The sequence below is a fragment of the Oncorhynchus clarkii genome, chromosome 3 (genome assembly GCF_045791955.1).
Source record: "Oncorhynchus clarkii lewisi isolate Uvic-CL-2024 chromosome 3, UVic_Ocla_1.0, whole genome shotgun sequence".
NCBI classification, from domain to species: domain Eukaryota; kingdom Metazoa; phylum Chordata; class Actinopteri; order Salmoniformes; family Salmonidae; genus Oncorhynchus; species Oncorhynchus clarkii.
This window is the reverse complement of record NC_092149.1, coordinates 20,363,892-20,502,077: the sequence shown is the minus strand read 5'-3', so window position 1 is coordinate 20,502,077 and position 138,186 is coordinate 20,363,892. Positions and strand designations below refer to the sequence as shown.

General features: G+C 42.2%; 10 protein-coding genes and 1 pseudogene across 18 annotated transcripts in view; 4 read left to right on the top strand and 7 right to left on the bottom strand.

Annotated features, from left to right (window-relative positions):
• LOC139390746 (E3 ubiquitin-protein ligase HACE1) overlaps nt 1–7,677 on the bottom strand; it is a 27,734-nt gene extending 20,057 nt beyond the window's left edge. Inside the window, exons 1-12 of one of the 3 annotated variants that reach the window (XM_071138108.1) lie at nt 7,385–7,677; nt 6,406–6,460; nt 6,177–6,266; nt 5,836–5,940; nt 5,549–5,624; nt 5,205–5,336; nt 4,787–4,869; nt 3,507–3,603; nt 2,584–2,685; nt 2,328–2,434; nt 1,958–2,108; nt 1,161–1,531 (exon numbers count right to left, since the gene is read on the bottom strand). In XM_071138108.1, coding sequence (XP_070994209.1) covers nt 1,161–1,531; nt 1,958–2,108; nt 2,328–2,434; nt 2,584–2,685; nt 3,507–3,603; nt 4,787–4,869; nt 5,205–5,336; nt 5,549–5,624; nt 5,836–5,940; nt 6,177–6,266; nt 6,406–6,460; nt 7,385–7,475 — 1,460 coding nt within the window. In that variant the 5' untranslated portion in view covers nt 7,476–7,677. Of the gene's footprint in view, nt 1–1,160; nt 1,760–1,957; nt 2,109–2,327; nt 2,435–2,583; nt 2,686–3,506; nt 3,604–4,786; nt 4,870–5,204; nt 5,337–5,548; nt 5,625–5,835; nt 5,941–6,176; nt 6,267–6,405; nt 6,461–7,384 lie in introns of all 3 variants that reach the window. The other 2 variants (XM_071138099.1, XM_071138090.1) reach the window with 2 other exon arrangements.
• Nucleotides 7,678–19,731: 12,054 nt separating this feature from the next.
• Nucleotides 19,732–37,647, top strand: LOC139385141 (protein lin-28 homolog B-like). Its single transcript, XM_071130221.1, has 4 exons — nt 19,732–20,265; nt 29,931–30,119; nt 33,666–33,859; nt 37,278–37,647. Exons 1-4 carry the CDS (start codon nt 19,732–19,734, stop codon nt 37,645–37,647), a joined length of 1,287 nt encoding a protein of 428 aa, XP_070986322.1.
• A 4,181-nt stretch (nt 37,648–41,828) lies between these two features.
• LOC139390727 (popeye domain cAMP effector 1) lies at nt 41,829–53,301 on the bottom strand. 2 transcript variants are annotated; one of them, XM_071138065.1, is made up of 9 exons: nt 53,149–53,301; nt 52,217–52,493; nt 49,770–49,894; nt 48,929–49,116; nt 48,650–48,758; nt 48,253–48,420; nt 44,302–44,443; nt 43,849–43,896; nt 41,829–43,068 (listed from the first exon to the last, which is right to left on the bottom strand). In XM_071138065.1, the coding sequence occupies exons 2-8, from the start codon at nt 52,479–52,481 to the stop codon at nt 43,856–43,858; spliced, it is 1,038 nt and encodes a 345-aa protein (XP_070994166.1). In that variant the 5' UTR covers nt 52,482–52,493; nt 53,149–53,301; the 3' UTR covers nt 41,829–43,068; nt 43,849–43,855. The 2 variants fall into 2 exon arrangements, with proteins under 2 accessions (XP_070994166.1, XP_070994157.1); XM_071138056.1 differs by lacking the exon at nt 43,849–43,896.
• Nucleotides 53,302–53,712: 411 nt separating this feature from the next.
• Nucleotides 53,713–56,693, bottom strand: LOC139390739 (popeye domain cAMP effector 3). The gene is made up of 3 exons (XM_071138079.1): nt 55,212–56,693; nt 55,008–55,116; nt 53,713–54,444 (listed from the first exon to the last, which is right to left on the bottom strand). The coding sequence occupies exons 1-3, from the start codon at nt 55,712–55,714 to the stop codon at nt 54,115–54,117; spliced, it is 942 nt and encodes a 313-aa protein (XP_070994180.1). The 5' UTR covers nt 55,715–56,693; the 3' UTR covers nt 53,713–54,114.
• Nucleotides 56,694–66,865: 10,172 nt separating this feature from the next.
• Nucleotides 66,866–75,078, bottom strand: LOC139405815 (syntaxin-12-like). Of its 4 annotated transcripts, none has more exons than XM_071148247.1 (10): nt 74,980–75,078; nt 73,842–73,996; nt 73,325–73,394; nt 71,033–71,126; nt 70,511–70,648; nt 70,310–70,356; nt 70,073–70,184; nt 69,574–69,646; nt 69,330–69,412; nt 66,866–67,523 (listed from the first exon to the last, which is right to left on the bottom strand). In XM_071148247.1, exons 2-10 carry the CDS (start codon nt 73,939–73,941, stop codon nt 67,431–67,433), a joined length of 810 nt encoding a protein of 269 aa, XP_071004348.1. In that variant the 5' UTR covers nt 73,942–73,996; nt 74,980–75,078; the 3' UTR covers nt 66,866–67,430. The 4 variants fall into 4 exon arrangements, with proteins under 4 accessions (XP_071004348.1, XP_071004352.1, XP_071004350.1 ...); XM_071148251.1 differs by having other exon boundaries at nt 70,310–70,353; nt 74,980–75,065; XM_071148249.1 differs by having other exon boundaries at nt 73,842–73,978; nt 74,980–75,025.
• Nucleotides 75,079–77,951: 2,873 nt separating this feature from the next.
• Nucleotides 77,952–80,756, bottom strand: LOC139405814 (tRNA selenocysteine 1-associated protein 1-like). 2 transcript variants are annotated; one of them, XM_071148245.1, is made up of 7 exons: nt 80,649–80,756; nt 80,165–80,262; nt 79,894–79,993; nt 79,633–79,685; nt 79,215–79,371; nt 79,091–79,124; nt 77,952–78,897 (listed from the first exon to the last, which is right to left on the bottom strand). In XM_071148245.1, exons 1-7 carry the CDS (start codon nt 80,670–80,672, stop codon nt 78,752–78,754), a joined length of 612 nt encoding a protein of 203 aa, XP_071004346.1. In that variant the 5' UTR covers nt 80,673–80,756; the 3' UTR covers nt 77,952–78,751. The 2 variants fall into 2 exon arrangements, with proteins under 2 accessions (XP_071004346.1, XP_071004347.1); XM_071148246.1 differs by lacking the exon at nt 80,649–80,756 and adding an exon at nt 80,425–80,463.
• A 91-nt stretch (nt 80,757–80,847) lies between these two features.
• LOC139390720 (solute carrier family 25 member 32-like) lies at nt 80,848–88,973 on the top strand. The gene is made up of 7 exons (XM_071138043.1): nt 80,848–81,519; nt 81,775–81,925; nt 84,222–84,307; nt 85,035–85,189; nt 87,068–87,181; nt 87,411–87,556; nt 87,840–88,973. The coding sequence occupies exons 1-7, from the start codon at nt 81,300–81,302 to the stop codon at nt 87,961–87,963; spliced, it is 996 nt and encodes a 331-aa protein (XP_070994144.1). The 5' UTR covers nt 80,848–81,299; the 3' UTR covers nt 87,964–88,973.
• Nucleotides 88,974–89,237: 264 nt separating this feature from the next.
• On the bottom strand, nt 89,238–98,131 carry LOC139405813 (collagen triple helix repeat-containing protein 1-like). Its single transcript, XM_071148244.1, has 4 exons — nt 97,860–98,131; nt 91,172–91,390; nt 90,659–90,875; nt 89,238–89,744 (listed from the first exon to the last, which is right to left on the bottom strand). Exons 1-4 carry the CDS (start codon nt 97,968–97,970, stop codon nt 89,602–89,604), a joined length of 690 nt encoding a protein of 229 aa, XP_071004345.1. The 5' UTR covers nt 97,971–98,131; the 3' UTR covers nt 89,238–89,601.
• Nucleotides 98,132–99,520: 1,389 nt separating this feature from the next.
• Nucleotides 99,521–113,667, bottom strand: LOC139390706 (frizzled-6-like). 2 transcript variants are annotated; one of them, XM_071138022.1, is made up of 8 exons: nt 113,346–113,667; nt 111,640–112,042; nt 108,119–108,315; nt 107,422–107,830; nt 104,928–105,530; nt 102,338–102,486; nt 101,734–102,165; nt 99,521–101,615 (listed from the first exon to the last, which is right to left on the bottom strand). In XM_071138022.1, exons 2-8 carry the CDS (start codon nt 111,823–111,825, stop codon nt 101,459–101,461), a joined length of 2,133 nt encoding a protein of 710 aa, XP_070994123.1. In that variant the 5' UTR covers nt 111,826–112,042; nt 113,346–113,667; the 3' UTR covers nt 99,521–101,458. The 2 variants fall into 2 exon arrangements, with proteins under 2 accessions (XP_070994123.1, XP_070994131.1); XM_071138030.1 differs by having other exon boundaries at nt 111,640–111,951; nt 113,346–113,644.
• Nucleotides 113,668–119,515: 5,848 nt separating this feature from the next.
• LOC139405812 (telethonin-like) lies at nt 119,516–120,879 on the top strand (annotated as a pseudogene).
• A 3,666-nt stretch (nt 120,880–124,545) lies between these two features.
• The window catches only part of LOC139390697 (aldehyde dehydrogenase, mitochondrial-like), a 16,520-nt gene continuing 2,879 nt past the window's right edge, over nt 124,546–138,186 (top strand). The window contains exons 1-9 of the mRNA XM_071138011.1: nt 124,546–124,753; nt 125,442–125,546; nt 126,177–126,317; nt 132,936–133,015; nt 134,130–134,241; nt 136,213–136,341; nt 136,426–136,539; nt 136,673–136,775; nt 137,593–137,777. Coding sequence (XP_070994112.1) covers nt 124,637–124,753; nt 125,442–125,546; nt 126,177–126,317; nt 132,936–133,015; nt 134,130–134,241; nt 136,213–136,341; nt 136,426–136,539; nt 136,673–136,775; nt 137,593–137,777 — 1,086 coding nt within the window. The 5' untranslated portion in view covers nt 124,546–124,636. The remainder of the gene's footprint in view (nt 124,754–125,441; nt 125,547–126,176; nt 126,318–132,935; nt 133,016–134,129; nt 134,242–136,212; nt 136,342–136,425; nt 136,540–136,672; nt 136,776–137,592; nt 137,778–138,186) is intronic.

Below are 138,186 nucleotides of genomic sequence, written 5' to 3'. Positions count from 1 at the left end.
TGGTGGAGATCTTCGTGGACTATACTCGGCCTTGTCTCAAGATGGTAAGTTGGTGGTTGAAGATATCTTTCTAGTGGTGTGGGGGTTGTACTTTGGAAAAGTGGGTGGCGTTATATCCTGCCTGTTTGGCCCTGTCCGGGGGTATCGTCGGATGGGGCCACAATATCTCCCGACCCCTCCTGTCTCAGCCTCCAGTATTTATGCTGCAGTAGTTTGTGTCGGGGGGCTAGGGTCAGTCTGTTATATCTGGAGAATTTCTCCTGTCTTATCCGGTGTCCTGTGTGAATTTAAGTATGCTCTCTCTAATTCTCTCTCTCTTTCTTTCTTTCTCTCTCTTGGAGGACCTGAGACCTAGGACCATGCCTCAGGACTACCTGGCCTGATGACTTCTTGCTGTCCCCATTCCACCTGGCCGTGCTGCGCTCCAGTTTCAACTGTTCTGCCTGCGGCTATGGGGTTCCTTCCTAGGTTCTGGCCTTTCTAGAGTTTTTCTTAGCCACCGTGCTTCTACACCTGTATTGCTTGCTGTTTGGTGTTTTAGGCTGGGTTTCTGTACAGCACTTTGTGACATCAGCTGATGTAAGAAGGGCTTTATAAATAAATTTGATTTGTGCAGCATCTGTCTATTATAATGAGTGGATCTGATCCCTCTTCAAAACACAATAATCTGCATTATTGAAAGTGTTTCCCTGACAGGAAAAGCCAGGCTATCAGCGAATGAAGAGCAGGGAAAGAGAAACAAAGACAAATACAGCCATTTTCTTCTACTACAGCAGCATAGGGTCAATAATAGTGGCTCCTATTCACCGTTCAATTAGAGCTTAATGATCAAATTAAAATGTAATTATCTAGCCAGGGGGCGAGGAAAAGTGTGTGTATGTGTGTGTGTGTGGAGAGGAGACATTAAAGCTCCATTCTTTCCCAGGCCTACTCACACAAAGGGGATGTGAAGGAGGAAGAGTTACATAAAGTATCTATGTGAAACTAGGAGATTATGAGAGGAGCACTGACTCTGTCATTTAGTGGCCAATATAGATCTGTAAAATAAGGTGTGTGCACTGCAATCCAGAGCCTGGCCAATGAGAAAACCAGCAGATACTCAGGGCTCCCAAGAACTGGAGTTTATCATCCCTGGGTTAGGGGTCAGAGGTCATTCTCACCCCTGTGGCATCTGACAGGAACAGCACATGTAGAAGGCCTGGATCACCGCGCTGAGCCGATTGGCCGTCATAGAGATGACATCCTCTCCGTCCGCGTATACCTCCGGCGTTTCCATAAGAACCTCCGGGGTCCTCTTGCCACCCTCTGGGTCCGGCAAAGGGGGTAGGGGCATGGAGGGTGGCAGCGATGGTGCCACCGTGAAGACGGCAGGGGTGGAGGCGGAGTCGACCTCGCCACGTTGTTTGAGGAGGAGGGAGGCGATCTCACTCCCTGAGGAGGAGGAGTTGGAGGGGTCCTGGTGGCTCTTCTCCAGCTCTGTAGAGATCAACACCAACCACTCATCTAGAGAGTGCCACAGCAACTCCAACGGCTGGAGGAAATCAGAGAGAGAGAGGAAAGGGGGAGGCAAGGAAAGAGACTGAGTGAGTGAAGGAGAGGGAGCGAGTGAAGGGGAGAAAGGAGAGAGAGAGGGGAGAGAAAGAGGGATGGAGAGAGCGAGAGAGAGAGACAGACAGATAGATGTTGAAAGAGAGAGAGAGGGAAATAGGGAGAGAAAGAGAAAGAGAGAGAGGAAGAGAAAGAAAGAGAGGGGTAGATGCTGACAAACAAAAACACACAAAAACACACACACACACACACACACACACAAACACACTCAAAGTCATGCACCAGGACAAGTCATGGATCAGGGATCTGAAGATGGTGAACAATCTCTCAATGCCCTCTTGTGATTCACACCATGTACTACATCTCTGTGAGTATCTGAATTCAGGTTCAGTACTAACCCCATACTGACCTTAAAGACCTGGCTGCGCTGCGTCTTGTTCCCATTGTATCCCATGTCATTCCCGTTGTTGGGAGAGGAAGGGCCCAGGCGGAAGACATGGCAGAAGATCCGGATGATTCTCAGCAGACTCTTCATCTGAGCCTCGTAGCTACTGGAGAGACTGGAGAGGAGACTGACAGTGAGTACGGAAGAGAAGAAACATTTACCCCTAGATGACTAGCTTTAAAAGGTAGTGGCATTGCTGTTACATACTTATTGCATTGTAATGCCTGAATAAACTTCCTTCAGAGAAATTAATTAGAAACTAAATAAAAGTGCACTTCCATATGCATTTGCCTCAGGTGTGGCTGGGAGCCTAGTCTAGCAGAGGGTATATTACCTGAGGAGTTTGTGTCCATTAGTAGTGGCCACCTCTGCTAGACTGGTCAGGATCTTCTGGTAGTGACTGTCACTCTGCTGGGAGACATGCTCTAGAACCTGCCTGAGCTATATATATATATATATATATATATATATATATTTCACACACACACACACACACACACACAGTTAAAATAGTACTTTCTAAAAGAAAAAGAGGTGTGTGGACATGAACCTATTCAATGCTCTAATAACAGAGTGAGACAGATATGTACCATATTCTCTTTGATGTCATCATTCTGTGTCATCTGGATGAGTGTCTGAAACAGTCTGCCATGGTGCTGGATGAGGATCTCACACGTCTCTCCATAACCACCCTGAACAACACACACACCAACACAGTGGGATCAAAAAGGGGGAAAGAGACCGACTGCTGTTTCCTTGAATAATCAACCATTAAGGGAGACAACGGGAATGGAACGTCCGACGACGCTGCGACCGGTCCGTCCGACGCAACTTTGGCAGCTGGAATTGAGCCGTCCGACGATGCTGCGACCGGTCCGTCCGGCGCAACTTTGGCAGCTGGAATTGAGCCGTCCGACGACGCTGCGACCGGTCCATCCGGCGCAACTTTGGCAGCTGAAATTGAGCCGTCCGACGACGCTGCGACCGGTCCATCCGGCGCAACTTTGGCAGCTGAAATTGAGCCGTCCGACGACGCTGCGACCGGTCCATCCGGCGCAACTTCGGCAGCTGCAACTGAGCCGTCTGACGTGGCCACACCTGGTCCCTATTCCCATTTGATTAGTAATTGTATAAGTGGGCCCTTTGTTCACCATTGTCTTGTAAATTTTTGTTCCAATGTCCATTGGTCTTCCGAGTACCTAAGCTGTGTTGTTTTGGCTTTCGTGTCACGTGTATTGTGCAGATGATTACGGGTCTCGTCCTGTGTGATAATCATTGTGCGAATGTGTATTTATGAGAGGTACTCCTCTCTCTTTTGTTTGGGTCTCAACCCTGTGTTTGGAAAATGTGTTTGTTTGGTCTTCGTCCACGTGCCTGTACACGGCACTGTAATTTGGGTAAAGAAATTTTAAAAAACGTATTACGCATTCCTGCGACTGTCTCCCGACCCTTTTACCAACGTGACAGGTGCTTGTTTGTTATATTAGCCATGTGTTGTCATGGCAATGCTCACCTGTACACACAGATCCAGAGGGGTGACTCCATTCTTGTCAGGTAGGTACTTAGCCCCTCGAGAGAGAAGGATCTGTGCCGTGTCCCTTTGACCGTGGCTGTGGGATATAAGCAGGGCTTTAATGTATTGAATGTATTCTTGTATGACTTTAACATTGCTCTCTACTCCTTTTTACTTCTGAGCTTGTGTCTTATCGTAAAGAAATGTCAATGGATATCATCGTACATACAAATGATTATAAACTTAACTGTAACACTCTAGCCACTATGACTAAGGACACACAGAGTTCTGACAAAATATAAATATAAAGTTAGTTAAGGTTTAACCTCTATATACAATACATAATGACATTTCAGAAGATAAGGGTTAACGTTAAGAGGTGGTCAATAGAAGGCTGGAGTCAGAGGTGGAGATCTGAGAAGGGCTTGTACCAAATCAAGATGTCCAGTGTATTATTTCATTCACTAGACAGGTACATTGGCTGGTGGGCCAGGCACCCAATTTAGACTGATATACTCTGTGATGCAGTCAGTTGACACTAAAACAACACTTCATTTATCCACAGTTCTTTACAGACTAATTGCTCTAAATCACAGTGCTTTTCAGATTGAGCCTCCTTAATGGGAACTGACTAATGTACAAGTGAAACATAATCAAAACAAAAGATCAGAGGATTATACGATCACTGCAGTCTCCAACCGTGCTCATCCTGTGTGTGTGTGTGTGTGTCTGCGCACGTGTGTGTGTGTGTGTGTGTGTGTGTGTGTGTGTGTGTGTGTGTGTGTGTAGAGCTTAATACATAGCACTCAAAGGAAGGCTGGGGTGTCACTGTCATGTCCTGAATTAATAGGAACCTCATTATTCTCCGTCTCTCTGAAGCTGAGGGATGAGTTTCCTCGTGCCTATTCTTATCATCTGAATGAGACAGGCTGCATAGAGACCATCAGAGGACTGACAGGGATAGGAGTGTGCTACTGAAGTTTGGGACATAACTCTGGACAGCTGTCTGGCTGTGATCACTGTTCTTTGGTCTCTTCATATTCCATCCCCCAGCTTCCTCCTCTTCCAATACCACCTCCTCCCATGAATAGCCTTGTACAATGCCGTGAAATATATGTTTACAGCCACACTGAATCAAAACAACACCTTTGCATTTCAATTCCCGAACCAATGTGTTACAAATAATAGTTCATACTCCATCTACAATTCTAAGTGGACAATAGGAAGAAGGATGAGAGGAAGTATTGCATCATCATTCCTGTACTAGTGTACGTAGTGACCTGCAGGCGAAGTAGAGGGGTGTGGCCCCAGAGCAGTTAGGTCTGTTGATGTCCGCTCCACTGTCCAGCAGGCACTGCACCGTCTGATGATGTCATCGACCACACACAGGCAAATGAGGAAGAGGGAGAGTGAGAAGAGAAACAAACCCATCATCCACACTACTGTCTGGTATTCATCATGTTATTCACCATGGAACTTATCATGAAGTTATGATTAATAAACTTTGAAACTTGATTATATAATAACACTGGCAAAGGTTCCAAATGAACACAATCCTTTTACGACTTCTGAGATATCAAAAGTGACACCTGTTCTGTACACTCACAGCCTTGTGTCTATGACGAGCACTGAACATTTTATGGAAATGTTGGTACTTCCATACAGGTCTTGGTTGATATATGCGTGTTATCTACTCACAGTCTTGTGTCCGTTCTGGCAGGCTACATGAAGGGCGGTCTGTCCCATGGCATCCTCTACATCCACGTTAGTCACATGCTGCACCAGGTCATGAAGCAGCTCAGTCCGCCCGTTCACAGCCAACCAATGGATCTAGAGGAGGAGAGGAGGAAGAGGATGAGGGCTGCAGTAAAGCGTTAACATAAGTAAACCCTGTATACACACCTTTTTATTGTGTTAATGGCATTTACTGTACGCAGTCTTGACCTGCGTTCACCATTTTTAATAGAACTATCCCTGAGATATGACATAATTTAACAGCAGTACTGGTCTGTCTATACACATGACTTCACAGTGGTACTCACAGCTGTCAGTCCCTCATTGTTGCAGATGTTCACGTCTGCATTGTATTCTAGTAGTCTTCCCATACACTTTTTCTGTCTATAGGGAGGAAAGATGAGGGGGATTCATTAAGTATCAGATATAATAATACTGTAAACATTACCACTATCATCAACATCACTAAACCATGTTCACTGGGCTGGCAGGGATCTGTGATCGTCATGTAAAAGGTGTATTCTTCCTCCCTACCAAAGGGGGGCAGCAGAGTACTATAGTGAGTGTGCAGTAATGTCTATGTACAGTATCCTACCCGTTTCTGGCAGCCAGGTGCAGAGGGGTGCAGCCTGAGATGTCCTGGTAGTTAGGGTTCGCTCCTCTCTTTAGCAGTAGGACCAGGCACTCCACTGATCCACAGCTACAACACAATAACCAACACGTTCCCAAGCACCGCAATACACAAATAGATGTAGAGTACTCACCCACACAGACATAGAAAGACACACAGAAAGACACACCCACAGATCCCGAGTTTCATCAGAGACACCACTGTGATAAAAATAGATGCTGGAGAGATTATGCTGTCTGGTTGGTTTCTAACAAAACAATGAAACAATTAGAACAATCAGTGATAAAAATGTAAACATTCCTTACTTGGCAGCAATGTGAAGTAGACTTCTCTTGACTCGTCCGAAAGCGTAGTTCACATCAAACTTGGAGTTGAGGAGTAATTCAGAAACCGACCTTCAAGTACAAGACAGACATGTCAGATAATTAATATACAGGGAATCAATGTTGACAACTTCCACTGTCTCTCTCTCTCTCTCTCACACATAAGACACACACACACAAGGCACACACACACAAACACAGAGAGTCATACCTGTGCTGGTCAGCCATAACCATTGGCATGAGTGTGTAGACTGCGGTTTCATTGTCTGTGAGGGGAGCAACAGGGAGAGGGTGTGTCAATGATAATTGTGAAATTAAAGAACAAAGACCTTCCTCTGCTAAAATCAGTATTCTTAGTTCTCGAGAGCTCCGTATTCTTAGAGCGCTCTATGTGGAAGCTACTGACTCATACTTAGGGCCGTCATAACTACTGATGTACAACCACTATCAGTGACTGCACTTCCTTCAAACCAGACACTATCAGCTGGGCTGTCAAAAAGGATTGCACAATGTAGCGCCTCAGACTCAAGAATGCACTTCCTGCACAGGACAAAACACATTTCTGTTTCCTACTCCAATAGATCTGGAGTTCAACTCAATGGTAATGTTGTTGCTGTTGTCAGACATGGACACGAGTACAGTGGTAATATAATGGTGTTGCTAGTTAGACAATAAACATGCACTAACATGCCCTTCTGGATCAATAGAAGAAAGGTAACAGAATACAGCAATCAACACAACAGCTATGCTTCCTACTGAACTCAGTCTGTGAAGTCAGTCGGTCTGAAGTCTATTTACTGACAGCTCTGTCTGTATCTGCAGCCTATGCAACCCATTACTTTATGTCACCACTAGGCTTATATTACCATGACATCTGTCAGTCACTCTTTCGTTTTTGTATCATGAAACAAAGTATGTATCAGTTGGTCTCACTAGATTCGTATCATATTATTACTATGAAATGGTTAGAATAATACCCTATCCAACATACAGTCTGTAGACAGGGAAATGTCTAATGGCCTCAAGGGTTGCTGGCTTCCGCCTTGTTATTGACAAACTGTAAGATGATACTGTAATCCAAACATTAAATGACTATATGTATTAGCGTGAATATACAGTATGTTATGTATAGCTAAAGTCTCCTATTATGCCCTGTCGATTATTTATGTCCTTTGGTCGATAGGCTATACCTTCCGGGAGCTCGACAGTCCTCGCGCGACGCAGAGAGCGGGTCAGCCTGTTCAGCTGTACGTTTAGTTGCTCCATCGCCCGTTCCATCATATGTGTACCAACAACCGGGAACAAAACCGAGGATACAAAGCCTCGAGCAAGATTATTTTTCCGCTAAAAGGGTGCTTCTGGCTTCGATGTCATCCATCGAGCCGCCGAGAAATTTACATTAGGCTTCCCCTTTTTCTCTCTCTACCCTCTGATTCATTCAGCAACATTTCTTGTGTCAAGTCCCATTCTTCCTGTTTTCATTACGTCAGATGGCAATGCGGTCTGGGTACTGTAGTTTTCAGTGTCAAATATGTGTAGTTCACGATTCATTGATTGATTCAGTCATCATCAAATAAAATGTTATTTTAACATTATTTTAACATTAACATCTGTTAACCATACATATGGTTAGCAGATGTTAATGCGAGTGTAGCGAAATGCTTGTGCTTCTAGTTCCAACAGTGCAGTAATATCTAACAAGTAATATCTAACAATTCCCAACAACTACCTACTACACACAAATCTAACAAGTAATCTAAAAATTCCCCACCAACTACCTAATACACACAAATCTAAAGGGGTGAATGAAAATATGTACATATAAATATATGCACGAGCGATGGCCGAGCGGCATAGGCAAGGTGCAGTAGATTATACAAAATGCAGTATATACAAGTAATATGAGTAAAGTGAGATACGGAAACATTATTAAAGTGGCATTGTTTAAAGTGACATTGTTTAAAGTGACTAGTGATCAATTTATTAAAGTGTCCAGTGATTGGGTCTCAGTGTAGGCAGCAGCCTCCCTGAGTTAGTGATGGCTATTTAACAGTCTGATGGCCTTGAGATTGAAAAACAGCTTCTATCTCTCAGGCCCAGCTTTGATGCACCTGTACTGACCTCGCCTTCTGGATGATAGCGGTGTGAACAGGCAGTGGCTCGGGTGGTTGTTGTCCTTCATGATTTTTTTGGCCTTCCTGTGACAACGGGTGTTGTAGGTGTCATGGAGGGCAGGTAGTTTGCCCACGGTGATGTGTTGTGCAGACCGCACCACCCTCTGGAGAGCCTTTTGGTATCACATCCGTACCAGGCTGTGATACAGCCCAACAGGATGCTCTCGATTGTGCATCTGTAAAAGTTAGTCAGGGTTTTGGGTGACAGGCCAAATTTCTTCAGCCTCCTGAGGTTGAAGAGGAGCTGTTGTGCCTTCTTCACCACACTGTCTGTGTGGGTGGACCATTTCAGTTTGTCTGTGATGTGTACGCTCAGGAACTTAAAACTTTCCACCTTCTCCACTGGTGTCCCTTCGATGTGGATGGGGGGGTGCTCCCTCTGTTGTTTCCTGAAGTCCAAAATCATCTCCTTTGTTTTGTTGACGTTGAGTGAGAGGTTGTTTTCCTGACACCACACTCTGGTGCCCTCACCTCCTCCCTGTAGGTCGTCTCGTCGTTGTTGGTTTTTAAGCCCGTTACTTTTTTGTCATCTGTAAACTCGATGATTGAGTTGGAGGCGTGCGTGGCCACAGTCGTGGGTGAACAGGGAGTACAGCAGAGGGCTGTGCACACACCCTTGTGGGGCCTCAGTGTTGAGGGTCAGCGAAGTGGAGATGTTGTTTCCTACCTTCACCACCTGGGGGCGGCCCGTCAGAAAGTACAGGACCCAGTTGCACAGGGAGGAGTTGAGACCCAGGGCATCCAGCTTGATGATGAGCTTGGAGGGTACTATGGTGTTGAATGCTGAGCTGTAGTCAATGAACAACATTCTTACATAGGTATTCTTTTTGTCCAGATGGGAAAGGGCAGTGTGCAGGCGTTTGCGTCATCTGTGGACCTGTTGGGGCGGTATGCAAACTGAAGTGGGTCTGTGTATATCTCTATATTGTTTAGTGAATTATGCTGTTAATATATGTTTCTTGTCAGAATGTGTGTTGTTTCAACCATAGAGATCTGACTAATGTGTAAAAAAATCCATTATACAAAAAAGGCAAATAATTAAATGTGTATAAGATATCATTCTTGTAATGTATTTAATTGTTCATTTTTTCATTTAATTAATTGGTGCCATCTGTGTAGACTGTCTGACAACTTCTTTGTATTGAATTAATGCAATGACAGACACCCCTGCTTCACACTGCTTATGGTCATGTTCTCTTAAATCGATTTGACTTGAATAAAACTTTCAGGTTTGATATGTCTTCAGAAAAAAACATCAGTTTCAAACTTCCAACATGTAGTAAACCTCTCTAGCCTCCATACCTTTCTACCCCATATGATTCTGGTGACTTGTTTAATATGGCTTTTTGCATTAAAAAAAGATTGTGAGACTAGAATCGAAAACTTGGAGTTATATTTCAAGACATGAATAATGTGTGTGTCACAGGAGGTTGGTGGCACCTTAATTGGGGAGGACGGACTCGTGATAATGGCTGGAGCGGATCGAGTGGAATGGAATCAAATACGTCAAACACATCGTTTCCATGTGTTTGATGCCAATTCCAATAGCTCTGTTCCAGACAGTATTATGAGCCGTCCTCCCCTCAGCAGCCCCCACTGTGTGGGTAGCTAGAACCAGAACCTAAAGTTGAGGCATGCTTGAACAAAATGGCGACCATGCTTCACCCTCCAGTGACTCTCAATAAAGGTCTTCCAAGCTATGGTGCCAGTCATGTGTAGCCCAACCACCTCATCAGCGAAAACCTCTAACAATGTCATGCATCTCATAACGTCACACTTTGTTTGCATTGGAAATTCTGATTTGCATGCTTTTTCAATGTGTAAGCATAAGGACTGAGGCCAAAAATGTCTCAATGTAAATGATATGACAAGTAAAGTGTGGTAAACAGGAGAAAAAAAACATTGACTAATTGAAAGATTTATTCATCATCATTACATTTTATATTTACCTTTGTGATAACAAAAAAAATGCACCAAGAGAAAGGTATTATGAGTAGTGTAATATATCCAAAGATTAACCAGTTAAATTCTACAAAAAAATGACAATAAATTATGAAAATCAACATTTGGATTACAACATTAAATTCACTCTTACTATTTATTTTAATTAGAGTAATACCTTTTGAGCTAAAAATGTCAGATATTATCAATTAGTAATAATCAGCCCTGAATTCATTTGTGTATTGATAACAATCTGTTGTTCAATACCCATCACTGGAAACATTTATTAGAAAATAAAATAATAACAAAATCATAAAAACTAACAGGACCAAGTAAACAATTAAGTAATGAATTAATACAGGAAAGATTAGAAATTGTATATTTATTTCAGGTTTATCAAAATGAGCCCTGTATCTGAAAGAGAGAAAATATGTTATATTTAGAAATGCCTACATTTTCATTTTATGTCCAGGAGTTAAATTCCTTCTAGAAATTCTGAAATATTAATATTTTGTTAATATAATTGTTGACAACCAAAACGGCACCAGAACTTGTTCTTGTACTTTCTCTCTTTTACACCTTTGGCACTTACAACATCTTCACATGGAAATGTACCATTTTTTCATGTAGAATTTCATGAATTTAGTCTTACAGAAATATTTGCAGTTAATTTGTGCATTAACTTTTTAAAATATGTTTAAGAAAAATTGCTGTTCAAACGTGTGACATTCTTAAATGTTACCCATCATTTTGGACAAACGTTTGAATACATTGTTGTTGTCGTTTTTTATTGTCCAATTCTGTGATTCAGATGAATGAAATTAAGTTTTGTCTGGTTTAACTTGAGATGTAAATGTTCTGTATGAACAATATATCTGTGAGGAGGATCAAAAAGGTCCGTTCCAATCGAAATACTTAGACTTTGTCCTAAAACTCTTAGTCTGGTAGGCTATCCCTTATTGGGAATTTAAGTTTCCTAAAAATAACATCCGTGTTCAATTTGTTTTTAAAATCGACTTTTAGATTCTTCTTCATCGATGCACGTTGCTTGATAGCTACCCAAACACTGTAGTATAATCAAACAACTTTCATCTTAATTCGAATCTCTTCTACCACAAGACTAGCTATTTGAAAACAATGTAGACTGTTCGATTGTGAATTGTATTGTAGTTATTGTATGGTTTACTATTCACATGATATATTTCACTACATGTATTAGGGCTGCATCCTAGAGAGCCAATCCCACCACCAGATGACACAAGAGAGCAAAACCTTTCATGTAAATTCCACATTCGGAAATTAAATAGATTCCCAGGCCTACCTATTGCTGTGAAGGTCTAAAATAGAAACTACACATCGAAAGTAACAAACACAGTCAACACACAACTGAACAACATAATGGAAGTTTCTAATGATGAAAAAAGGCTTTTTGGGGGGAAAAACGTAATATAAAATATATTGCTGCCCGTTTCCAATAGGCTACACACTACACATTACTGTACTAGGCTTTCTTTCAATGTAATGAAATTAACACTAGATGGTGCTACGCTGTTACCTATATCAACATGATTGCACTGAGTTCCTAGGGGCAACACTTACTGTTCCAATTTGGCGCTATTTGTACAGGCATCCAATCAGTCATGAAAGTAGTAAAAGGTGAGGCTGCACAGAGGCACTATGGCTGGACAGCGCAGCTGTATGGGGGGTGATAAGGGACATATATAAGCCTAGGCAACCGTACCACCTGACATGACATGATACCAATGCCCTACTAACATCTGCGTGATGCCTGCATCGCGTGTTAATGAAAGTCATAATGTGCATAGTTTATATTTATATTAATTAAATCTCAACCATAAATGTTTGAAACGTACAATTTTTCCAGTACAAAGCCACCTTGAACTATAGTGTAGCCTACAGTTTGTGTATTTCCTGTTATTGCTAATGGCAGAGAAAAGATTATGCCCAATCTATAGATAATCTGTGTTTGCCTCAACACCTCATGGCATGTTATCTTATCTCGCTGTATACAGATCTAAATGTTGTTAGCCAATCACAGACTGTATTATTACCAGTTCCACATCAGACCACCAATAAGAGTTGTGTCCATGGCTTTCAGAGGAGTTAATAGTTGCTATTTTTAGGCTCCTTGGGATGTCCCTTCAGTCGAATAGAACAGTTCATAGACTTTCCCAGAGAGTCCGTGCTATACGGGATCTTTAGGATGTCCACACCTCTATCAAGTATAAACGTAAATTGGTTAAGTTTAGTGTTAGTTTAGGGTAAGGACGCCCCAAGGAATCCGGATTGCAGTGACCGTTCATAGAGTGAGAGACTGGCACGGTATTTGAGAGCTCGGCGGCGACACGACATTCATTCGTTTTTTACAAGTGACAGTAGCGAGTGTCTGCCCAAGATAGTTTCCTTATTCGAGACGATGAAAATAATTACCAAGATGTCCTTGATCCAACTGAGGAGTAAGTAGGCTAAATTTAAGTTAGGAAACTTACGCAAATTTGGTTTATTTGAAAACAATATTTTTTTGTTGTTAACGTATTGTCGAAAGCACGTAGGCAATATAATTTACTGTGTCAATAGCGGGGTAGACTAGGGTACAATAATGTAATTTGATGTGCTAGTATTATTTATTTAATGGATTATAATTACTTTTTACTGAAGGGAAACTAGGTACAACATGCAACTTCGATGGAAGACCTAAAATCAGGCCTGACAATATCACAACGGTATCCTAATATAGTGTGGATACAGTAGTAGCCTATTCTACCACAATGTAACTGTATGTGCTTGCTAGCATTATTTATCGAATTGGTCAATTAAATTGTAAATGTGGATGGGTACGCTATTTCATTCATAGATTACGTTATTGTACAAGGTAGATACAGGAGTAGTCTATAGTATACAATAATAATGTAATTGAATGTGCTATAGTATCATTTATTACATTGATGAATACAATTGTAAATGGGGATGGTAGGCTACTTCATTCAGTGAATACATTGCTATCTCTGGGAGTATGTTAATGACGGCTTTTCAGCTGCTGAACTATGGCAATGTGGAACTCATTTCTAAATCTCTTTCTTTTATTCAAGATGTTATGAGCCAGAGCAACCACTCAGCTTCACTGTAGGTGCTCAACCCACCCCCCTCATTGTTCTCCCTCCACAAGTAACCACATCCTCTTCTCCTCTCCTACTTTGCCACCACACTAAAAATTACTGTACATTGTCGTAGCAGAATCAGAATTCTTTAGGTAACATTTATAAATAAAATGTTTTATTTATTTTATTGCATGCTTATGTGAGATATTTGTCAATAGAATGTCTTCTTTTGGATAATACTGTTTGCCGTTTGCAGTTATCTGTTCTCTGTCAGGGTTCAGTTACTTGGGCCACAGAAAGGGGAGAGGTCAAGCTTGTCTTCATATGTAAACATATCTTTTAAACCATCTGAAGGGATGATTGAGGGGGAACCAATTATCTCTTGGCTCCACAATGTCTGTGTGCCAGTCACTGTCTCTCTGTGATCTTGTCCAGGAGGGGGTGTATTTGATATATGCTATTGGGTGAGGTAATGGTGCTGGTCCTGAGTGGTACCAAGTGCGAGATAAGAACATAGTTTAGGAGACAAAGCTGAACGATAATTTATAGCCAATGCTGTCTGGCTATGTGTGTCTTTTCTATAAAGGATCTCAGTTGCAATGTGTAAGGACTCTCAGAGAATTCATTTATAGACACTGAATTGGTCTGAGAGTCACAGGGTTGTGATGGAGCTCATAATAATTAAAGATGGACTTTATGATAACTCTGACTTGTGTGGTGGTTTGCTCTCATGATTTGGTAAATACAGGAAATTTCCACTACAACATATACCCCTGTGCCATCTCAGTGTAAAATGATCCATCCAAGGCCTCAGCTGGATGTCTAAAATGTGAGAAATGTAAGCTAAATACTATTGTACTATTGTGTGTGTGTGTGTGTGTGTGTGTGTGTGTGTGTGTGTGTGTGTGTGTGTGTGTGTGTGTGTGTGTGTGTGTGTGTGTGTGTGTGTGTGTGTGTGTGTGTGTGTGTGTGTGTGTGTGTGTGTGTGTGTGTGTGTATGAATGTTCCAAGTGAAGACTTGATAAGATGGCAAAGGAGATGGTGATGAGAGTGAGATTATACAGTATGAAAATAAAGACCCCTTGGGATCTAGATCTTGAATAGCAGGCATATGTTTGAGTACAGAATCAAATGGTATAAACTTAATAGGCTAAGCTTGTTGAGTACACTCTTTGAGAAAGGGGTTCCAACAGGGTTCTTTGGCTGTCACCAAAGGAGAGAACTTTTTGGTTCCAGGTAGAACCCTCTGTGGAATGGAGACCAAAAGGGTTCTACCTTAACACAGAAGGGGTTCTACCTGGAACCAAAAATGGTTATCCCATGGGGACAGCGGAAGAATCCTGTTAGGTTGTAGATAGCACATTTTTATCTGAGTGTAGGCCTATATTGCAGTCATGGTTCTGTGGATATCTGTGAAGAATAAAATTCATTGGTGGTGGTGAGTTAATCAGAAATACTATGAAACATTCCCACTTTTAGCACACATTTGATGAGACAGCCTACAGGGAGGAGGTGAGGGGCCTCGGAGTGTGGTGTCAGGAAAATAACCTCTCACTCAACGTCAACAAAACAAAGGAGATGATCATGGACTTCAGGAAACAGCAGAGGGACCACGCTCCCATCCACATCGATGGGACAGTAGTGGAGAAAGTGGAAAGTTTTAAGTTCCTCAACTAACCTGTACCCCCGCACACTGACTCGGTACCAGTACCCCCTGTATATGGCCTCGTTGTTATTGTGTTACTTTTTATTATTATTTTTAGTTTTTACTTTAGTTTATTTGATCAATATTTTCTTAAACTCTTCTTGAACTGCACTGTTGGTTAAGGGCTTGTAAGTAAGCATTTCATGGTAAGGTCTACACTTGTTGTATTCGGCACATGTGACAAAGTTTGATTTGATTTGAAATAGCTAATCCTGGCTACAACAGTCCAGCACAACAACACCCCTTTAACCAGACCCGGAGAGCTGGAGGTGGAAAGTGACATATCTGCACTCTGGACTGTGGTGAGACAACTTCAACAATATAAAAAACAAGACCAGGAGAAGAACAAAGCACTAGAGGAGAGGATCAGACTGCTGGAGGAGAGGTTGAGGGAGATGGCGTGTGACAGAGAACAACCCACTAGAGAGGTGGCCACCCCTGCAGAGAAGCCAGCAGAACAGCCCACCTCAGCTCCCGACAAAAGTCTCGACACCACAGCAGAACAGTCCACACCAGAGCCTGACCATAGCACAGACATCACAGTAGAACAGACTAATGAAGAACCCCAAGCCCAGCGGCTCTCACCCCCTCTGAGCACCCTCCCTGTCAGCCACCCTGAAAGCCCTCCTGACAACCCCCCCACACCCACTGAGGACATATACAAGACACACAAGACACAGACTGTACTCCTTATGGACTCAAATGGGAAATATACACAAGAAAACAAAGTTCCCAAACAAAGTGTGTCTAAACTCTGGTGTCCAAACACCCAGCGCTCCCTAGACTTTCTGTCTGAGGACCAACTAGGTTCACCCAGCGTGCCCTAGACCTTCTGTCTGAGGACCAACTAGGTTCACCCAGCGCGCCCTAGAACTTCTGTCTGAGGACCAACTAGGTTCACCCAGCACGCCCTAGACCTTCTGTCTGAAGACCAACTAGGTTCACCCAGCGCACCCTAGACCTTCTGTCTGAGGACCAACTAGGTTCACCTAGCCACATAATAATACACACAGGCACAAACAACCTGAGAACACAGCAGGAAAGGGTGGCCACATCACTGAAGGGAGTGATTGAAAAAGCTTCTTCTACTTTCCCCAATGCACAAGTGGTTATCTCAACCCTGCTACCATACAGCGGGTAAACGCAAGTATTTCGCTTGACTGTGCCTCAAAATCAAATGTTTTCCTGGCCCACCACTCCACCCTGGACTTGAACAGCCTCTATGACCAGGTCCACCTATACAAGACAGCAGTGCCCACCATCGCCTGGACTCTAAAGGACATCGCTCTCGAACGTATCCCCAACACTTCACACAGGAGCAACAGATCAATACACACCCCGCCCAGACCAGCGAGACACCCCCCCCAGACCTTCGGGATTAGGTATAGAGCAGACCTAACTCACTCCATTAAATTAATCAAAATAGGAACATTTTACATTTGGCTAGAAATGCAAAAGGAAATTATCTTAACAGAGAAAAATATCCTCCTGTGTGTTACCTATATCCCCCCACTAGAATCCTCATACTTTAATGAAGACAGCTTCTCCATCCTGGAGGGGGAAATCAATCATTTCAAGGCCCAGGGACATGTACTAGTCTGTGGCGACCTAAATTCCAGAACCGGACAAGAACCTGACACCCTCAGCACACAGGGGGACAAACACCTGCCTGGAGGTGACAGCATTCCCTCACCCATATGCCCCCCTAGGCACAACTATGACAACATAACCAACAAAAATGGATCACAACTCCTGCAGCTCTGTCACATGCAGGGTATGTACATAGTCAGTAGTAGGCTTCGAGGAGACTCTTATGGTAGGTACACCTACAGCTCATCTCTTGGCAGTAGTACTGTAGACTACTTTATCACTGACCTCAACCAAGAGTCTCTCAGAGCATTCACAGTCAGCCCACTGACACCCCTATCAGACCACAGCAAAACCACAGTCTACTTGAACAAAGCAATACTCAATCATGAGGCATCCAAGACGAAGGAACTGAGTAAAATTAAGAAATTCTACAGATGGAAGGAATGTAGTTTGGAAACCTACCAGAAAACAATTAGGCAACAACAAATTTAATCCCTTTTAGACAACTTCCTGGATAAAACGTTCCAAAACGTTCCACTGTAATGGTGAAGGTGTCAGCTTGCCTATCAAATCTAAAAATCTCAAATAGAAAACCGAAGAAAATTAACAACAATGTCAAATGGTTTGATGAAGAATGCAAAAATCTAAGAAAGAAATTGAGAAACCTGTCCAACCAAAAATATAGAGACCCAGAAAACCTGAGTCTACGCCTTCACTATGGTGAATCACTAAAACCATACAGAAATACACTACGGAAAAAGAAGGAACAGCACGTCAGAAATCAGCTCAATGAAATTGAAGAATCCATAGACTAACCACTTCTGGGAAAATTGGAAAATATTAAAAACAACATGAAGAATTTTCTATCCAATCTTTTTGGCTCTATAACGAAGAACAAACAGCAAAAACATATACATGATCAAATACAAATCTTAAAATCAACTATTAAAGACTACCATTCTATGCCATCAAAAGGAACATAAAATTCGACATACCAAATTAGGATCTGGCTGAAAATACTTGAATCAGTTATAGAACCCATTGCCCTTTATGGTTGTGAGGTCTGGGGTCTGCTCACCAACCAAGAATTCACAAAATGGGACAAACACCAAATGGAGACTCTGCGTGCAGAATTCTGCAAAAATATCCTCAGTGTACAACGTAGAACACCAAATAATGCATGCAGAGCAGAAATCCAGAAAAGAGACGTTAAATTCTATAACCACCTAAAAGGAAGCGATTACCAAACCTTCCATAACAAAGCCACCACCTACAGAGAGATGAACCTGGAGAAGAGTCCCTTAAGCAAACTGGTCCTGGGGCTCAGTTCACAAACACAAACACACCCCACAGATCCCCAGGACAGCAACACAATTAGACCCAACCAAATCATGAGAAAACAAAAAGATAATTACTTGACACATTGGAAAGAATTAACAAAAAAACAGAGCAAACTAGAACGCTATTTGGCCCTAAACAGAGAGTACACAGTGGTAGAATACCTGACCACTGTGACTGACCCAAACTTAAGGAAAGCTTTGACTATGTACAGACTCAGTGAGCATAGCCTTGCTATTGAGAAAGGCCCCCATAGGCAGACCTGGCTCTCCAAAGAAGACAGGCTATGTGCACTCTGCCCACAAAATGAGGTGGAAACTGAGCTGCACATCCTAACCTCCTGCTCAATGTATGACCATATTAGAGACACATATTTTCCTCAAATTACACAGATCCACAAAGAATTCGAAAAAAACAAACAATTTTGATAAACTAACTGCAGCAAGATTTGTGACCTGATGCCACAAGAAAAGGTGAACCAGTGAAGAACAAACACCATTGTAAATACAACCCATTTATTTTCCTTTTTGTACTTTAACCAGTTGTACATTGTACACTGTTTATATACATATGACATTTGTAATGTTTTAATTATTTTGGAACTTCTGTGAGTGTAATGTTTACTGTTCATTTTTATTGTTTATTTCACTTTGTATATTATATATGTTATTTGCCGAATCTCAGTTTGCCATGTGTGTTTTATTCTAGCTAACTTGCATCTTCTTTAGGAGTGCTATTTATATCCCGTCGACTATTCATCATTCATCCATACTGTTTGTCCCATGATTGCAGGTCATTTATGACAAATGTATAAAGTACATGTTTTATTCATTTATGAGCACCAGCAAGCAGCGTATTAGCCTGGATTTGTTAGTTCAGGAAAATATGTGGTACATTCTAGGTGTATTATATTTATTCGCCACAAGAGGGTGACGTTGAGTAATTTCAGGTTCATTTGACAAAGTTTGAATACTAAAATGGATGATAGTTAATTCTGAGGTTGTGAATATGAGATAAGAATATATTTTTAGTATGGTAAATTAGGAATTATTAGAAATTGTTAAATGCACTATACGATCACAATGACTTTGGTAGACATTTCAATTGTTCTTTTGTTAGTATATTATAGAACAGATCTATGGAGAATTGCTGTGGGAGTGCTATTTATATCCCGCAGACTACTCATCCTTCATCCATACTGTGTGTGTCCCATGATTGCAGCTTCGGAAATAAATGAACTATCCATCCATTACTCCTTCCTGTGTTGACTCGCTGACTTGAGGGAAGTGACCAGGAAGGTCACCATAGCATTGTTTCGCATAGGCGTCAAATAATTTAGAGGGTTTTTTCCCCCGAAATTGACACTGATAGTACAGTGAGTTTTATATACAATGTGTAGATGTATGGTGCTCCACGTTTGGATGAACAGACCAACGGGACTGCCACGGGCAATCCCTTGACGGGTACCTGGAATGATGGAAGGACAATCTGAAGGTAATTATCTTTACACACAACACAGCTGTGTCCAGGCCTCCAGAGTAATCTCTCTATAGCCTGCTATATGGCAGGGACCCGTAGCATTTAACTAACGTAAACAATGCACTTGTATATGACATTATGAAGTATAATTTTTTTGATTGACTTGTGTTTTTCTTTTGCTGTTTTGTATAATGTACTTTGAGGTCACTGATACTCCACCTGATGTGGTGGTATTTGTTGAACCAGATCAGAATGCCTTCGAAGACCACCTTCAGGCACGGACTGAGAAGGATGTGGAGGTTTTTGTCGAACCAGATCAGAACGCCTTCGAAGACCACCTTCAGGCACGGACTGAGAAGGATGTGGAGGTTTTTGTCGAACCAGATCAGAACGCCTTCGAAGACCACCTTCAGGCACGGACTGAGAAGGATGTGGAGGTTTTTGTCGAACCAGATCAGAACGCCTTCGAAGACCACCTTCAGGCACGGACTGAGAAGGATGTGGAGGTTTTTGTCGAACCAGATCAGAACGCCTTCGAAGACCACCTTCAGGCACGGACTGAGAAGGATGTGGAGGTTTTTGACGAACCAGATCAGAACGCCTTCGAAGACCACCTTCAGGCACGGACTGAGAAGGATGTGGAGGTTTTTGACGAACCAGATCAGAACGCCTTCGAAGACCACCTTCAGGCACGGACTGAGAAGGATGTGGAGGTTTTTGACCAGGTAAAACTGATTGTTCGCTGTTAATTTATTTTCTGGCCTTCCAAGATATACAGTTGAAGTCAGAATTTTACATACACCTTAGCCAAATACATTTAAACTCAGTTTTTCACAATTCCTGACATTTAATCAGAGTAAAAAGTCCCAGTCTTAGGTCAGTTAGGATCACCACTTTATTTTAAGAATGTAAAATGTCAGAATAATAGAGAGAATTCTTTATTTCAGGTTTTATTTCTTTCATCACATTCCCAGTGTGTCAGAAGTTTACATACACTCAATTAGTATTTGGTAACATTGCCTTTAAAAGGCCTTCAAACATTTTGGGTAGCCTCCACAAGCTTCCCACAATAAGTTGGGTGAATTTTGGTCCATTCCTCCTGACCTAGCTGCTGCAACTGAGTCAGGTTTGTAGGCCTCCTTGCTCGCACACACTTTTCACAGTTCTGCCCACAAATTATCTATAGGATTGAGGTCAGTGAGGTTTGTGATGGCCACTCTAATACCTTGACTTTGTTGTCCTTAAGTCATTTTGCCACAACTTTTGAAGTATGTTTGGGGTCATTGTCCATTTGGAAGACCCATTTGCAACCAAGCTTTAACTTCCTGACTGATGTCTTGAGAAGTTGTTTCAATATATCCACATGATTTTCCTACCTCATGATGCCATCTATTTTGTGAAGCTGCAGCAAAGCACCCCCACAACATGATGCTGCCACCCCCGTGCTTCACGGTTGGGATGGTATTCTTCAGCTTGCAAGCCTCACACTTTTTCCACAAAACATAACGATGGTCATTATGGCCAAACAGTTCTGTTTTTGTTTCATTGACCAGAGGACATTTCTCCAAAAAGTACGATCTTATGTGCAGTTGCAAACCGTAGTCTGGCTTTTTTTATGGCGGTTTTGGAGCAGTGGCTTCTTCCTTGCAGAGCGGCCTTTCAGGTTATGTCGATATAGGACTCGTTTTACTGTGGATATAGATACTTTTGTACCGGTTTCCTCTAGCATCTTCACAATGTCCTGGGCTGTTGTTCTGGGAATGATTTGCACTTTTCGCACCAAAGTACGTTCATCTCTAGGAGACAGAACGCGTCTCCTTCCTGAGCAGTATGACGGCTGCGTGGTCCCATGGTGTTTATACTTGCGTACTGTTGTTTGTACAGATGAACGCGGTACCTTCAGGCATTTGGAAATTGCTCCCAAGGATGAATCAGACTTGTGTAGGTCTATAGTTTTTTTATGAGGTCTTGGATGATTTCTTTTGATATTCCCATGATGTCAAGCAAAGAATCACTGAGTTTGAAGGTAGGCCTTGAAATACATCCACAGGTACACCTCCAATTGACTCAAATTATGTCAATTAACCTATCAGAAGCTACTAAAGCCATGACATCATTTTATGGAATTTTCCAAGCTGTTTAAAAGGCCCAATAAACTTAGTGTATGTAAACTTCTGACCCACTGGAATTGTAATACAGTGAATTATAAGTGAAATAATCTGTCTGTAAACAATTGTTGGAAAAATTACTTTGGTCATGCACATAGTAGATGTCCTAATCGACTTGCCAAAACTATAGTTTGTTAACAAGAACTTTGTGGAGTGGTTGAAAAACGAGTTTTAATGACTCCAACCGTGCAGCCGAAACGCGTTGTTTAAAAAAAACGTTGTTTCTATTGAACATGCAATGCTAATGAAGGCATTTTAATTAATTATATGAAGAGTGCCTTGGTCCTCATTTATTTTTGATGTACTGTATATAAGATGTATTTGTAATAATATGAAATATAATTGCATTTATTTCTATTATCAATCAAGGTGAGACTGAACATGGACAGGGTGCATGAGAAGGAGAGCCACCTGAGAAGAATCAAGGGGACCTAGTGCTTCGACATCTGGGTGAATAACTTGGCTTGGAAGAAGGACGAAAGGAAGTTGAGACCTGGGAAAGCTTGGTGCTCTTTCGCTCCTAGCTGGGGTCAACATCCGTTAAGGTGAATATAAAAATCTCAGATGATAACTATTTACATTTGCTGCTTAGTGGTGGGCAGCTTCGCCAGTACCAACACTGGCACAGGGGTTTCTCCCAAAAGTCAATCTCAAGGCTAACCACTGGGTCACGTTAAGTAACCGTCACAACCAGGTAGGTACTGTTAAGGTGTATGACTCCAGTGGTCATAACACCACCCTGGAGTTTCTCACAACTCATCTTTATCTTTTCCAGGGACCATCCCTTACCAACCCCACTGACATAAAAAAATTAGACAGGTATATTTTCTGTCTGCCATTAACATTATTGCATGTCTAATCAAACATTTAAATTAAATCATTCAATAACTGTATTTTTACATACCTGATAATAATTGAACCTGTGTGTTTGCTTTTTTATGTCTGTTTCCTACCCTGTTCCCTTTACTCTGCTCCTGTTCTCCAGGACCTAGTGGTTCTGCCTAACACCCAGACATGGACCCACCTGATGTTCTCCATTATCAACCACCCTCCAACTTTTCATTACATCAGCTACTGTTATTGTCAAGTTGTCATTATCTGCTAAGAAAGAGCAAGAAAACTATCATACTGGGCACATAATGTGAGCTGCATAGATTAGCTAAAAACACTGGCACTGCAAACACTCAGAACAAAGATGGCAGCAGCGCCTGGACATAACAAGATTCAACAACTGGGACATAAACTAAACAAGTTCCACAGACATGTGACTAACAGAAATTGAATAATGTGTCCCTGAACAAAAAGGGGGGGGGGTTGTTTTGAATGTGCCACTAGAGACCTAGACTACCCCTAACAAAGGAAAGGAAAAGGGGATACCTAGTCAGTTGTACAACAATGCATTCAACCTCTGAATCAGAGAGGTGTGGGGGGCTGCCTTACTCGAAATCCACGTATTGGTCGCCTGAGGAACAGTGGGTTAACTGCCTTGCTCGGGCAAAATGACAAAAAAAAGTTTATCGTGTCGGCTTTAGGATTTGGTCTAGCAACCTTAAGATTACTGGCCCAACACTCTAACCACTAGCTTACCAAGAAGCCCTTGAGTTTGTATTGATGCGAGAAATAGGCATATCTACACAATAATGGTGGCTGCGATATCAACAAGCCTAATAATTCTTGCATTGAGAAGATAGGCCTATTTTAGCTAAATCGACAAATTAAATTGATGAACTAAACTGACACTTAAACTAACACAACGCGTAACACATGTAGATGTTTTTAAGGCGTTCACGGTAAGATCATTCATAATAAACTTACACGCCAACTGGCACGTGACATGTCAGTGACACGTTACGCAATGTGAACACTGCGACTACATGACGTGTACGTGTCACGTGACGTGAACGCGTCGGCAGTTTGACGCCTTAGAAACAAACTTGTCTCCATTGACAGTCCATGTAAATTCATGCTGTTATTTTATGGAGCTAGGAAGACGTTAGGTGACTTGGTGAGAGGTATCAGTAGCTTCATGAGGCTTAATTCTGGCATGAATTACCCCCCATACAGCTGGTAGCGGCAAACAGCTTACCAAGACTAGTATCGATACAAACTACCCTCTCCATCCTTCCTCAGGAACTGATAGTCTTTCCATCAGTTGCTATGTTCTAGGCAGTGGTGAAGAATCGGTAAGCTAAATGGATGCATATGTGTTCCCCACTTCTTCCTCTTGCCTAATGTTCAGCAATTAATTAACCATAAACGTTATGCAAGTATGCTTTGATTTTGGACCAGGCAATGCAGAGACTGGAGGGGGTCAAATGAGCCAAAGGGGAGATTATGTAACTATAATGAAAAATATTACATTTATTTCATGTTCTTATGGGCTTTTTAATCAATGCAATTTTTTAGCATCCAGTTTGTTATTCCGAAGATAGAGATGGTGAGGTAATAGGCAAAACAGCTGTAAAACCAAAGGCAGTACAGTATGAAGATGGGCTAAAATTGCTTCTCCAATTTAAGCGATGTCATGGAGACGTTGGCTCGCCAAGTGCATGCTTAGAAACATGTCTAATGGTCATCTTGCGCCGGCCGTCAAATCAACGGCACTCCTTCGATATAGGATGTTTTTGAAGAAAAATGAAATCCTATCAGTTTGTCACTTTCACAAGTTTGGAGTAATGACATTTGTTTATTGAAAATATTCGCTCGAATCTAGGTTGTACCTTTGTAGATTTTGAGAAAACTAACAACTAAGGAATCATTTTTTACTTAGTTCATTGACTCATTGGCCTGGTCTGTTTGGTCTGTTTCGCAAGTGTTCCCAGTAGTCTTGCGATGTTGCGCCTCTGGGTTTAGAAACTCTGTGGCCAAACTCTCCCGACTCCAGTCGCTGAGCTGAGATGTTAACCCTTGCCAGACCGCTACCTCCATAGCTTGATTAAGGGTTTCCGACTCCGGGAACTAGATGGCGTTCAGCCTTATTGAATTGTACAATATATATTTTTAAATAATCCATGGTCAATTTCCCTAGGTTACACTTGGGGGAGTAATTTATTATATGCTATAGTTGATATGAATGGGAAATGGTGGAATCTGTCTTTTTCCACATTTCATACAGTTCAAACATTTACTTTAGGTTATCTTGGGCATTCAACAACTGGTTATGAAAGTGCACCCTCTTCAATGATGTCCCAAATGCAGGAGGCTAATGTGTAGTCTAGACGCGAGACATCCTCGATGCATTCTGGGTCTAATTAACAAACATCCCTGCTCTTCTTCACAGATATCCAGGGGTATGACCTCGCAGGGGACAACCTTAAGTAAGTGAGTCACGGTCAACATGCCTTGGATTATTCTGAAATAGGAAACTGTTAAAATTATTATGCATGCGATAAGTACGTCTTTATATGGGTAGTGTAACTCAATCCAGTCCAATCCAATAAAAGCTGCTTTTACATGATCCATCCAAGGCCTCAGCTGGATGCCTAAAATGTGAGAAATGTAAGCTAAATACTATTGTGTGTGTGTGTGTGTGTGTGTGTGTGTGTGTGTGTGTGTGTGTGTGTGTGTGTGTGTGTGTGTGTGTGTGTGTGTGTGTGTGTGTGTGTGTGTGTGTGTGTGTGTGTGTGTGTGTGTGTGTGTGTGTGTGTGTGACACATCTCCTTTGTAGAGTTGATCAGACTGTTGATTGTGACCTGTTGAATGTTGTCCCACTCCTCTTCAATGGCTCTGCGAAGTTGCTGGATATTAGTGGGAACTGGAACACGCTGCCGTACATGTCGAACAAGAGCATCCCAAACATGCTCAATGGGTGACATGTCTGGTGAGTATGCAGTCATTGGAAGAACTGGGAGATTTTCAGCTTCCAGGAATTGTGTACAGATCCTTGCGACATGGGGCCGTGCATTATCATACTGAAACATGAGATGATGGCGGCGGATTAATGGCACGACAATGGACCTCAGGATCTCGTCACGGTGTCTGTGTGCATTCAAATTGCCATCGATAAAATGCAATTGTGTTAGTTGTCCGCAGCTTATGCTTGCCCATACCATAACCCCATCGCCACCATGGGGAACTCTGTTCACAACGTTGACATCAGCAAACCGCTCGCCCACACAACGCCATACACTGCCATCTGCCTGGTACATTTGAAACCGGGATTCATCTGTGAAGAACACACATCTCCCGTGTGCCAGTAGCCATCGAAGGTGAGCATTTGCCCACTGAAGTTGGTTACGATGCCGAACTGCAGGTCAAGACCCTGGTGAGGATGACGAGCACTCAGATTAGATCCCTGAGGTTTCTGACAGTTTGTGCAGAAATTCTTGGTTGTGCAAACCCACAGTTCCATCAGCTGTCAAGGTGGCTGGTCTCATACTATCCTGCTAGTGAAGAAGTTGGATGTGGAGGTCCTGGGCTGGCGTGGTTAGACGTGGTCTGTTCTCTAAAACGACATTAAATTCTCTGGAAACAGCTCTGGTGGCATTCCAACTGCACGCTCCCTCAAAACTTGAGATATCAGAGGCATTGTGTTGTGTAATTTTAGAATGGCCTTTTATTGGCCTCAGTACAAGGTGCACCTGTGTAATGATCATGCTGTTTAATATGCCACACCTGAAAGGTGGATGAATTATCTTGGCAAAGGAGAAATGCTCACTAAAAGGGCTGTAAAAAAATTGTGCCAAGAAATTTAGCTACGTTTTTTGTTCCTATGGAACATTTCTGGGATCTTTTATTTTAGATTATGAAACATGGGACCAACACTTCACATGTTGAGTTTATATTTTTGTTCAGTATGTTTGAGACTTAGTTATTCTACCATATCGTTTAACTAGATTCATTGTCCAATATTTAATTTCCCTTTAATGTGTTTCAACATAAAAAATGTAATCTCCATAATCTGATATCGGGCACAATTGTGTATTTCAAAATTTGATGGACTAAAGATTTAAAGCCTAAAATATAACCTCGTTGAGCTCAACAGTTTAGCAAAGCGGTAGCCTCAGAGAACGAACAATAGTTTACAAACATGCATTCCATCAATGCCCGGGCCCCTCCCAGCCACTCACTTTGCATGGGGGTTTTTAGCTAATGATTATCACCACACATCCATCATTAGTACCCCAATATCACTCCGAAAGGATCTCAGATTCTCGGAAAGTGTTTACAAGATTAGGCAATACAATCGACATTTGCGCAAAGACTATATGGATGTAGAGCCCATTTTACGCATGTTTTTTCCACAAAGCTGTTAAAAAAGAGAGACATTCGATCTAAATATAATGTGTACAAACTGATTCTGATATATTTACACTTTACATTGTAGTTTAAACAGTTCAATTGTAGTTTTCTACATGTCTTAGAGTTGTTAATATTAGTACGCACAAATGTCCTTTATGTGGCCTGTTAAATGTGTACCATGCAAGGAACACATACTCCTATCAGTGAGATATTTCTGCTAACTTTATCTGTACATGGGTTTTGCTAAAAATGATAACCTACGGACGAGAACAGCACAGGAATGTCAACAGCACATGAATGTCAGGTCATGCCTGTATGATCTATGCGTTCATGTTTTGTCCTTAGTTTCCTTTTACGCGTTAGATATATATTTAGGCCAATCTGTTGTTGCCTCATACATGTCAACACAGATTAGCTTTTAAGTAATACGGATTTCCATATTTTGTGATAAATAGCCTAAACTCACTTTACCTGGTGAGTTTCAAGTTTCAACGTTTATTCGTCACGTGCACAGGTGTAAAACAGTAGAGTGACATTCTTCCCTTTAGAGCTCTTTCCCAATAACACAGTGATAACAATAATAATAATAATAATAATAATAATAATAATATAGATAATAATACACATTAAAAGACAGTTGAGAGTAGTGTTGGCTTGTCTTTGTGAGACAACTGTGATACCTGTGAAAATAGGTTTATTTCATGCCCCAAACATTGTGGCTGAGGTGCTCATAAATATATATTTTTGGTGTCTGACAAAGTAGTTAGGCTAATGATTTGTCCATCCCCGGAAAGACTGTGCCCACCAAATTGGTTCATGTCAGCCACCATGTTTCAGACCTCGATACAGATACCCTATCTTAATGAGTTATTATTCTATCACATAAATCAACCCTGTGTCTAGTCTACTCACATAAACATTTCAAGAAGGATAGGCATATGTGTGACATGTCACAGTTACAGAGAGATTCATTTTGAACAGATAATAACGAAGTAGCCTAATTCAGTGCAATAGTTACATTGTAGTTAAAATGTGATCACAGTTTTAATTGATATATACAGTACCAGTTAAAGGTTTGGACACAGCAATTTCAATTCCCTAAAAGGCTTTTTTAAATGTTAATTGGAGTGTCACCCATGCCCATATTAGTTATATTCAAGAATAAAGCCAATAATTCATTTTTATTGTGATTTTGATGTTGTGTCATTCAAGGGTTTTTCTTTATTTTTACTGTTTTCTACATTTTAGAATAATAATGAGGACATCAAAACTATGAAATAACACATATAAAATCATGTAGTAACCTAAATGTATTTTATCTTTGAGATTCTTCAAAGTAGCCACCCTTTGCCTTGATGACAGCTTTGCACACTCTTGGCATTCTCTCAACCAGCTTCACCTGGAATGCTTTTCCAACAGTCTTGAAGGAGTTCCCACATATGATGAGCACTTGTTGGCTGCTTTTCCTTCACTCTGCGGCCCAACTCATCCCAAACCATCTCAAATGGGTTGAGGTTGGGTGATTGTGGAGGCCAAGTCATCTGATGCATTACTCTCCTTGATCAAATATCAAATATATTTTGATTTGTTTAACACTTTTTTTTGGTTACTACATGATTCCATGTGTGTTACTTCATAGTTTTGATGTCTTCAATGTTATTCTACAATGTAGAAAATAGTACAAAAAATTAAGAAAAACCGTTAAATGAGTAGGTGTGTCCAAACTTTTGACTGGTACTGTAAATATCATGACTTAAGGATATGCCTATATATTTAACATATTCCATACATAAATTAGGCTACTCATTCAGGTTATTATTGGCATGAAATGACATCTCAAGCATTTGCGTGTCACTTACTTATGTTTTGAAAAGTCAACACAAATATGTTGATGTTCGGTTTGTGGAACGACGATTGGTTATCTCTGTGCTCAGAATGAACTATTTTGCCTGGATTCGAGGAGAAAAAAATGGCAGTGCTATCCGGTATCCTTGGGACGTCCATACCCTAAACCCTACCCTAATCTTAACCCCTACCTTTACTTTAAGCATAACCCTCAGTAACCCCTATCCTTAACCATTACCTTAACCATTTTACATGTCAACTTCAATTGGTTAGGGACGTCCTAAAGATCCCGGTTTGCACCGACCAAACAAAATAGTAGCCAGAAAGCATGTAAATTGACAGAGTCACGTGAACAGAGAAAGAGAAATCCATAGAAGAATATGCTGAAACTCTATGGGGGAACGCACGTTGGATCATGCACTCTAAAGTATGGTCGCTTGAATCAGAATATTCGACTGACGCAGAAGAATAAACAATATCAAGACCAGCAGAGTTTATATCAACGAAGTTTGGAGCGGAAACTTGGCAGGGAAACATGGACGAAGGTTATTCTATATTCTATGTAGCTCTGCTTAGATCTCTCTGGCGTCCCTCTTTCCTGGGAAAGGAGAGGGGACTGACTAGCCTCGGAGATGTTGTTGGGTATCTATTTCCAAGATGTTGTGTTATGTAGCCTACCGCCCACGGCGTTTGCTATATACTTCGAGTTTTTTTGTGCGCTTTTTGCAGAGCTTTATGGGTGACAATGGACACCTGTCCTTTGCGTCAAATACAAAGTTATTTCACCTTTGTTGTTAGAAAATTAAAAGTGACGCACGTGCAGATGGAAGTTCATAGCTGATATATAAACACTTCAGTATCCTTGTTGAAGTAGCCTATGATGGCTATTTATCAGATAGCCATCAAAGCAAAGCAACTGCAAGCAAATTCCATCTGCTGACAAATCATGTAAATAACGTTTTTGTATATGTTCTTTATGAGTTGGTTACCCGCTCTGGAAAATAAATACTTTGCATATGAATTGTGTACAGGACAGAATACATTTCAGAAGCGGAATGATTTGCACAAATAAGTTTTACTGAAAAACATGGGAAGTGATTTTATTTATGTTTTAACATTGTATTCTCGACTTGCTTTCAGGAGGGGTGGGCAAAGGTGGCGATAGAGGAGAGGAGCCAGGATCCTTGCAGGGTGGGCAGCAACAGTCCATGCACGGCGCAGGCCACTGCAAGTGGTTCAATGTGCGGATGGGCTTCGGGTTTATATCCATGACTAGTCGTGGGGGAACTCCCGTAGATCCTCCTATGGATGTATTTGTTCACCAAGTAAGTTAAGTTGAACCATCTATGGATACAAATAATCAGCTGATAGATAGTCAAGCTGAACCCTCATGTCTACAGGAGTTGGATACACATTGTCCCACTCCTATACGAAGTGACCACACAGTGCAGGCTATTGGATAGTTTTTATATCAACCAGACATTGTTGAGGGGCAGTTGTAACATTGTAACACCTAAGATGTAGCATCAGGAGAATCATAGATTCTGAGTCCTCGTGAATGAGCTGTTATTTGAGATGTCTGTAGGACTACAGGAAATAATTAACATTTGGGAAATTATTGTTATAGTAAAATCATTTTGCATTGTAAAAATGGGTGATTGATAGATATTACTCGTCATGTTTTATAGACCCAGAAGACGGGGGAAAGGGGCTCTCTATAGGAGGGTTTTTTTAAGCCAAAGAAAAGATAGGTGGTGCATGCATGGTGGTTGTCAGGTTAACCGTGTGCTTATAGGCCAACCTCACAACCAGGTTTAGATGTTGGACATTATTTCACTCGTGTGGGCTTTGGGCTGTGTATGTTATAGCACTGCTTTCCTTCACCATCCCGTGCCATGTTGCAAGATTCCATTGACACTTTACAGCCTAATTAGAGCCCGAATTCCACCAAATCCACCCAAATATTGCCACATTTTAGGTGTGCTTGATTTAGCTTGCCTAGTCTTGATTTAGCTTGCCTAGTCCCAAATCTGTGTGGCTCAATTGGTAGAGAATGGCCCTTGCAAGGCCAGGGTTGTGGGTTAGATTCCCACAGGGGACCAGTGCGAAAACGTATTGCACTCACTACTACTGTAAGTTGCTCGGTGCAAGAGCGTCTGCTAAATGACTCAGATGTAAATGTAGTAGGATTTACTTGGGCAGCATAGGCTTGGGGAGTGGTGTGGTGGGGGACATAGTGTATGATGTGATGGGAGACTGGCTGGAGTGGATCCTTGGTTATGACTGCCCATCAGTCCATCTCATCTCACTGTGTTTGGCAGGCTCCTCCTTCCTTCCAGGGCTAGGCTAATACCAGTCTTTGTTTCTTCCTGGTGTTTTGTTCCCTCAGAAAGGGGAGAAGGGAAAAAAAAGATACCCACTTGTGTTCACGTGACTTCCTCCTTACAGCAAGTCATCTATTGATAGAGGGACTGATTGTAGAGAAGACTGGTTTCTATGGCCAGCTGATGAAATGCATATGACGGCAGTGCATCTAACTGCTAACCAACACTGTTGGAGCAATGCAGTTGCAGTATGTTATCTGTTTGTGTGCTTTTGACCACTGCTTCTGTTTGATGTTGAATCACTGTCTCCACAGACTTTTGAGACCACTGCAATGAATGATTTACTCACTCTTCAATTACAATTCAGATTAATTTTAACTGGGAAATATTTGGTGCATGAATCTGAGACTGATTTCTGGGAATGTTTCACAAAGTTGCGTGGATTGATATACTGTAGGTTTCCTTGCATAGCTTGAATGTGACTAACAAATGACTAACAGGAGGCTTCTGTAGAGAGGACTGTGGAGAGACCGCATATGGCTTTGTAGAATGACCTGAAGAACTGCTTCAAGTGGGGGAACTTCTCTCTTTAAACTGGGAATTAGTTGTGATCTGTTGACGATGAAACAGTTGTAGCTCAACAAACGCCTGAGGTATATTCAGGAGTTAAACTTGCTGAAGCCTAATCCAGCCTGAACTCTGGGGTTTTGTCATTTATTCATCATATCTGGCCTCTCCAACCCTCTCATTCATATCACGTTTCTCTAAATCAAGCCTTCCAGTGGCAAAAGCTTCATCCACTATTGGAAGAGCTAGTAAACAGACCATGTGCTGGAGAAATGAAATGAAAGTACTGTATATACCCCGTACCCTTGCTCTGTCTCCTTGCTCTCGTTTTCTCTTTCCCTTCTCTTCTATGCCCGTTTTCATTCCCAAATTCTCCAGGCCAACTTACACCCTCCCCCAACCGAAAACAGGCAAAATGGCTGCTGTGCTGGGTTGGTCTGTGGTAGCCCAGAGTTTAGGTGGCTCCAGCAGGGCTAACAGAGAGCTGGCCTGGGCTAACAGAGAGTTGGCCTGGGCTAACAGAGAGCTGGCCTGGGCTAACAGAGAGCTGGCCTGGGCTAACAGAGAGCTGGCCTGGGCTAACAGAGAGCTGGCCTGGGCTGAGGGCTGATGGCTCAGATATGTCAGGAGGAGGACGAGGCTGCTGTGCTGGGTTGGTCTGTGGTAGCCCAGAGTTTAGGTGGCTCCAGCAGGGCTAACAGAGAGCTGGCCTGGGCTAACAGAGAGCTGACCTGGGCTAACAGAGAGCTGGCCTGGGCTGAGGGCTGATGGCTCAGATATGTCAGGAGGAGGACGAGGTGTCTGGAGCAGAGAATCCTGAACCTATGCTTTGACTTCTGTTGAAATGCAAATCGGTGACTACGAGTGACTCGAGAAATATGGGCTAGATTAGTTGTTGGCCTCTGTAAAGGGTTAAGTTTCGTTGCATGTGGTTTCATTAGGATTCATGAGTTATTCCGTTTTTTTTTATTCATTGCTAGATGGAGTTATTTGTTTTTAGGGGAGGGGGGTTTGTCACTGCAGTTGTTCAGATATACAATAATTTACATTACTGTAAACAACTTTCACAGAAGTCAAATCATTTGTTTTAATCAGTACTATTCCTTTTGTGTATTAGAAAAAAGTTATTATGTATTGTGAACTGGGGGTAAGTTGGCTTAATTAAGGCTGTAGTTGAGGTAACAGTTGCTGTAAATGTATGAATTAATTTAGTAAACATTCATTTTGGACAAGATCCATGAAAATGTAATTTGATGTAAAATAGTAAAAGTTAATAGTAAAAGTTGTTTATGAAAAGTTGTTTAAGAAAAGGAATAAAGCTCTAATTGAGAGATTATTAGGAAATGTTGAATATATTCAAAACCTAAATCATCTGTGTATAATTTGATAAAACATAAATAGTATTACCATTGATATACTATATATACCTACTATTTAAATGTTTATAATAAAATAATTGTGAAATGGTATTTTCTATTTGGCAATTGTGTTTTTCTTTGATGGATGAAATGTATTTATTTTCCTCATGAACCTCAATCAAGCAATGAATATTATTTGACACACTACGACTGTGAGATGTGGTTGTCTCGCCCAGCTACGCTAGGAGGAATGCATTAAGAAAGTATAGTGTTCTGCTGTAGTGTGCTAAGGTCCATCTGAATCCTCTGGTATAGGAAGTGAACCAATCTGCTCAGTCCACAGCGACAGAACCAGGGAATGGCAGGGAGCAAGTCACTGTAGGGATCAGTCATTATGACGGCTGTCTGTCTTTGCCATAAAAGTCATCCTCAAGCGCGTATTTGGATACATGGTAGAAAGTTATCAAACGTGATGTAGATGGATGAATATGAGCTTGATACCTAGATGGAGAGGTGGGTTGATTTGGTTTTACTGTGTGTGACTAGACCATGAGATCCCAATCTAATCGGTGACTTCTTCTCCCTATCCTGTCCCTGTCCTATCCTCCTCCTTCTATCCCAGAGCAAACTACACATGGAGGGCTTTCGCAGACTGCAGGAGGGAGAGCCACTAGAGTTTACCTTCCAGTGGTCCCCCAGGGGCCTGGAGTCTGTACAAGTCACAGGCCCCGGGGGAGGCCCCTGCTCGGGCAGTGAGAGGAGACAGAAACCCAAACCCCCGGCCCCACCGCAGAGATGGAAGCCAAAGGGAGACCGGTGAGTGAACCATAGAAATAGAATTACTAGCACAGACTTTCCTTTCAAGTCAATGTTCTGTTATGGGTGAATATAGAGTGGGTAAGACCTGCTGCTGCAGGGAGGGAATTGAGACTGAGACTGGCAACAGAACAGATGATGTTGGAAGGAACAGAGTAGTACTGCCGTGATCATTAGTGGTGTGTGTTTGTGTGTGCGTACATGCCTGTGCGTGTGCCTGTGTATGTGTGCATTGATGTAATCTATTTAGCAGTAGCTGCATATTCGTATTTACCTGTGTATGATTCAGAGGTTCTGTGTGGACTATACCTGCTGCATTATTTACATTATGTCAAACGTTCACATTTGTAGAGGTTCTGTTTTAACAGCTGTTTCCCATCCAGATGCAATGTTGTAATGTAGAGCAAATATCACTTTAGACTGAAGAGGAATTGTCAGAAACAGGCTTTTTATTTTATACAGGATTGCCCTTTTATTCATCATGTTAGGTGATGTTATATTGCATCATGTTGCGTTATGGTGGATACTAATTTTATGACCCGAGTTAGGCCTATGCTACATCAATTATCACATTTATTTAACAATGTATACTTATTTTTGTATAGGCATTTCATCCTAATTTCCCTCCCCATTGTTATAATGTAAGAGGGATCTTTCTTCAAAAGAAGGAATAGAAATATGTTGAGGTCAGTGTGTTGACCTCTAACCCCTGACCTTTCTGGGTCAGTAACAGAGCTTCTGGCTGGATCCAAATAGGCAGATTAAAAACATTTTATAAACACTACATTCCCTTTAGTACATCCACCAGAATTGATTTTTTATATTCTTTATATTGGTTTATTATATTTTTTATTTCATGGATTGATGTATTACAGTGTTACACTGTTAAACTCTTGGCTCCCCGATATTTATAAACATTGACAATATTTTAACATTTTGGAATTTACAAATAAATTGTGCCAACAACTTTCTCTTCACTTGAGTTATTGGTTTACTTCAAAGTCAAACCTCAGCTGATTTGTTGTTCTGTGTGAGTATTAGAAATGATGCCAACATAAACGTTGTGTGAACTATGTAACCATGTGTCTAAACAGTGCCTGCCTATGTGATTGATATTTTACAAAAACATAGGTTCAGCGACAATTGTGAAACCTTTACTACCAGCATGGCAGCTTCTCTTGTGAAAACTGGTTATTCACTCTTACCAGCTAGAATGGGAGTCTATGTGGTGGGGGTTGGGGAGTGGAGGAGTGGGTATTGGTAGGTAACCTCCCAAGCAAGCGAACTAGCCTGGATGAAACCTAAATTCCAATGCCCTTCCCCCTCTCCTCTCCTTCCCTCTCCCCCCTTGCATGTTCTAATTGAAGATGCCACCGTGAGGGACCCCCTGCAAGCCTCCAGCTCAGTCATGCGAAACTCTTTGTTTCCATCTGAAAGAGTTAAAGCTGCGATATGTAACTCTTTGGGTGACCGGTCTGAAATGTAGCCGTATAACATCTGACTGGGTGACCGGCCTGAAATGTAGCCTTATAACATCTGACTGGGTGACCGGCCTGAAATGTAGCCTTATAACATCTGACTGGGTGACCGGCCTGAAATGTAGCCGTATAACATCTGACTGGGTGACCGACCTGAAATGTAGTTGTATAACATCTGACTGGGTGACCGACCTGAAATGTAGCCTTACAACATCTGACTGGGTGACCGACCTGAAATGTAGCCTTATAACATCTGACTGGGTGACCGGCCTGAAATGTAGCCTTACAACATCTGACTGGGTGACCGACCTGAAATGTAGCCTTACAACATCTGACTGGGTGACCGACCTGAAATGTAGCCTTATAACATCTGACTGGGTGACCGGCCTGAAATGTAGCCTTATAACATCTGACTGGGTGACCGACCTGAAATGTAGCCTTATAACATCTGACTGGGTGACCGGCCTGAAATGTAGCCGTATAACATCTGACTGCAAGTTAATAATGTCGTAATGAGCCTATCTGTTTATGATCTGATCACTAATGATCCTATCTGTTTATGATCTGATAACTAATGATCCTATCTGTTTATGATCTGATCACTAATGATCCTATCTGTTTATGATCTGATCACTAATGATCCTATCTGTTTATGATCTGATAACTAATGATCCTATCTGTTTATGATCTGATAACTAATGATCCTATCTGTTTATGATCTGATCACTAATGATCCTATCTGTTTATGATCTGATCACTAATGATCCTATCTGTTTATGATCTGATCACTAATGATCCTATCTGTTTATGATCTGATAACTAATGATCCTATCTGTTTATGATCTGATAACTAATGATCCTATCTGTTTATGATCTGATCACTAATGATCCTATCTGTTTATGATCTGATAACTAATGATCCTATCTGTTTATGATCTGATAACTAATGATCCTATCTGTTTATGATTTGATAACTAATGATCCTATCTGTTTATGATCTGATAACTAATGATCCTATCTGTTTATGATCTGATAACTAATGATCCTATCTGTTTATGATCTGATCACGTCTATTGCAAATGAATTGGTATGATTTGCTCTTATATTAACCAGTTAATTGAATAGCTTCCTATTTGATTCAGTAAAACAGACCATGTGACAGGCTGGAGTGACACACCTTAGTTCCCTGTATGGAACCCTGCTTTGTTTCGCCTTGTCATCAATGTATATCGCCTTGTCATTGTTTCCGCCTGTGAGCAGCGTCTTGGTTATTTATTGCAGGCCTTAGGCCTGTTGTAGACATACTTCATTTCTATATACATTTGGCAGTAAGCTATACATATCAGCATGTTGGCAACTGCTATTAATGCACATTTTATCAGGGAAAATAATGATCTATTTATTTGGTTTGTCATCTCTTGATGAGACCACATATGAGAAGTATTGTATTTGCATTGGTCACTTTAACTGTTTTCTGTTAGGTTCAGTATTGGTGTATTCTATGGTGTATTCTATGGTGTATTCTATGGTGTATTCTATGGTGTATTCTATGGTGTATTCTATGGCGTTTTCTATGGTGTATTCTATGGTGTATTCTATGGCGTATTCTATGGTGTATTCTATGGTGTATTCTATGGTGTATTCTATGGTGTATTCTATGGCGTATTCTATGGTGTATTGTGAAATGCTGCCATCTAAAGGATACATTTGGACCAACAGATTTTGGGTAAATATAATTAAACCAATCTAGTAAGCATGTTATAATAGGATTTGTACCATAATGCATTACATTCTAGAGAAAATGTAACGATATCCCATATAAGAAGTTCTAGGTTTTATTCTTTAAAGTCAGAATAAATATGCACTTTAAGCCCTGAAGTTGAAAGAAATGTCTTGTTTGTGAATTGGAATGTGACAAGGTTTTCCACTCTCTGTCTCAGATGTTATAACTGTGGAGGACTAGACCACCATGCCAAAGAGTGTGGCCTGCCGCCCCAGCCAAAGAAGTGCCACTACTGCCAGAGCGCGACGCACATGGTGGCCCACTGTCCTCACCGCCCCCCCGGCCCCTTGTCTCCCGGCCCTGCCACAGCCACTCAGGGAAGACGCACTACTGTGGACCAGTACCCCTCTACCTTCACCACCACCTCCTACAGCCCCAGTCCCAGGCAGGGAAACAGGCACTCCCAGCCCTCTCAGGACAGTTCCTCCCCCCTCAGCAAGTCCTCCAGCAAGTCCTCCAGCTCTCCGGAAGACCCGGCACAGATCCAGAGGAGATCTGGAGGACACCACAGGTGGAAACAATCCTGATCCACATCCACCATGGACGGATGCCACCTGTTAGTATTACCTCTGGTCCAATAAAACCCCCTTCCTTCAGTCTGATCAGTCTCCTCCTCACACAGACACATACTGAGCAACCTCAAGCAGATCCACATTTCTAACCAAATGGACAGTAAAGTATCTATTTTACTTCCACAATCCCTCCCAGACTTTCCCTCTACCAAACGCTGTACATCTTAGCTACCTCCTGGGCCAACTCAAACCATCTCCACATAGATAGACCTATAATCTTAGCGACCTCCTGGGCCAACTTAAACCATCTCCACATAGATAGACCTATAATCTTAGCTACCTCCTGGGCCAACTCAAACCATCTCCACATAGATAGACCTATAATCTTAGCTACCTCCTGGGCCAACTCAAACCATCTCCACATAGATAGACCTATACTCTTAGCTACCTCCTGGGCCAACTCAATCCATCTCCACATAGATAGACCTATACTCTTAGCTACCTCCTGGGCCAACTCAATCCATCTCCACATAGATAGACCTATAATCTTAGTTACCTCCTGGGCCAACTCAAACCATCTCCACATAGATAGAGCTATACTCCTAGCTACCTCCTGGGCCAACTCAAACCATCTCCACATAGATAGACCTATAATCTTAGTTACCTCCTGGGCCAACTCAATCCATCTCCACATAGATAGACCTCAACTCTTAGCTACCTCTTGGGACAGATTCAGCCTCATCTACCTCAGATTGGTAGCACAGGAATGGTCAGTCACCCTTGTTTCCATCACTCAGTCAGGTTCATTGACATCCGCTCTACTATCAATTGCAATAAGAAGACAACTGGGAATGGGGACTGACACACAAACAGCCAAAGCAATCTTGTTCTTTCTTTTTTGATCGTTTACCTGATCTGAACCATATTGTCCCAAAGCTCAGTCTGTTCAAATTCACCATTTACCTGGATTCACCTGGGTTCACCATTCACCTGGATTCACCATTCACCTGGATTCACCTGGATTCACCATTCACCTGGATTCACCATTCACCTGGATTCACCTGGATTCACCTGGATTCACCATTCACCTGGATTCACCATTCACCTGGATTCACCTGGGTTCACCATTCACCTGGATTCACCATTCACCTGGATTCACCTGGATTCACCATTCACCTGGATTCACCATTCACCTGGATTCACCATTCACCTGGATTCACCTGGGTTCACCATTCACCTGGATTCACCTGGATTCACCATTCACCTGGATTCACCATTCACCTGGATTCACCATTCACCTGGATTCACCTGGATTCACCATTCACCTGGATTCACCATTCACCTGGATTCACCATTCACCTGGATTCACCTGGATTCACCATTCACCTGGATTCACCATTCACCTGGATTCACCTGGGTTCACCATTCACCTGGATTCACCATTCACCTGGATTCACCTGGATTCACCATTCACCTGGATTCACCATTCACCTGGATTCACCATTCACCTGGATTCATCATTCACCTGGATTCACCATTCACCTGGATTCACCTGGGTTCACCATTCACCTGGATTCACCATTCACCTGGATTCACCTGGGTTCACCATTCACCTGGATTCACCTGGATTCACCATTCACCTGGATTCACCATTCACCTGGATTCACCATTCACCTGGATTCACCATTCACCTGGATTCACCATTCACCTGGATTCACCTGTTCCAACGGAAAGTATTTCTTCGATTTTCTTTCTCTATTTTGGAGAACTACGGAAGGGCGGTTCGAAGCCTTGGTTTTCTCTGTGCGTTTTTCATCAGACGGTAGTCAAAGACACCCAAACCCAATCATACCTCTTAGGCCCGGTTTGCCGAACAAAGATTAAACCTAGTCTTAGACTAAAACGCCCTTTCAATGGAGAATCTTGATCGTCATTGAACATACTTTTTAGTCCAGGACTAGACTAGATCTGTGCATGGGAAACTGTTTCTAACTAAACCAATGCTAATATGATCATTTGTCTGTTCAGGGCAGTGAAGAAGTAGTATACCTGCCTCCTCATGGTCTCATTCATCCTCATCAATAAGAATACTCAATGTAAATATTAAGATGTATGTTCAAGACATTTATAAGGAGACATGGTTTATGTTTCTTTTAACTTTACTCACACCATATCATGACCATACAGTACTCTCTCTCCCACAGGGTACAGCTGCACTGACTGACTGTGAAAGGGAATTCTCAGTGTGTCAGCGGAGCAGTCACTTCTTAATGTGTGTTGACAAATCAAACTTAATCTAATCGAATGACCTTAGTAGGAAGTGTAAGATGACAAATAATCAATGGGGTGAAATGTTTGCCTTCAACCCTTTGACTGTGTGACTGAAGGGCATGATACTGCATGAAACAAAGCCCAGATATGTTCTGTAATGCAGCTATGAATTGAACGTCTAGGCTCTACTATGTTTACTGACAGTGAATACGTGTTATAATCATAGATCATATATATAATCAAACATTAGCACAAACCAAACTAGATCCCTGGAGGACTCAAGTGTTATATTTTCTCGCAGGAGGAAGAATGTTCTCAGGGAACTTACCAAAAAGTTTACTTTTCATTTTGAGTTGAATCATCATCATAGAACTAAATGTGTTTTTGTTTTAAGCCAACCATGTGAACCATCGATATAGTGTTCAACTCTATAGACTTATGTACTGATATTAGTAACTACCTCTGAGTTCTAGGTATACTTACTGTTATTATGTCCATTTTACATTGTAAACAGACATGTCCACATCTGTGTGAACCTGTGTGTTATTGTAAGTGCATACCACCATCTAGTGGTCAGTTCTGGTAATTTATATTCTGTTTACGTTATGGTTTCTGTTTGTCTTAGCATTCCTTGGTCACATCACTAAGACAAAGGACCAAACTGTGAAATCCTACACACAGGTCTATTTCCCTGAGTGTACAAAACATTTAGAACACTCTCCTACTATTGAGTTGCACCTCCCTTTTGTCCTCAGAACAGCCTCAATGCGTCAGGGCATGGACTCTACAAGGTGTCGAAAGCGTTCCACAGGGATGCTGGCCCATGTTGACTCCAATGTTTACCACTGTTGGTGTCAAGTGGCTGGATGTCCATTGGGTGGTGGACCATTCTTGATACACACGGGAAACTGTTGAGTGTGGAAAACCTAGCAGCGTTGCAGTTCTTGACACAGGTGCACCTGGCACCTACTACCATACCCCATTTCAAAGGCACTTCAATATTTTGTCTTGCCCATTCACCCTCTGAATGGCACACATACACAATCCATGTCTCAATTGACTCAAGGCTTAAAAATCCTTATTTAACCTGTCTCCTACACTGAATGAAGTGGATTTAACAGGTGACATCAATAAGGGATCATAGCTTTCATCTTGATTCACCTGGTCAGTCTATGTCATGGAAAGAGCAGGAGTTCCTAATGTTTTGCACACTCAGTGTAGTTGTAATTTCATCACTATCCTAAGTTATGAATTTCTCCTTAGATTCAAATAATGATGATTATGTAAGAAATGTTCATAATGTTTTTTACTGTCATCAAATCACTGCTGGACATATGGAACTGTGGTTTCTGTCAAACTCATCTGACAAAAAATGTATGATTTAGTCATATTTGTTGTTTATATGGCAACTTTAACACCTCAGTGAATTATGTGTTGTAACCTCTCTGATCCTCAGAGTTTGATGTAACTACTGATATTGTTTTAACCTTGTATGGATCATATCTTCTAATAATGTGTATTAATGATACATTCATAACAGGTAAGCAACAGTGACCTCATGGTTATGTAACAGGGTAGGAGTCCATTTCAATTCAGTCAAGTCCATTTGGAGAGCAATTAGGAAAAATGGAATTGAAATTTCAGTTGACGTCCTGAACTGACTGAATGGAAATGGAATTGACCCCAACTATTCTGCAACATTTCTGTAACAGTTGAGGCAGCCCTGTGGATACAGACTGAACCAAAGCACTTATTGTGGAGATATATGTCCCAAAGACAATGCAGAAAGCACTGTTGTGTAGCCCACATCCAGTACATATTGTGATGTGATGAACTCCCGTTTTTGTTAAAAAATAAAACCTTGTGTATGTTTTTTCAGTGCAGTGGTTGTATTATACAATCAAGTGTTCCTCCAAAGCAGAAGATTGTCTTAACGTCTCAAAAGAGCACTGATATCTGTTTTATTGTTTTCCTGTTGGCCTGAATGAATGAATTATATTCAATTCATTCATTGTATTCAAAGCCATTTTTTTTGTTACATCAATCATGGTTTGTCGGAGATATTCAAAAGGTTTATTTGACTGAAATAATAAAGCCTGTTGCTAACCTCTTCTTTTGGTCTGGTTGATCTTTCAGGGATGTGACTCATTCCACAGAGGGCCGAGTTTCTGTTTGGCTCCTCGTACTTGATTGATGAATTAAGGTCACTAATTAGTAAAGAACTCCCCTCACTTGGTTGTCTGGGTCTTAATTGGAAGAAAAAACAAAACTTGCCCTCCATGGAATGAGTTTGAACATTGACCTGGTTTAAACAGTGACAGTAGTTCAGACTGAGAAAATAAACCGGTAGTACTCATGATAGCTCCTAGAGGGCGCTATAGGATAAAAAGCAGAGGTCTACGAGCTATCCATAATTTCTGTTGATTTCTTTTTCAAGTGTTCCCTCTGAGTAATTAATATAAGGTAACTATCATGGCATAAAAAAAGTGATCCCAAACTTGTACACTGTGGAAAAAAACAGCACAACAGCCTCAAATGGTTCGCATTGACTAGGAGGTTTAACATGTTAAATCTGAATTCATCGAAGCACAACACTGCAGAAGCTCAGTGCATAAATAAGATAATTAATCACACAATATGACACACAATGAGTAAAAGGTTTAACAGAAACCTTCCTCAGAGGTTGTGCTTACACTAAAATGTTGTGGTTGTGACACGTAATACTTTTGGAACACTCACTGAGAATAAGAGCTAAGCAAAGGCATTGTACAACATCCAATCAAACAGGATTTAAAAAGTACAACAGCTACAAACTCACAATAATACCAAACACTACAAGACAACGTGAGATGCCAAAATCTACAGTTCTGTTTTCCAGCTATATGTAGATAGATATTTTGATCATGTAAAAGCCTTTTTCAAGCTATTGTTGTAAGTTATTCTACCATAACTAACCAGGGTCTGTATCAGATTACAGGATAGGTGGGTGATCAGTGGTGTTGTTGTAGGATAATATCACATCTCCTTACACCTCCTCTATGGCTGTCGTGGGGGTGTGGCGTTTCTTAACAGGAGAGTCTGGCTCAGACTCTATAAAGACGTCGTCTTCTATTTTTTCTTCAATGGGCTTCATCGTTTTGGATGTCTTGGAGGCAGGAGATTTTTCTGGAAAAAAGGACACAACGGTTAGCGTGGGAATAGAGGTGTGTGTGTTTTTTTTATGTAACTGTGTGTGTGTTTTCATATGGCCACAGACAAACAGACCCTAAAGGTGACACAAACAAGGTTATCATAGATCACAAATTCCACAAGCCTTCATTTTGACTCATATGACAGAATCACAACCACACATTTGACAGAATACACAGATAGGCCCTAATTTCACATAGTGTATGTTTGTGTTGGAGACAGGGGGAAGACAGTGTGAAGTTAAATCAACATGATAAGAAAACAAAATCATTCTGAATCCTTTTCCAGACATATCACTCACATTTGCAATTCAACCCCTACATTTGATATGGAAATTGCAACAGGATAATGTAGAAGCTATTGGGGTTAAAGTGTGTCTTGTATGTCTAAATACTGAACATGTTCCAGTAGGAGTTGTACAGCAGCACTATTACTACAGGATGGATGATATGAATGAATGATGTCTTACTCTTAAACACTGAACTTTGAAGATGTTAAAACAACAAACCAGGTTACCGGGGATCACTCGTTTTAGAACAGGCAACATAGTGCAGAGCTGTAGGGTTAAATATTTAGGGTTGGGTTTGAGGGAATGAACTAGCCTGAGTCCCAGATCTGTTTCAACTGTCTTGCCAACTCCTATGTCATTGTCAAGCCAAATGATAGTTGACAAGACAGCACAAACAGATCTGGGACTCAGGCATTAGGAAGGTGAATTTGAGGGCAGGGGGAGGGAGAGAAAAGAGATAGTCTTACACCCCCTTCAGGGCAAGGTGTGATCTGAGAGAGTGGGTTGATTCACAGCTAGAGGAGGAGGAGGAGGTGGAGGAGGAGGGGACAGGAGAAACAATGTCAGAGAATAACTAGAACACAACACCTAGTAAACAATGTTGTCAGATTGGAGCTAAACCCCGAATAAACCAGGATTTAGTGTCTGTTAACATCACACACCAGAGAGGATATGAGGGCTAAACGACGAAGACGGACTCAACCGCGGATACCCATAATGCCTCATGATTTAAGTAAATTAAGGGACTGTTTAACAGCTACTATTGACCTGTCAAAGATCCACCGTGAATCAAAACTTGTCACTATTAAAAGGTGGCATGATAGTGTCAGTCCTTTTCAGACTCAATAGCTAATCAGGTTGTTGGATACTGACAGATGGGCCAATAGTATCACAGCTTGATGGGAGGCGGTGAAACTTACGATGTGAAGAGCCACTGGAGCCTCCACGGTGGATCTGGTTCAGGATGTCATCGGTGTCACTGGTGCTGCCCATGCTGTTCCTCATCTGCATCATAGAGACCTGGGAGCACAGGCTGGGCTGACGCTCCATCTTCTTTGCTGCCTGTTCATGTAAACATTGTCATCGTTATCGTCATCATCGGTGTCACCACCACCATCATCATCATAATTATGTTATTTCTGCCTCCAGCTGTACCCTGGACACCATATGTGAATTGATTGCCCTCCATCTATCTTCTGAGATCGTGCTGTTAGGTGACCTGAACTGGGACATGCTTAACACCCCAGCCATCCTACAATCTAAACTTGATGCCCTCAATCTCACACAAATTATCAATGAACCTACCAGGTACAACCCCAAATCCGTAAGCACGGACACCCTCATAGATATCATCCTAACCAACCTGCCCTCCAAATACACCTCTGCTGTCTTCAATCGGGATCTCAGCAATCACTGCCTCATCGCCTGCGTCCGTAATGGGTCTGCAGTCAAACGACCACCCCTCCTCACTGTCAAATGCTCCCTAAAACACTTCAGCGAGCAGGCCTTTCTAATCGACCTGGCCCGGGTATCCTGGAAGGATATTGACCTCATTCCGTCAGTAGAGGATGCTTGGTTATTCTTTAAAAGTACTTTCCTCACCATCTTGTATAAGCATGCCCCATTCAAAAAATGTACAACCAGGAACAGATATAGCCCTTGCTTCACTCCAGACCTGACTGCCCTTGACCAGCACAAAAACATCCTGTGGCGTACTCCATTAGCATTGAATAGCCCCCGCGATATGCAACTTTTTAGTGACGTTAGCAACCAATATACACAGACAGTTAGGAAAGCAAAGGCTAGCTTTTTCAAACAGAAATTTACATCCTGTAGCACAAACTCCAAAAGTTCTGGGACACTGTAAAGTCCATAGGGATTAAGAGCACCTCCTCCCAGCTGCCCACTGCACTGAGGCTAGGAAACACTGTCACCACTGATAAATCCACGATAATTGAGAATTTCAATAAGCATTTCTCTACGGCTGGCCATGCTTTCCACCTGGCTACCCCTACCACGGTCAACAGCCCTGCACCCCCCACAGCAACTTGCCCAAGCCTCCCCATTTCTCCTTCACCCAAATCCAGATTGCTGATGTTCTGAAAGAGCTGCAAAATCTGGACCCCTACAAATCAGCCGGGCTAGACAATCTGGACCCTCTGTTTCTAAAATGATCTGCCGAAATTGTTGCAACCCCTATTACTAGCCTGTTCAACCTCTCTTTCGAATCGTCTGAGATCCCCAACAATTGGAAAGATGCCACGGTCATCCCCCTCTTCAAAAGGGGGAGACACTCTAGACCAAAACTGCTACAGACCTATATCTATCCTACCCTGCCTTCCTAAGGTCTTTGAAAGCCAAGTTAACAAACAGATCACCGACCATTTAGAATCCCACCGTACCTTCTCCGCTATGCAATCTGGTTTCAGAGCTGGTCAAGGGTGCACCTCAGCCACGCTCAAGGTCCTAAACAATATCATAACTGTCATCGATAAGAGACAATACTGTGCAGCTGTATTCATTGACCTGGCCAAGGCTTTTGCCTCTGTCAATCACCACATTCTTATCGGCAAACTCAACAGCCTTGGTTTCTCAAATGATTGCCTCGCCTGGTTCACCAACTACTTCTCAGACAGAGTTCAGTGTGTCAAATCGGAGGGCCTGTTGTCCGGCCCTCTGGCAGTCTCTATGGGGGTGCCACAGGGTTCAATTCTCGTGCAGACTCTCTTCTCTGTATACATCAATGATGTCGCTCTTGCTGCTGGTGATTCTCTGATCCACCTCTACGCAGATGACACCACCATTCTGTATACTTCTGGCCCTTCTTTGGACACTGTGTTGACTAATCTCCAGACGAGTTTCAATGCCATACAACTCTCCTTCCGTGGCCTCCAGCTGCTCTTAAATGCAAGTAAAACTAAATGCATGCTCTTCAACCGATCGCTGCCCGCACCTGCACGCCCGTCCAGCATCACTACTCTGGACGGTTCTGACTTAGAATATGTGGACAACTACAAATACCTAGGTGTCTTGTTAGACTGTAAACTCTCCTTCCAGACTCGCAGTAAGCATCTCCAATCCAAAAATTAAATTGTGAATCTGCTTCCTATTTTGCAACAAATCATCCTTCATTCATTCTGTCAAACATACCCTCGTAAAACTGACTACCCTACCGAACCCGGACTTCGGCGATGTCATTTACAAAATAGCCTCCAACACTCTACTCAGCAAATTGGGTGCAGTCTATCACAGTACCATCCGTTTTGTCACCAAAGCCCAATATACTACCCACCACTTGGACCTGTATGCTCTCGTGGGCTGACCCTCGCTTCATATTCGTCACCAAACCCACTGGCTCCAGGTCATCTACAAGTCTTTGCTAGGTAAAGCCCTGCCTTATCTCAGCTCACTGGTCACCATAGCAGTACCCACCCGTAGCACGTGCTCCAGCAGGTATATTTCACTGGTCACCCCCAAAGCCAATTCCTCCTTTGGCCACCTTTCCTTCCAGTTCTCTGCTGCCAATGACTGGAACGAACTGCAAAAATCACTGAAGCTGGAGACTCATATCTCCCTCATTAACTTTAAGCACCAGCTGTCAGAGCAGCTCACAGATCACCTGTACATAGCCCATCTGTAAATAGCCCATCCAACTACCTCATCCCCATACTGTTATTTATTTATTTTGCTCCTTTGCACCCCAGTATCTCTACTTGCACATTAATCTTCTGCACATCTGTCACTCCAGTGTTTAATTGCTCTATTGTAATTATTTCGCCACTATGGCCTATTTATTGCCTTACCTCCCTTATCCTACCTCATTTGCACACACTGTATATAGACTGCGTCACACTGCTTTGCTTTATCTTGGCCAGGTCGCAGTTGTAAATGAAAATGTTCTCAACTTGCCTACCTGGTTAAATAAAGGTGAAAAAAATTATTATAATAATAATTGAATCTAAGGAGACAATTCTTAATTTAGGAAGGTTAATGACCAAATCACAATTACACTGTTTACAAAGTGTACAAAACATTAGGAACTCCTACTCTTTCCATAACATAGGAGTCCGACTCCAGGAAGTAGGTGAGCCTCTCTCTGGACCAACACAGGAATTTACAATTCTCCTCCGCCATGATGGTCACCTGTAAATGAATCACAGGTTGATACCATGACAGGTTGTCATGGTATCAAACCTGCCCTATCATGACCTAATCATGCCAACAGTACTTGTGTTGTTTGGTCTACCCAGTATGGATACACTATGAACTGGAATATGGGTAAGTGGTAAAATGGATTATATATATCAAATAAATAAAAAAAAATACAATTAATAAATAACCAGATGAATCCAGGGGAAAGCTATGATCCCCTATTGATGTCACCTGTTAAATCCACTTCAACCATTGTAGATGAAGGGGATACAGGTTAAAGAAGGGTTTTTAAGACTTGAGACAGTTGAGACATGGATTGTGTATGTGTGCCAGGCAGAGGGTGAATGGACAAGACAAAAGATTTAAGTACCTTTGAACAGGGTATGGTGCCAGGTTCACTGGTGTGAAGAATTGTAACGCTGCTGGGTTTTTCACACAACAGTTTCCCATATGTATCAAGAATGGTCCACCACCCAAAGGACATCCAGCCAACTTGACACAATTGTGGAAAGCATTGGAGTCAACATGGGCCAGCATCCCTGTGGAACGCTTTCGACACCTTCTAGAGTCCATGCCCCGACAAATTGAGGCTATTCTGAAGGCAAAGGGGGGTGCAACGCAACATTAGGAAGGTGTTCCTAATGTTTTGTACATTCCGTGTATGTTTGTAGAAAATAGAAACTACAGTGTCTCAGTTCCTGAACAGTGACTAAACCCACCTTGTCACTGAGAGTGGGGTCGTTGAGCGAGTACAGCTTGTTGGTGATGTCTTTGCCAATGAGGTACCTGAACACCTCGTTCAGGAAGGAGTCCGACTCCAGGAAGTAGGTGAGCCTCTCTCTGGACCAACACAGGAATTTACAATTCTCCTCCGCCATGATGGTCACCTGTAAATGAATCACAGGTTGATACCATGACAGGTTGTCATGGTATCAAACCTGCCCTATCATGACCTAATCATGCCAACAGTACTTGTGTTGTTTGGTCTACCCAGTATGGATACACTATGAACTGGAATATGGGTAAGTGGTAAAATGGATTATATATATCAAATAAATTAAAAAAAATACAATTAATAAATAAATGGTACATTCAATAATCTGAGTGTCTAGTTACCTGGAATTTTTCTCCTCTGTTCATCTGGGTTGATCTGAACTCAGGGGAGTCAATGAAGGCGTTCGTGTAGATGTTATGGAGGAAATGACCTCGATATGACACCTTCATTCTGTTACACAAAAACGTGTAGTCAACATGGATGACCATGGACGGATCAAATGCACACAGATGCACACAGATAATGTTAAACCTTATTTTCTCAAACACCATTCATGGAAAATCGGGGATGGAATGACATGGTAGATAGTTGACAGGGAGATGTCTCAGAGTGATACCTACTTTCCTTTAAGGAGGATACTGAGGCGCTCATCCACGGAGGTCTTGTCCTCGGCAGCATACACCTGTCCCTTCTTCAGGCTCTGGATGGTGCAGAATTGGCCCGTCAGTCTCTGGAACAGGGCCTCGCGCACGTGAAGGGGCTCAAACATCCGCTTGTACACTGACTTCAGCTCCCTGTCAATCTTAATCTGACAAGACACAGCACGGTTACAGCTCATTGTCTGTAGCTGGTAGAGGGGAATATAAAGCGTTATGATGGATGATTGACGTGACTTGAGCTAGGCTCCTGATTCAGGGTGGATAACCACAGGGCGTATCATAAAGGACCAGGCATGAAGTATATTTTAGGGTCTTTAAGACAATGTCACCACAGCAGCCAATATAAAGTGAGGGCCACCTAGTTCTACTCATCCTTGATATTGAATTGATAGGACATAATTCACTCATGTATGGTATTCAGTGTTAGTAGGTGGAGGGAGGAGTGGAGACATGGGAGTGAAGAGGACAGCAGTATAGATGTATAGATAACTTCCTTCCTTGTTATGAGGAGAGGTGGTCAGGTATGTGAAGGCCCCCTACACACTGAAAGTCCCCTGGTGGCAGCAGTGCATTTGAAAGACCTGCATCTCATTTAGGTAGAGAGAGACAGAGTGGCCCCAACGCCAGGGGGATGTGACTGGCTGTCTCACCGCTGAGAGACACAATGGAAAACTCATCTCCAAAAGTCCTCATCAAAATAACTGTTCCAGGCAACTTGTACCTACTCTAAGCTGTATGTATGTACGGTATATAAATGGACCACAGTCTGCCTCTAACTGGACTGTGTTGGGGCAGAACTCACAGGTCTGCGTTTGTAGACCAGGTAGAAGAAGTGCATGAAGTTGACCAGCAGGAAGACCACGTTCCACACCATGACATCCAGGTTACACCGGTACAGCGTTGCCCAGGTGATGAACAGACAGCTTCCTGTCAGGGACAGGAAGTAATAAAGCACACTTGAGTTATTATTGGTTGAGTTACAGTGCCTTGCGAAAGTATTCGGCCCCCTTGAACTTTGCGACCTTTTGCCACATTTCAGGCTTCAAACATAAAGATATAAAACTGTATTTTTTGTGAAGAATCAACAACAAGTGGGACACAATCATGAAGTGGAACGACATTTATTGGATATTTCAAACTTTTTTAACAAATCAAAAACTGAAAAATTGGCCGTGCAAAATTATTCAGCCCCTTTACTTTCAGTGCAGCAAACTCTCTCCAGAAGTTCAGTGAGGATCTCTGAATGATCCAATGTTGACCTAAATGACTAATGATGATAAATACAATCCACCTGTGTGTAATCAAGTCTCCGTATAAATGCACCTGCACTGTGATAGTCTCAGAGGTCCGTTAAAAGCACAGAGAGCATCATGAAGAACAAGGAACACACCAGGCAGGTCCGAGATACTGTTGTGAAGAAGTTTGAAGCCGGATTTGGATACAAAAAGATTTCCCAAGCTTTAAACATCCCAAGCAAGCGATAATATTGAAATGGAAGGAATATCAGACCACTTCAAATCTACCAAGACCTGGCCGTCCCTCTAAACTTTCAGCTCATACAAGGAGAAGACTGATCAGAGATGCAGCCAAGAGGCCCATGATCACTCTGGACGAACTGCAGAGATCTACAGCTGAGGTGGGAGACTCTGTCCATAGGACAACAATCAGTCGTATATTGCACAAATCTGGCCATTATGGAAGAGTGGCAAGAAGAAAGCCATTTCTTAAAGATATCCATAAAAAGTGTTGTTTAAAGTTTGCCACAAGCCACCTGGGAGACACACCAAACATGTGGAAGAAGGTGCTCTGGTCAGATGAAACAAAAAATTGAACTTTTTGGCAACAATGCAAAACGTTATGTTTGGCGTAAAAGCAACACGCCATCCCCACTTTCAAACATGGTGGTGGCAGCATCATGGTTTGGGCCTGCTTTTCTTCTGCAGGGACAGGGAAGATGGTTAAAATTGATGGGAAGATGGATGGAGCCAAATACAGGACCATTCTGGAAGAAAACCTGATGGAGTCTGCAAAAGACCTGAGACTGGGACGGAGATTTGTCTTCCAACAAGACAATGATCCAAAACATAAAGCAAAATCTACAATGGAATGGTTCAAAAATAAACATATCCAGGTGTTAGAATGGCCAAGTCAAAGTCCAGACCTGAATCCAATCAAGAATCTGTGGAAAGAACTGAAAACTGCTGTTCACAAATGCTCTCCATCCAACCTCACTGAGCTTGAGCTGTTTTGCAAGGAGGAATGGGAAAAAAAATTCAGTCTCTCGATGTGCAAAACTGATAGAGACATACCCCAAGCGACTTACAGCTGTAATCGCAGCAAAAGGTGACGCTACAAAGTATTAACTTAAGGGGGCTGAATAATTTTGCACGCCCAATTTTTCAGTTTTTGATTTGTTAAAAAAGTTTGAAATATCCAATAAATGTCGTTCCACTTCATGATTGTGTCCCACTTGTTGTTGATTCTTCACAAAAAAATACAGTTTTATATCTTTATGTTTGAAGCCTGAAATGTGGCAAAAGGTCGCAAAGTTCAAGGGGGCCGAATACTTTCGCAAGGCACTGTATATCCTCATATTGCCCTATAGCGGTACATTTTTAAACTAGCTTGAAAAAAACTCCAGTAGGCAGGTGTACTACCACCAACATAGTGGTCACGATATGATATCATTCCACTCTGCTCAGTCCCTTTCCCAGTTGTACTACCACTAACATACTGTAGTGGTCACGATATGATATCATTCCACTCTGCTCAGTCCCTTTCCCAGTTGTACTACCACCAACATGGTGGTCACGATATGATATCATTCCACTCTGCTCAGTCCCTTTCCCAGTTGTACTTCCACCAACATAGTGGTCATATTATATGAATATCATTCCACTCTACTCAGTGTCTTTCCCAGTTGTACTACCACCAACATACTGTAGTGGTCATAATACGATATCATTCCACTCTACTCAGTGTCTTTCCCAGCTGTACTACCACAGCAACTCCCCCTTCTCCAGGAAGTGTGGTCTCGTTCACTCACGATAGTGTTTGTATCATATTTCTAACAGCAATTCAATGCATATGAATCCTTGAGATGTAGGGAACAAGTGGATACTTTGAAGAGAAGGGAGCGATACTGTGGTGGTAGAGCTGGTAATGAAACTGAAAAGTTTGTAATGCAATCGTATCATGACCACCGAGTTGGACTGTAATCTGGGCCAGCAGAGGCCAGTATGGACACACCTGTCATCAGCATGAGGCGCAGCAGGATCATGTGCAGGGTCAGGGTGGTGGGGATGACCAGGCCCAGGAGGAGAGACAGGTTCCCCAGGTGGAAGAGCAGGTGGTGGGCCTCCTCCCACTCCTCACAGGAGGTTATGTTGGGCTCCATGGTGGTCATCACCAGACCTCCACCTCCAGCCCCGGGTACAGACCCAGGGACTGCCGACTGCAGGGGGGCCAGGGTGGTGTAGAACAGGCTACTGGTCATCTCCGGAGAGGAAGACATCCTGATCCTCACCTAGAGAGAGGTGGGGAGGGTGTTGTGTTTGTTTATGTACTGCTTATGAATGGGGTATGTAGAGGTTATGAATGTATTATTATGTTGGTACCTTTCAAGTTAAGTGTTACAGTGTTGATGGTAAAAACAGCAGATTTTAGCAGTTGAAATTTCAATTCACACTGCTGCTGTTCTCATAGTGTACATCAGTTTGTCACTATCACAATCTCCTCAGGTTTCAACAGATTTTCTTAACAGATTACTGTATTTCCAAATGTTTTATTTTATGTACTTATGCATTAGAATAACTTTTTAGATGCTTATAGGCTTACTGACACTGTCAACATAATACTTGATTCATCAACTAACAGATTTAATACTGTAAATAGCCTGGGAATTCATCACACCGATCATACAGCACTGGAGTGATATTGAAAGGTTTCACTTTAAGGGAAAATATCAACCTCAACTGGGTTTTGAGCGGATCTCCCGACTAACGGCGCGACAATATTTGATATAAATTGTGAAATGGAAAAAGTGCGAAATGAGTCGGCTACAATACTCTGCTTGTAGAAAATTAACGGGACGCACCGGCAGACGTCTTAAGAAATAGCGGCAACTTTCCTTTCAACACTCAGTCAGAGTAAGATAACAGAAAATTGGAGATGTAACTTACCAATCTGACAACAATCGATCAAAGGCGTCGCTGGAGAGGATAATGAATTGAAAACAATGGACACGTAATGATGAGCTGTAAATGTATGTCCTCGCGAGCTGGGGGACTGCACAATGTGAGTCGCGCATTCCAGTGAACTGACAGGCATTGACTAAAATGGGCAAGGCGAGGGGACAGCAGTCAACACTACCCCGCCGCTGCGCACCAGCATAGTCCGGGCACGCCAACAGGGGGAGGTAAAACGTCCCTTTAACTGAAAATATAGCCTAGCAGCCAGCAACTCCTAGAAAATAATATTATGAAGCCCGTCGAGTGAATCGTGTTATGTGTTTCGAGATGTTGGTAAACCTAATTGAACAGTGCCTCTTCCCCATCCAGAGGTGACATGAGCTGCGTGATGAGGTTGACAAGAGCAGGTATTAATGAGATCAGCACCAAGGTCAGCGCCATGGTCAGCGCGAGAAAGTGATTGACACTCACCTGTTGGCTGCTCGACAGAAATTCACGCTCCCCGAGGAAAATGTTGTAGGCTTAATGAAAGTTATTTGAGATACAAAACGTATAGGGTTACATTGCATTGTTGATAATTTATTACGATTAAACACAACTATCGACCAAAAAAACTCAGTAAGGAAATTGAATATACAGTCTCAATTTAAGACAGACAGATAGTCAAGTGCACTATAAAACATAAGCAGAAATCAGGGGTAACATTTCGCTGGTATTTTGATGCAGAGAAAATCTCTCTCTCACACACACACACACATACACACACACACGCGCGCGCCTATTGCATTATGTATGGAAAACCAAGTGGAGGGTTACTTGATGTGCTACAATGTATTCTATGTTGATGCGTAAATTACATAGCTTATGCCCTATCTATAGCCTAAGCACTTGAGGATAACAAACATACAAAAACAACATCCATTAATGAAAAACAAACATTAAAGAGTTCCGTTCCAGTCACGAGACAGTCTCTTTCGGTGCTGTTATAGTTATAGGGACACGGGCACGGTGTCCATGGTCATATTGCGCTGGGACTCGTAGGAACGCATCTGTCCGGTCTAATTCAGGCAACGGGGGCACGTGACAGTAGGTGGGTAACCGGAGATCATATCGGAACCCGCGGCTGTCGAACGCCTTGTCGTTGAGGGAGTACAGCTTGTCCGCGATGTCATTCCGCACCACGAGCGCAAAGACTTTGGCGATGTAGCGGTGTTTGGCGAAGAGTAGGTACAGTTTCTTACGTCTCCAAGAAACGTACCTACAGCAATTATCTGCACGCAGGGTCACCTGGGAAAGAAAACACGAACGCTTATACACTGAGTATACCAAACATTAATAACACCTTAATATTGAGCTGCACCCACACGGGGATGTTGGCCAATATTGACTCCAATGCTTCCCACAGTTGTGTCAAGTTGGCTAGATGTCTTTTGGGTGTTGGACTATTATTGATACACACGGGAAACAGTTAAGCGTGAAAAACCCAGCAGCATTGCAGTTCTTGACACAACCCAGTGCGCCGGGCACCTACTACCATACCCCATTTCAAAGGCACTTCAATCTTCTGTCTTTCCCATTCACCCTCTGAATGGCACACATACACAATCCATGTCTCAATTGTCTCAAGGCTTAAAAATTATTATTTAACCTGTCTCCTCCCCTTCATCTACACTGATTGAAGTGGTTTTAACATGTGACTTCAATAGGGGATCATACAGTAGCTTTCACCTGGATTGGACTGGTCAGTCTATGTCATAGAAAGAGCAGGTGTTCTTAATGTTTTGTATACTCAGTGTATATGCCAGACACATTAGCCCAAAGTAGCATTATTCGATCAGTTTACTATTTACCTGGAAAAGTCCCTCCTCTGACGGCCGGAGAGAGTCCCATTCAGGTGAATCGAGAAACTGGAAAGGATATATGTCATGTAAAAACTCTCCATTTACTGTCACACGAATTCTGTAAAAAAAAAAAAAAGTGGGACATTAGGTGATTTTATATGACATAACATCAAATACAGTTGTATAAAATGTTAAAGTGAAGTTCAGATGCACCTGCCGGACAGAAGAACGGACAGCTTATCAATTGCAGTCTTGCCCTCCATGGCAAAACAGTGGTCTTTCTCTATAGTGTGGATGTCCCCTTCACAACAGGCGACTATCTTGCCGAAGTGGGTGAGCGACACCCCCAGCTTTTTGAACAGGTAGCTGTACAGATCTTGAAACTCCTTTTCGAAAGTAACGTTCCTCAGTCGGTAGGCGACAAGCACAACCTGAACTGCACATACCCCAAAGAGAGCGAAATTCCACAAAAAGGTGTCGGTGGTGCACGCGTCCGACCATGACCAAATGGTTGTGCAGAAGAAACCGAGCGTCAGAAAGGTAAACAAGTAGAGGAGCCCATAGAACCCGCTCCCTCCCATGAACCCCAAAACAAGGAAGATACTGGCGAGGTGGAAGATGGCAACCTCGGATCCCCCCTTCCATTCTTCGCATAATGGGTGCACGACAGCCGCCGTTAAGTTTTCAGGAGGTGGGAAAAATTCTGGCACCTCCATTGTCGCGCGTGGGGAGCACGTCACTTTTTCGAAAACAGAGAGGTGGTAAGAGAAAACTAATAAGTGAAACGTCACGGAGACTTCCACCCTAACATTTAATCGCCCTAAGTTTTGATGATATCACCTCTTAAAATATGACCCGGGTATCGGGACGGGGGTGGCTAAGGAGCCTACTGCTCCGCTTGGTCCTGACATCCAACTGATTAAAGCTCTATCGGGCTCAACCAAACCATATCTTCTATGCACATGACGTCTAGGATATATCCAATAATTGAAATGTGATATTGAGATATAAGATGTATGGATATCAAATTACCCATTCAACAAATTACAGCCTGAGCAAATGACATTACACAACACCACCAAGTAGGCCTAACATGTTTACCTTTCAATGCAAATCTCAGATAATTCTCAAACTCACTAAACATATACTGTGATGATGGGGTTATGAATTTGCCTGATCAAGAGAAGATTGTGATGATGAATGACAAGCCTCCAAGGTCTCTGACAGAAGGTGGTCTCCAACAACTCAGTAGGGCTGTAACACTTCCACTACTTGTTATAGGTGTAAAGGTGAGTAGGGTGGATAAAAAAGCTCAACTTTAATGAGAGGTTGTGTATGTGTGTGTCTGTATCTGTGTGTCTTTCCCACTCCTTGATCTCTCTGTTTTCAGACCAGGACATCATAAATCACAGTGGTAGACTAGCAGTAGGGAGGCAGGGAGGCAGCAGTGATCTATCTGGGCTAAAATAACCCACTGCAGTTTCCCCTGGTGAGCTGCTGCCTACCTGACCAGACTGTCAAGGTGACATTGAGAATCACAGAGCTGCAGAGGACTGAAAACTCAGGCGGTGTGAAATATTTAGGACATGCTGCAATCACATGCAGATATCCCCTGGGTCCAAATCCTTCAGTATGTCAGACAGACAGAGCTAGATACATCATCTGTGTTTGTGTCAGTGCTCTCTGTGTTTGTATGAGTGCTTTCTCTCTCTCTCTCTCTCTCTCTCTCTCTCTCTCTCTCTCTCTCTCTCTCTCTCTCTCTCTCTCTCTCTCTCTCTCTCTCTCTCTCTCTCTCTCTCTCTCTCTCTCTCTCTCTCTCTCTCTCTCTCTCTCTCTCTCTCTCTCTCTCTCTCTCTCTCTCTCTCTCTCTCTCTCTCTCTCTCTCTCATTCGTTCTCTCTCTCAGCCCTCCACCGCTGTCTCACTCAGTCCCCCTCTCTCTCTCTCTCTCTCTCTCTCTCTGAGGAATTCTTGCCCTCTTTTCAAACTGAAGGTTACCACAGCTGTCTATGGGAGATGGGAAACATTAAGGGGCAGTCTGAAGGTATGTAGTGGTGGAATCGGACCCTGGCTTCAGCTGTTGTGAGTGACTTGTTGCTAGGAGTGGTTATCTCCCTTCCCACACTCCAGTCTAAGGTCAACATTGTGGTTGCACCACGGGCTGCTCAGAACACTAAACATACACACTCACCAACACACTACCCTGGTTATCAAACTCAATCTCATTATAAAAGAGGTGCAACTCATTTTAAGCGTTGGTACATTTTAGGCGACATAGTCAATGTTCATATTGTAGAGCAAATATTGGAGCAGTGTTGATCCCCCGGGACACACTCCAGTCTGAGATGAACATAACCTGTACAACATTAGAGGTGTTGCTGTGCACCGGACCAATTCAAGCACTGTGTGTACGTGAGTGTACAACTACATTTAAACACAGGGAGAATGTGATGTAGATTGTGCCAGCTACCAGTAGCCTGCCAACTATACAAAGACTATCATAAACCCAACCTGTCTATAAATAGGACTTATACCCTCCACACGCCAGTGTGTGAGTGTGTGTGTGTAAGTTCAGGTTTGGCAAATGGTGGACCTTCTCCCTCATTAACTTAGAGAGAGATGGTCTTAATTGGGCCATGGCATTAAACAACCTTGGCAGAGAGAGGGGAGAGAAGTATCTATCCCTTAGGTCTTCATCTGTCCGAGAGAGAGAGAGAGAGAGAGAGAGAGAGAGAGAGAGAGAGAGAGAGAGAGAGAGAGAGAGAGAGAGAGAGATAGAGAGAGAGAGAGAGAGAGAGAGAGAGAAAGAAAGAGACAGGTAGTCAGAGACAGATAGAGAGAGGGAAAGAGAGACAGGCAGTCAGAGACAGATAGAGAGAGGGAAAGAGAGACAGGCAGTCAGAGACAGATTGAGAGAGGGAAAGAGAGACAGGCAGTCAGAGACAGATAGAGAGAGGGAAAGAGAGACAGGCAGTCAGAGACAGATAGAGAGAGGGAAAGAGAGACAGGCAGTCAGAGACAGATAGAGAGAGGGAAAGAGAGACAGGCAGTCAGAGACAGATAGAGAGAGGGAAAGAGAGACAGGCAGTCAGAGACAGATAGAGAGAGGGAAAGAGAGACAGGTAGTCAGAGACAGAGAGAGAGGGAAAGATAGATAGGCAGTCAGAGACAGATAGAGAGAGGGAAAGAGAGACAGGCAGTCAGAGACAGATAGAGAGAGGGAAAGAGAGACAGGCAGTCAGAGACAGATAGAGAGAGGGAAAGAGAGACAGGCAGTCAGAGACAGATAGAGAGGGAAAGAGAGACAGGCAGTCAGAGACAGATAGAGAGAAGGAAAGAGAGACATGTAGTCATAGACAGATAGAGAGAGGGAAAGAGAGACAGATAGAGAGAGGGAAAGAGAGACAGGCAGTCAGAGACAGATAGAGAGAAAGAGAGAGGGGGAGGGGGAGGGAAGAGAGAGAGCAGGTGGGTATGAAAAATGCCAATAGGTATGAGCATGTAGGGATATCTGGATGTCTGGTACTAACTTTGGTTAGCAGAAAATACAGTATGTCAGACAAATACACCCACCCCTACACACACTCCACACACTCAGACACAGAGACAAATGCGCACACACACAACACTGGTGATCTCAAACCGAGGCGTAATGAATCTCTTTCAGAGAATTCTCAGCACTGTAATTAGAGTTATTTTAAGAGACTCCCCAGATAGAGACCCTGGACCTTGGATTGACTGAGGAAACCACACACACTGTACGCCAACTCTAATGACTCTACTCATGCAAAGATACACTGATGTATTTTGTCATGCACACACACACACACACACACCATGATTGACAAGATAAGTCCGACAAGGGACAGGCTTGTGATAGTGTCCCATTACTCTCCATTAGATGCAGCCATTACCTACAAGCCCATAACTATTAACCACACACTCACATACATACATACCACACATACTCTCCTGTGTCCCTTCCTTCATCTGGGAGTCTGGACGATGAACTCAATTATTTCCTCATTAACTGACAGGCGAGACGGAGATCTGCTATGATTGACCCCTGTTTCCATGGAACTGATAGTTTTCCATTCCTGCATACAAATGAGTCAGACTGTCCTGGGAGGCGCGCACGCGCGCACGCACGCGCACACACACACACACACACACACACACACACACACACACACACACACACACACACACACACACACACACACACACACACACACACACACACACACACACAGTCCCAGGAGGCAGTCCAGCTCTACAAATGCAGGGTGACAGGCCTGCTGCCTCGTGTTAGGGGAACACAGAGCTACAGGAAGGGGACAGAACTGGGGGCATGTAAGGAGGGGTGGGGGACAGGTAGATTTCTGGGGTGAGTAGAGGGGACAGACAGATGCATGGACTGAGCTGGGGTGGGGATGAAAGGCAGATCAGACAAAGAAAGTGGTGTGGGTTTGTTTGTCTCTGAAAGCCTTATATTGCAACGAGGCTATGAAAGTATTGGTTTACAGTTGTATTATGGCACATATTCTATGAAGGAAGAGAATATTGTGTTTAATTTATACCCAACACACACTAGCACACACACTTTACATACGCATACATTGTAATATTGTTTTATGGTGGTATTATACATTTTGTATTGTAAATATGTAGTGGTGTAATAATGTTACATGATGTACTGTTTTATCTTTTGTTTAATGTGTAATGTAAGTTCCTTAATGTGTTTGGAACCCAGGAAGAGTAGCTGCTGCCTTGGCAGGAACTAATGGGGATCCCTAATAAATACAAACACAAATGAAGTAATGTAACTACAGGTACCAGCAACATATTGATAGGCTACCAGAGCCCAGATTTGACAGGAGGACTGAGATTGTCCTGGGAGTGGAACTAGAGAATTTTACATTTGTCATTACTTCAAAAAGAGCCATGTATTAGCCTACTTTGATTTCCTGTTGCAGAGAGAATCTGTTGCATCTCGTAGTGGAGAAGAGAAAACAGGCCATCCTCCTCCTCCTCGTTGTCTTCATCCTGTACGTGTCCATCAGAGCAGCAGATAGCCTCGCAGAAATGTTTCTGGGTCTATACAACGCACAGACATGCTCGCACGCACGCACGCGCACACGCACACACACGACAGGAAAGGGAAAAGGAAAAAAGGGACTGGCCTCTGATAAAAGAGAATATGGAAAATGAAGTGCCTCTCATTCCTCTCGTATAATGAGAGAGACTCAGACGGGGGAATCTTTTCTGGCCTTTTCTCTCTCTGTGCTCCAGAGACATTCATTTGTTCGTTCTTTCTGACGAACAAGAGACTCTTCTGTTTTTTTGGACTTGAAGAAAAAGAGTAAAGGTGAGCGGTGTCTCTGAGTATGGTGCCTGTCAAAACTCTGAGTATGGTGCCTGTCAAAACTCTGAGTATGGTGCCTGTCAAAACTCTGAGTATGGTGCCTGTCAAAACTCTGAGTATGGTGCCTGTCAAAACTCTGAGTATGGCTCCTGTCAAAACTCTGAGTATGGTGCCTGTCAAAACTCTGAGTATGGTGCCTGTCAAAACTCTGAGTATGGTGCCTGTCAAAACTCTGAGTATGGTGCCTGTCAAAACTCTGAGTATGGCTCCTGTCAAAACTCTGAGTATGGTGCCTGTCAAAACTCTGAGTATGGTGCCTGTCAAAACTCTGAGTATGGTGCCTGTCAAAACTCTGAGTATGGTGCCTGTCAAAACTCTGAGTATGGTGCCTGTCAAAACTCTGAGTATGGTGCCTGTCAAAACTCTGAGTATGGTGCCTGTCAAAACTCTGAGTATGGTGCCTGTCAAAACTCTGAGTATGGCTCCTGTCAAAACTCTGAGTATGGTGCCTGTCAAAACTCTGAGTATGGCGCCTGTCAAAACTCTGAGTATGGCGCCTGTCAAAACTCTGAGTATGGCGCCTGTCAAAACTCTGAGTATGGCTCCTGTCAAAACTCTGAGTATGGCTCCTGTCAAAACTCTGAGTATGGCTCCTGTCAAAACTCTGAGTATGGCGCCTGTCAAAACTCTGAGTATGGCGCCTGTCAAAACTCTGAGTATGGCGCCTGTCAAAACTCTGAGTATGGCGCCTGTCAAAACTCTGAGTATGGCGCCTGTCAAAACTCTGAGTATGGCGCCTGTCAAAACTCTGAGTATGGCGCCTGTCAAAACTCTGAGTATGGCGCCTGTCAAAACTCTGAGTATGGCGCCTGTCAAAACTCTGAGTATGGCCCTGTCAAAACTCTGAGTATGGCTCCTGTCAAAACTCTGAGTATGGCTCCTGTCAAAACTCTGAGTATGGCTCCTGTCAAAACTCTGGAGTATGGCTCCTGTCAAAACTCTGAGTATGGCGCCTGTCAAAACTCTGAGTATGGCGCCTGTCAAAACTCTGAGTATGGCTCCTGTCAAAACTCTGAGTATGGCTCCTGTCAAAACTCTGAGTATGGCTCCTGTCAAAACTCTGAGTATGGCTCCTGTCAAAACTCTGAGTATGGCGCCTGTCAAAACTCTGAGTATGGCGCCTGTCAAAACTCTGAGTATGGCGCCTGTCAAAACTCTGAGTATGGCGCCTGTCAAAACTCTGAGTATGGCGCCTGTCAAAACTCTGAGTATGGCGCCTGTCAAAACTCTGAGTATGGCTCCTGTCAAAACTCTGAGTATGGCGCCTGTCAAAACTCTGAGTATGGCTCCTGTCAAAACTCTGAGTATGGCTCCTGTCAAAACTCTGAGTATGGCGCCTGTCAAAACTCTGAGTATGGCTCCTGTCAAAACTCTGAGTATGGCTCCTGTCAAAACTCTGAGTATGGCTCCTGTCAAAACTCTGAGTATGGCTCCTGTCAAAACTCTGAGTATGGCTCCTGTCAAAACTCTGAGTATGGCTCCTGTCAAAACTCTGAGTATGGCGCCTGTCAAAACTCTGAGTATGGCGCCTGTCAAAACTCTGAGTATGGCGCCTGTCAAAACTCTGAGTATGGCGCCTGTCAAAACTCTGAGTATGGCGCCTGTCAAAACTCTGAGTATGGCGCCTGTCAAAACTCTGAGTATGGCGCCTGTCAAAACTCTGAGTATGGCTCCTGTCAAAACTCTGAGTATGGCTCCTGTCAAAACTCTGAGTATGGCGCCTGTCAAAACTCTGAGTATGGCTCCTGTCAAAACTCTGAGTATGGCTCCTGTCAAAACTCTGAGTATGGCGCCTGTCAAAACTCTGAGTATGGCTCCTGTCAAAACTCTGAGTATGGCTCCTGTCAAAACTCTGAGTATGGCTCCTGTCAAAACTCTGAGTATGGCGCCTGTCAAAACTCTGAGTATGGCGCCTGTCAAAACTCTGAGTATGGCTCCTGTCAAAACTCTGAGTATGGCTCCTGTCAAAACTCTGAGTATGGCGCCTGTCAAAACTCTGAGTATGGCTCCTGTCAAAACTCTGAGTATGGCTCCTGTCAAAACTCTGAGTATGGCGCCTGTCAAAACTCTGAGTATGGCGCCTGTCAAAACTCTGAGTATGGCTCCTGTCAAAACTCTGAGTATGGCGCCTGTCAAAACTCTGAGTATGGCGCCTGTCAAAACTCTGAGTATGGCGCCTGTCAAAACTCTGAGTATGGCTCCTGTCAAAACTCTGAGTATGGCGCCTGTCAAAACTCTGAGTATGGCGCCTGTCAAAACTCTGAGTATGGCTCCTGTCAAAACTCTGAGTATGGCGCCTGTCAAAACTCTGAGTATGGCTCCTGTCAAAACTCTGAGTATGGCTCCTGTCAAAACTCTGAGTATGCCTGCTGAGTATCCTGTCAAAACTCTGAGTATGGCTCCTGTCAAAACTCTGAGTATGGCTCCTGTCAAAACTCTGAGTATGGCTCCTGTCAAAACTCTGAGTATGGCGCCTGTCAAAACTCTGAGTATGGCGCCTGTCAAAACTCTGAGTATGGCGCCTGTCAAAACTCTGAGTATGGCGCCTGTCAAAACTCTGAGTATGGCGCCTGTCAAAACTCTGAGTATGGCGCCTGTCAAAACTCTGAGTATGGCTCCTGTCAAAACTCTGAGTATGGCACCTGTCAAAACTCTGAGTATGGCGCCTGTCAAAACTCTGAGTATGGCTCCTGTCAAAACTCTGAGTATGGCGCCTGTCAAAACTCTGAGTATGGCGCCTGTCAAAACTCTGAGTATGGCGCCTGTCAAAACTCTGAGTATGGCGCCTGTCAAAACTCTGAGTATGGCGCCTGTCAAAACTCTGAGTATGGCGCCTGTCAAAACTCTGAGTATGGCTCCTACACTCTTAGAAAAAAAGGAGTTACCTAGAAACTTAAAGGGTTCTTCCGCTGTCCCCATAGTAGAACCCTCTGAAGAACCATTTTTGGTTCCAGGTAGAACCCTTTTAGGTTCCATTTGGATCCTTTCCACAGAGGGTTCTACGTGGAACCAAAAATGGTTCTCCCCGGATCATAAAAGAGATCTCCTATGGCGACAGCCAAAGAACCCTTTTTTTAAAGAGTGTATAACCAAACAAACAAACACACACACACACACAGAGACACTCTTTCCAGAGTTCAAAGCTCCAGTCACACACATCACTCTGAATATGTCCCCAACATAAAGTACTGGCATTAAAAACATCCCAACTAGCTTCACAGAGTTGGTAGCTAGCTAGAGCCATTGGTTCTGCTTTGCTGCAGTCAAACTCAGTAAACTCTCCATCTCTCCCACACACACAGTCATGTGAACACATGTCCAGGAGCAGAGGAGAGAGTCTTAATTTTCTTGTCTTCTTCATTAGTCAGTGTACCTGTAGGTCCCACTCCAGTAATCAGGAAGCTGCTTGCTTAGTCACAGCTAGGAAGACCAGGGAGGTGTGTGTGACTAACACAAGAGGACTGACTCACTGGCTCGCTCTGCATTGTCTAAAAGTCTGTTCTCTCCTCGCCTCCTCTCCTTCATTGCACTGATTTGAAAGATCTGACCACGTTAAAGCCAGCCTAATGATGAGCTTCCACCATATTGTTTCCACTTAGCAAATCTTTCCCAATCAGTGTAGATGAAGGGGAGGGCGGTTTGATAAACCCTTGAGCCAAAGTGGCAGGTGACGGAGACAGAGACCGGGGGAGGAATGACAGATAGATCATCTCATGGAGATGAAGACCACTTATAGCACCACAGCTACAGTTGAAGTTGGAAGTTTACATACACCTTAGACAAATACATTTAAACTCAGTTTTTCACAATTCCTGACATTTAATCCTAGTAAAAATCCCCTGTCTTAGGTCAGTTAGGATCACCACTTTATTTTAAGAATGTGAAATGTCAGAATAATAGTAGAGAGAATTATTTATTTCAGCTGTTATTTCTTTCATCACATTCCCAGTTTACATGCACTCAATTAGTATTTGGTAGCATTGCCTTTAAATTGTTTAACTTGGGTCAAAGCTTCCCACAATAAGTTCGGTGAAAACAATAGTCCTATAGCGAATGCAGCATATGGCATTCATTTTACACATGTAAATAGCACTTTTCAGTAGCGCTCAAAGCATGCCGTTCCATGAGCGCAGCATTTACTTTTCAACTCAAATCAACGAGCCCAATCAGTCCTCCATGACAACAAAATCCTAAACAACAGAGTAGGGCTGGCTAATAAGTCCTTAGTTTGGGGGTCATGCTCAGGTAAAACAATTAGGCTAATCTATACTTCCATATTTCAATGTCCTATTCTTGAAGAGTAAGGGGTATAACATTTATTGGAATGACTGGAATTCTGATAGCTTTACATTAAAAACCAAAGTATATAATTTAATCATATTATTATATGTAGTATAAAGCAATAGGTTAGAAGAAGCCTACATAACCAACCCATAAATAGGGCTAGGCTAGGGCTAGGTCGACAACTTCTGGTGAAATTGGAGGCTGCACAATTCAAATAAATAATCATAAAAATGATGGATATTAAACATCTAGGTACATACAACTGTCTTATATTGGTTAAAAGCTTAAATCATTGTTAATCTAACTGCATTGTCCGATTTACAATAGGCTTTACAGTGAAAGCATGCCTTGCGATTGTTTGAGGACGGTGCCCCACATCAAAATATTTTTCAACCAGCACAGGCTTCATAAAATCACAAATAGCGATTAAATATTCACTTACTTTAAAAAAATCTTCCTCTGATTTGCAATCCAAACGGTCCCAGCTACAACATGAATGGTTGTTTAGTTAGATAAAATCCTTCTTTATATCCCAAAAGGTCAGTTTTGTTGGCGCCATCGATTTGAGTAATCCACTCGTTCAACAGGAGAGAAAGGAATCCAAAAAGCTACCGCTAAACTTTGTTAAAATAAGTCAAAATATGTTTCTATCCAATCCCCAGGTACCCTAAAATGTAATTAAACTATAATATTTGATAGTATGTTCAATAGGAAAGTAAAATTAGCAGGTGCATGTCCTCTTCATCACGCGTGCACAGACTGATTTCCAACTCTGACTCCCAGTACCAAAACTCAAAATTCTTCCTCATTTGGGAAGAAACAAGCCTGAAACCTTGAACAAAGACTGTTGACATCTAGTGGAAGCCATAGGAATTACAATCTGTGAGCTGGAATTGCATAGCTTTCCATTGTGAGAGCATGGGCTCTCAAAATAAAAAAAATTCTGGTTGGTTTTTCTTTGGATTTTCTCCTACCATATCAATTGTGTTATAGTCTAATACATTATCTTTAACATGTCTACAAACTTCAAAGTGTTTTCTATCCAATGGTACCAATTATATGCATATCCTGGCTTCTCAGCCTGAGTAACAGGCAGTTTACTTTGGGCATGTCAGTCAGACAGGAAGTGGAGAAAAATAGACCCTAGCCTGAAGAAGTTTGAAATTAAATTGAACATCCATTTATGGCCAGCTATGTAAACTATGTTATGTTTAACGTTGCTTTGTCCTGAAATAGATGTCATTTTTGTCTTCTTATAATGCGTCTTAAAGGGAAAGTAATCTATAAGTAACGGAATGTAATCAGATTACATTACTGAGTTTGGGTAATCCAAAAGTTGTGTTACTGATTACAATTTGACAGGTAACTAGTAACTGTAATGGATTACATTTAGAAAGTAACCTACCCAACCCTGACGGTAACTATACCTCTCATCTCATGGAACAGTAATTCCATTACAGGGAGTAACTCCAGGTCCACAGGTGAAGGGTTTGTGGCGTGCACCTGTAGGTGTAAAAATAATTTTAATAATGACAGTTGCCGAGTGGAAAATGTATCTTACAGTCCTAGGAGAGTCTGGGGAGCTATTGGTCGCCCTATCCCCTGAGTTAGCTGTCTTGCTGAGTGGTTTTTATTACAGGTTTCCCCCACCCTGGCGACCATTGAATGTAAGGCTGGTGCCACAGCTGGAATCAGCAGGGCACTAGGATTGGGACAAGACCTGGAAAGGCAACACCTGTAGGTAATAGACCTGGAGCAGGGGTAAACTAGGCTAGCTCACTAATCACAAGGGAGAGGTGTGAGTCAAGCATGACAGCCTCCACAATAACCGTCATCACCGCTTCAAATCCCCATGACAGTACCATGGGAAATGATCTCTAACCTTGTGCATATTTAGCACGACAGTGTCTTATAAACATATGATAAACATGTTTTATTAAGGTACCAATATGTTAACCAACCTACCACACATCATCAATACCACTGCAAAATTGCAAGACTACTACGCTCTTTAGTATATCTTGACTTGTTTAACAGCTAAATAAAAGCATGGTAGACTACATGGTTCTTGTGTAACCTTATAAGTTTACCTCATAATACCGGTATAACAGTGCCATCTTGTGGAACGTACATAGACACGCGTGACACAGTCGGGACTCTTTGCACAGTTGATTTTATTAATGAAAGTGAGCATAATAATAATCATAATAATAATCATAGTAATAATACAAACATTTTGTTTGTTGTTTGTGTGCTATCAAAGACCTCTTCCTTATCTCAACTACATCATGTCCTTGTGGTAATACTATAGACTATAAGACATCTGGATGAGAATCAGACATTTACAACATGAAGAGAATAGGGAGGCAGAAAATAAACCATATCAAACCGTACCCATGGCATTTATATACATACAAACTTGTGCAATATTGCATTAGATCAGACATATTCTAACACAGTAATGTATGTAATGATGACAGAGATGATTTGCATTTCTGACATGGAAGTGCAGGGCTGTGTTAGAACAGTTAGTATATAATATATACAGATGGGGAAGAGAATTTATACAATCTATTCCTTACGCCTCTGTCTATATCTTGCTTGAAAGCACGCCCGTGCCCCCACACACACACATTCACTCACTCAGACGTTCCATTGGAAGCCATTCTAGGCTGTCAGTGCGATGTACCCTTAAAATCCTTCCCCAGTGCTCTTCCTGTCGTCTCATTTGATGGCCTGCCAGATGATGATAGCCAGGACGGTGACCACCAGAGACACCACCATGGTCAGCATACACATCCGCTTACGGGACTTCCTCTACAGGGGGAGGGAGCACAAACAGGCTGTGATTTGTGACTGGAAATAATCATTTGTTCTTAACTGACTCGCCTGGTTAAATGAATGACGCTGATCATCAACAGAGTGTTCGGACTTATCTACAAATGAAACACGGCCCATGTTGTGATGGTGTAGATACCAGGTAGTAGGGCTGACACAATCGTTGTATAATTGTGTAACCGACAAGTATGGACAATAACCAAAACTATTGTCAGAATGGTCTTAATACGTTTTAGGAGGGGGGATTAAACTTTATTTTCATGTAGAAATAGTTTACCTAATAGCAGTTTTTCATTATTACATGAAGAGGGTAAAGTTATTTTACAAGCTTCCCTTCCAAAAGCTTCCCTTCCAAAAGTTCCAAATGGTCAAAACCATTAGTTTTTGAGACAAGGGTGTCAGGACGTTGGCTTGATTATAACCCCCCCCCCCCCCCGGTTTATCATAGAGAACGGTTTATCATAGAGAAACTATGCTCAACTTTATGTTTACTGATTGTAAACTACGAAACACGGCCCTCTCTCCCAATCCTATATAAGCCCCTTTACGAAAATGTAACTTCCTGTTCCAAGGACGTGCGGACTGGGAGTCCCGACTTTGAAAGGACAAAGACCACTTACAGAACTAAGCCAACATCAGCAAGAACCTAACGCAATTGGCATCGAATTTCAATGTGAAGGTAACGACCTACACGCCGGAAGGATGAATTTCGAATATACCAGCCAGAATATAGCATGAGCTTAAAGTATGACCACTTGGTGTGAACTTTGAACTCTTATTCACTAAAGAAGTGCTACCCCCTCCGCCCGCTAAACGTGGGCTAGGAGAGGATGGACAGAGTATCCATTCTACCACGCTCCAGTTCACCACTAGACAGTCTTCAGAGGACCAGAGATCCATGCTGGACAACCCGGCCTACGATCTACGACCAATCTACGCAGCTCAGAGTAAATATTTATTGTATTTTCCTTTTTCAAATGGGCGGTAATTTAGAATGCATAAGATACTGTATTTACGATAGCATAGCTTCTCCCTTTGTTACTCAGTCTTCCAGCTCTTTCACTCAAACCCAAACCCCCTCTCTGTGTGTAACCAGCTGTCATATCTGTTCCGTCCACTAGGGACGTTTTCCTTTATGAAATCATTTGTAATCAATGTATGATACATTCTGTGTATATGTAATTCTGTGTGATTATTTAGGTATTTAGTAAATAAATGATTAAAGCTAATTTTGTATTGCTGATTCAACTGGTTAGCCAGGGTTCGTGAAGATAACCAAGAATTTACAACTTTCAGATGAGACTGAAATAAGGTGACGACGATTAAATATTGACTGTTACTGAAGTAAAAGATCACTAGGTCTTTAAGAGTTTATTCAGAAGGTAACAGCTCTATAAACATTATATTTTGGTGCCCCGACTGTCTAGTTAATTATCTACCTGATTAGCTAATGTTAATAATGTTAATTACAGAAAAATGATTTTATAGAATAGCATGTCATATCACTTAATCCGGCATAGCCAAAGACACGACAGGGGTATCACCAAAGCTGTGTTGTATTCATTAGGTATAAAAACAACATTAGGTATATTTTCCGTTAGTCAGCACCTCTACACTAAAAAATGTTCTCTGGGTGTGCGCCAGCTCATGCTTTTTATTAGACTAGTATTCATTAGGTATGCTATAGCTAATTTTCAAAGATGCATTATAAGGTCAAACATTTTTTTAACAAAAATGACAATTATGACAATAATGGTGGTCATTCCATGATTGTCACAGCCCTACCTGGTAGTAGGCGGCCCTTTGGAGCTGTCCGGTCCCTCTGTCTACATGGACCTCTGCACTCTCCACGTTAGCCTCAATGCTGTCTGTGAAACAGAGAGGAGAGGTGACACAGTGAAGGGCAGGGTCACAGGAGCCAGGACTGATACAGTATCAGATGGAATTCTAAACCCTCACAGACAGCAACCTTCTGAACCAGCATGATATCAAACCAGAGAGGGAGAAAATCCATTTCACGTCTACTAACCGATCATCTCTCCCTGGTCGTGGATCATCACAGCCAGGTCCTTAAAGATCTGGTTTACATCCATGATGTCAGACTGGACGGAGAGGAGAAGGAGAAAATCACCACCAGGGTTAGTTAGGCTGAAGTCCAAATCGAACCCTACTCCCTACCCCCTACCCCAGTCCTGTCAGACTTACAGGAGTGGCTATACTCGGGAATAGGGGCTAAGGGCAGGCTATAGGAGGACAGGCTCTGTGTAATGGCTGGAATGGAATAAATGGAACGGTATCAAACATGTGGTTTCCATATGTTTGACGTATTTGATACTGTTCCATTTATTCCATTCCAGCCATTACACAGAGCCTGTCCTCCTATAGGTCCTCCCACCAGCCACTGACTAGAGTTTGGGCAAAGGGTTGATTTGGAGTTCAACAATATGCCAAATGACTAAAATGTAAATGCAGTGTGGCTTTGTGATTCCTGTATGGAATGTGAGTGGAGCTGGTAGCTGGGTGAGTACCTCTAGCTGCCTGATGTTGGTCTCCCTCTCCTTGATGACCTCCAGGTCCTCCTCTGTGACCTCTGGCTCCTCCAGCTGCTGGGTCGGACTCTGACTCCAGTCATCATCATCTCTACACACACACCAAACACACACACGAACGGGCACAGACACACACAAACACACACCTTAGTTACAACTTAAATTGTTTATTCTAACAGAATATTTGATAGGATTCTACCTAAACTGTGTACCTACTTTTCAAATGTAACAAGTTGTTCATCGACATTCCCCTCATCTTCCTGCTGAAATAAAAACCAAGCCATCATTGAAACACTCTCATTCACATTGCATTACACTAATAAGTCTGTAATATGACAATGCATTTCTAATAACACTATTGGTGAGTGACTATGACAGATTGCTAGTTCTAGGTCAATGAGAAAGCAGGGTGTTTACTGTGAGGCGGGACCCGGCCCGGGCCCTGGCCACGGATTCCCTCTCCTTCTCGGCCGCCCGTCGCTGGACTGCCTGGAAGTTGTTGAGCGCTGCAGAGAAGTCATTCATCAGTCGGTCCTTCTGGATCTTCTGCTGTCTCTGGAAGGATCAATCACACAATACAGTAAAGTTGATTAGAGTAGAGTAGTGTAGAGTACAGTAGAGTACAGTAAAATAGAGTAGAGTAGAGCAGAGCAGAATATAATAGATTCAGTAGGATATACTGTATAATGAGATGTCCTCGCCAGAGTTAGATATGATTTACACATTTGGGTTGTTAGATAAGATGATATACTGTATCAGGAAACAGAACACAAGAATATTGACATACAGTTAGTTCAAATGTTAGCATTAGTAGGACTTTGATGTAGCCTGGTTCCAGATATGCTTACACAAACAGATCTGGGACCAGTTCATAGATGTGGAATTCTTCCAAAGAACTATAAAAAATATACAGTATCTATACATATAACTTCCACTCACCTGTTCAGAGGGAGGGAGAGGCAGGGAGCCCAGATCTTTCAGGTGTCTGTTGGTCTCTTTGGCCAGCTGGTTGGTGTAGTGCTGTACCTGCTGGCTGTGAGTAGCAAACACACAAACACACATACATACAGTTGAAGTCGGAAGTTTACATACACCTTAGCCAACTACATTTGAACTCAATTTTTTTTTTTACAATTCCTGACATTTAATCCGAGTAAAATGTCCCGGTCTTAGGTCAGTTAGGATCACCACTTTATTTTTAAAATGTGAAATGTCAGAATAATAGTAGAGTGAATGATTTATTTCAGCTTTAATTTCTTTCATTACATTCCCAGTGGGTCAGAAGTTTACATACACTCAATTAGTATTTGGTAGCATTGCCTTAAAATTGTTTAACTTGGGTCAAACATTTCAGGTTGCCTTCCACAAGCTTCCCACAATAAGTTGGGTGAATTTTGGCCCATTCCTCTTGACAGAGCTGGTGTAACAGAGTCAGGTTTGTAGGCCTCCTTGCTCGGGACACGCTTTTTCAGTTCTGCCCACACACTTTCTATAGGATTGAGGTCAGGGCTTTGTGATGGCCACTCCAATACCTTGACTTTGTTGTCCTTAAGCCATTTTGCCACAACTTTGGAAGTATGCTTGGGGTCTGTAACGATCTGGGTGTCGTGGGTGTGAAGTCAGGTGCAGGAAACAGAGAGTTCAAGGTGGTGCTCTTTAATGCACACACGGCGAACATAGACCACCCCACGAAACACTGGGTGCTAAAAAACAAATGCCCCAAACACGGAGACTAAAACAGTCCAGCAAAACCCACGAACAGGAACAAACACGTTCAACTCCAACATACACAAATGTTACACAAACAATCATGCACAAAGAAACAGGCTGGCCGGCTGACTAATAAAGCCCAACTAATCACCACAATGCATAACAGGTGTAACCAGTAAACAGACAAGGAGGGGGAGGAAAGAATCTGTGGCAGCTAGTAGGCCGGCGACGACGACCACCACCCGAACGGGAAGGGGAAGACACCTTCGGTAGGAGTCGTGACAGGGTCATTGTCCATTTGGAAGACCCATTTGCGACCAAGCTTTAACAACACTGATGTCTTGAGATGGATTTTCAATATATCCACATAATTTTCCTCTTCCCTCATGATAACATCTATTTTGTGAAGTGCACCAGTCCCTCCTGCAGCAAACCACCCCCACAAAATGATGCTGCCACCCCCGTGCTTCACGTTTGAGATGGTGTTCTTCGGCTTGCAAGCCACCCCCTTTTTCCTCTAAACATAACAATGGCCATTATGGCCAAACAGTTCTATTTTTGTTTCATCAGAACAGAGGAGATTTCTCCAAAAAGTGGGATCTTTGTCTCCACGTGCAGTTGCAAACCGTAGTTTGGTTTTTTTATGGCGGTTTTGGAGCAGTGTCTTCTTCCTTGCTGAGCGGCCTTTCAGGTTATGTCGATATTTTATTTTCAATGTTTTACTGTGGATATAGATACTTCTCTACCTGTTTCCTACAGCGTCTTCACAAGGTCCTTTGCTGTTGTTCTGGGATTGATTTGCACTTTTCACACCAAAGTACATTCATCTCTAGGAGACAGAACGCGTCTCCTTCCTGAGCGGTATGACGGCTGCGTGGTCCCATGATGTTTATACTTGCGTGCTATTGTCTGTACAGATGAACGTGGTACCTTCAGGCGTTTGGAAATTGCTCCCAAGGATGAACCAGACTTGTGGAGGTCTACAATTTTTTTTCTGAGGTCTTGGCTGATTTCTTTTGATTTTCCCATGATGTCAAGCAAAGAGGCACTGAGTTTGAAGGTAGGCCTTGAAATACATCGACAGGTACACCTCCAATTGACTCAAATGATGTCAATTGGCTTATCAGAAGCTTCTAAAGCCATGACATCATTTTATGGAATTTTCCAAGCTGTTTGAAGGCACAGTCAACTTAGTGTATGTAAACTTCTGACCCACTGGAATTGTGATACAGTGAATTATAAGCGAAATAATGTCTGTAAACAATTGTTGGAAAAATTACTTGTGTCATGCACAAAGTAGATGTCCTAACCGACTTGCCAAAACTATAGTTTGTTTACATGAAATTTGTGGAGTGGTTGAAAAATAGTTTTAATAACTCCAACCTAAGTGTTTGTAAACTTCTGACTTCAACTGTATATATTTCATTAGTGATGCTCTTGCAGTCAGTTAGTGTAAGTAGTTACTTAGTTACTGAGTAGTAGTCAGTAGGAGTAGTCTGCAGTAGTGTCAGTAGTACTCACAGTCTGTCCTGCAGCTCTGGGGTCTCTTGCCTCGTCCCCATCTGGTACAGCATGTTTTTGATCTGCCCAGCTGTATAGCAAAACAAACACTGTGAAGTGAGCTGAACTAAGAGAAGGGGGAACTGAGAAAGCAGGATAGAACAACTCTTCTCTTTCTTTATCCCTCTTTCTCTCTCTCTTTCTAAATAGAGTACTATATACTGTAGGCATACTCAGGCTATTATTGTCTCAGAAGGTCCTCTTCTTGACTTCAGACATTTTTGCCTAATACTAGTTCATTTCAGAGAGGAGATCAGAAGTTGGTGGAAGACACAAATAGACCCAAAACATCAAGCCTCCTAGACTTATTTGTGATAGTAAATTGTCCAAAGTATGAGTGTCTGGTGTTAGGGTAGGTTATAGAATAGAATGTGCCTACTTTAATATACCATATAGGGAAATGTGCATTGCAACAAGGTGTCGATTGCAGCAGTAAAACACTGGGTTCTGTCACTGTCTTGTTCATTTCACCACTCACTGTTCTGTGTGATTTTCTGGATGTTGACACTGCATGTCTGGGTGAGGTTGCTGAAGTCTCGCGGCTGCGAGTGGTAGCTGTCTGTTCTCCCGTATGACATCCTTGCTCCTGGCGTCTGTCACACTCCGTAGTGGGAACTGAATTGTTGGACACACCTGTCATACAGTCACATATAGCAGCCTTCAAATATTCAAACAAGCACCATTATCAGAGTACATATAATATCGTCACTTGAAGCTACATAAGAGTAAGGCTTGGAAGGAAAAATAGTTGTGGTTTATCCTCCATCCGACCACATGGGTGGGCTATAATATATCGAAAACTTACAGTGCACATTGCCGCATAGGCTAGGCCACATTTCGTCATGAACGCAGGTTGTTTACAATCGGAGCGAAGGTTCGGCAGCCACCCGAGCCGACTGTAGGCTGGCTATCCATGTGCACATAACAAAAATACCAGTCTATTTGGCGCTCTACTTCATTATAATGGCCCAGATAACAGTCATTTACTGTTGCAAAAAAATATCCCAGAAATTGTATTCAGCGGGTCAACTATGACCAAGATATGAGGTCACGTTGTTATCATGTTAACTGATTATTAATTAGACAATTCTGTGAGCTGCTCATTTCATGATTGTAGGCTATAGTGTAGCCCAATTGAACATGAATGACTATTTAAGAATAGCCTCGGTCTAACACTATTATTCAACCATAACATCTGAAATCTCGGCAAAAAACATAAAGTGACAGCGACAAGCCGGAATAACATTCAACATTTTTTATAGAGAGCCCTCAGTCAGTCTGACATGCTCATATAGGCTATTGGGTTTAATGAGTTGTATAGCCTATAGGCCACTAGCATAATTAAAAGACGCAAGACAAGCAATTCAACTTAATTAAGAAAACAGATACACTTTGCATTGGGTTAGAAACAATTGTAACCAGTTCCATATTACGTGTTGAACGCGGTAGATACAACGTAGCCTATCCAGTTGAATCACTGACAGTTAGGGGCACTGGCAGTCGCAACGTAGCCTACTTTCTGGGTGTTTTTTTTACCAGTGTAGACAATCAATATAAATATGTTTTCTACTTACATCTGTAAAATGGTTGATACAATATTATGATAAAACCCTTACTTTCAATGGGATTGCAGTATAACGCGTCGTTTCCAGTTTATGTCTCTGTGTTATGAGATTTCTTTAAGACCGAGCCCATAATGCGACGTCACAGTATTTCAGCGTGCGCATGTCATTGTGTCAAAGTCGCTACTCTGCTCATTTTCTGAGGCAGCAGACAAAAACTCATCAACTGAAACAACATACTAGATCTGTACTACATAAGTAAAATAGCCACTTCGGGTCAAGTGTATCCCGATAGAAAAGTAACTCATTTTATGAATTCAGATTTGTTTATGTTAGGTTATAGGCTACTTTCTCTGTTGATGACAGATTTGTATCTCTGATATGAGCGTTGGGAAATGATTGGAGTGCAACTCAATCTGCAGGTTCATTATTATCAAGCCACTATGAGCAACATCCAGTCAGTCAGTCCTAAAATCTAGGTCAACATAACTAACGATAGAATAACTAAGCCTTTTGTTTTAATAGAGACCAGCAGTAGTAGGCTGCCCTGTGCCTGTCCCATGACTTTCACACTGCTTCTTATAATGGATCCCAAAGGCTGCTGCACTGAGCTGCACTCACATGACCAGCCGGTGTCAGGCCCATTAGTAGGACATGAACAGATTGAGTGGGTAAAATGTTGCAACATGGTCTCAGAGCATTTCGTATTATTCTGTACTTACATCCGTGACATTCCATTTAGTCAAAATGCAAGCTGAGATCAACCACTGACTTTTTAAATCATGACTTAAAAAACATAAGCCTATGCAACATTAACCAATTAAAAAGAGTACTGTAGCAATGAGGTTTGTGCAGTAGGCTATAGGCCCTAAACATTATCACTGCGTATTGGCTATGCTGGAATTACCCTGCCAATGTTGTTCTTCTCAGACCATTTAGAAAAAAAAAACTGGTAGATGATCACACTGGTAATAGATAATTTGTTGTATTACTCGTGAAGCACTGCTAAGTGAGCATAATTTTTATTTAACCTTATTTAACTAGGCAAGTCAGTTAAAAACACATTCTTATTTACAATGACGGCCTAGGAACAGTGGGTTAACTGCCTTGTTCAGGGGCAGAACAATAATATATATATATATATTTCGACTGATGGCCTACATCTGATGGTCAGTTTGAGGGGAGGGAGGGACCAGTGGTGAGACTGCCTCTCACCCGACTCATTGTCCCTACACCTTCCTTCCCTCTGCTGAGAAAAGAGGACAGTCTTCCAGCTGATGGCGAAACTCAAGTCACACTGCATTATTTCTGCCTCATGCACCAATTCATGTTGTTACTCCTATGTCCAGAGAAAGTGAAATATTCCTTGATATTAAAAGAGACAAGTTGATCGGAACACTTCGCTATACTCATTCATTGCAGCTGCAGTACTGTTTGTAGCGTTTGGAAGTAGGGAGAATGCACATTTAATGTCTTATAGCGGTTTTGAACAAAGTGTTGACAGTGCTGAATAACAACTTAAACATTAACTTACACATAAAAACAGCAGCTCTTTGCTGTATCCGTTTTCTCTCTCTAGGCATGGTCTTAAAAGTTTTTAAATCTCAGTATCAACTTTGCTGTGCGTTTGATGCTTATTTTTTCCAGTCTATGGCTCGAGGAACTGTGCAGACACTGTCATCTGAGCCATCTCTTTGGCCAGCTGTAGGCCTATAGATGCACTTGAGTTGTTCTCTGGGCCTGCCGGGTAGGCGGAGTTCTACCTTCAGACACATGAAATGGTTAAACATGGGAACACTTTGCCTTCCCGGTGCTAGGGCAACAGGCAAAACAAAAACAAGAAATAGGAACGCAAGGCTTTATCGTTGTTTTTTTTACAGAAATGTTTGGTGATCGACTAGGAATGCCTTGGAGATCGACTGTTTGGTGACCACTGATTTAGTATATGTTACGTTTCATATGGTATGTATTAATTTGTTGATGTCCATCATCCAGTTCGTATGTTACCAATTGAAAAACGTACAATATGTTACAAATTTGCAAAACGTATATGTTACAAATTCCAATTTGTTGTGGCTAACGTTAGCTAGGTGTCTAACGCTAATGTTAACTAGCTCTAGGGGTTAAGGTTTGGAGAAGGGTTAGCTAAAAGGATTAAGGTTAGGGGAAGGGTTAAGTAAAAGGGTTAGGGTTGGGGGAAGGGTTAGCTAACATGCTAAGTAGTTGCTAATTAGCTAAAATGTAAAAATTGTCCATAATGATATTCGAACTCGCAACCTTTGGGGTGTTAGACGTTCACATGATCCACCCACCCATTCCAACCTACTTTTGTTTTTGCCATAAGAAACCTTCTATGTAAGCATACCAAACTAAACATACTATTTTTAGTGTTCTGGATATACGTATACTATGTTACATTGAGTCTTATGAGAACAGTCTGCAATGATAGACTCTCTCTCTGGTGCTGGGTGTGTGGAATGATTGAGGTAGCCAGATGCAAGCTGAATGGCTGTTTTACTATTGTTTCAGGATTCTGATTCCAGCCTATAATTGAGGATTCTAGGAAGGAATACTTTCCCCTCAATTAATTACTGGGCATCTGGTGAATAAAAAAAAAAACAACATATATCATAGTTTTTGTGCTTCTCTACTCTTGTTATTACAAGAGCAGGTTTGTAGTTCATCTTTTCAAATAGAGTAACATATTATTTTAGGGCCTTGAAGTGTGTTTCGGAATTAGGTTTTTCCACATTTTAATACATGTCGGTCTCAGAGCATCAATGTCACAAGTATTTATTGTCAAAAGCAAGAAATATGAACACTGGTGATGTGAGCTTGTAGATACTGATATTCTTTGCTGCAGTCAGCATGTGGTCTTGGAGCTATTATCACTGAACAAGCTGATCTGATACTGTATTTCTACTACAGTAATATGAGGCGATCTGTAGACTAGCCATAAATAATACCATCATATCCTGCTATACAGGACATAGCATTTGCCATTGATGAAACAGTTACACTTGTAATAACTCTGAAGAATAAGCATTCATAACCTATTTATTAAAGTATTTCATTATATAAAAAAATGTAAAAGCATTTATATTCATTTATTAAGCATTTATAATGTATTATTCATGTAAGATATTATAAAGTGAATACACGCACTTCCACATTGTCTTCTGTTGACGAGTATTTACATAAAGCAGAATCAACAATCCTGTCTGTACCACAGCTTTCAAATTATAACGTGGAGGAGAAAGGTTTAAAACACCCACTACACAGTCTTCCACTCCACAATAAGAAGCAAGTGACCCTAGATAGATAATCAATAGGTTGAATGGGGTGTCGAATAGGGATTATATTTAAATCTTATTCTATTTTCCAGTGTGGACAATAAATATGAAAAAGGTAGCTATGTGAGGGAGGGAAAAGACAGGCTCAAACTAGCACCGCAGTCCTTGAAGATATGATTACAAAGACATCAAGCACCGAAACAAGCCTGTTCATTGGGCAATTGGAACCAAACCAGTGCCCAATAACCCCCCCCAAAATGAGTGGGGGTGAGCAATAAAAATAAAAATTCAAACATGAGGGGGGCATCCTTTCAGTCACTGGAGCTGGGTTCACACGAATCATACACTGTGGTCTGTTCGCTTAGCTTAGCCCATTGCAAGTGTACGAGACACTGAAGACCAGCTACTCTTGGCAGGCAGGACGAGATGCCTTTACCCTTTGAACCTTCACACTGGGCTGTTCCAAACAATCCACATCGAGAGGTTGAGAGAGTCTGACTGTTGCTGTCTGTCGACCAGGGGGTCTGCTAGCTCTACTGTGCCTTGGATGGGGCAGCAGCAGTTGGACCAGGAGGCTCCAGGGCAGGCCAGTGGCAGTCTGTGAGGGCATCATACAGCTCCTCACTCTCCTCCATGTACTGCCTGTTGGCTGCCACCACATCCAGTGCCACCATGGGGTCTGCAGGAGGCACACACACAAGGCACACAGACAAAGGGGCACAGCACGAGAGCCATGAAGATCAGACAGACTGGACAGTTTGTAGGCTATACTCCTGGCCTGGGTCCAATACATTATGTCAAATAGTGTCAAATACTTAAGCCACTTTTTTGTATAATGAAGATTGAGAAATGAAAGAAAACAGAGCACTCACACTCCAATCCATCATCTTCAGTCTCCCCATAACCCTAAAACAAAGAGACAGATCTTTCCTCACAACATGGTACCGCTTATGTATATGTAAAGAGCGATAGAGTAGAGGGGGTGGGAGAACACACCTGATTGCTATAGTCATAGTGGTTGTAGTTGTAACCTCCGTAGCTGCCCGTGTTCTGGTCATAGCCCCAGTTGGAGTAGTAGTCAGGGTACTGTTGGTAGTACTGGCTGTTGTTGTATGAGTATGGCTGATTGTACCTGTTGTCTGAGTAACCACCTCTGTTTATACAGGAAAGAAAACCTTTATGAATAAACATAATATTTATTAAAAATCAATATGCTATTTATAATGAGTAATGAATGAAAAGCGTGGATTATTTGGGATATTTCCTACATCCGTGATGGGAGACAACTTGAACATACCAAACGAATGGAGTAAAAGTGCCTTCTTTCATCTACACACAACTACCTTCTCTACTGTATGAAAGGAGGCTCTGTTAATCCCTGGACAAAGTCAGTTCAGAGGCATGCAGTACATACCTGTTCTCTCCTTGTCTTCCGTATGTGGCACGGTTTAGTTTGAACCTCTTCGGCTGGAGAGAAGAGAGTTTTGTTCAGAATGGATTATTCCAGACGTTATTTATCTCTAATAAAGTTAATGGGTATATCAAGAGTTCACCATATGCCCTATACATATCCAATCTTATCAGAGTGCCTGAGATAGGTGAAGGAGGTATGGGTCGATTCGAGATTGGAAATCAATGTGGAATCATTAAGTGCTGTGTGTGTGTGGTCCTGTACCGGTGTGGCTCCAGGGAGAGGCTTTCCATTGACTTTCCTGAGACACCTCTCAGCAGTGGCCTCATCCGCCAGCTCAACAAAGCAATAGCCTGCTGCACCCCTACACAAAGTGGAGAAGGACCAAAACACATACATGTACGTGTCGTGTTTGTGCAATTTCTTCTGTTGTTGAATAGTGATAGTAATATACAGTGGCTACTAGACATTCCCAAAGACAAAAAAAAGTATATCAGTCATAACCCTTCAGTAGCCTAATGTTCTCCCGTCTTACCAGTTCATTTTGTTCCGGATGATTCTCACCCCCACCACAAGCTCTCCCATGGTGGCGAATGCACGAGAGATGAACTTCTCGTCCATGTAAGGCTCTAGCTACAGGGGATGAGAGAAAAACACTAAGCTGAACAGAAAACATATACCCTAGCTAGCTACTGTAAGTTACCTACACCCTGTAACTTAATGTAGCTAGCTAGCTACATTCAACTGAACATATTCTCAAACTTTCAGGGTCACTGACTTGGTGGTCTTTATCACCTGGAAATGACAGGCTTCATGAGACTAGAGGGCTCTTTAGGGCTTGTCAGTGAGCAAGAACTAGTTAACGTTGGCCAAATAATGAAAATGCCTGAGGTTGCATCTATTAGCTAACGAGCTAGCTACACTAGCTATCCTAAAGGGGGAGTCACACAAGAGCTAGGATATGCTAATGCTAGTTTTCTATGCATGCAACGTTATTATAATAACATATCAGGACTTACATTACCCATCCATAAGCAACTCATTTTGTTTACAATTTCAGATCACCAACGTAAGTGGAGCTTCATAACACACTGTGGTAAATCTACAGACTGCCATCTAGTGGATTTGTGGCTGGTGGTTGGGGGTGTGCCGTTCACTGTTGCATTATGGGATAGTAAAGTCCTCCACATTGCGTCACATTTCCTAAAACGTTTTGGTGATCTTGGTGCGTTCAAGACAACTGGGAACTCTGAAATAGCGGTAATCATCTTCAAGTTGGAAAGTCGGAGTTCAAGCAAGGGACCCGAGTTCCCGGCTTGTAATTCCGAATTGGATGACGATTCAAAACGATTTTTCTCAGGCGGAGCTCGTTCCCAGTTGTCTTGAACTTACTGAAGTCGGATACCTCCAGTTGGTTTGAACGCAGCGAAACTGCTGCGAACGAGTCATTGGAAAGGTCGTGCCGGACAGAAATGTAGCTTGTCCACATGACAAAAACGTGGGTCACTAAAACGTTTTAAAATATGATGTGGTTATTTCAAGTATGTGCCTTTTGGATTCCGGGATTAGATTTTACTGTAGCATGATAACGTGCGCGTTCTGTTGAATAACATCTGAAGAATTAAGTAGTAGATGTTAACTTCTAGCTAAATTCACATAACTAGCTAAACATGAGTCCTGTTGCTTCAAATCAAGAGACAGCTGCAACAGGACTTCCTGCTCCTGCTTCTTCGGGATCCCCTGGAAGTAGCACACCTTTCTCCATAACTGGACATATCCAGCAAGTCTACAGCCATGTCAAAATAGAGAATTTGGTTGCAGGACTCAGTGGAGGAGTCGTGTCAACACTGGTGCTGCACCCTCTTGACCTAGTCAAAATCAGATTTGCAGGTAACGTATTGGTCAATGTGTGGTTCTAAAACTCTTAGTTACAAGGTGTTTATTTGTCCGGACTGAAAACGATTTGCAGCAGCTAGCTAACTTCTACATTTGACAGGTGTACGATTGGGAACCTGCAAATGATGCAATCATCACATGGTAATAACATAGGAGTAGCTAGCTACCTGGCTATAACTTGAATGGACAGTTGATGTTCTGTTGACTCTGACAGTGTATGTTTTCCCCTGCCTTGTCTTTTTTCTGCAGTGAGTGATGGACTGGACCTGAGACCTAAATATAATGGCATTGTCCATTGTTTGAAATATGTGTGGCAGCAGGAGGGGGTCCGAGGACTCTACCAAGGAGTCACCCCAAACATCTGGGGTGCTGGGGCATCATGGGGACTCTACTTTTTCTTGTATGTATAACCAGAAGAAGTAAAACTGGTCTACTTTCTCTGGGATAATAACTTTACAATAATATGCTAGATGACATGACAGCATGCAAGCATCGGCTGACATTTATTTTTTATTTCAGTAGTCAATCCCAGGTTGTTTTTTTACTTCAAGGCGACAATATTGTAGAATAATAGTGAAGACATAAAAACTCTGAAATAACACCCATGAAATCATGTAGTAACCAAGAAAGTGTTAAACAATCAAAATATATTTTATATTTTATATTCTTCAAAGTAGCCACCCTTTGCCTTGATGACAGCTTTAAACACTCTTGACATTCTCTCAACCACCTTCGTGAGGTAGTCACCTGGAATAAATTTAAATTAACAAGTGTGCCTTGTTAAAAGTTAAGTTGTGGAATTTCTTTCCTTCTTAATGCGTTTGAGCCAATCAGTTGTGTTGTGACAAGGTAGGGGTGGTATACAGAAGATAGCCCTATTTGGTAAAAGACCAAGTCCATATTATGCATATTATAGCAAGAACAGCTCAAATAAGCAAAGAGAAACAACTGTCCATCATTACTTTAAGACATAAAGGTCAGTGAATCCTGATAATGTCAAGAACTTTGAAAGTTTCTTCAAGTGCAGTCGCAAAAACCATCAAGTGCTATGATGAAACCCAGAATTACCTCTACTGCAGAGGATAAGTTAATTAGCATTAACTGCACCTCAGATTGCAACCCAAATAATATGTGCTTCGCAGAGTTCAAGTAACAGGCACATCTCTACATCCACTGTTCAGAGGAGACTGCGTGAATCAGGCCTTCATGGTCGAATTGCTGCAAAGAAACGACTGCTAAAGGACACCAATAATAAGAAGAGACTTGCTTGGGCCAAGAAACACGAGCAATGTACATTAGACCAGTGGAAATCTGTCCTTTGGTCTGATGAGTCCAAATTTTAGATTTTTGGTTCCAACCGCCGTATCTTTGTGAGACGCAGAGTAGGTGAACGGATGATCTCCGCATGTGGTTCCCACCGTGATTCATGGAGGAGATGTGTTATGGTGTGGGGGTGCTTTGCTGGTGACACTGTGATTTATTTAGAATTCAAGGCACACTTAACCAGCATGGCTACCACAGCATTCTGCAGCAATACTCCATCCCATCTGGTTTGCGCATAGTGGGACTATAATTTGTTTTTCAACAGGACAATGACCCAACACACCTCCAGGCTGTTTAAGGGCTATTTGACCAAGGAGGAGAGTGAGGGAGTGCTGCATCAGATGACCTGGCCTTCACAATCACCCGACCTCAACCCAGTTGAGATTGTTTGGGATGTGTTGGACTGCAGAGTTATGGAAAAGCAGCCAACAAGTGCTCAGCATATGTTGGAACTCCCTCAAGACAGTTGGTTGAGAGAATCCCAAAAGTGTACAAAGCTGTCATCAAGGCCAAGGGTGGCTAATTTGAAGAATCTCAAAGATAAAATATATTTTGAATTGTTCAACACTGTTTTTGGTTACTACAGTACATGATTCCATATGTGTTATTTCATAGTTTTGATGTATTCACTATTATTATACAATTTAGAAAATTAGTAGGTGTGTCCAAACTTTTAACTGGTACTGTATATATTTTTAATAATACCATATTTGAGTACTAACAGTCAAATAATAGCTAGACAGTCAGGGAGAATCTATTTTATTAAATATCGCATTCAGGGCACATGCCTATTGATTCTGTTATAAGTGAGTAGGTGTGTCCAAACTTTTGTACTGTGTATATATAGCATGCTTTCTATCTGGTTTTGGTTGTTTAAGTTGACACTGAAACAGTTTTTCTGTCCCGAAAATGACCACGGCCTGCCTAAGAATTTCCTATACAGAAAAAAACCCTGTAATTAGCTCCAATGACTGTAATTTCCTCCAAATTAAAGTGGTAGTTCGAGATTTCCCTAGAGTCGGTTGAACAGGAACGGTTCGTGTAGACTTCAAGTCATTACGCTAACTAGTTGGCATTGGCTTGTGAAACTACCTTCATACTGGACACAGAGACATAAAAATTGTATCCACGATGGTATTCTGTTGCAGTTAGCGATATTCATAATATAATTATTTTTCACATGAACACCCCCCCCCCCAAAATGGCAGATATCCTGTAGCCCAGTTTGAAACTCTGTGATCTATCCAATCAAATATGAACTCATAACTTAACATGACTGTTGACAATAGCACTTTTAAATAGCAGTGGTAGCTTCGGGATTTGTCTATTGAAGTGTCCAATTCATTTTCTGTACTGTCTGTCTTCCCCCACAGTTACAATGCCATCAAGGCGTACATTAAGGAAGGCCGTCATTCTGAACTGAGTGCCACAGAACACCTGCTGTCAGCCGCCCAAGCAGGTTAGTACTGCCTTTGTCTAGACCCCAGGGACACACACACTGATGGTGGCGTGAGGTCAATACAATGTCTATAACCACAACTTGGAAGGTCAACACTGTTTGATTTATCCGCATAAGACCAGTGTGGGTCGGTCCATGCTTTCATTCCAATCAAACAGTTACACAGCTAAATAAACATAATATAGTCTGCTCCTCTAGTCCAGACTTTGATTAGTTGAATCACACTGACTGGTTGGAACAAAATATTTGACTCTGACTAAGGAAAAAGTTCATATGTATACAGATACTGGTCAATTTGCTGACATTTGATTATTTTTCTGGCTATATACAGTCATGTGATTTGATTTACCCTAGCCTAATCATGTTAGAGTTCAGTGGAATAAACTAATGCACTGCACTCACTGCCAGACAATGGTAAAGGGAAGAAAGACACTGACTGCTCTGTGTCGTGTTCTACCAACCTCAAGTGACTACTTCAACTTAATGAGATAGGGATGTCTTCACCAGCTCCATGCTTCACAGGCTCCATGTAATGTAGCGTAGAGCTTGTAGTTTAGTTTAATTTTGTGTGTGTGTGTGTGTGTGTGTGTGTGTGTGTGTCTGTGTGTGTGTGTGTGTGTGTGTGTGTGTGTGTGTGTGTGTGTGTGTGTGTGTGTGTGTGTGTGTGTGTGTGTGTGTGTGTGTGTGTGATAGCTCAGAAACTCACCTCTGTTTCCTCCGTCTCCAGGTGTATTGACTCTCACCCTAACCAACCCTATCTGGGTGACTAAGACTCGCCTGGTGCTGCAGTATAACGCTGATCCCACCAGGAAACAGTATAAAGGGATGATAGATGCACTGGTGAAGATCTACCGGCATGAGGGGATACCTGGACTGTACAGGGTGAGGCTCAATATAACCCAGGTTTTGTCATCTGTATGTATGATGGCTGTATCCTGAATAGAGCTTATTTGGACTCTTGTCTGCTTAGAAGTCAAGTCCAGGTCCAGTGAATGTGCAGGACATGTGAATGGTGTCATATGTAAACATGTTTTCTCCTTATGACCCCTCACAGCCTAAAATTAGGCAATGTACCATGAAACTTCAATTAAATTCTGAGTCTCAAATAGCTGTCCTTTTCAATAGCTGGGCATCGGCAGACATTTCAGCAAGTAAACGCCTGTTTCAAATAAACACTGGGTCGACATTTTTTATTTAATTCTGTCATTGTTGGCGCCACCAAAAAGAAAACACGAGATCAAATGGAGCTCTCCATGGAGCTGATGGGCGAAATTGGGGTGTATGATTTGGCAGTCTTGTCTTTGCAAGTCTGATCTACAATGGATTTGTTATTATAATGTTTATACTGGTCACAATAATCAGTGTGGTAGTCTTTTCAACTTTTCATTGTGCAAAAGTTGTGTGCATTAACGAAATAGCCGCCTGGCTTAAGTAGAAACCTGTCTCTAATAAGCACAGATTGTGTTCAGTGATTAAAGAAAATAAACACCCCTGCTATTAAAGATTCCCTATGCAGAAATTGCTCCACCATTTCCTGGTTGCTCAAATATCGAATAGTTGGCCTCATTTCATTTTACAAGCAAGTATAGTGTAGTGTAGAGAATCATTCTACCATCTAAACCGCTGTGAAATAGCTTTTCCATACCCAAACATATTGTTTTTTCAGATATATGAAGCTTGGTGTACAAAACCGAAAGTAGAAGAGGCAAAAACAAAACTTAAGAACCAGAATCATAGAAATCGCCACATAGAACAGATCTACCACTTCTTAGACTTTCTTTCAATGAGTGACATACCTATAACTCACATTTCTATGTGAATTTGGTCGGTTTACCCAAAAGGTTACATAGTGCAGCCTTTATTGAAGTTTTACATATGTACTGTAGTTGCATAAGATTTGAATGCATGTTTTATAGACTACCACTAGGGGGCAGTACCTCCATTTTTTCCTTTTAGCAATTTAGCACACTCTTATCCAAAGGGACATACATTTAGTGCATTCATCTTAATTAAGATAGCTAGGTGAGACAACCACATTTCAGTCATTGGTGGAAAAAGTACCCAATTATTATACTTCAGTAAAAGTAAAGATACATTAATTGGAAACAACTCAAGCAAAAGTGAAAATCACCCATTAAAATACTACTTGAGTAAAATTCTAAGTATCTAGTTTAAAATATACTTAAGTGTCAAAGTAAATGTAATTGCTAAAATATACTTAAGTATCAAAAGTAAAAGTTTAAATTATTTCAAATTCCTTATATTAAGCAAACCAGGCGGCACCAAACCAGTACAGATACCCCAAAAAACTACTTAAGTTGTACTTTAAAGTATTTTTACTTAACTACTTTACACAGCTGTTCACAGTCATAGTAATAAGTACATTTATTCCTCAATAAAGTAGTTATCAGCAAAGTCAGTGTTAGTAGGAGTAGATCATGCACATGGCAGGGCTGATCAATGACAGTCCTCTAGGGCTAAAACACTTCGGATTGTCATCTTCTCCTAACAAGGGACTAATTCAGATCTGGGACACCAGGAAGTGTTTTGGACCTCCAGGACCGGAATTGGAACAGCCTGGGTAGTCGATAGGATAAATTGTCTTTCAAGATATTAGTGTTTTTATATCAGCTGTAAGTATTTTTCAATATTATAAATACCATGATCATATCAATTGGATTTGGAAGATAATATATAACATTTCATTTCAAAGTTTATTTGTCAAGTACAGATATATGACCCCTGTGTTTAATCCTCCAGGGGTATGTTCCTGGTTTATTTGGCACGTCACACGGGGCATTGCAGTTCATGGCCTATGAGGAGTTGAAGAGAGACTACAACAAATACAAGAAAATGCCTTCAGAAGCTAAACTGGTGAGTGCAGACTGCAGAGTGAGGAAACATTAAGACTTCTATAACCACACCTAGTTTTAATGACTCAACCATATGGGGAATAAACCTTTTAAAGTACTTATAAAGAAAACCCACATCTAAGTGTTGCAGGATTTCTGGAAGAATTACCGTAATGCTTATGAAAGAAGTGACTCACAGGCATCATTCCTCCAACCTCTCTGTCTTTCCCACTCTCTCTCCGTCTGACCAGAATGCATTGGAATACATCACAATGGCAGCTCTATCCAAAATATTTGCTGTGGCTACCACATACCCTTACCAGGTGGTGCGGGCTCGCCTGCAGGACCAGCATAATAAGTACAATGGAGTCCTGGATGTGGTCAGGAGGACATGGAGGTAGGCCAAGACCACACTGTTGGTTAACTGTACATACAGGGAAAACAGCTAGTTTTAGGTTAACTAGCCAAAACTTGGTATAATTGACTATTAAGTGTGCATATAACCATGTGCATGGGATTTGGTAACATAGCAGTGTGAAGCAACGAAGATCTGCAGCTTCAAACTCTAACTCTACAGAGAGCCACAAGAAATCTTGCCCATACCAATGCTGCCATTTCAATCTGTTTTTTTTCCCTCCCACATAGTGACTACTGTGTTTCTTTTGGCCCCTCCTCCACAGGAATGAGGGAGCTTTAGGGTTCTATAAAGGCATGGTGCCCAACCTGATTCGTGTCACCCCAGCCTGCTGTATCACCTTCGTGGTCTATGAGAACGTGTCTCGCTTCCTGATGGGCCAGAAGTGAGGACTAAGGAGATAGCCATGGAAGGACCACAAATAGGAAGGGACTCAGACAGTGTATGTGGTGCTAGATAAGATAAGCCATGAACTGAAGTCTCCAGAACTGTCACAGCAGGTAACTGGACAACTGGAGCAGACATATCACCTGGATACACCTCTGGCAGCCGAGTCAAAACAACCATAAAGGAACTCCTAAAGCATGTGGTGGAATTAGATCTTATTACCACTATGAAAAACCAGGACTCGCGTCTATCGTATACATTTGAGGTTTGGCATTCTCAGAGACGATGATGTTGACAATGCTGGTAATTAAAGACTGGTCTCTGTCTCTTGGATGCATCACAGAAGAACAGACCTCACTGGAGGTACTAATGTACCCCCAATTTGTTTTAACTTATTGGCATCATACTGTAGTGCATGTAAACCTTCATGTTGATTATGTCATAGGAAATGATCACAGAGACTGATTGCACTGTTCAACATCTTTGAAATATTGTTAATTTCAGAAGTCTTCATCTGAAATATCAGGTTTGAATTGGCATTAGTCCATTTCTTTCAGGTAAAATATTCTATTCAAGTTTCAACCTTTATGTTGCTTTTGTATTTGTGAGCTTTTTTGTTGTTTCAGATTCAATTTTACAGCTGTTCTGTGTTCACGTGTCATTTGGAAAAAGGGATCCGCACATGCATTTCTTTATCATTTTACCTGGTCATACAAATGTCACGCCCTGACCTTAGAGAGACTTTTTATTTCTCTATTTGGTTAGGTCAGGGTGTGATTTGGGTGGGCATTCTAGTTTTTCTATTTCTTTGTTGGCTGGGTATGGTTCCCAATCAGGCAGCTGTCTATCGTTGTCTCTGATTGTAGATCATACTTAGGCATCCTTTTTTCCACCTTTAGTTTGTGGGATCTTGATTTTTGTATAGTTGCTGTGTGACCTGCAGAACTTTGTTCGTTTTGTATTTTGTTGTTTTTCGGTGTTCATTTTAATAAAAGTAAGATGTTCGCCTACCACGCTGCACCTTGGTCTCCTCATTCAAACGAGGAGCGTAACAACAAAGCCATTTTCAAAGAATGTTCTTATCTGATAGGAAAACATTTGGTAGATTTTCTTTGCTTCAGATTAAATTTAACAGCTATGCTGTGTTCACTTGTCACTTGAAAAAACTATGTCTAAATGCATTAAATGCATTTCTTTATGAATTCACACATTTTCAAAAAAATATATTCTCTGATAGGAAAACATGTTATAGTATAATGAGTAACACAATGCTTGATTCATACAAAATATTACTTTATTGACAGTAATTCATTTAAAAATGTACGACTTCAACAGATTACATGCACAGCCAAAATCTTTCCTTATTAAACAAGAATGGGACTAATGAGGAATAAATCTAATTTCAGGTGGCTAATAAACTAGACCCTACCAATGTGCTGTAGTACAAAACATTCAAGTGAACATCAGTGATACTGTAGTAGGATTTAGCCACAACTGAAGTTGTCTGATTGGCCAGAGGACATTGTCAAAGACTAGGAACCCATCCAGAAACTAAACTGATATGTAGTCAAAGGCTTCAGAAGTATTGTTAGGGGTTCTTTCTCTATGGGGCCTGGTCCCATCACTTAATAAAGAAGGCCTCATTTGGGCAGCTCCTCTATGAAGACCCTGGATACAGAGTTCCACCCTGTAGATGCGTCTCCTCTGGGGTAGTCAGCACAGGTCCCCACCCAGATAGCCACGTCCACCAGGCCTGCCCGGATCCCCTCACACAACCCTTCAACTGGGACAAGACAAGAGGAATACACAGGTCATAGATCCCCTCACACAACCCTTCAACTGAGACAAGACAAGAGGAATACACAGGTCATAGATCCCCTCACACAACCCTTCAACTGAGACAAGACAAGAGGAATACACAGGTCATAGATCCCCTCACACAACCCTTCAACTGAGACAAGACAAGAGGAATACACAGGTCATAGATCCCCTCACACAACCCTTAGACTGGGACAAGACGAGAAGTTACTCTAAATTCGGGTAAAGTGTCACTGAGAGAAAAACTAAAGTAATTGGGGTTTATTTTCAAGACAACTTCCTGAGTTACATTGAACACTCACACTGCCGTATGTGTGCCAAGACGAGGGCTGTTAATTGCTTTGTTTTGGTCTTGCTACACTGGTGAACTTGGCAGCTAAAGAAGGAAAACTATGGAGTAGGCATGCATATGCCAAATGTCTTGCTTCACAGTAGAATTTAAACAGTAATAGTAGAGATATTATTCATATTTTAAGGCTACAATAGATTTCACATTTGAGATATATAAGCAAAATACCACCACAAAAAAATAGCTACCACTAGCTACAATAGCTCAGTTTACTGGATGAGCTGTGCATGTTGGTGGTATAATCTCTAACCAGATGAGGTTCTGTGTATAGTGAGTGTAAGGTTGATTACCAGATGAGGTTCTGTATATAGTGAGTGTAAGGTTGATTACCAGATGAGGTTCTGTATATAGTGAGTGTAAGGTTGATTACCAGATGAGGTTCTGTATATAGTGAATGTAAGGTTGATTACCAGATGAGGTTCTGTATATAGTGAGTGTAAGGTTGATTACCAGATGAGGTTCTGTATATAGTGAGTTTAAGGTTTATTACCAGATGAGGTTCTGTATATAGTGAGTGTAAGGTTGATTACCAGATGAGGTTCTGTGTATGTTGATGGTGGAGTTGAGCTCAGGGCTGCCTTGGTCAAGGTAGATGATGAACTCGATGGGCAGAGGTCCTGTACACTCAGCTCCGTTGAAGGTGAAGTACCAACGCTGGCAGCAGGCTGTCTTACACTTCAGCCTCAGGGAGCCGCTGAAGAGCACACGCAGGGCACTGTCTGAACGCAGCTTGGTGAATGTACAGTCCTACAGGGGAGACACGAGAGGTGGAGACACTAGCATCCAATGATAGCATCTTCAATGTTTTATGTTTAGTATTCATGTCTCATTTCAATTCAGTGTGAATAATACAATGTTGTTACTAGCAATTACACTGTTAGTACACAGGCTTAAGAGCAAATGAAAATAACATGTTAACAAATGTTTTTCTCTAAACAAACACAATCAACATTATTATGGATGATCAACATAGTAATAATGCTGATGTAACTGTATTACTCTGTGCCCCAGATCCTGTCTAATGAGCATTGCCAGTCACTTACAGCTATCTTGCCCAAGTCGATCCCATAGTTGAGTGAGTTCCAGGCACACTGCTTGTAGTTGGGTTTCCAGGGCTCCTCAAACACCTCACTCACACACTCTCCTTTCTCCCCCTTGATGCCATCGCGCCCCGGGATGCCAGGAGTCCCAGGGATGCCATTGGTGCCAGGGTTACCCTCCCTTCCAGGGGTGCCAGCCGGACCCCGGGGGCAGCTGTTGTACTGGAGAATGAGTGAGGGAGGGGGATAGGAAGAGATGGAGGGAGAGAGACACTGTTATAATGGGGAACAAGAGGGAGAGACAGACTGTTCTAATAACCACACTAATAACATACCACCTAGAGTTAAGAAGTGCCAGGTTGTCATCTTAGCATCATATGAACTACATCAAATGTATGTGCCCACATTCATGACAATGAACATCTAGACCTGTAATGGATAATGGTGGACACAGACAGTCAGTTCAATGTCTAGTTTTGATTTACAGTTGATTTGGTTGTCAACTAACGTGAATTCAACCTGAAATCAACAGAAATGTGAACCTTGTCATGGATTTAGGTGAAAAGTTGGGTGAGAAAATGACAAACATTTCTGAAATTCTTTTAAGTTGATGACTTTTTGCAAATCCAATCAGTTTTCCACATTGATTCAACTTCATCACATTGATTCAACTTCATCACATTGATTCAACTTCATCACATTGATTCAACGTCATCACATTGATTTTTGTTTGTTTAAATGATGTGGAAACAACACTGATTCAACCAGTTTGTGTCCAGGGGGACTTGACTCCCAATCACAAAAGTGCAAAAGAAGATGTCAATTGTCTGGGCCTTTTGTGACCAAAATACGTGAGTGATAGAGTGAATGAAGCAGGAATTCAGAGTGTAAATCTGTGTTCCTGTGTTTGTGGTCAGTCAGTCACTTGAGACAGACAGACCAGCATGATTCAATGTCCAGTTCTGTTTTGTTTAGACAGATGCTCCCTCTTACTCACAGCGACTCAAAGACCTACAGACAGGCTGGCTGGCCAGAGTAACCATACCACACACAGAGAGAGAAACCATGCTTCTCTAACATGACTGTTTATCGCAAGACTCTCATACGTAGATATACTTGGTGAATCAGCAACTGAGTAGATGGAAATCAGGGGAAATCAGGAAGTATTTTTCTGTGCTATTGTCTGATGTACTCGGCCTAGAGTCCAGTATTTAACATACACACTTGTGATACTCTTAGTTAAGCACATTGTATCAGAATAAATATGTAGCATTGTTCTCAGATCAAGAACATTCACCTAAAGGATATAAAAGGACATAGGAAAAAGTTAGCCAGTGCTCAATGGAGTCATTAGTAACCGTTGAGAATCGGCTAGGAAAATGTCCGCATTTTATTAGTCATGCAGCTGTGCTGTGCTAGGTTGTGCTGTGCTGTGCTAGGTTGTGCTGTGCTGTGCTGTGCAAAGACTGAGTCTTCAATAACAAATAAGAAACCAAAGACAACGTCAGCTTATATTACAGTGAACTGGTTATTTCAAGAACTTGTTCTAACTTGAGCTGATATTGTTCATATTACTTTTAGACAATGAGCATTTCAGGAATGCCAAAAACAAATATAAAATGGGGTAGGCTATGGAATTACATGCCGTATTTAAATTCCAGCTGTCGAGACACAAATGGTATACTGAGCAATATACCAGGCCTGAAGAGCCTTTGGCCAGGTTTCCCAAAAGCATCTTAAGACTAAGTTCAAAACCATCGTTATTAACGTTGAACTTGAAAACACTCAAAATCTAACGCCTGCCTCAGACCACTCATAGAACAGCTAAGCGTGCCGTTAGATGTTTTTTTGCCCTCCCACTTCACTTTATACACAGAAGATCTCCGCTAAACATAAAATCACATCTGTCTCTGTGAACACGATATCTTCAGAACAAAGTTGACTAGAAATTCAAAGTTGCCAATGTCCTTGCAATTGATACAAACTAGCGACTTATAAAAATATGTTTCAAATGAGAGATGGCCGAATTAAAATATAAACAGTAAGCTATAGGCCTATTTCAATCATATTGAAATACATTTCATGTTCAATAAATTGAGTTCTATTTTACTGTCTTTAATTTGTCTCAACATATTTTATGATGTGTAGCCTAACATGTGCACAATGATCTGCCAAATCAGTGATTTAGTGCAATTTTATCATTAGAATAATACCCCTCAATATTTCCAGCCATCTGTGATAATATCGTTCTGCCCCTGAACAAGGCAGTTAACCCACTGTTCCTTGGCTGTCATTGTAAATAAGAATGTGTTCTTAACTGACTTGTCCAGTTAAATAAAGGTAAAATAAAAAATCAATAAATACAAATATCTCTCTAGGTCTAGCAGCTGATCCGTTGTCAGTATTGTGAAATACGTATAATGTTAAAGAAAGATTTTGATTGAGAAAGCTGATCCAAGAGCAGTACTCACTTTCTTTTGATCCTAACAGTATCAACACATGCTCCAACGATACACCACGACAATTCTCTCTGCATGGTGATTAGGAAAACGCCTCATATATCTTCGGCTTTTGTAGGAAAATGCATCGTTAAAACACTCGCAAGCCTACATTCCATCGCTATTAGAAAACCGGACCCAGGTCCGTTTTTGCCATTAAGTGACTATGGTGGAGCCACCATATGGTGGAGCCACCAGTCTGCTCTGACTGGGGGAGTGATGTGTCTGAGTCCCACAGCTTACCAAACAAAGTACCAGGGTCATGCTGTTGAAATGACAGATTGTGACTAAGATAAACCAAGTATTCTCCTATAAAAGCACTTGAGCACATGTATGGGATTTGTGATGCATAATACCGTAGCCTATAAGTGACCATTGTCACGCTCTAACCTTAGGGCTGTTGTTATGTCTTTGTTTAGTATGGTCAGGGTGTGAGTTGAGTGGGTTGTCTATGTTCATTTTTCTATGATTTGGGATATCTGTGTTTGACCTGGTATGGTTCTCAATCAGAGGCAGCTGTCAATCGTTGTCCCTGATTGAGAACCATACTTAGGTAGCCTGGTTTCACTTTTGAGTTGTGGGTGATTATTTTCCGTGTCAGTGTTTGTGCCACACGGGACTGTTTCGTTTGTTTCGTTCTTTCACTTTGTTATTTTGTATTTTGTAGTGTTCAGTTGTACATATTAAAATGGACATTTACCACGCCGCAAATTGGTCCAATATCTCTTACTCCTCGTCAGAAGAAGAGGACAAGCGTTACAGAATCACCCACCACCAAAGGACCAAGCAGCGTGGTAACGGGCAGCAGCAGCGATCTCCAGACTCCTGGACATGGGAGGAGATCCTGGATGGCAAGGGACCCTGGGTACAGCCGGGAGAGTATCGTCGCCCCAAGGCAGAGCTGGAGGCAGCGAAAGCCAAGAGGCGGTGGTATGAGGAGGCAGCAAGGCAGCGTGGTTGGAAGCCCGAGAGGCAGCCCCAAGAATTTATTGGGAGTGGGCACACGGGGAGTGTGGCTAAGTCAGGTAGGAGACCTGAGCCAACTCCCCGTGCTTACCGTGGAGAGAGGTGGTCCGGGCAGACACCGTGTTATGCCGAGAGGCGCAGGCTGTCCCCGGTGTGCAGGCATAGCCCAGTGCGGTACATTGCAGCGCCTCGTATCGGCCGGGCTAGAGTGGGCATCGAGCCAGGTGCCATGAAGCCGGCTCAGCGCATCTGGTCTCCAGTGCGTCTCCTCGGGCCGGGGTACATGGCACCAGCCCTACGCATGGTGTCCCCGGTTTGCCAGCACAGCCCAGTGCGGGTTATTCCACCTCGCCGCACTGGCCTGGCTACGGGGAGCATTCAGCCAGGTAGGGTTGGGCAGGCTCGGTGCTCGAGACCTCCAGTGCGCCTACCACGGTCCGGTCTATCCGGTGCCACCTCCATGCACCAGCCCTCCAGTGGCAGCCCCCAGCACCAGGCTGTCTCTCCGTCTCCTCCCTACAGCTGCTCCCGCCTGTCCAGTGCTGCCAGAGTCTTCCTCCTGCCCAGTGCTGCCAGAGTCTCCCGTCTGTACTGAGCTGCAGGAGTCGCCCGTCTGGAGTCTCCCGTCTGTCCTGAGCTGCCAGAGTCGCCCGTCTGTCCTGAGCTGCCGGAGTCGCCCGTCTGTCCTGAGCTGCCGGAGTCGCCCGTCTGTCCTGAGCTGCCGGAGTCGCCCGTCTGTCCTGAGCTGCCGGAGTCGCCCGTCTGTCCTGAGCTGCTGGAGTCGCCCGTTAGTCCTGAGCTGCCGGAGTCGCCCGTTAGTCCTGAGCTGCCGGAGTCGCCCGTCTTTCCTGAGCTGCCGGAGTCGCCCGTCTGTCCGGTGCTGCCGGAATCTCCAGTCCGTCCGGTGCTGCCAGAATCTCCCGTCCGTCCTGCACTACCAGAATCTCCCGTCCGTCCTGCACTGCTGGAATCTCCCGTCCGTCCTGCACTGCCGGAATCTCCTGTCTGTCCGGTGCTGCCGGAATCTCCCGTCCGTCCGGTGCTGCCGGAATCTCCCGTCCATTTGGGACCCATTGCTTGGGTCCCCAGTCCGAGGTCGGCGGCAAGGGTCGCCGCTCTAAAGAGGCCACGGAGGCGGTTGAAGAGGCGGAGTAAGACTATGGTGGAGTGGGGTCCAATTCCTGCGCCAGAGCCGCCACCGCGGACAGACACCCACCCAGACCTTCCCCTATAGGTTCAGGTTTTGCAGCCGGAGTCCGCACCTTTGGGGGGGGGGGGGGGGGGTGGGGGGTACTGTCACGTTCTGACCTTAGGTCTGTTGTTATGTCTTTGTTTAGTATGGTCAGGGCGTGAGTTGGGTGGGTTGTCTATGTTCCTTTTTCTATGATTTGGGATTTCTGTGTTTGGCCTGGTATGGTTCTCAATCAGAGGCAGCTGTCAATCGTTGTCCCTGATTGAGAACCATACTTAGGTAGCCTGGTTTCACTTTTGAGTTGTGGGTGATTATTTTCCGTGTCAGTGTTTGTGCCACACGGGACTGTTTCGTTTGTTTCGTTCTTTCACTTTGTTATTTTGTATTTTGTAGTGTTCAGTTTGACTTATTAAAATGGACACTTACCACGCTGCAAATTGGTCCGATATCTCTTACTCCTCGTCAAAAGAAGAGGACGAGCGTTACAACCATATCTAAATGCCTCTGTGACTATAAAAATGTGGTTATTATCCTTTATTAATATATGCCATTTAGCAGACATTTTTATCCATACATTACTTATGGTGGTCCCGGGACTCCAACCCACAATCCTGGCATTGCAAGTGCCATGCTCTATCAGCTGAGCCATACAGGACTGGATCCAATATCCTTATAAGACCACTGTTGAGAGAATGGATGTCTCAGACGTTTATGAGGGTTTGATTTGTTTCTGGAGAGAATTCAAAAACCATGAAAGGCACCTCTGTTCCGCTCAGCTACACAGCTGACTTTCCTATTAACTAATCCGAAACGTGCTGAACAGACTGCAGTAGCCCACTGTATAATATAAAGTGTTTATACTTTACACAGACAAACATACTTCTGCTGTGATAACAGAGAAAGTGACTGTTATTGTAACTGTGGACTAACATTGAGAAATCGCCAACACACCATACATTAAGTTTGGACTCAATTAGGTTTTAGACAGATCCAAACTGTTCAAACGAGCTGGACAAAAAGAAGACCCAACATAGAGAAAAAAGTGACGTCTCAGCAAACCGTGTGCAGACTTCAAACCAGGCTGAGAGCATGCTGCTAAAGACATACAGAATACACAGTAACGTTACAGTGGCAAGAAAAAAACGATACGCTCTGGAAAGGATGAGATTATTACCATGTTGTTCAAATAAGAGGTTCTTGAATTGGATTCAGCAGAGATTCTGGTGCAGTTTGGTTTGTCTGCATCGTTTCCAGTACACTAGACAGATAATAACAAGATGATGTTCATCAAATCACATTACTCAATTATTACCATGCAGTTCTTTACTGCTGATCAGATGTAGGCACTAGGACTACACCAAAGCAACCACCCACTATTTTACAGTAGGCTAAACCTCCTGGGCAAAAACTGGTTGAAACAACGTCGTTTCCACGTAATTCCAATGTGATGAGTTAAATCAACGTGGAAAACTAATTGGATTTGAAAAAAGTCATCAACATAATGACATTTCGTCTTTTTTCACCCAACGTAAATCCAATGACATGGTGACATGTTTTGTTGAATTCACGTTAGTTGACAACTCAACCAAATGTAAATCCAAACTAGATGTTGAGCTGACGTCTGTGCCCAGTGAACAAACAATGAACCAGCCAGACCCCTCATGACTTCTGTCTGGGTCTTTTTTATTCTTCTGCATGCTGGACCTTTGCCAGCTTCTGGTTTGAGTCAGTTATGCCCAATATGCCATATAATATTGAAAGAACATTTGCGAGTGGCCACTGGTCAACGTGGCACCAATCATCCATAGCCCATTCAAAATTATGGTAGTAGATATGGAACTGAAAATCACTGAAAATAAAATATCTTTGAAAAAAACGTTTGATATTTTAAAGGATGAAATAATGAAAGAAATGTGCAACAATTAACGGCTTAAACATTGGTTAAATGAATCGGGATGAGATTATGTAGTTTTCGGCACTTTGAGGACTGTGCAGCTTTAACCCAAAATAGTTTATTTGAGATGGGGTTTTTTACCTTTTCGTATTCAACATCCTTCCTGTCAAGTGCCTTTCTCAATTTCTCTGCTCCATTGAAAGGTAGAATCACGCAGGTGAGGAGCAGCAGACGAGTTAGAGCTGATACCATCTTTTATTTTCCCAAAAGATCGAGAGAGACCACGGCAAGGATTCCCTGCTGCTGTGCTGCGCCGTATTTCAAGTGAGTGGGGATGAGGGAAATTTAGAGCGCGCCTATGCTCTGCCTGTAAATGTGTTCTCGCATAGCATATGATTTATGAGTTTTTGCCGCTAAAGTTTGTCAAATGTCTGGACCTACTCAGAAGTTGTCATGGGCGGGAAATAACATTTCACTTAAAAATATTAATTATATTAATGTGAGCCTACTGCGTGTCAATTGGTCTGGAACTGGAACATGTGTTAACCACATGGTCACTTGTTCAAGACCCGTTTTAGGCTATTTGCTCCCCCTCAATTGCTTCACAACAAACGGCTCCAGCGAATTTTGAACTTTTACTGTTGAAAAGCGATATCTCAAGTATAAATAACATAAAGTGCACACACTAAAGGGAGATTATTTTGTTGTTGCTGAGCAAAATAGTGTTTTTTAGACACAACTGCAAACTTCAAGGAGTTGGTGTGGTGGGAATCGTGATGTCATCGGCCTCCCACCTTGCTTGAGGAATAATAGAGGCGCAATGAAGAACAAAAGAGGAATTGTCTTCAGCGTTATAGATTGAATAGAACCCAACATATTGATTATGCTTCAGCTTGTTTACAGTTGTTGTGGGCTGCCCTGTGCCCCACCACTAATAACAGATTGGGAAAATGGAACTATGTAATTTCTCATCTATTGTAGATCCACATCATGGTATAGAATCAGTTATATGTGGGTATTCTAGTCTGTTATTTCATGAAATTGGGAAGAACTCAATGGCATACACCTTGTGTCCTCTAGCCTAACCTCATTGGGGACACTCTTTCGGGTGCCGTCTTTCGGATGGGACATTAAAATGGGTGCCCTGACTCTGTGGTCACTAAAGATCCCATGGCACCTATCGTACGAGTAGAGGTGTTAACCCCGGTGTCCTGGTTAAATTCCCAATCTGTCCCTCATACCATCATGGTCACCTAATAATCCCCAGTTTACAATTGGCTCATTCATCCCCCTCCTCTCCAACTATTCCCCAGGTCGTTGCTGTAAATGAGAATGTGTTCTCAGTCAATTTACCAGGTAAAATAAAACACTCAAAACCCATTGGATGAGAAAGTCAGAGGCCCCCCTGATCTTCTCCTCCAATGTTTTTTTGAAAAGGAGGCTTTATTTAATTGAAATCTTCCTTAAGTATTTTTCCTGTAGACTAGCTGATGATTAATGTTGATGACTACAAACAATTATAGGTTATGTATATTGGTGCTTTCAAGATAACTGGAACCCAGAAAAGAACGAGGTCAAATCATGTCAGTTATTTTCAGGTCGGAAAGTCTGAGCTCTAGAAAGACAGAGTTTCCGACTTGGAATTCCGAGTTGGATGAACGTTCGAAAAGATTTTTCCCAGTCGGATTTCCGAGTTCCCAGTTGTTTTGAACGCGGAATTTAACACAAACATGACAACATGGTTCACTATCTGTATGGGCAATACAAAACTAGGCATCCATTCATTCATGAGACAAATTACATTTTATTTGATTCAATAATCTTTTATTAAAAGGAAATATAATTGATACAAAATATATATCAAATAGTACATACAACATAAGACTACAAAAGTTCACAAAAATGTATAGGGAATTTAAAATATATATACAAAAAATGTATAGCCTAAACAAGTCAATCAATCAATCAAGGATGAGTAGTGGTTATATTATTCATGTGTGAAGGAGTGGAAGCATGATAACACATTCCCTTTAGCTGGAACCTTTGTCTTCTGATAGCCACATAATAATATACAATAGATATGGATGAAGATCAAGGACAGGGTCAGATTAAAGACAATAAAACAATTCAGCATGGGAGGGATTCAAATACTTATCAAATTATTGTGAGTATGTATGGATGGATACATGGTTTTTATTAATACAGTGTACAAGACTTATTCCCAACAGGCCTTTCGGGAAAATGCTTGCAAGGAAAATGTGTACTGTCAAACACAATTCATGGATTACCGGTAAGAATCATGACAATTGAAATACTGAACAAAACCCACACATTTGTCAAAAAATATCAACTCAACTAGGTACATGCTTTGGATTGGATTTCGTCTCTGATTTTTCTACTGGTGTGTTCATATTGGATCATCAGTTATGTTAGGTATACATACTACTATATTTGGTTTAAAGATAATTGCGTAACAGAAATATAAACTCAAAAAAAAAGACATTCGATCTCTGTACAAATTGTACAGTATCACTCAGTATTTGCACTGGGTTCATCTCTAAGTGTTAACTCCTCTAGTGTAGTGAGATGTCCAACCACAACAACTTACATAAGGTCAAGAGCCAGAAATAAGCCTGGTTACTTTGTCCACATATTTCACTGGAGATGAATACGCACATGGAATGACTGTCACACATGTAAAGCATCTGTAGGTAGACAGACAAAAAGTAGGTTATCTGAAAACCATGATTTAGTTCACAAGGCACACTCTTCTAGAAACTGTAGTATAAAAAAAAACACATGCTCCACTCAGATTTACTGGAAATGAAGTTAATGACGAGAGTCAGCAAATTGAAAAATGCTTATGTAACTATTTATAGATATACTGAAAAACACTAATGGAAAAGGAATGAAAAGTAGAGTAGCATACTGATTGTATTGGTAGTGAGAACCTCCTGTCTACTGCAATTACTTTAACTACAGAACTGCTATGCTTGCTTCTCATTGTTTCATGATGGAATTGTCTACATATACATGACATTAACCATTTGAATACAAAAATAAAATAAAAAGAGTTAACCACCACAGCTAGATATTGTTGAAGTTCTGATTGTTTGGTGAAACATTCACGATTTTCAGATTTTCAAGCGCTTAAACTCAGTGTAAAGACTAGTCCAGTGATAGAAAATAAAATAGTTTACATAAATATTGCCAGTGTATATTCGACACACTTTACATATCAATCTACCCTCAGAAAAGTACAGCTTTCATAAGTAAATAAACAATATGTCAACCGAAGTGACTGTTTTACAGCAGGGAAATGCAACTGTTGGTCTGAAGAGCTGCATGATTCTCTAACCTCATTCACCTTGATGTGTCCAGTGATCCAGTCAAGCTGACTGATGTACAGTAGCTACACCTGTTGGGTCGGTCACTGAAGGGAACTCTCTAGGACCTTGGCGGCCCACCTAGTCTCTTCCTTCCCGTCTCTGTGGTGTGAAGGAAAACTCCTGTCCTTTGGATTTTCTCAACTCTCTATACTCCCTCAAGTACTTAATCGATCCACTAATATCACTGATTGTTCCGGGTGTACACATCTGGTATGGTATGACAGGTTAAATCAGTTGCTCATTTGAAAGGAAGAACAGAACAAAAACCAGCAGACACTCAGTCTAGCCCCTGAGGACCAGAGTCACCCATCTTTGTTGGTGTTAAGTATCATAGGAGCCTGCTGGTTGGGCTCAACAGCTGCTGTCCTTGTCCTTTTTCTCCTCTGGTAACTGGCGAACCAGGTGAGGGACGGAGCCTTTCACACTGCCACTGTGGGAGTGGCTTAAAGCCAGGTGCTGTCCACTGGGCATCTGTCTCGTCTCTGATAGTTCACTCCGGGGAGTCATCCTACAAGACAAGTTTGTAAAAAACAACCTGTAAACAGTGGAGCGGACAAAACCTTTTGAAGTACGTATGTGTAGGTCAGAAAGTACTTGGGCAAAACGGTGAAAGTATCTGTCTTTACCTTCCCTCTGGGACTCTGTGGAAGCTCTCTGAGCGGCTGCTAACCTTGCTGGAGCTGCCCTTCTTACTACGTCTCTCTGCCCCCTCTCTCCCCCCAGACAGGGCCTGTCCACTGGGCTGCTTCTCCCTCTCCCTCAGCCTGGAGCCACGGGTGGAGCTGCCCCTCTCCAGCTGCTCCCTGGCGGAGGCCTCAGATGAGCCCCTGGCCTCTGAGAAAGAAGCCTGTCCCCGGATGGCCTCATGGTTGCCCACTGCTGAGGTGCCGTGGTTGCCTGTGGTTGAGGCACCAGTGCTGGTGCCCATGGACTTGGAGATGACCTTGAGTTTGTGGGAGCCGGGGTTGTAGTGGTTCTTCTTGTGCTGGACACGGCTGTTGTGTTTGAGGAAGAACTCACAGGACTCCTGGAGAACTCTGCGGCTCTCACTAATGGGGCTGGATAGAGAAATAGAATTAGAACACAGTAGAATGATATCATCTGCAATCTGTAAATGTTGCATACTGTAAAACCCAAGTTGCTTCTCAAATGGCACCCTATTCCTTATATAATGCACTACTTTTGCCTTAGGGTGCCATTGAGAGACAGGAATTAGTGAAGTGTCCTTACTCTTTCTTCCTGGTCCTGTTGAAGAAGAAGGCCCATTCTGAGCAGGTCTTCTTGCTGCTGACCCAGAACACAGCTGAGATCCCAACCACCAGGGTCATCAGGTATTTAATTAGGAATAGGGACAGGTCTGGACGACCAGACTCTGTAGTCTGAAACACAACATTACAGTGTTATAAACTGTATTATAAACCGGGTGGTTTGAGCCCTGAATGCTGATTGGCTGAAAGCTGTGGTACATCACGTGTATGACATAAAAATACTTTTTACTGTTCTAATTACGTTGGTAACCAGTTTATAATAGTAATAAGACACCTCGGGGGTTTGTGGTATATGGCCAAGCCATTAGCCGTGTAATAATAGACATATACACTACCGGTCAAAGGGTTTTAGAACACCTACACATTCAAGGGTTTGTCTTTATTTGGACTATTTTCTACATTGTAGAATAATAGTGAAGACATCAGAACTATGAAATAACATAATAATAATAATTCTTCTACACCTGCATTGCTTGCTGTTTGGGGTTTTAGGCTGGGTTTCTGTACAGCACTTTGAGATATCAGCTGATGTACGAAGGGCTATAAAAATACATTTGATTTGATTTGAATCATGTAGTAACCAAAATAAAAATCTAAATATATTTCATATTTGAGATTCTTCAAATAGCCACCCTTTGCCTGGATGACAGCTTTGCACACTCTTGGCATTTTCTCAACCAGCTTCATGAGGTAGTTACCTGGAATACATTTCAATTAACAGGTGTGCCTTGTTTAAAGTGAATTTGTGTAATGTCTTTCCTTCTTAATGTGTTTGAGCCAATCAGTTGTGTTGTGACGAGGTAGTGGTGGTATACAGAAGACAGTCCTATTATGGCGAGAAAAGCTCAAATAAACAAAGAGAAACGACAGTCCATCATTCCTTTAAGACATGCAGGTCAGTCAATACGGAAAATGTCAAGAATTTTAAAAGTTTCTTCAAGTATGAGTCGCAAAAACCATCAAGCGCTATGATGAAACTGGCTCTCATGAGGACCGCCACAGGAATGGAAGACCCAGAGTTACCTCTGCTGTAGAGGATAAGTTCATTAGTTCCAGCCTCAGAAATTGCAGCCCAAATAAATGCTTCACAGAGTTCAAGTAACAGACATTTCAACATCAACTGTTCAGATGAGACCTGTGAATTAGGCCTTCATGGTCGAATTGCTGCAAATAAACCACTACTAAAGGACACCAAGAAACACAAGCAATGGACATTAGACCGGTGGAAATATGTCCTTTGGTCTGGAGTCCAAATTAGAGATTTTTAGTTCCAACCGCCGTGTCTTTGTGAGACACGGTGTGGGTGAACGGATGATCTCTGCATGTGTATTTCCCACTGTAAAGCATGGAGGAGGTGGTGTTATGGTGTGGGGGTGCTTTGCTGGTGACACTGTCTGTGATTTATTTAGAATTTAAGGCACACTTAACCAGCATGGCTCCCACAGCATTCTGCAATTATGCGCCATCTGGTTTTGGCTTAGTGGGACTATAATTTGTTTTTCAACAGGACAATGACCCAACACCTCCAGGCTGTGTAAGGGCTATTTTACCAAGAAGGAGAGTGGTGGAGTGCTGCATCAGATGACCTGGCCTCCACAATCTCCCGACCTCAACCAAATTGAGATGGTTTAGGATGAGTCGGACCACAGAGTTAAGGAAAAGCAGCTATGTGGGAACTCCTTCAAGACTGTTGGAAAAGCATTCCAGGTGAAGCTGGTTGAGAGAATTTACATTTGAGTAATTTAGGAGATGCTCTTATACAGAGAGATTCCTCTTAATTATTCCTCTTAAGATAGCTAGGTGGGACAACCACATATCACACAGTAAGTACACCTTTTCTCAATAAAGTAGCTATCAGCAAAGCTAGAAAGAGGGTGGGGGGGTCAAGTGCAATTTTGTTGTTTCAGGAATATTTTATTATTATAAAAAAGAAGAAGAGCTTGGACTGGGCTGAGCAGGAGCTGCCCTTCAATAGGGGTGGGATGGCCAAGAGACCAGAGGTGGCAGAACAGAGTGCTCAGGTTAGGGTGTAGGGCTTGAGCATAGGTAGGGAGAGGCAGTGCTCCGTAGGCAAGCACCATGGTCTTGTAGTGAAAGCGAGCTTCGACTGGAAGCCAGTGGAGTGTGCTGAGGAGTGGGGTGACATGGGAGAACTTGGGAAAGTTGTAAAACCAGGTGGGCTGCAGCGTTCTGAATAAGTTGCAGGGGGTTGATGGCACAAATGGGAAACCCAGCCAACAGGGAGTTGCAGTAGTCCAGACGGGAGAGGACAAGTGCCTGGGTTAGGACCTGCGCCGCTTCCTGTGTGAGATAGGGACATACTCTACGGATGTTGTAGAGTACCACACCCCCTCGTGCCTTATTGCTTAATGATACCATTTCCATTTAAACATCTGCCAAATATAATCATACATTTTACTGTGGCTGAAAGAAGGCCTAAGAAGAGCAATGGTTTTTTAACATCTATTAATGTTAGATTCATTTTGCAGCAGCATATATTCATAGAGATATCAAATTATTATGAAAATGTTCTAGTGCTGAGCTTGTGTTACCTTGTGTGAGCAGGGAATGCTGTACTCCTGGCAACGGTCATTGATCCAGGTGTTTTCCCAGGTGGAGCGCTGGCTCTGTTCATAGATATAACACCCCTGCAGAGTGACCAGGGGCACCAGGTACAGACCACTGAACACCCCAATACGGATCATAAACTTTTTCAGCTTCTCCTGGTTCCTCTCATCGTGCTGGATCACCTGACGCACGTTGTTGAGCGACACGATCCCAGCCAGGAGCAGAGACAGCCCAACCACAACCCCGATACACAGTGGCGCCAGCACAAAGTACCGCAGCGCGTCCAGATCATAGAGCCCCACGAAGCACACCCCGCTGATATTATCTCCCTCCACCTTGTTGAGAGCCAGTAGCATGACGGTTAGTGCTCCGGGGATCCCCCAAGCGACAGAGTGGAACCACACCGCCTTCTTCTCGATGGCCTCGCAGCTCCACTTGGGCCCGGCGGCCAGAAACCAGGTGATGGTGAGGATGACCCACCAGACGATGCCGGCCAGGGAGAAGAAGTAGAGTAGCATGAAGAGTAACGTACAGCCTTTACTCTGGGAGCCCAGCACCACCGTGTCCATGGCAGCCGGGTGCACCGCCTGGGATGAATGAATGAATAAATAGATTAACGGATGAATGACTAATTTTATGTCCCATAGAGAAGTTTGCTAGGAAAATAAGTATACCTGGCATACATATAAAACATCACAATATATAGCTACATGACTTCAGATATCGTCATAAGACATACATCACAAGGCATGGGCTGTATCCCGATGCCACCCTATTCCTTACATACAGTGCATTTGGAAAGTACTCATACCCCTTCACCTTTTCTACATTTTGTTATGTTACAGCCTTATTCTAAAATTGACTAAATTCATTTTTTTACTCAATCTACACACAATACCCCATAATGACAAAGCGAAAAAAGGTTGACATTTTTGCACATTTATTAAAAATGTAAAACAGAAATACGTTATTTACATAAGTATTCAGACCCTTTGCTTTGAGACTTTTTTTTGCTTTGAGACTTTTTTACATTGATCCTCCTTGGAATGTTTTTACAACTTGATTGGAGTCCACCTGTGGTAAATTAAATTGATTGGACATAATTTGGAAAGGCATAGAACTGTCTATATAAGATCCCACAGTTGACAGTGCATGTCAGAGCGAAAACCAAGCCATGAGGTCAAAGGAATTGTCCGTAGAGCTCCCGAGACAGGATTGTGTGGAGACACAGATCTGTGGACGGGTACCAAAACATTTCTGCAGCATTGAAGGTCCCCAATAACACAGTGGCCTCCATCATTCTTAAATTGAAGAAGTTTGGAACCACCAAGACTCTTCCTTGGGCTGACCACGGCCAAACTGAGCAATCGGGGTAGAAGGGCCTTGGTCAGAGAGTTGACCAAGAAACTGATGGTCACTCTGACAGAGCTCCAGCGTTCCTCTGTGGAGATGGGAGAACCTTACAAAAGGACAACCATCTCTGCAGCACTCCACCAATCAGGACTTTATGGTAGAGTGGCCAGACAGACGCCACTCCTCAGTAAAAGGCACATGACAGCCCGCTTGGAATTTGCCAGGAGGCACCTAAAGGACTCTCATACCATGACTAACAAGATTCTCTGGTCTGATGAAACCAAGATTGACCTCTTTGACCTGAATACCAAGCGTCATATCTGGAGGAAACCTGGCACCATCCCTACGGTGAAGCATGGTGGTGGCAGGATCATTCTGTGGAGATGTTTTTCAGTGACAGGGACTGGGAGACTAGTGAAGATCGAGGGAAAGATGAACAGAACAAAGTACAGAGTGATCCTTGATGAAAACCTGCTCCAGAGCGCTCAAGACCTCAGACTGGGGCAAAGGTTCACCTTCCCACAGGACAATGACCCTAAGCACACAGCCAAGACAATGCAGGAGTGGCTTTGGGACAAGTCTCTGAATGTCCGTGAGTGGCCTAGCCAGAGTCCGGACTTGAACCCGGTCGAACATTTCTGGAGAGATCTGAAAATAGCAGTGCAACGACACACCTCATCCAACTTGACAGAGCTTGAGAGGATCTGCGGAGAACAATGGAAGAAACTCCACAAATACAGATGTGCCAAGCTGGTAGCGTCATACCCAAGAAGACTCGGGGCTGTAATCACTCCCAAAGGTGCTTCAACAAAGTACCTAGTAAAGGGTCGGAATACTTATGTAAATGTGATATTTGTATTTCTAATACATTTGCCCCCCAAAAAATTCAAAATTTTTGCTTCATCATTATGGGGTATTGTGTGTAGATTGATGAGGAAAAAATCAATTAAAATCATTTTTGAATAAGACTAATGTAACGAAATGTAGAAAAAGTGGTCTGAATACTTTCCGAATGCACTGTAGTACAATACTCTAGACCAGGGTCCATAGGGCGCTGGGGGCTGGTCTAAAGGAGTGCACAATACAGGGGATTGGTTGCCATTTCAGACACAGACATAAACAGACCTTGTTGCAGGATGCATTGTTCCCCAGCAGGAAGCCGATGAAGTAGATGAGCGACACGAAGCTGTAGCACACGGCGTAGAAGATGATTGGCCGTTCGGGGTAGCGGAAGCGTTTGACGTCGATGAGGAAGGTGAGAAAGGTGAAGAGCGTGGCGCAGAGGCAGACGATGGAGCACACCCCGATGAAGGTCTTGGCGAACTCGATTTCATGGGGCTTGAAGTACATGTTGGAGCAAGGGGGAGCGCAGTCCCCGGCACCCAGGAACGTGGATCCCTGGCCGGGTCGGGTCTTCAGCTGAAGGGGGCACCAGAAGCCCATGTCCCTCTTGGCAGACAGAGAGGTCTTGGGTGTGGTCACTCTGGTTGGTGGCAGGACTGAGCCATCTGGAGAGTAGAGGCAATCTTCCAACCTAGAGGAGAAAAAGTAGGGTAAAGAGTCAAAACCATAACTAAATGGATACCATTTCAAAACTTAGTGCTGATAAATGTAATAATGGTCAACTGGCTGTTAGCAAGCAGTTTATAAACACTTACTATTTGGTCACCTGAAAAATGTCAGGCATGTGCCTTTTCATCTATACAACTTGGCACAGTACAACACGTAACTGATGTTGTGGTTCAGTGAACCTCGCCCACGTTGATGAGTAACCTGGCCTGAGACCTGGAGAATTGAGTTCAACTCAGTCAGTCACATTTACCTGTCGCACTGCAGCTCCGGAGGCCAGGTGATGCCGAAGGTGCTGATGTCCTTCCTGCAGTCTGACCTCACTTTCTCACACAGGTCGCGACATGGCCGGATCACTTTGGTGTCCTCAGTGCATGCTGGGATAAAGGCCTGACACAGGAAGTGATGTACGTCCAGAGAGCAGCGCAGGTTGACCAGCGGCATGAAGGGCTATGGAGACAGAGGGAGGGAAGGGGACAGGGGGAGTGAAAGAGAAAGAGAGAAAGGGAGAGAGAGAAAGAGGGAGAAAGGGAGAGAGAGAGGGAGAAAGAGGGAGAGAGAGAAAGAGGGAGAAAGGGAGAGAGAGAGAGGGAGAAAGAGGGAGAGAGAGAGAGAGCAAAAGATAGACATATATCCATTCAGATTTTTATGGTTCAAGAAATACTAGGACTGCAAAATTCCAGTATCTTTCCCTCAATTCAAAGGTTTTCCAGAAGTCCTGTTTGTAGTTTCTGGATTTCTGTCCTAATTCCAGGAATCTTCCAAACAGGATTTTGGGAAAACCTGGGAAAGTTACCGGAATTTTGCTACCCTAGCAAATACTAGTACCATGTTCCTCCACCTGTAAGGGTGGAGCTGAACAACTGGTCAGGTATGTTTTTAATACAAACAACCAATATTGATTTCAACTAGATTCATCTAGACATCACACCAGTTTGTAATTAAAAAGTCAGTCAACATGAGGTTAATACCGTCACTCACGGCCACAATACAGTCCATGCAGTTCCCTTGCCATGGGCAGATCCAGAAATAGAATAGTTTTATTTTCCTGTACACGTGACTTGGTTGGAAAAGCTAAAAAGGCTACAGTACATAAGAGGCTGTAATGCACTGTATTATGGTGCCACACAAAGGATTCCTTTCACAGGCTGTCTCAGTTTCAACAGATTTGAGTAGAGGGGGGTGGGGGTGGGCATCAGGAAATGACTCTGGGACTATTTGGAAACCAGGAGTCAAGAGGGATGTTGACTGGAATGGGCAGAACTGTTGGGCTTCTGCTCAGTATCCATTCCATCACACTAAAGCTGCTGCTCTGCTCTAGCAACCGTTAAACAGTTCACAGTTATTTCTACCAAAGTATGAATACATATCTTTCCAAAGCATGAATGGTTATTTTTGTCATTGTTGAGTCACGCTTAACAGAGTTTATCCAAATAAACAGATCTTGTCGAAGTAACGACCATATCACAAAATCTTAAGATACCATCTGAAACGACTGCCACAAATCATTCCCAAAACAATTAGAACTGTATCCTTCAAAGGTTACAGACTGTATCATGTTGCCATCTTAATCTAAGGGCCACTTGGTTTGGATCAGATACGCCATGTTATCAAACAGTCCTGTTCAGTTTACAAATGCAGTTATGCAGAAAGAACTATGAATGTTGGAGGCAGTGAATCCAGCCGATGTTTACACTGTATAAGCAACATTTCCCCATCAATCCAACCATCAACACAGGACCAATCTAACAACCACCCTATTCAACGTTCTCTCCCTGACGGTTTCCCCAGCTCCAGGCTGGCTGCAGCCCAGATCTAGACGGGGGCTGGGGAACTGGCTCTCCGACTGTATGAGTCCTTGTTTCACTTCTTTAGGTTCCAAACTCCATCTCAAAGAGCTCTTTTTAGACTACAATCTGCAGTTTCTTGTATTTTTCTGTTTAGAGTGTATTGGAATTGGGGACTCTGTATATCCTCATTCAAAAAGTTTGATCCCTCTACTGTGGATTTCCACACAAGGTCCCTTGACTATGGATAGCAATGACTCAATTAACCTTTTACTACTGCAGTGGGCTAAATCAGGGTCACACAGAGTGTTTCTTGGTAGTCTTAAACAAATATACACCTCACACACATGGTTATGGGCTTTAGAAAAATAAAACACCTGTACCATGTCAGAAATAGAGTTGAAATGTATTAAATAAAAATATTGCATCCCAATATTACACTTTATATATATCACAGAAGACTGAAAAATAACAAAACCGTTTGACATAGAAACACAGGATTTCTGTCAGTAAAAAAAAAAAAAAAGTTTATGAATTATTAAATTATGAAAATATGAATAACATTTCACCCATGAGGCCACTAGATGGCGATTTGGTCATTTGACTGCAGGAAAGGGCTGGCTACGCAATATGGCATCCTAACTTCAAAATGCATTAGCTGAGTTTGTAATGTATACTAAAAATATATACTAGTTTTTCACTCTATTTAGGTCTATTTCCTTACAGGTGCTGAAAGTGTTACCACTAAGCTGCCAAATACTAGAGGAATATTGGCACATTGACATTCGTAACAGGAACAATGCCCCTAAAGGAAAGGGCTAGTCCTCAACCCGGAAAATCCTATCGAATAACACTGAACAGAAGAGCAACAGGAGAGTCAACTTCATAACAATACCTAGATCCCATTATGGCACACTTTCCAACAGGCCATTTGGTCAGATTGTCTGTCAGCAGTAGGTACTGCATGCATCTATTACTATAGATACGACTGGCCTTGCTTTCCACCTGGCTACCCCTACACCGGTCAACAGCTCTGCACCCCCCACAGCAACTTGCCCAAGCCTCCCCATTTCTCCTTCACACAAATCCAGAAATCTGGACCCCTACAAATCAGCTGGGCTAAACAATCTGGACCCTCTCTTTCTAAAATTATCCACCACAATGGTTGCCACCCCTATTACTAGCCTGTTCAACCTCTCGTATCGTCTGAGATCCCTAAAGATTGGAAAGCTGCCGCGGTCATCCCCCTCTTCAAAGGGGGAGACACTCTAGACCCAAACTGCTACAGACCTATATCTATCCTACCCTGCCTTTCTAAGATCTTCAAAAGCCAAGTTAAACAGATCACCGACCATTTCGAATCCCACCTTACCTTCTCTATGCAATCTGGTTTCAGAGCTGGTCATGGGTGCACCTCAGCCACGCTCAAGGTCCTAAACAATATCAAAATTGACAAAAGACAATACTGTGCAGCCGCATCCATCGACCTGGCCAAGGCTTTCGACTCTGTCAATCACCGCATTCTTATCGGCAGACTCAGCACCCTTGGTTTCTCAAATGATTGCCTCGCCTGGTTCACCAACTACTTCTCAGATAGAGTTCAGGGTGTCAAAATCGGAGGGCCTGTTGTCGGGACCTCTGGCAGTCTCTGTGGGGGTGCCACCGGGTTCAATTCTCGGGCCGACTCTCTTCTCTGTATACATCAATGATGTCGCTCTTGCGGCTGGTGATTCTCTGATCCACCTCTACGCAGATGACGCCATTCTGTATACTTCTGGCCCTTCTTTGGACACTGTGTTAACTAACCTCCAGACGAGCTTCAATGCCATACAACTCTCCTTCCGTGGCCTCCAACTGCTCTTAAATGCAAGTAAAACTAAATGCATGTTCTTCAACCGATCGCTGCCCTCACCTGCCCGCCCGCCCAGTATCACTACTCTGGACGTTTCTGAAATCTAAGGGTTTTATCACAGTGAAAAACACTCACCTCCATCCTGCTGGCTGCTATGTCCTGGTCATAGTGCTCCATCATGTTGGGGAAGAAAGTCATGTTGTAGAGCATCCCCAGGCAGCGATGCACCTTGATGGGTTCACAGGTGAATAGACTGTGGGCGTGGCAGCTCCTCGCCCCTATCAGTGCCAGGCACACCCAGACCAGCCTGGATATCATCATGGTGGCAGCCGGTTGCTAGGCAAAATGAATTGTGTATAAACAGCTCTATTTGGTTCAGTGGAGGGATAACTTTATGTTGGAGGCCGAATCACTCTTCATCTACATTCCTCTAGGCTTGCTGGGGTCCTATCCATGGAGACAAAAGGAGTGATGACAGGTAAAACATTCCCATCAGCCACCACGGCATCAGCACGGTGGCATGTTTGGAAATCCCAAGCTTTGAAAAAGAACAGAGAATAATTTATCTGGTGTGTTTTGAAGGGCTAGTATGGAGTTTGGTTCCAAAGCATTAAAGGTCCAATGCAGCATTTTTTTCTCAATTTCAAATCATTTCTGGTTACAATTAAGTACCTTAATGTGATGTTTTCAATTAAAGTGGTCCCCCAAAAAATGAGTAGCTTCTTAGCAAAGACATTTGCTAGGACTGTTTGGGAGTGGTCTCAGTCGGGAGAGGAAAACAAGTCATTGTATTGAATAATTTGTCCTTAACTGATTTGCCTAGTTAAATAAAGGGTACACACAGATAATTCATATTGATCTGAGTGGATTATTGCTAGTGAGAAATACATCTGTCCAGTCTCTTCTGCAGTCGAGAATAGATTATGTGGTGGAATTGCACACTGAATCGCAGACTAATTCAATAACAGCATCAGCTTGTTGATACAGGCTTAAAGCTTTAAGTGTCTTGTGAAGTCTGGTATGTAACAATGTCTGATTGGAGCATGCCACGACATCTAATCTCACACAGGTAATCATTCACAGAAAGCACCGTCTGGAATGCATGCAGTTTGCATTCAATAAGTTTATAATTTGCTGTACTACAGAACATAAATCACTTATTTCACTTTTTGATCTGCTGCAATAGTCCTATGCACTTTTGTATGGTTGTTTTGTTTATGTTTACATGTTTGAGTTGTGGAGAGAATTGCTTTAACAATAAACAAATCAATCAAAACTAATTTAATGATTATTATTATGATTTTACCAAACAATCTAATGTTTTGCTACTGTATCGATTGGCATATAGCGAACCACGTGACTGTTTCTATCATGTTCAGTAGTTTGGAATCGTTTAGCCAACAAAAAACATATTCGATTCGCAAATTAGGCTACTAACAAAAATAGCACTGAGAAAAGGCTACTGAATAGTAAAATGTTTTGACTTGGTTACAAATCACGTACACTCCAGTCAAATTATTGAAAAAAACATCGATTTTTCATTTTTAAAGTAAAAAACAACTACTTCAGAATAAACCCTATTATCAAAGGTTTGAGAAAATTACACTGCAGTTACATGGAATACTGCAGTTACATGGAATAGAATGGGAATATACAGTTCCTTTCTTCATGTTTTTCCCAAATTGGCATTCGGAATCTCCATTTGTTCCCCGTGTCTGGCAGCCAACTTCGGGAAGTGCGACTAGTAAATATCCCTGTTTCAGTGCCTTGGAAAGGGCCTCGATAAGTTTCGAATGTAACATTTATTTAGACAAGGACAGAAAAGTCACAATTACACTTACCCTTTCGTTATTAGTTTATTCTAAATAAAGGTAATCGTTCCATTGCAATCCTTTCGGATTTTGCGACAATGTTTCCAGCGACTTTGAACTATTCTCCGCCTTCTTTCTTTCAGCTCCACATCCTGTCTGTCTCGGTGTTCGATACAACACCCATTACAGTAACAATCCGGGGAAATACTGGCCGTTGTTATATGCAGGTGCTATTATCAAGCGTAGACAGTGTAGCCACAAACATGATGCATTTTATAGTGGTACTATTCCAAGATGGATAGTCCTCGAGCTCAGATAATACATGCATCATAACACTGTATCAATTTTGTACAATTAAATTATGATTTTTCTTAAATTATTATATTTTTCACTGTAAGGGGAGAATTCAAGTTGAACATTAAAGATACAACATTCACATAAAAAGGCTGCAGATGAAATGACAAGGAAATGCAGATCATGGTTGTATTATGTGACTGATTGGATTCACCAGCAGATGGCAGGAATGGTTATAGGAAGCATAGGCCTACAGTGTATCAATTGTAGCCAATTTTGGGGACAAAAATCGGTAACAAAAATCCAAATGTCATGCATAGGATTTAGCCATCATCTTGATGTCTGGTAACATCTTGACACATACATTTGAGAAGTCTTGAGTTGAGACACTTAGCGACTAGATAGTAGGACTATCAGGTTATAAAAACAAATGAGAGGCAGTGCACTACAGTAACTGAAGTCGTGTTTAGGGGGTCACATGTCATCAACACAATAATAGCATACAATCTCGGCTGCATTCTATACCATCTAATTTTGGTCAAAGGTGCTGCCCATTCCTCTTTTCTCAACTGGGGGGGATTGGGTCTGGCAGCATAGCACTTGACTTGCCTTCAGAAAATAAAGATTTACTAGAAAACCTGTAACTTGAAAAACACTTATTTTCACGCTGTCCCATCAGCAGCTGTTTCTTTCACACAAGTAGCCTCCATCATATAAGTGGACGACCACTGCATCCTTCCTGATGGTGCAGAATTAAAGATGCCTGGCTACTCAAACTCCTTGCTCCGATACGCCACGCCCACTAACGTTGGTTTGTAGGAACAATGGAGCTGAATAATTCAGTTTGTCATCAGGCATTAAAGTGATGCTCCAGAACTTTTGGATAATTTCAGACAGTAGTTTTGAATGTAGTGCTCACAAGCCAAAACGGGTACACATTTTTTTGTTTACTATGTAATCCAATGGTGTACTTTGTCATTCATTTCGTAAGACATGTTACATTTTTGCAATTTGTATGAAATGTTATGAATCCACTTCGTACAATATGTTACAAATGTGTTGTGCTTAAGATCCCGGACTGCATCTTTAACTTAATCACACATTAATTTCCCTCTTCTGATTATCCCACTGGATCGTGTCTTGGACTTTATGTCATGTTTTCCCCGTCTATGTCCATCAACCCTATCATGTTTCCTCACCATTCAGACCTAATTGAAATGTCTTAATCAGCGATATCAGACACTTAAAGATATAGAAAGTCATGTCAGAAGCTAGCAGATTCATTACTTACTAACAACAGCTGCAAATTCCAATAAAACATAACGTTTTGAAGTTTACTTTCCTTGCTTTGTCGAACAACACTATCATGAATCTAGCAAATAATTGTTGTGGGGCAGAGTCACGTATTTATGTTGTTTCATAGCAAAAATGTTTAATGGCACGTTTCTCACATTGGCTTTAGCCACGAAGGGAGCAGGCCACCTGCCCCGCAAGTGCAGGGGGTTTCCTAGCAACACCGGCCTCTGGGAGTCAGTCTGCAAAGCACGATACATTCCCATGATTTGTGAATCAGTTTGAATCAGTTCAGAGCGAACAACTAACGCCACAGCCGACAGCTAAAATTACTTAGACAAAATACGATTTCTGCGAATAGGGTGAAGTATCTAGCAAAATAACTACATTATGGCTTTCACTAATCATAAACTATTTACATATAATAGAAATTTCACTACATTTGTGGACACACTTCTTACTTAGCCTACTCAACCTTGAATTAGTCTTGATACCAGGGTGATTAATCATATTTTATATGTTATAAAGTTATAAAAAACATTATCAGAGGAAACAGATAACCAATATTTTAGATTTAATCAGAAGTAACATTATGCTCTGTTGTTGTTTGAAATGAACCTTTGCTCATTTACTTTCAGTGCCATGATAACTCTGCATCATACATTTTCCTTGGGAACTGATGGATTCAACAGGAACTGATGGATTCAACAGAACAGGCTGTTCTCATTGGGATGAATCCAAGATAACTGTCATTGCCCAATACCAGCTTACTAAGTTTCAGCCTCACGGCTAGAGGGTAATGCCAAGAACCCACGCCATAGTCTGTGACAGCTTGTTCATTTAATTTTCCATGTGAAGTTGGGCTGAAGAATTGCTGATGTATTTGAAGTACTAAGCTTTGTGACACCAATGTAGCTTCCTGGAGCAATGTATGAGAACAGCTGCAGCACCTGTTGCTGACAATGGTATGTGGCACTGAATTGTGACATAATCAACTTTGACTGTTCTGTTCCTGAATCATCGACAGTACATTTTCAATGCTGGAAAGAGGGAACGTTTGTATGAGGTACAGTGGCTTGTGAAAGTCTTGGCATGTTTCCTATTTTGTTACCTTACAACCTGGAATTAAAATAGATTTTTGGGGGGTTGTATCATTTGATTTACACAACATGCCTAGCACTTTGAAGATGCAAAATATTTTTTATTGTGAAACAAACAAGAAACAACACAAGAAAACAGAAAACTTGAGCGTGCACAACTATTCATCCCCCAAAAGTCAATACTTTGTAGAGATGCCTTTTGCAGCAATTACAGCTGCAAGTCTCTTAGGTTATGTCTCTATACACTTGGCACATCTAGCCACTGGAATTTTTGCCCATTCTTCAAGGCAAAACTGCTCAAGCTCCTTCAAGTTGGATGGGTTCTGCTGGTGTACAGCAAGACATACCACACATTTTCAATTGGATTGAGGTCTGGACTTTGACTAGGCCATTCCAAGACATTTAAATGTTTCCCCTTAAACCACTCAAGTGTTGCTTCAGCAGTATAATTAGGTTCATTGTCCTGCTGGAATGTGAATCTCCATCCCAGTCTCAAATCTCTGAAGACTGAAACTGTTTTCCCTCAAGAATTTACATTTATTTAGCACCATCCATCATTCCTTCAATTCTGACCAGTTTCCCAGTCCCTGCCGATGAAAAACATCCCCACAGCATGACACTTCCACCACCATGCTTCACTGTGGGGTAGTGTTCTCGGGGTGATGAGAGGTGTTGGGTTTGCACCAAACAGAGCATTTTCCTTGATGGCCAAAAAGCAAAATTTTAGCCTAATCTGACCAGAGTACCTTCTATATGTTTGGGGAGCCTCGCACATGCCTTTTGGCGAACGCCAAATGTGTTTGCTTATTTATTTTTTATTTTAAGCAATGTCTTTTTTATGGCCACTCTGTCGTAAAACACAGCTCTGTGGAGCGTACGGCTTAAAGTGATCCTATGGACAGATACTCCAATCTCCGCTGTGGAGCTTTGCAGCTCCTTCAGAGTTATCTTAGGTCTCTTTGTTGCCTCTGATTAATGCCCTCCTTGCCTGGTCCATGAGTTTTGGTGGGCGGCCCTCTCTTGGCAGGTTTGTTGTGGTACCGTATTCTTTACATTTTTTAATAATGGATTTAATGGTGCCCCGTGGGATGTTCAAAGTTTCTGATATTTTTTTATAACCCAAGCCTGATCTGAACTTCTCAACAACTTTGTCCCTGACGTGTTTGGAGAGCTCCTTGGTCTTCATGGTGCCGCTTGTTTAGTGGTGTTGCAGACTCTGGATCATGTGACACTTAGATTTCACAGGTGGACTTTATTTAACTAATTATGTAACTTCTGAAGGTAATTGAGTGCACCAGATCTAATTTGGGGGCTTCATAGCAAGGGGGGGAATAAATACCGTATGCAGTTTTTTCTTTAAAGAAGTTATTATTTTCATTTCCCTTCACCAATTTGGACTATTTTGTTTATGTCCATTACATGAAATCCAAATAAAAGTCAATTTAAATTACTGGTTGTAATGCAACAAAATAGGAAAAAGCCAAGGGGGATGAATACTTTTGCAAGGCACTGTATGCAGAGAATGTCAGTTCAGGGAGACATTTTCAATCTTCCATCACTGCATCAATCATTGCTCACATGCCTACCCGCTGAACTCATGGCATAAAGCTGTTTCATCATAGTGTCCTTTTCAGTGGGACAGAAAGGGAATAGCGCAGGGTCTGGCTGGGACATAGCTTCAGAAAGTGGCTGGGGCTGGGGAAAAGCTGCCGAGGTTGACAGCCAGGGTGTCTGTTTCTGAGGCTGTGTTGATCTGGCAATGACTCTGAAATCTGCCCATGCACATTACAGAATGACCCCAAATAATTTCCCCAGCGGGCACTTGATGTTCCTCAATCAGAGGCCGTTATACTGTCTCATAGACCCATCACCCATGATTTATCAATGTATACTGAACAAAAATATAAACGCAACATGTAAAGTGTTGGTCCCATGTTTCATGAGATTAAATAAAAAATATGCACAAAAAGTTTATTTTTCTCAAAGTCTATGCACAAATTTGTTTACATCCTTGCATTTCTCCTTTGCCAAGTTAATCCATCCACCTTATAGGTGTGGCATGTCAAGAAGCTGATTAAACAGCATGATCATTACACATGTGGACCTTATGCTGGGGACAATAAAAGGCCACAAACAAATGTGCAGTTTTGTCACACAACACAATGCCACAGATGTCTGAAGTTTTGAGGGAGCGTGCAATTGGCATGCTGACTGCAGTAATATCTACCAAAGCTGTTTCCAGAAAATGTAATGTTAATTTCTCTACCATAAGCCACCTCCAACGTCGGTTTAGAGAATTTGGCAGTACGTCCAACCGGCCTCACAACCACAGACCACGTGTAACCACACCAACCCAGGACCTCCACATCCGGTTTGCACCCCTGCCCAGTCATGTGAAATCCATAGATTAGGGCCTAATTTATTTATTTAAATTGACTGATTTCCCTATATGAGCTGTAACTGTATATTTTTGTTCAGTGTAGTTTGGTGTTTGTATTCCTCCCTAAAACTATAATCAGAAGAAAATGATCACATCTAAATAGTCAGTTCTTAGTTTCGATGATTAATCTACCATGTTGTTATTAAAATGGTGTTAAGCAAAGATCACATTTAACAGAAAGGAACTGTATACACAACAACTTGCTTGTGAGACCCACAGTTGGTCTATGACAAATGTGGCATAACATATTGTTTGTCCAAAGTGATGATTGGTGATCAGTAAAGGCACACATAAACTTGTACAATTCTCTGTTTTCTTTAGAAAATTATATAGATAGCATGCATGGCATCGCTAAAAAGGCCTTGATGTTGAAAATATCTTAAATATATTATTTACTACTCAAATCTGGTCAATCTGTTCAGTGACAAAATCAGTATTGTTAAAGGACAATGTAAAGAGAGGTCCATCTATTGCAAAACTTCCAGATAGCATGCTAGCATTTCCAGGATCTATACCTCTACATCATCACATGGAATTATTGTACCGATGTAACTACAGGGCAACCCTTACTGAGGAATACCTGGGTAATCTGTCCACTAATACATGCACTGATGATAAAAACTTTGACGCATGATACAAGAACAATGGACTCTGAACATTACTCTAAGTCTCCACCTAGGTTTATTTATACAACTGTACAATTCTTTGAAAGATTAAATACAATGTATACTATGTGCTCAACTCTGGTACCAGAGGTCATATTACCTTGAGAAATATCCTGAAGCATTTAGCCTATGAGGTATCTGAGAAGTCTGAGGCGCATGACTGACCTTTAACCTGTTTGTGTGGTTAATACAATGCTAATACAACTCAATTAAATTAAATTGGTGTTAGTCACTCTTTCAACTGGTTACCTTCCTCACAGGACAGCTGTGAACCAACCTGAAACACCAACCAACCTGAGCCAACCACGGTGACAGCATTGGCAATGGTATGATGTAGTAGGGTAAAAATAGAACCTTAACATTATAAGAGGCTCTGGAGAACCACAGTACAACACACAACCTCACACACAGACCAACTGTCCTTCATCTCCAGCCAAAAGCAAGTCCCAGAGAAGCCTATAGATTAGCACATCTAACAGGGAGTTAGTCAACTCTCTCACCTCTCTCTCCACTATGCTCTACACACACAAGATTAACAGTCTAAACAGTGGGGATGTGTATCTGGTAAATGCCCACTGCGATGTAAAGGAGAAGGACCAGGAGAAGAAGGAGTCCTACCAGGCCACTTGGCTGGACTTGGTGATGGAAACGAGACCAGAACAACAGTATGTACATTAGCATGATCGATAGTTTCATCAAATTGAGCTTTTAATCACTGTTCCAGCCAAGTGCTGTTGTTCATGTTCAATGTGTGCCACAAATTCATTATCATCATTCACTAAATTAACACATTTTCACAAAGATTATATTGGTCTTACTAATCATGTGTCTAAGAACAGCAGGACACTTTCAAACGGCTCTTTAAAAAACACTATTGCTTGACTCCAGGACCACATTGTTTGAAAACGACTCCTCGAGAAAGGAGACCTACAAGCAGAAACAGGTGGTTCTTTTCTTGGTCCAGAGAAACCCCAGTCAGAGGATCAAGATGGGCACAAGGGGTGGGATGCTGAAGGAGTACCAGCTGCCGTACAAGAACACTGTGTGCCCATCTTCACTCCCAGCAAAGCCGCCTCACCCAAAGACCTGTACAGATCTCCCTCTCCATCAGAGTACAAGTCTATCATGGAGTTTGAGACGATCGCCAAAGGAGTATGTTCAGATAAACAGGAGATTATTGAAATCACTAAGGACTTGCCTAAAGTCTCCCAACCTATCCGTATTAACTTCAGGGCATCTAGTCTTATATCCCCAACACGTGACTTTTCACACTCCTTCAGGGGTTGAAAAGGAAGAATGAATGCAGGACGTTGGAGGTCAAATCAGAGGAAATTATATCAGCAATGTGTAAATGGGCAAAGGGAAAGGTGAAGGGAATTATTAATTTCTTTATAAAGAGACTTTTAACATAATTCTGGCTCTGAACGTTATGTTGAGGGAGCTGTTAACATGTGGAAAGGATAAAGTGAATTGACAACATTTTCTTGATCAGTATCATAGATATCATGGTCAGTATATTCAACCTAGGAAAGTTTTTTATTGGCAAACCTCATGTAGGACCTCTTAAGGTATTGTCATGGACATTAGCTGGTGCTGCGATACGAGGAAACAGAAGCTAATGTCTCCATCTAGTGGTGAAGCATCAAGATGGAAATGAAAATGCCTTTCCTATACCTACGTGTAACATTTTGACTGGTGTACTGTGATCTGTAATGTAACAAATACATGCAATAATAAAAATGAATCCAAACAAAGGATTTATTTATGGGATCTCATCCCCCACCCATTCAGTATGTATTTTCACAGGTGTGTTTATTTCATTTCATTCACAGACAGACTTGCCTATAGTTGACATCAGTAACAAAATTCTAAAGGTTCTGTGTAATAGAGCCCCACGGTGGAGGTGTTATAATACCCATAAAACATAGTGGTCAAACAGGGAAATGGTTCCAATCGTTTTTCCACAATTTTTCCCATAGGGAAATATGGGCTGTGTTTCATGTAAACTTACCCTGGCAAGACATTTTGAAAACCATGTAAATATCTCTTGGACAAGTTGACTTTTATCAATATATTCACCATTATTTACTCTCAGTTTCGAAAATACTAATTATCATCAAAGTAGACATCATGCAAGACTGCAAATCCCTGCAAGCTCCTGCAGGTCATATCTAGCTGACACCTTTTCTAACAGGTATTGTGCCAATTTAAAACTTGCCCAAGACAGTTGACAGGATTGTCAATTTAAAGAAATGTAGCCAATTTATTAATTACTATATTTAGCTAACATTAGATAGTTAATCCAGAGAATTTTACCTTTGCCTCAAATCTTCAGGCTCATCCAAATTATCATGGTATTTGTAGTTCTTTATGGTAGCCACATGGGGGGGGGGGGGGGGGGGGGGGGGGGGTAAATACAGGCAAATATATTGATAAAAGTCACCTTTACACAGTTGTTAAAATGTCACGTATGCCTACACAAAACACAGCCCTTATTTGAAGTGTTTCTAAATCCCCTACGGGAAAATGAATGGTGGAAAAAATATTGGAACCATTTCCCTTTTTGACCACTAGGTTTTATGGGTATTATGACTCATACTGTGGTACTCTATACTAATTCATTTCTGTGGTAATGTTGTATTTGATAATACAGTTAAACATCTATGCCACAAGGTGGCATCATGAACATACAGTTACTACAGAAAAACAGCTTGGTGTCACACAGTATACACTGAGTGTACAAAACAGTAAGAACACCTGCTCTTTCCATGACAGACTGACCAGGTGAATCGAGGTGACAGCTATGATCTTTTATTGATGTCAGTTGATAAATCAACTTCAATCCGTTTAGATGAAAGTGAGGAAACAGGTTAAATAATAATTTTTAAGCCTTAAGACAATTGAGACATGGATTGTGTATGTGTGATTCAGAGGGTGAAAGGGCAAGACAAAATATTTCAGTGCCTTTAAACTGGGTATGGTAGTACACTGCTGGGTTTTTCACACTCAACAGTTTCCTGTGTGTATCAAGAATGGTCCACCACCCAAAGGACATCCAGGCAGCTTGACACAACTGTGGGAAACATTGGAGTCCACATGGCCCAGCATCCCCGTGGAACACTTTCAACACCTTGTAGAGTCCATGCCTTGATGAATCGAGGCTGTTCTGAGGGCAAAAGGGGGTGTAACTCAATATTAGAAAGGTGTTCCTAATGTTTGTACACTCAGTGTAGTTGCCCCACTCTGCAGAGCACTGCTGTCAAAGTCCAGTCAAATCAATAAAATCTAATTATACATGTCACAAGAGGAATAAAATACAAAATAATGAAGCTATATACAGGCAGTACCAGAAATATAACACTGTGCATGGGTATGAGGTATTTGCATATATGTACATAAAGGCAGGGGTAGAGTGACTAGGCATCACATTAGCAGAAGCTGAAATATCTCTTGAGGTCCCGTCCATGGTCCTACTAGTTCAAGTTCAGTTACAGTTCCACACCTCTGTCCCACCTTCCCACATAGGAACCTTGGGCACCCTGGGCTACTGCTTCAGCCTAGAACCAGCACCCTTGTCTGGGGTGGGGTGAAAAAACTTGTTCCTGGCCATAGATACAGCAGATAGAGGATTACTATGCCTCAAGGATTACCATACCTACCCGAATGTAGTACTACGGTTAATTAAATATTGGCAGGGGGCGCTGTTTTGAAGCTACAACGGAGCCATTTTAATGCTATAAAATAAATGTATTAATGTCTACATTTGTTTTTGATAAGTATATTCTATTACAGACACCATAATGCATACTTTTAAATTATATTAAGTGAACTGAACCTGAAAATTCTAAATCAACACCTAAAAAAATATTCCTGAAAGCATTTAAACATTTTTTTTAATTTTTTTTTACAAATGTTGCTGTCCCCACTACAACAAAGAAATACTTAAATACATGTAATTTTGTCCTTTGAACATTTTTTTTAAATAAAGTACAATTCCATTAATTCCTATGGAGAACGGCTCCTTCTGGGGAGTACCAATATGGCAGCCAGTAGCTTCAAAGCCTCTCACTGGCCACTACATAGCATTAGCATTCCAGGGTTTATACACATCATTGTCTACTAAGGCCTTGCTGATCACACAGCCACACAATGAGTCTCAATAGAGCTTTGCAGGTTCAGGAAGCTGATAAAGCATGGGAAGACACACCTGTCTTATCTATCCTTATCTAACTCACTTTATTGGGCTGGCAGGCCAGATCCTGTTTCATGGATAAACATTTGTCTCTTTTGAACAGTCTGACGTTATACCCCACTATTATAAAGGCACTGCCTCTGAAATATGGCTGCACAGTTCTCTAGTCATGGTTCACATGGTTCCTATTCACTAATCGATGGGTTGGTTGTTTAGCAACAAAACTGACGTGTGCCCAACTATGGGACAAAAAAGATGGGGTTGGCTTAGAATTTTCACAGCATGTAAACACATTTTGGTCTCCAGTTTTTATTGAAAACAAATAGGCATACATTTGCACAATGAGCACTATTTGTCTCTCAAAACATACACTACCGTTCAAACGTTTGGGGTCACTTAGAAATGTTAATGGAATATCTACATAGGCGTACATAGGCCCATTTTCAGCAACCATCACTCCTGTGTTCCAATGGCACGTTGTGTTAGCTAATCCAAGTTTATCATTTTAAAAGGCTAATTGATCATTAGAAAACCCTTCTGCAATTATGTTAGCACAGATGAAAACTGTTGTCCTGATTATAGAAGCAATAAAAATGTCCTTCTTTAGACTAGTTGAGTATCTAGAGCATGTTTTAGAAATGTTTTAGGGATGATCTCTTGATAAGTGTGTAAAATTGACCATTTTCATGTCCTGCTAAGCATTCAAAATACCTTTAGGTGTCAGCTAAAATGTATGGAGTAAAAAGTACATTATTTTCTTTAGGAATGTATTGAAGTAAATGTAAAATTGTCAAAAATATAAACAGTAAAGTACAGCCCCCCCCAACCCAACAAAAGTATATAATTATACTTAAGTCACATTTTAAAGTATTTTTACTTAGGTACTTTACACCACTGGAAATGAGGGTGTGCATAACCTGTCTGCTTGTTTTTGGTCATGATTTCTTGTGTCGAAAATGTGCCCTCATTTACAATATTGCTTTGTAAATGTTTCCCTTACCTTGGTTGAATAGTTTATTCTCAATTATTTGGGGTGTTGGGTAGGCTGTTGCAAAGATGATGTGAAGTATTGTAACAAAATGTGTTTTTGAGGTCTCATTTGCTATTTTTTATTTTATTTATGTAATGTTTTCCAACAATGTTTTCCTCTTTATGAAATTGAACGGTATTGATGCAGGCGCTATAGCCTACATTTCACTTTGTAAACGTAATCTAAGGAAGGCTCTACTGCGCATGCTCTTGGGGGCGGGTGACAGATGACGATCGACTTCACTGTACAATACTTTGTGAAAGCCCGCTCTCCTGGTTGACACACACATTTGTGTTGAAGAAGCACGATGCTCCGAATTGTGTTATCCCGAACTTTGCCTCGAATCTCTGGCATTTCGAATTGTCAGTATTCTGCAGCCGCCATCCCGGTACCAAGCGCACAGCCCGAAGTCCATTACAACAAGGTAAGCGATAAGTATTCACAACATGTAAATGACATGTTGAGTAGCTATTATCATTGTTGCACACGACTGATATGATCGGTTTAGTGTATTTCTGCCATGTGCAATTCATTGCAAGGCAACTAGGTTTACGTGAGAATTGCAATATCTTTTGGACTAGATGCATTTTTTATTTTTGCTTGACTAGCTTGCCTACTTGTTTATAACTCTTGTTGACATTAAAACGCTTGACCTGATTGAACCTTGTGATAACGTACTTATCCGATACATTGGGTCAACTGAATTACATATACACTAGATAATTGTTGGGTATGATGGTGTTATGCAAAACTGCAATGTGGCAGACAGCCAGAAGCCTTCCTGGGTTGCATTAATAAAACGTTTGCTAGAGTTGAAAGACCATCTTGTACATAGACAGACACAACACATAATGTACATGCATGCATGTGTTTCTGTTAAATTGTTTTGGGGAATTTATAAAGAGACTTCTATACCACTGCAATATTATGTCAGAGACAGTATCTTACAATACTGCACAAATAAAAACTGAAGGGAAGTAATGGGATGTAACTGGACAATACAGTGTTTATACTGGCTCCCAATTTATTTTTGGTCTGTTGGATGATAGAGTTGTGATAACATCTGTAATCTAAACATAGAGCCTAATCAAATCTCCTCTGTCTCATTACAGCTGTTCATCAATAACGAGTGGCAGGATGCCGTCAGCAAGAGGTCCTTCCCCACCATCAACCCAGCCACAGGAGAGGTCATCTGTCAGGTGGCTGAGGCAGACAAGGTCAGTGGCTGGAACTGCCTTGAAACCTGGCCCTGTTCTGTCTAATTACAAGACTTACATCCTTGGTTCCTTGGAGTAATCACTGATCCAATATAATTGGATTGGTGAAAGCAGGGGTTCCACTAGCCTACATAGCTTGGACCTATGCAGTCGTAATGACTGTCTCAAGGAAGGGAGGAAGGAAGGCGGCATTTTCAAAGCATTTGAACAGGCCCCTCACTGTTTCTGTATTCAACAACACTACATCCTTGGCATGCTAAGACAACGAAGTTGCCTGAAGCAGAAACATGACAATTAGGTGTGGTAGGAGGACGAGAGGCTGAAATAACCGGGGGAAAGGTTAACCTAAACAACGGGCGTAATTAGAGCACAATCTTGTAGGGGCCAGGTGTGTGACCATCTTTTTTGTGTTATTACACTGTCGTAATTGAATTACTTGATAAGTCATTTTTTAAATGATGCCTGATGATCTAAGGGCTGAAACGTTGTTGTAAATTAATATCACCTGGGAGCATGAGCAGCAGTGTGAGGCGTTGTCATTTCTATTTTCCATTTTTTTAAATGATATGATCTAATATTTATTTTCATCTCCCTCTGTTTTCCCTCTGGCCTCCTTCTCCGTCTTTCCAGGCAGATGTGGACAAGGCTGTGAAGGCTGCCAGGGAGGCCTTCCGGTTTGGGTCACCATGGCGACGCATGGACGCGTCGGACCGCGGGCTGCTCCTGAGCCGGCTGGCAGACGCAATCGAGAGGGACACAGCCTACCTAGCGGTCAGTGGCGCCGTCCCATTACTGCTGGTCAATGGAAATGATTAACCTGAAGTGGTGTTATGAGCGGCTAATTAGATGCACAACATTCCTGTTCTGGCACTCATGCCAAAGAAAGCAGTTGTTTGGGTTGTATTAGAGTTTACTTGTGTGGCACAGTGCTTTGTCTGATGACAAATGTTACCTTCCAGTGGAGAAAAGGTTTTACCCAGAAATATTATCTTCAAAAAATGTATGTTCATATAGATTTGGCTTGTAAACAGCAGCACCATATTTTGCAGAGTCACTGTGTTAGTCCTGTATTCCACAGGTTGCTGACCTAAGCAGCACCCGCACTGAAGCCACATGATAGAGATAGAGACGCAGAGCCACGGCTAGGTCACATGATCAACACTGAGAATCTGCAGTGGAAGTGGTGTAAAATAATTCCTTAGTGCTGCTCTTCCAAGACATACACAAAGCATATTTGTTGATGTTATGTTACAGGTTTTGCTTGTTTGGTGAAAGTAATAGGGGAAAGGCTATAGTGGTGAAAGGGTTTCTCTGGGCTTGTTTTGATAAAAGAATGAACGGCCTCAGCACCGGACGCTGCCCTACTTAGCCTGGTAAATGAGGCCCTGCTAAAATCAGATTTCCTTTTGTTTACACAAGGATTGGTTCTTGGAGAGAGAAACAAGCTGCTTAGTTTGTGTGTGTGGGGGGGTGGGGGGGGGGGGGGGTGTATTATAAGAGAGTAGGATTGTTAGTACAGTATTTAGGTTGGACTTGATTAACTACTGTCAGATTGGCTTATCAAGGGGTGCAAGGTCCATCAGGTCTGGAAATAGCACTGATTCTGTCCACTGAGCTTGCTCCACCTACATGTTAAATATGGATATGGTGTGTATGTGAGAGGGAGTCTGTCCAGAGCCAACACCAGTGACTCGTTAGTACTTGTAAGACTGGCTAATCTGTTCAAGTATGTACAGTCCAATGTGCTCAACATGAACTGTATGTGCCTGTAAATGTTGTATATAGATACATTTTGCAGTGTGTGTTATGTTGGCCACATGTACTCTTGTGTTCCCATTTGCCAAGCCAAATAAATGGTGCGTGGACAACAATAATCTTTGATTCACTCTTGACGATGAGCCAATTAATTCCCTGGGGTTTGTCTTGCTTGTGCAACGGTCTCTGTTTTTCAAAATATTGGATTCTAAGGTGACCTAACTAAAGTGAGGGTTACTGGTGTTTAACTGGATTCTGAACTGGTTAACACCCTGTAGCAGCAAATAGTCCCTGTAATTTGATATGACAATGTTATAGTATAACATCTGTTTGGCCCATTAGCAGCATGTTACAGGGCCTACCTCTAAATGCATACTGTATGCTTCTGTGTACAACACTGATTATCCATTAGCTTTTTCTAGGAAGGTATAGCAATCTGGCATTTTTCTTAAATTCAACATTTTTTATGGGGTAAGATCAGCTTTAACATTGCAGATGGCTTCCAGCAATGTAATTGTCTGCATGGTTTCCAATCCCCCATATAAACCAAAATGTGTATATATATATATATATACATACATACACACACAGTGCTTTCAGAAAGTATTCAGACCTATTTACTTTTTTCACATTTTGTTACGTTACAGACTTATTCTAAAAATGGATTTTAAAAAATGATCTCCTCAATCTACACACAGTACTCCATAATGAAAAAGCAAAAACTGATTTTTTGAAATGTTTGCAAATATATTAACAATAAAAAAATGAAATATTACATTTGCATAAGTATTCAGACCCTTTACTCAGTCCTTTGTTGAAGCACCTTCGGCGGCGATTACAGCCTCCAGTCTTTTTGTGTATGACGCTATAAGCTTGGCACACCTGTATTTGGGGAGTTTCTCCCATTCTTCCCTGCAATCATCTCAAGCTCTGTCAGGTTGGATGGGGTGCGTCACTGCACAGTTATTTTCAGGTTATTTGTTAGATTGGGTTCAAGTTTGGGCTCTGGCTTGGCCACTCAAGGAAATTCAGAGACTTGTGCCAAAGCCACTCCTGTGTTGTCTTGGCTGTGTGCTTAGGGTCGTTGTCCTGTTTGAAGGTGAACCTTCGCCCCAGTCTGAGGTCCTGAGCACTCTGGAGCAGGTTATCATCAAGGATATCTCTGTACTTTGCTCCGTTCATCTTTCCCTCGATCCTAATTAGTCTCCCAGTCCCCGCCGCTGAAAAACATCCCCACAGCATGATGCTGCCACCACCATGCTTCACCGTAGGGATGGTGTCAGGTTTCCTCCAGATGTGATGCTTGGCATTCAGGCCAAAGAGTTCCATCTTGGTTTCATCAGACCAGATAATGTTATTTCTAATGGTCTGAGAGTCCTTTAGGTGCCTTTTGGAGAACTCCAAGCGAGCTGTCATATGCCGACAGACAAGTTCCTTACTTTTCCCCACTTGCCTCTTCCATTTTTGCAGTAATGCTGCAATTAGTTGGTTGTAATTTTGTGTAGAGTAGACATTTCTATATATTTTTGTTAGCTGCATGTGTGACAACTCCACCAGTCCTATTTATGATATAATTTACAAATATTATTCCTATTTTTTTAAATATATATTCAATATATTTATATATTATCAATTAGTATATTTGAGTTTAACCATAATATTTGTTGTGTATTTTCTGGTGGATTCAACTGAAATTGCAACCAAGTTTCTATGGCTTGTTTTAAAAAAAGCAATATTTTGGAGATTATTTCATTTTCAAATAACAGAAAGTGAGAGGGTGTAATCTGAATAAAGGGGAAAAGGGCATTCTTGAACATGTGGTGAGACATTCTTACTAACCTGCTAGAGAACCAGTTCGGATTAAGTTTAACTCTTGTATGAATGTAGTCTTTAGTGAGAGGTCTAATGCTTTGATATTTAATCATTTCTGCCCTTCGAATTCATATTCATTATATAAATAGGCCCTTTTAAATTTGTCTGGTTTGCCGTTCCAAATAAAATGAAATATTTTTTGCTCATGTAATTTAAAAAACAAGTCGCTAGGTGTAGGTAAACCCATAAGCATATACAGTTGAAGTCAGAAGTTTACACACACTTTGGTTGGAGTCATTAAAACTCGTTTTTTCAACCATTCCACAAATTTCTTGTTAACAAACTATAGTTTTGGCAAGTTGGCTAGGACATCTACTTTGTGCATGACACAAGTCATTTTTCCAACAATTGTTTACAGACAGATTATTTCACTTACAGTGCCTTGCGAAAGTATTCGGCCCCCTTGAACTTTGCGACCTTTTGCCACATTTCAGGCTTCAAACATAAAGATATAAAACTGTATTTTTTTGTTAAGAATCAACAACAAGTGGGACACAATCATGAAGTGGAACGACATTTATTGGATATTTCACACTTTTTTAACAAATCAAAAACTGAAAAATTGGGTATGTCTATCAGTTTTGCACATCGAGAGACTGAATTTTTTTCCCATTCCTCCTTGCAAAACAGCTCGAGCTCAGTGAGGTTGGATGGAGAGCATTTGTGAACAGCAGTTTTCAGTTCTTTCCACAGATTCTCGATTGGATTCAGGTCTGGACTTTGACTTGGCCATTCTAACACCTGGATATGTTTATTTTTGAACCATTCCATTGTAGATTTTGCTTTATGTTTTGGATCATTGTCTTGTTGGAAGACAAATCTCCGTCCCAGTCTCAGGTCTTTTGCAGACTCCATCAGGTTTTCTTCCAGAATGGTCCTGTATTTGGCTCCATCCATCTTCCCATCAATTTTAACCATCTTCCCTGTCCCTGCTGAAGAAAAGCAGGCCCAAACCATGATGCTGCCACCACCATGTTTGACAGTGGGGATGGTGTGTTCAGCTGTGTTGCTTTTACGCCAAACATAACGTTTTGCATTGTTGCCAAAAAGTTCAATTTTGGTTTAATCTGACCAGAGCACCTTCTTCCACATGTTTGGTGTGTCTCCCATGTGGCTTGTGGCAAACTTTAAACAACACTTTTTATGGATATCTTTAAGAAATGGCTTTCTTCTTGCCAGATTTGTGCAATATACGACTGATTGTTGTCCTATGGACAGAGTCTCCCACCTCAGCTGTAGATCTCTGCAGTTCATCCAGAGTGATCATGGGCCTCTTGGCTGCATCTCTGATCAGTCTTCTCCTTGTATGAGCTGAAAGTTTAGAGGGACGGCCAGGTCTTGGTAGATTTGCAGTGGTCTGATACTCCTTCCATTTCAATATTATCGCTTGCACAGTGCTCCTTGGGATGTTTAAAGCTTAGGAAATCTTTTTGTATCCAAATCCGGCTTTAAACTTCTTCACAACAGTATCTCGGACCTGCCTGGTGTGTTCCTTGTTCTTCATGATGCTCTCTGCGCTTTTAACGGACCTCTGAAACTATCACAGTGCAGGTGCATTTATACGGAGACTTGATTACACACAGGTGGATTGTATTTATCATCATTAGTCATTTAGGTCAACATTGGATCATTCAGAGATCCTCACTGAACTTCTGGAGAGAGTTTGCTGCACTGAAAGTAAAGGGGCTGAATCATTTTGCACGCCCAATTTTTCAGTTTTTGATTTGTTAAAAAAGTTTGAAATATCCAATAAATGTCGTTCCACTTCATGATTGTGTCCCAGTTGTTGTTGATTCTTCACAAAAAAATACAGTTTTATATCTTTATGTTTGAAGCCTGAAATGTGGCAAAAGGTCGCAAAGTTCAAGGGGGCCAAATACTTTCGCAAGGCACTGTATAATTCACTGTATCACAATTCCAGTGGGTCAGAAGTGTATATAGAGTGTGCCTTTAAACAGCTTGGAAAATTCCAGAAAATTATGTCATGGCTATAGAAGCTTCTGATAGGCTAATTGACATAATTTGAGTCAATTGCAGGTGTACCTGTCGATGTATTTCAAGGCCTACCTTCAAACTCAGTGCCTCTTTGCTTGACATCATGGGAAAATCAAAAGAAATCAGCCAAGACCTCGTAAAAAAAATTGTAGACCTCCACAAGTCTGGTTCGTCCTTGGGAGCAATTTCCAAACACCTGAAGGTACCACGTTCATCTGTACAAACAATAGTACGCAAGTATAAACACCATGGGACCATGCAGCCGTCATACCGCTCAGGAAGGAGACGTGTTCTGTCTCCAAGAGATGAACGTACTTTGGTACAAAAGTGCAAATCAATCCCAGAACAACAGCAAATGACCTTGTGAAGATGCTGGAGGAAACAGATACAAAAGTATCTATATCCACAGTAAAACAAGGCCTATATCGACATAACCTGAAAGACCGCTCAGCAAGGAAGAAGCCACTGCTCCAAAACCGCCATAAAAAAGCCAGACTACGGCTTGCAACTGCACATGGAGAAATGTGCTCTGGTCTGATGAAACAAAAATAGAACTGTTTGGCCATAATGACCATCGTCATGTTTGGAGGAAAAAGGGGGATGCTTGCAAGCCAAAGAACACCATCCCAACCGTGAAGTACGGGGGTGGCAGCATCATGTTGTGGGGGTGCTTTGCTGCGGGAGGGACTGGTGCACTTCACAAAATAGATGGCAGCATGAGGCAGGAAAATTATGTGGATATATTGAAGCATCTCAAGACATCAGTTAAAGCTTTGTCGCAAATGGGTCTTCCAAATGGACAATGACCCCAAGCATACTTCCAAAGTTGTGGCAAAATGGCTTAAGGACAACAAATACAAGGTATAGGAGTGGCCTTCACAAAGCCCTGACCTCAATCCAATAGAAAACTTGTGGGCAGAATTGAAAAAGTGTGTGTGTGCAAGGAGGTCTACAAACCTCACTCAGTTACACTAGCTCTGTCAGGAGGAATGGGCCAAAATTCACCCAACTTATTGTGGGAAGCTTGTGGAAGGCTACCTGAAACGTTTGACCCAAGTTAAACAATTTAAAGGCAATGTTACCAAACACTAATTGAGTGTATGTAAACTTCTGACCCATTGGGAATGTGACGAAAGAAATAAAAGCTGAAATAAATCATTCTCTCTACTATTATTCTGACATTTCACATTCTAAAAATAAAGTGGTGACCCAAACTGACCAAAGACGGAATTTGTACTTGGATTAAATGTCAGGAATTGTGAAATACTGAGTTTAAATGTATTTGGCTAAGGTGTATGTAAACTTCCGACTTCAACTGACAGGTATTTTCCTCTCCATGGTAGCAAGATCTTATCTATTTTTGCAAACTTTCTGTTAAAATGTATTGTAGTGAGATCATTTTTTTATTTCGGGAAATGAATACCGAGTATGTCCACATCACCATCAGACTATTTTATTGGTAAACTACATGGTAATGTAAAAGTTGTATTTTTTTAGTGATCCAATACGTAATATAGTAATTACACTTCTCATCATTTGGTTTTAATCCAGAGAGGTTAGCAAAAGTATCTAGATCCTCTGAGGCTGTGGAGGGATTCTAATGGTGGTTTTAAAAGAAAACAACATGAATCATCAGCGTACAATGACACCTTTTGTTTGACAATGTTTCGTAATACAGAATACAGCCTTGCTACTATCTGTCCTCAATCAAACTTCATCAGTTAGGCAATGGCGGAACTCTGACACTTTGACCTTATTTTGCCATAGGAACTGGAGACCCTGGACAATGGGAAGCCCTATGCCGTATCCTACAGTGTGGACGTGCCCATGGTGGTCAAGTGCCTCAGGTCAGTCACAGTAGTATACATTGCAGTGTGTATGTGTGAGAGCAGTGAAATGAACGCATGCATTAAGTCCTTGGGGGATCAGGCTTTCAGCTCGACTGCCGACGGCCTTTGGAATGCCCTCCCGGATCACCTGAAGGCACCACAGACTCTGGGATCCTTACAAACGGGCCTAAAAACCTTTCTCTTTAGGAAGGCTTTCGGTTGATAGCTGTGCTCCTTGGTGACCCTTGTAGTGTCAGCTGTGTTCTTTGTGTCAGTTGCATTCTAACGTTCTATTTTTTTATTTTTTATGCACTTTGATATTATTCTGTATAATGAAAAGCTTTACAAATGTAATACATTGGTATTATTATTATTATTATTACTTTCTGCAAACCAAAATGTATGAATTGTCATAAATCATAAGTGCCAGATGTGGCATTATGCTATATGGTTGAATGTTTGTAGGGCGAGGTAGAGACAGAATGGTGGGAAAGAGAGGGGGGGGAAAGAGGATGAGACTGACTGTGATGGGAAAGAGAGGGGGGAAAAGAGGGTGAGACTGACTGTGATGGGAAAGAGAGGGGGGAAAAGAGGATGAGACTGACTGTGATAGGAAAGAGAGGGGGGGAAAGAGGATGAGACTGACTGTGAATTAGTTCTTAGAAGAATGTGACTGAAGAATGTGACTGCAGACTGCCAAACCTCCCTTATTTGTATTTGATTGACTGGCACCCAGCACCATGACCTAGACTGCTTACTGTATACTCACTGTGGATCCGATCACTATCTCAATCTACTGCAAGTCTGCTTGTTTACCTTTTAATAGATTGGAAAAAGACTCATTTACAGTTTCCTTCTTTGAAAAAATAAATAACCGAATTTCCCTCTACTCTTGATATCTGAAACTATAGTTTCTGCAGTTCTATTTCATAATAAACATTTATACATGGTAACCCTACTGAGTCTAGTGTCCTGGTATTTACTGAGTATGGAATGTAGTGAGTACGTAAAGCAGTTGAGAAATATTGACACCCCCCATATCCCTTTTGATGTATTTGAAAGGTGTAATATTTTGGAGGATTCTTGAGTCCAAGTTTTTACTGTCTGTCTGTGTGTGCATGTGTTTGCACAGGTACTATGCAGGCTGGGCAGATAAGTGGGAGGGGAAGACCATTCCCATTGATGGAGACTTCTTCTGCTACACCCGCCATGAGCCCATCGGTGTGTGTGGCCAGATCATCCCGGTGAGTGAAGGAACTGTTCAGTGGTTAGCGATGGACCTTGATGAATCTTAAGCTGTTCAGGGGTTAGGAATGGACCTCCTTGATGAATCTTAAGCTATTTAGGGGTTAGGAATGGACCTCCTTGATGAATCTTAAGCTCTACAGGGGTTAGGAATGGACCTTGATGAATCTTAAACCGTTCAGGGGTTAGGAATGGACCTCCTTAATGAATCTTAAACCGTTCAGGGGTTAGGAATGGACCTCCTTAATGAATCTTAAACCGTTCAGGGGTTAGGAATGGACCTCCTTAATGAATCGTAAGCTATTTAGGGGTTAGGAATGGACCTCCTTGATGAATCTTAAGCTCTACAGGGGTTAGGAATGGACCTTGATGAATCTTAAGCCGTTCAGGGGTTAGGAATGGACCTCCTTGATGAATCTTAAGCTGTTCAGGGGTTAGGAATGGACCTCCTTGATGAATCTTAAGCTCTACAGGGGTTAGGAATGGACCTCCTTGATGAATCTTAAGCCGTTCAGGGGTTAGGAATGGACCTTGGTGAATCTTAAACCGTTCAGGGGTTAGGAATGGACCTCCTTAATTAATCTTAAGCCGTTCAGGGGTTAGGAATGGACCTTGATGAATCTTAAACCGTTCAGGGGTTAGGAATGGACCTCCTTAATGAATCGTAAGCTGTTCAGGGGTTAGGAATGGACCTCCTTGATGAATCTTAAGCCGTTCAGGGGTTAGGAATGGACCTCCTGAATTAATCTTAAGCTGTTCAGGGGTTAGGAATGGACCTCCTTGATGAATCTTAAGCCGTTCAGGGGTTAGGAATGGACCTCCTTGATGAATCTTAAGCCGTTCAGGGGTTAGGAATGGACCTCCTTGATGAATCTTAAGCTGTTCAGGGGTTTGGAAGAACAAGTTCTTATTTACAACTGCGACCTGGCCAAGATAAAGCAAAGCAGTGTGACACAAACAACACAGAGTTACACATGGGATCAAGGTAAGGTAAGGCAATAAATAGGTCATAGTGGCGAAATAATTACAATTTAGCATTAACACTGGAGTGATAGATGAGCAGAAGATTAATGTGTAAGTAGAGATACTGGGGTGCAAAGGAGCAAAAAAATAAATAACAATATGGGGATGAGGTAGTTGGGTGGGCTTTTTACAGATGGGCTGTGTACTGGTGCAATTCTCGGTAAGCTGCTCTGACAGCTGATGCTTAAAGTTAGTGAGGGAGATATAAGACTCCAGCTTCAGTGATTTTTGCAGTTCGTTCCAGTCATTGGCAGCAGAGAACTGGAAGGATAGGCGGCCAAAGGAGGAGTTGGCTTTGGGGATGGCCAGTGAAATATACCTGCTGGAGCGCGTGCTACGGGTGGGTGCTGCTATGGTAACCAGTGAGCTGAGATAAGGCGGGACTTTACCTAGCAAAGACTTATAGATGACCTAGAACCATTGGGTTTGGCGACGAATATGAAGCGAGGGCCAGCCAACAAGAGCATACAGGTCGCAGTGGTGGGTAGTATATGGGGCTTTGGTAACAAAACGGATGGCACTGTGATCGACTACATCCAATTTGCTGAGTAGAGTGTTAGAGGCTATTTTGTAAATGACCAGCGTTGCCATTTTGTGGCCCCTTTCCTCTTGCCTGTGAGAGCAGGTTTGTTTGCTCTGTCTGTCATGGTGAAATAGACTGGGAGTGGAGAGGAATTAAGAGCAGGCAGAGCAGTTTCAGTGAGCTGGCTTCAGTCCCACCAGTCTCATGGTGAAAGAGACTGGGAGGAGGGAGAGGGGTAATATAAGGTGACACCCTGCCTCCAAAACCTGGTAGGGCTGCAATGCTGTGTTGTGTAAATATAGTGGCAGCCTGGACTTTAATGTGTTGAGTGCCTGCATGGATTTATGTCTGTGTACTTTGCACACGTTTGACATGGTCTGTCTTCACTCTACCGTTCACTGTCTTCCTCTCTATCTTCCCTCAGTGGAACTTCCCTCTGCTGATGCAGGCATGGAAGCTGGGGCCAGCTCTGGCTACAGGCAACACTGTGGTGATGAAAGTGGCTGAGCAGACCCCCCTCACTGCCCTGTATGTGGCCAGTCTCATCAAGGAGGTTGGTACACTAATACACACACACATAACACACAAACACACCCTCCTTACCACACTTCTTAAGCTCCCCCCTCTCTCCTCTCAGGTTGGTTTCCCTCCAGGTGTGGTGAACATCCTGCCTGGTATGGGTCCATCTGCTGGTTCTGCCATCGCCTCCCACATGGATGTAGATAAGGTGGCTTTCACAGGATCTACTGAGGTAAGACAGACCGCCCATACTTTAGGCATCTCAAAGAACTGAGTCACTGCTTTCAAAGGGCCAATGTGTTTTGGTGTATTAGTGTGTGTATGAGAATGAACCCTGTACTGTCTAAGCAGCTCCATGTGTCCAGGTAGGTCACCTGATCCAGCAGGCATCTGGCTCCAGCAACCTGAAGAAGGTCACTCTGGAGCTGGGAGGAAAGAGCCCCAACATAATCATGTCTGATGCCAACAGTGAGTACGGCTCAAGGCGACTTTACTTTTGGGATGGGCATCCAGTTAGAAATATGTCAAAAATGGGAACACTTCATTTGGATAGTCTGCTACAGATTATTTAGCAATATCTTAAGCAAAGCGTGGTTTTTATTTATGAAGTATCAATTGCAGCAGGCATCTGCTACTTTTACAACGGACATCTACCAGAGGAGGCTGATGGGATGAGCTATAGGAGGACGGGCTCATTGTAATGACTGGAATGGAATCAATGGAACGGAGTCAAAAATGGTTTCCATATGTTTGACGTGTTTGATACTGTTCTGTTTATTTCATTCCAGCATTACAATGAGCCCATCCTCCTATAGTATCTCCTCTGAAATCTACTAAGGCATGTGCATGTTTGCCTGTGTGTCTTTATTTGTTTGATTGCGATTGCTGTGTCTGACTTGGCCGATATGTTTAGACTTGAGGTTCAGCAGTAAATACACCTTCCGCTTCAAGTCAAAACCTTGCTCAGCTATAATGTTTGCACTGCAGTGACAAATGCAGGATATGGCCAGAAAACGTACCTCAATCCAGGGATGGAAGATGTCCCTGTATTCCTAATTATCCCATTATCCGACATGGAAAATCGAAATACTGCTAGTTTTTTTAACTGCCTTTTTCATCAGCATGCTAGGCTAGCTAATGCTAAAGCAGCCCATTGGATTCCACAACTCTTCCGGCAGCTACTCACCCCAAGGCCAGGTGTCAATTTCATGGAGGCCAATGCTGCAAAACGTCAAGTGGAAACATATCGGCTATGTATGACTGTGTTCTCTCTCTCTTTCTGCAGTGGCGGAGGCGGTGGAACAGTCCCACTTTGCCCTGTTCTTTAACCAGGGCCAGTGCTGCTGTGCCGGCTCCCGTACATACGTGCAGGACACCATCTATGATGAGTTTATGGAGCGCAGTGTGGAGCGGGCCAAGAGCAGGGTGGTGGGAGACCCCTTCAACATGAAGACTGAGCAGGGACCGCAGGTTAGAAATACTGCATGGTGCACAAACACACACCCAGACGAGTAGAGTAGGAGTTGAAGACACACACCCAGACGAGTAGAGTAGGAGTTGAAGACACACGCCCAGACGAGTAGAGTAGGAATTGAAGACACACACCCAGACGAGTAGAGTAGGAGTTGAAGACACACGCCCAGACGAGTAGAGTAGGAGTTGAAGACACACACCCAGACGAGTAGAGTAGGAGTTGAAGACACACACCCAGATGAGTAGAGTAGGAGTTGAAGACACACCCAGATGAGTAGAGTAGGAGTTAAAGACACACACCCAGACGAGTGGAGTAGGAGTTAAAGACGTACCCAGACGAGTAGAGTAGGAGTTGAAGACGCACCCAGACGAGTAGAGTAGGAATTGAAGACGCACCCAGACGAGT

What these genes read in the sequence shown, in the direction of transcription:
- LOC139390706 (XM_071138022.1), bottom strand. Translation starts at nt 111,825, where the DNA reads ATGATGATATCCAGGCTGGTCTGGGTGTGCCTGGCACTGATAGGGGCG. An exon ending in GCATTCCCTGCTCACACAAG is followed by an intron (nt 102,487 to 104,927) that starts GTAACACAAGCT and finishes GTTGTGTTTCAG; the next exon opens with ACTACAGAGTCTGGTCGTCC. An exon ending in CACAGAGTCCCAGAGGGAAG is followed by an intron (nt 101,616 to 101,733) that starts GTAAAGACAGAT and finishes CTTGTCTTGTAG; the next exon opens with GATGACTCCCCGGAGTGAAC.
- LOC139385141 (XM_071130221.1), top strand. Translation starts at nt 19,732, where the DNA reads ATGTACTTTGAGGTCACTGATACTCCACCTGATGTGGTGGTATTTGTT. An exon ending in TGGATGTATTTGTTCACCAA is followed by an intron (nt 30,120 to 33,665) that starts GTAAGTTAAGTT and finishes CTTCTATCCCAG; the next exon opens with AGCAAACTACACATGGAGGG. An exon ending in TGGAAGCCAAAGGGAGACCG is followed by an intron (nt 33,860 to 37,277) that starts GTGAGTGAACCA and finishes TCTCTGTCTCAG; the next exon opens with ATGTTATAACTGTGGAGGAC.
- LOC139390727 (XM_071138056.1), bottom strand. Translation starts at nt 52,481, where the DNA reads ATGTCTTCCTCTCCGGAGATGACCAGTAGCCTGTTCTACACCACCCTG. An exon ending in ACCCCACTCTCAGTGACAAG is followed by an intron (nt 44,444 to 48,252) that starts GTGGGTTTAGTC and finishes TTACATGAACAG; the next exon opens with GCAGCAAAGAAGATGGAGCG. An exon ending in CTCCAGTGGCTCTTCACATC is followed by an intron (nt 43,069 to 44,301) that starts GTAAGTTTCACC and finishes CCTTTTTTCCAG; the next exon opens with AAAAATCTCCTGCCTCCAAG.
- LOC139405815 (XM_071148247.1), bottom strand. Translation starts at nt 73,941, where the DNA reads ATGTCATACGGGAGAACAGACAGCTACCACTCGCAGCCGCGAGACTTC. An exon ending in CTCTCCCTCCCTCTGAACAG is followed by an intron (nt 70,649 to 71,032) that starts GTGAGTGGAAGT and finishes TGATCCTTCCAG; the next exon opens with AGACAGCAGAAGATCCAGAA. An exon ending in CCAACATCAGGCAGCTAGAG is followed by an intron (nt 69,647 to 70,072) that starts GTACTCACCCAG and finishes CTCTCCGTCCAG; the next exon opens with TCTGACATCATGGATGTAAA.
- LOC139405813 (XM_071148244.1), bottom strand. Translation starts at nt 97,970, where the DNA reads ATGGTATCAGCTCTAACTCGTCTGCTGCTCCTCACCTGCGTGATTCTA. An exon ending in TCGACTTGGGCAAGATAGCT is followed by an intron (nt 90,876 to 91,171) that starts GTAAGTGACTGG and finishes TCTCCCCTGTAG; the next exon opens with GACTGTACATTCACCAAGCT. An exon ending in CATACACAGAACCTCATCTG is followed by an intron (nt 89,745 to 90,658) that starts GTAATCAACCTT and finishes GTCTTGTCCCAG; the next exon opens with TTGAAGGGTTGTGTGAGGGG.
- LOC139405814 (XM_071148245.1), bottom strand. Translation starts at nt 80,672, where the DNA reads ATGAGTTGCTTATGGATGGGTAAT. An exon ending in ACTATGACTATAGCAATCAG is followed by an intron (nt 79,125 to 79,214) that starts GTGTGTTCTCCC and finishes TCTTTGTTTTAG; the next exon opens with GGTTATGGGGAGACTGAAGA. An exon ending in TGAAGATGATGGATTGGAGT is followed by an intron (nt 78,898 to 79,090) that starts GTGAGTGCTCTG and finishes TGCCTCCTGCAG; the next exon opens with ACCCCATGGTGGCACTGGAT.
- LOC139390720 (XM_071138043.1), top strand. Translation starts at nt 81,300, where the DNA reads ATGAGTCCTGTTGCTTCAAATCAAGAGACAGCTGCAACAGGACTTCCT. An exon ending in TGCCTTCAGAAGCTAAACTG is followed by an intron (nt 87,182 to 87,410) that starts GTGAGTGCAGAC and finishes CCGTCTGACCAG; the next exon opens with AATGCATTGGAATACATCAC. An exon ending in GTGGTCAGGAGGACATGGAG is followed by an intron (nt 87,557 to 87,839) that starts GTAGGCCAAGAC and finishes CCTCCTCCACAG; the next exon opens with GAATGAGGGAGCTTTAGGGT.
- LOC139390739 (XM_071138079.1), bottom strand. Translation starts at nt 55,714, where the DNA reads ATGGAGGTGCCAGAATTTTTCCCACCTCCTGAAAACTTAACGGCGGCT. An exon ending in TCCGTTCTTCTGTCCGGCAG is followed by an intron (nt 55,117 to 55,211) that starts GTGCATCTGAAC and finishes TTTTTTTTACAG; the next exon opens with AATTCGTGTGACAGTAAATG. An exon ending in CAGAGGAGGGACTTTTCCAG is followed by an intron (nt 54,445 to 55,007) that starts GTAAATAGTAAA and finishes TTTCTTTCCCAG; the next exon opens with GTGACCCTGCGTGCAGATAA.